Consider the following 140759-nt stretch of genomic DNA (forward strand, 5'->3'; position numbering starts at 1 on the left):
ACTTTCCCTGTTGACTGAGGGTCTTGTTCGAGAGGTGTGTGGGAGCAGTGAGAAAGCATTAATCTTAGAAAGCCTACCACAATGAAACTAATCTGATTTTAGTGGTCTGACTGTAGGCTGTGAATAGGCTATTGCAGTCACAAGAATATGGCTGATATAACCACTGTTGGATCTCACAGCCCCTTTTCAGATGCCTTACAAGCACATTTACTCTTGAGTGCTTTGAATTGTGTTAAAGATGAGCTTATGACTACAAGGCATCAAACAACTAAAGAAAAGTAGCTTATGACGTCCAGAAGGTATGTGGGTTCATTGGTTTTATCTCTTAGAACTTCCAAAAAAAGTGGAATTGCTCCCAGATTTTTATCTTTTTACATTTTTTAATGACCCCACATGTTAAGAATGATAAATACAACATGTTATTTATATAACACATTTTCGACAGAAATGTTACTAAGAACCCTGTAATTCTTAAATCGCAACACGGTTTTTCAATTATTTAGTTACAATTTATATCACGGTCAAATGAACTATTCATTAAAATAACTGAAACGGTTATTAATTACTGTACAATTGTTCCTGTTTTAATGTTTAAATTACGGGCTGAAACAGCAGCAAAATCTCTCATTGAACTTTTGAAAGCAAATTGATCCTTAAAATCATGATTTTGCCTGATAGTTGCTAATAACATGGACCCTTGAACATCTGTATTGTGTGTGCATAAGACAGCAGGTGTAAAGAGCAATGTGGCAGTTGAGCGATGACAAGTTCCTGTGTGTGCGAACCCACTCCCCCCCCCCCCCCCCCCTTCCCACCACCCACTTCCACCCCGCCCACATGCACCTAAACATTCTACCAGATTGTTCGAAAACTTTGAATTCACAGCGAGTATGACAGAGAGAGACAGAGTGTGTTTGAGTGAGAGCGAGCATATAGTGATATAGAAAAAGGCTTGAAAACACTGACAGCCAACAAGTTCCTCTGGGATCATGGGCCATTTTGTTAAACTCTACATGGTGCTTTTGCTGTTGATCTTTTTTACAGGTAAGTCACAAATTATTCCCTTCATCTATGTTATGTTAGCAAGTTACGGTTGACCAGGAGACCAGAATCCACTGTTCGTAGGCTTATTTCGTGAAGTGACACTTCAATGGTGTCAAGTTGTCATTAAACTTTCAAATACTTTTGTTCACTTTTAGTTAGGACTTAAATGCAGTTATCAAAGTTGTCCTGGACTAAAACACAGTTCTTTCAAATGGTACTATGAAGTCCATGGTAATGGACTTTACAGATAGCCTAAATGATCACAAATGAAATGTCAAATCATGACATTGGGTTTAAAGCTGGCTAAGTTTGAAAATTCAGTGTTTTGTTTCAAGATTACACATATACAAAAAGAAAATATTTCCAAATGTTAACTGGTTAACTTCTCAAATGCACTTGTGAAATAACCCCCAGATGACAAAACTTTTGTATTTACGGTTTGTTAGAGAATATTAGTCTTATTAGCTCTACTTGTTACGGGCTATTGGCTATGTCTGGTTCAGCCCCAGTATCTTCGGCTTGAGTTTGAGCCATGAAACTAACTAAACAAGATATTTTAAGCATTTGTAAAAGTTACACTATAAAGTAAGGAACAAATTATTTATATTCCTCAAGAAGTTACAGTAAATTTGCTCTGCATTTTAACAATGGAAATGAGCTTATGATGAAATATATACAAATGAATTATACGTTGAAGCTGGATACCATGTGTGGGCCGGTGAAAAGAAAACTATAAACCCACAAATTTACATTGTCATCTTGTGTAAAGTACTTGTGGAAAATGTGACAGAGAAACATTTTAGGGGATTTTTTTTCCTTGCTAATCATGCATATTCAAGCATATTTTTGTGTGAGGTTTCTTACATTAGCATTTAGCAAACACCTTATCCAGAGCGATTTAACAGGCTCTGAAAACAAAAAAGATCTGGCTAAATAACTCTCAGACCAGCAAGAATAACATAAATGAACAGTAGGTAAACTAACTTGTATCTGTTCCGCACTGTGGGCTGAGTTATGGGGTGGGGGTATCAGGGGGACAGGGCCTTGAATTGCATTTTCAATCATAAATGGAAAAATATACACATTGTTCTATGCAGATTTTCTTTAAATTAATCTAATTATTTGTCTGCCTGTGGCCCAAGACTAACAAAGATACATACTGTCAGGGTTATCGGACCCCTACAGTATAGGGTACTGTCACAAAGACAAAGGGATGTAAATAAACTGATGGGCAGTGTATTTATTGTACTTTAAGTAGCATGTGTTATGTTCTGCCTTTAGCTGTCACAGATACTTTGCCAAAGTGTAGTGGTCACTAAAAAAACTTTTACAATTAATATCTAAGTAAACAGGCAAGATTACTTTTAATTTTAAAAGAACAGTACTTTGTAAGTCCTCCTTGGGCAACTATAACAGCCTGTAAAAGGTTAGGTTAGGTATCTGTAGTAGCCAGGACACCTCTAGCTCAGAAATATTTTTTGCCCTCCTTGCATGGATGGCATATTTGAGATATTGCCCAGTTTTTCTTTCTTGGTCTTCCAGACCTTGCCTTGACTTCAACTGTTCCATTAATCTTCCATTTTCTAATAATGTTTCTGACAGTAGAAATAGGTAGTTTATACCATTGAGAGAGTTTTTGCAGCCTTCTCCTTCTTGGTGGAAATTAACGATCTTAATTATGAAATCCTTGGACAACTGTTGAGACAGAACATCCACTGCCTTTGGATACTTTAGGAGGCATTTAGTTATTTCAGAATAAAAGGTTCAGCCCTGGAATTATACTTATCTGACTCATTGAAGTCCTAACGAGTAAATCGCCTGGCTCTGGGCCTTAGTAATCATCTTTTTACAAAATAGCAAAGAATAATCCAACAGGGTTTCCAAACTTTTTCACAGAGCCCTTTTCCTTTTTTATAATTGCAAAAACAATCTTGCTTTATAATTTGCAGAAAGAGCTCATATTTAATATCTCATGTTTATAGTTCAGGTTTACTTTTGATCACATACAGATACATTATAACAGACATTTAAACCAGGGGTGCCCAGATGCACCCCACTGTATGTGAATTGACCTCAGCTCCGAAGAGAAATGTTGAAACTTAATTAACCTTTAGTCCCAGGAAACTGCGTATTTTCAAACCCGAAGATGTCTTGCTGATCTTTTTAAATGTCATACATGTTTAGTTTATTATTGTGAAAACTAGAGCAGATGGAAGCTATTTTTGTGGGTTGGGGAAGTTTCCAGGCTTTTGTAAGTAATTTTGTCTGCTGATAATGAGGGAGTATTAGTCATAGATAATTAGAATGTTAGGGAGTACATTCTAAAATAATTTATAAAATGGGCTGGACGAATCTCACAATCTGATTGTTAATAGCAGTGATAAAATAACAATATTCCACTGCTATGAGTTCTAATGCTTATTTACAGTTCTATTTCAATTATCACTCCACGGCGAAGCAGTCATTCAAGTCAAAATGAAAAAGCATTATATGCAAGCTGATGCAGCTGAATTACCTTGCAACAATGTGGCCCATGATAAGAAAGTGAGCAGGGGAATATTTCCGTCTACAGTATGTTTAAGCAATAACTCACAGCAGGCAGTGGTATATTGTCATTTTATCACAACTAAGGGGCGTTGTTCGGCCATTTTGAACAATGCCCCTTCACTGTGATAAAATTATATGAAGTGGTAGAACCTGATAAGCAATTTGCCTTTATTAAAGCAGAAGAGTGGGTTAACATTCCTCCACAGCAATGTGTAAGACTGATATCTAATTATAGAAAGTATTGTTGATAGGAATTAATGTAATCAAACTACAGTCATATGAAGAGTCTGAAATGTCACCTCTGTATCTCACGGATACATGAAATATAATTTTATTTTGCAAAATCCTAGTCATGTCTAGGGATGGGCAACTCCTGGATTTTTGCTGTCGACTGTCTGCTTGACTGACCTCACTCAATTGAGTTGATGCAACATGCAGATCCTTTTGGAGATGCTAGCCATGGTCGAATGAACACAGGTGACTGAGGCAAGATGTGATAATGCTGCGTAACTTGAAATCACATGAGCTCCACTTTCTGAATTATACATTCAGTCGCGTATCATCATCAACAGGATACAGCCCTCCACACCAGCGGATTTTGTATTTCAACATTGCAATTCGTTAGTACAATCCCTTTACAGAGGGCAGAACATTGTTGACTAATTCTCACTCAAATTAAATAAAAAATGCAGAGTCAAAGACTGGACTCCCAATCACAAGTCAAGAGATTCCAACTAGTATTTTGTGTATACCATGTAAAACCTTGTTGTACTGATAGATGAAAATTCAAGCAGCCTACTACAGTGACCTAAATCTATATAAAGAGCCTTTGCAAGACAGCCCATCAGCTCACCATTTGCATCCAGAAAAGGAAATGGCAGCATTACAAAGAATCGTACATCTAACACAAACCAAAGATGTCATCACCATGAGTGCTGAAATACAAACCTGGTTTTCACCTCTTAACCATTTTAATGATGAAGCAATAATTGCCATGTACCACCTGCATGTGACATGGCAGTTATTGCTCATCAATGGGGACTTGGAAAGAATGCATCAGCCCAAAAACCCAGATGTACAGTTTTCATCCATCTTGCAGTTTTATGCTACCAGGGGCTTTCTACAAATACCAAAAAAGGGGGAAGGCCATGGCATGAGCAAAGCAGCGATGAGTAAGGCACTGGCCAATTTGACCATACTGCTATTGTGGCATGCAAAAAAAAATTCCAGTGTTTGCTAGGAGATCATGGAAACCAACCTGCATTGTTGAGTGTACAAAATTGAACATTTCATTGCATCCATGAATCCTCAGAGGGAGCAAAGGTCATGCCGTCACATCAATGCTAAGACTAGCATCTCTCTCCCTGATGAGGATGATGATGAGGGGGCTGATGAAAGTGAGGAATTGAATGGAGACTAATCAAAAACTATTTCAGCTAGCCTGCCCAAAATGTGCAGTTACATTTTTGTTGATAAAAAATTAGAAAGTGCTTTTTGTTAGCACAAACATCTTAATGTAATTTTGATTCCATATTGCAAACACACTTGAAGAGTTAATTGAAGTGTAGGTAACTTAGGGTAACTCTTGAAAAATTCTCACCATGGCATTATTTTGGAAACACACAAGACATTTTTAGAAGCTGTCTTGCGTTGTGCATTTTCAAGAGATGTAATTCAGAGACTCACCCCTTTTTAGTTTATTTCTTTGAGACTTCACAATGGAAAGCAAGCCACTGTTCTGGGAGAATCTTGCTTACTTGAAGCCATTTCCAAACCTAAATGGAACTAAGTAATATTAAGATAATGTAAGTAATTGTTTCCACAGCTGCCATTTACCCATGTGGGGAACACACTGTCATATAAAAGTGGGCGAGCTATGGTGCTTTAATGCCTACATGGTGAAACCAAAGAGTATAAATACACTTAAATTAAAGCTGAGAATATGTACTTTAACAGCATGTGAATTGTTTGATTACAAATCAAAAATTGTGGAGTACAGAAAAAAAAAGTATTTGTTCCAAACATCTGAGTTCACTGTATGTGCATTGTGGGAATCGAAGAACAGAACCTGAAAATGTTCCTGTTTATCTCTTGTGTTGATCTACAGTGGGTACAAGGGGAAAGTTATGTAAGGTTGTGTGCTGTTGGACTAACCACAGGTGTGATGTCAGTTCTAGACAGGAACCATGTGACACAAAGCATTATGGGCTGGGTTTAAATTCACAGAGCACTGCAGTACATCCTGATATTACTGTCACTACATCCAATTTGGAGTGTATGATTGAATTGCTGCGTCACCTCTGGGAGGGAGAATGCATGCAAGAAAATGGTCTCCTCCAAAAGGTGCCACTGATTCTTGTCACTGCGCAGTTCACCCCACATACACATTAAGTTGGAGGAATAAACATTGGGCCTTAATTTCACAGGAAAGGCACAAGGCACTTCATCTCAATGTTTGTAATTTCATTAATACAAACAGTATTGCACCTGGGGAACAGTTCTAAAACTGAAACAGGGTGCAGTAAAGCACCCTGTCAATGGGTCGCAGGCTTGATGCAGTTGTTGCAAGCAGGGGATATGCTACCAAATAAGTGTTATTTACTTTCATTTTCTTAAATACTCTGTTCCGATATTTTTGCTCACCTAAAGATTGGGTGGTCTGATATACCAAAGGTGATATGTTCTAAGCAGTTTAATACATCTAGGTGTAAACACCAGGAAATAAAAGCTGACATTCTGAACTCTTATCTCATGTTCATCTTTTTATCTCAACCTCAAATGTATTCAGTGTATTGCAAATAATTGAAGGGGACTGTATATACTGTACATGATTCAAACATACAGGTGAATAAAGTGTTCATACAAACTCCATTCTTTTGTGCTTTTTAGATGACCTCCAGGCTAAATACATCAGAGGGACAAAGGGGAAGAATGTCACTATTCCATTTACATTACAGCTCAACAACAGTTTGACTTTGAAATATGTCAGTCTTTATAAGGATCGATCAAAGATAGAAGAGTCTAATAAAGAAGCACAGGATACTCGTCGCAGCTTCAGTCTGACTTCCCATGAGGCCATTCTCTATATTTCCAACCTAAGTACTACTGATGAAGGAAAGTACTATGTCTCTCTGTACTACAATGAACTCACAGGGAAGGTTATTGAGAGCAATACAACATTTCTTCAAATCGCCATGGAAGAGCACACTACAGGTAATGCATATGCACCGGCTTCAACAGTAGATTCCCCAATATCTCAGACACATTCTTAAATGTAGAATTAAAACACATTTCATCTAAACTGATACCAGGAACATTCAGCTTTAAATGTGCTTTAAATTTATTTGGAAGTAGATAGCCCTGCCCAATGAGCAAAGGAAGGAATCTAGGCAACTAGTTAATGCCAGTTCATGAACCTTATTGTAAAGTTTGACCAATTGGCCTGTTTGCGTAAAAATGTCTCTCAATTCCAGATTTCCACCGCTCTAGACATCTAGATTTGTCTAGATTCTGTCTTTTCCTCACTAGGTTTGCAGAGATTTGTTTTTACAAGGAAGCTCTGTATGTATAAGTCTCTGTCTTGGCTGCATATGCCATACCAAACTTAGGTTCACAATGTGATAAAGATCCAGCTCTCTCACCTGTTTCGTCCTCCTTCCTGCCAGTGTCTACACCCACCTCTAATCAAACATGGAGTGTCACTTCCACTACCTCTCCACATGGATCCTTTGTCTACATTCCCATCATCGCTGGGATTGTTGTCTGCATTATGATACTGTTCACCTTGTTGCTAGGATGGCAGTATTTGACTTATAATAAAAGCAGAGGTGAGTAGGGTTTCTTAGGGTGGGGGGAGGGGGGTGTATTTTTCACATGTAGACATTTCTCAGTTTCTCTCAATAATTATGTTTAATGTGTTTTTTCTATTAGTTTCATGTGTCAAGATAAGTAGATTAAAGATTAACAAATTGATACAATTTGTCAAAGCATTCAGAGCAGGAAACTACATCTTGAGGGCAGGGACTGAAGCAATAATGTGTTTTGATATGAGTCACTTTGGACCCCTCATCCTTCCTTTAGCGACCCAAATAAACTTGGTGCTCCAGTGTCTGGGCTAATAGCAATATGCTTATGCAAATCCTCCATGATCTTTAACTATGCAGACAACAGCAAATGCAGGTCAGCGCCACTACCTAGGGGAGTACAAAGGAAGAACAGCATTGTGTGAAACCACTACAGACCCACATTTTAGCAGATTAAACAAAACAGGGCCATGAAAGGATGTCATAAACAACACTGACCCAAAATATGTACTGTATAGCCTATGCTGTGACTAAGAGATAAAACTGTTCCATGAAGAACCACCCAAAATAGACCCCAAACCAACAGTGCAGGTCATTTCAAAGTGGTTCACAGTAGGCTTGAATTAATTCCACTTCAGAACATGTCGTGAAATGGCCATAATACTTTATGAGAATTTTCCAATTGAATGAATGAATTTCAATAAGTGTCTAAAAGTAAAATTGAATGGTGCTTCACATCTTCTGGTGAACTCTCTGAAGTTATGCTAGTGTACTGTAGTCTTTTCTTTATGGCAGGCCTTTGATACATCAATACCTACATTGTGGAGTGTTCTTGATCCATTTCACAGCTGATAAGGAGGGTTTTTTTTTCAAGTATTATTTTTGTCATCCACTACGGGGGTCTTCCATGGTCTACCAGATTGTTCTTCTTAACAATATCAACAGTTTATTTTGACATATCCAATGGTTTTGCTTATGTCTGATCAATTTATTCACATTTGTCCGTGTGATGGCCTGCTTTACTATTGTTGACACTTATTTGGTCCTCATGTTGAGACAACAGCAACAGACTAATGCAAATGCCACACCTAGAATCAATTTTTTTGTGGTTACAGTCACCCTCTTGTGTGTGAACTAATTATGCAGTGACTTTTGGTCCCATAAAATGGAAGGACTATGTACAATAAAGGGCTGCAATTCTTACATAGTTCATCCAATATGTCAGCTTCACAATTAAATTAAAGCTAACAGTCTACACCTCATATTCAGTGTTTCATATCAAAACGGGGTGGACTACAGAGCCAAAACAAAAAAATAGTCACTATCCAAATATTTACAGACTGCACTGTACATGCACTCAGTGGCCAGTTTATTAGGTATATAAGCTCATCAGTTTATAAGCTCATTAACACAAATAGCCTGCTCCGCCAAAACAGTGAATCATGTGGCTACAACTCAAAATATAAAGCATGCTTACATGGGGAAGAGATTTAGTTTAGTTGATGTTTGACTAAACTTTAGAATGGGCAAGATGTGTGATCTAAGCGACTTTGACCATTAGAATTGTTGGTGCCAGACGTGGTGGTTCCAGCATTTCTGATATATTACATTACATTACTTTATTGGCATTTGGCAGACGCTCTTATCCAGAGCAACATACAGTTGATACAGCTGCCCTTCTGGGTTTTTCATACATTACCGTCCTTTAATTTAAAGAGAATGGTGCAATAGCCACCAAAACAAGCTAATTACATTTCATCATCATTATTTAATATACACTTGACATTGGACAACCACATTCACAGGCATGTTTCCCAGCTATCTTTGCATATCAGAAAAGAGGACAATACTGATTTCATAAAAGGTAGCCTACCTCAAATATTTTTGTGTTTGCAATAGGCTACATTCTTTGCATGTTTGACATTTGACCTTTGTAGAAGTAACCATGAAGCTGTAAGGTTTGTTGTATTGTAATGGCTGATAGAACAATTTCCAATTTAGGCTTTTCTCTCCAGTATCAGCATGGAGGATCGCAGCATGGATGCAAATGTCACCTACATGATTGGGGATTTCAATTTGCAATGGGGGGAAAAAACATAAAAATGCTTTTTATAGATCATTATTTCCTTTCACAGCCAAACCCCACAAGCAGCTTGTTTGACTTGGGGAACGAGTCGTTATGCTCATAATGTAGATATTGAAAAGCCATGTAATACAATACACCTACATCTGCTCCTCTTCATCACACCTACCCATCTGTCTGTGAGATGTTACATATTCAAATGAAATGGAGACCATGGAGCTGCGAATAACAGTCTAAATTTCTAACCGGTGTCATTATCTCCAGATTGCCAGCACTCACACCAAGAACAAAGTCCGCAGGGTTCCAGCCCAAAGTGTGAGGTGAGTTAGACTTTGTTCTTCCAGTTGGTCTTTCTCATTCACAGGCTTCACTGACTGACAGCATCACAAGAGTGATCCCATATCAAAAGCACACAAATGAGTGCATAAATAAAGATAATAATGCATACAGTCCCTTCCAAAAGTATTGGAACAGCAAGGTCAATTCCTTTGTTTTTGCTATACACAATAGTCAATTCAGTTTGAGGTCAAAAGATGTACAGATTTGTTAAACAGCTTAGAACATATCACCTTTTGTGTCAGACCATAAGATTTTTAGGTGAGCAAAAGTATTGGAACATGTGACTGACAGTTTGCCCAAATGTATCCTGTTAAGATTGCCTGATGAAACAATAAATAGTTCTGAATGTCTAATCTTGGTTTTAGCCTTGGGTTTTGCCTGTGAAAACTGCATTTGTGTTGGAAACATAAAACAACATGAAGGCCAGAGAGCTGTCTTTGGGAGGGAAAAAGCCATGTTGAAACTGATAAAAGAGGGGAAGCATAGGGGATAGCTTGTACAACATGGAATGTCCTGCAAAAGAAAGAAACCACTGAGCAACAGACAGGTTGACTAAGGAAAACAACAGCAGATGATGACAGAACCATTGTGGGAGCTGTGAAGAAAAAAACCCAAAACTATCACAAACAATCTACACAGGAAAGGGAGGTGAGAATGGCAAAGTACACAAATGGTTCTGGAAAAAGGTTTTGTGGACTGATGAGACCAAGATTAACCTCTACTAAAATGATGGAAAGGCCAAAGTATGGGGAAAGAAGGGTTCTGCTCATGATCCAAAACATACAAGCTCATCTGTGAAGCACGGTAGAGGAAGTGCCATGGCTTGGGCTTGCATGACTGCCTCTGGAGTAGGCTCACTAATCTTTATTGATGATGTATCTCACGACGGTAGCAGCAGGATGAATTCAGAAGTCTACAAAAACATTCTGTCTGACAAAGTACTTTATTATGAATATGTTAGACTGGCCATGTCAATCACCAGACCATAAGCCAATTGAGCATGCATTTCACCTCCTGAAGAGGAGATAAATGACAAATGACAGTTTGGTGATGTCAATGGGTTGCAGGCTTGATGCAGTTATTGCAAGCAAGGGATATGCTACCAAATAGTAAGTGTTATTTACATTAATTTACTTAAATACACTCTGTTCCAATACCTTTGCTCACCTAAACATTGGGTGGTCTGATACCAAAGGTGCTATGTTATAAGTTTAACACATCTAGGTGTAAATACCAGGAGAGAAAAGCTAAAATTATATCTGAACCTGAAATTTATTCAGTGTATTGCAAAAACAAGAAATTGGCCTTGCTCTTCAAATACTTTTGGAGGGGACTTTAATACATGAAAAATAGCAGGAAAACCACAAATACACAGTAATTATAATGTGTAAATTGTATATGTATTCCAGAAGATTGATATACTTTACATAACACATTAAATGTATATGCTGTATATTGTTTTATAATGTTACACATCACGCATTTTTTATGATAAATAATTTCTTAAGTTGGAAATATATGCTTGGTATTGGACAAATGATGTATGATATGGCATATTATTGCATGGCATTAATATAAGGGGTGGCCTTATATTACTCAGCACTCAACAGATTCTGTAAAACTATTTAATGGTACTATGGCTAAGATTTATGCATTAAAACATTCTTACAAGACCATTGTAAATCCCTTTCAATCATTGAAAAAGGCTCACTGACATGTTGACTCACCCTCTGCCTGTGTTTGTAGTCCTTAAATTCGGGTTTCAAAGAGTACATTTGTTGGGCCGTCAAATGTATGAAAACATTGTTCAGCTGTACAACAGTTCAAGCTCATTGGTTGAAAATTGGTTAGAACTGCAACAGCCAATGGCGTGGGCCTTATTTTGATTGTGCGTGTAGCTGCCCAAATTGCACTCCAGACAAGCAATCACTGAAACTCTGTGTACTATTGTTTATTATCCAAGCGAAAACTACATATATATATATATATACATTGTTATGAAACAATACCAGTTTGTTATCAGTAGCATCAAGCAAATTAGCTATAGTTAGCTTGAAGAATTTACAAATATCCACTTATGATAAAATATAGGCAATACAAACATTGTAGTGATTGCACAAGCGTTGTACTTCAGGTGGATATTTGTACATATTTGGGAAGCTAACTAGTAATGTTAATCGCTAATTTGCTCATTATAGCGAACTGGTATTGTTTTCTAACTAGATAAGCAATAGTATACAGAGTTTCAGTGATTGTTGTCTGGAGTGCAATTTGGGCAGCTACACGTTCCTTTTGTCTCTTTACATATTCAATCATCTGTAAACATTTACTTCTCTCAAACTGTAAGTTGCAGTTGCATCGTTTGTGGTAGACTATCATATAGCCAGCTAGTTACGTAGCCAAATAACTTGCTTGCTCACAATATAGTTGGTTAGCTAAAGTGAAAACTATAGTGTTTTGTAGCACACCAAAGTCACCTGTTCAGTGAACATTTTCTTACTAGAACACTACGAAGATGGCAGGCTCTGTTGCGTTTGTCACCCCCAGCTTTCCAAAACAGTGCACGAGAACCCTGAACTGTATAATAACAATTTATATTACGCGCTATATTCATAGACTGTGGGAAGCATAAAGTGTTGTGGTTTGAGGTCGTCTGTTGTTGCAATTCCTTTCTTGGCCATTAGGAGTCCAAAATTACCTATTGTACCTTGATGACTCAATTCACCTGGCTTCTTAAAGTGAAAACAAACATCAAGACAAGGATTGGCCATCCCTAAATGTTCATCATGATGATGAAGACAATGATGATGATTATTATTGTTGTCGTTTCACTCTGGCAGGTGAAGCGGGAAGCGTCCAGCTCTGTAGAATACAATGTTCTGGATTTCCCCAGAAGGCCTCGGGGGAAGGAGGGAGACAGGAGGTCCTTCCCACCACCACAGCCCCAGGAAAGCGTGGAGTACTCCTCAATCACCTTCTTTCATGGCCCACATGGAGCAGGGGGTGCTGTGTCTCCACCAAGGGGGCAGTAGCACAGGCCCCTGACATTGGAAACTGCCGTAGAATGATGTCCACAGAGCTGGACCTAACACTGAGGAGCCAAACACTAACACCACGCACAGCGCAGGGCACTTACCTCCATTGGGGTCCCTGCATGGCTGTCACCCCCATGTATCTCTGTATAAGGTCACTTATGCAACACTGGAGCTCAACCCTATCCAACATCAGAGTAACATTCCATTTATACTGTACAGCTGGTCCAACAGTTCTTTTCAGATGATCCAGCTCCTTATATGGACAAATTGTACAAGCAAAAAAGGCTTCCTTGGCTCAGAGAAGCCATGCGGACTCAGACCATGGCTTTTTGAAGTGTGTCTTCATTTTTTCCCCACCCAACTTTTGACACATTGTTATAAGTGTAATTGAACACTGGCAGGGTGGACAAGAGACACAGCAATTTACACTCTCAGCATGCTGGCACGTAGGTGAGAGGTTGCATTCTGTGATTATGAGTGCTCACATGAATGTACGGCCACCAAGAGCAGCAAAACACAAACTGTTGCTTACAGTAAAACGCTGAATGTTACAACCAAATGTAGGTAAACAGTGTAACAAATGAATCTGTTTCCACATTGTTATAGTACCCTCTTGTGTAAAGAGAATGTATTACTACCTTGACTATATACAGCCAGTCATAGCCTAATAGCAGTCCTATAACAGATGTTATGATAATAATCACCATCATTTATTAAGTCAAGGCAGTAATAAATTAACAGGGAGTTATGCAAATGTATCACTGTGTTAATAAGGATTACTTTCACAGTTTTTGTTTTATCAAAATTATTTATTCAAACGAGTACAAATGATGTTTTACTTATGTCACTGAATAAAGTTTGCTTCTTTACTGGAGGTAGAATTTAAATTTTGCTTATATAAAAGGAAAAAGAATGAATAAATGTGTGGCAAATGTTCCAACTGAGAGGCATCTTGACACAAAACACTTTCTCTAGTGGTGAGAGAGTTTGGTTTCCTGTGGTTCCTCTCAGGTCTCGCCACAAAAAAAAAGCAGATGCTCTAAGCTAAGGCACTACGCATGACAAAAATGGAAAAACAAAACGTGAAACAGCTAACAGCTGGTTGTGGTTTGAAGCACCAGCAACATTCTACTCATCAAGCTTTAATGCCAAATCCAGATTATGTCAGAAGTATCCACAGCAAGTTTTTGTGTTTCATTTGTTGAAATTAATTCTGAAGGTGAAACCACTTCAAAAATCGACCAGTCTAGCATGATCCACAATCCAAGCACACTGTAAATGTTTTTTTATGTTATGGGAATTGCGGTGTATTAGAGAAAATAGCTGGTATTGTAAATAAGTATTGTGTCGAGAGGCCAAGGTCAAACTTGCTGCAGAAGGCAGCACTATCCACCAATGTAGTTACAGCTTTTTCGGACAGTACTGCCTCTCGAATTCCGCCACATTAAACTTGCGATTGCATCCGGCATAGTTCATGTAGCGCACTTTCCCAAATATAGGCCTCTCCTTCCAACCCTGGTCATGGATCCCGCATATGGACCACATGCAGCCTGCACACAGTGAGAAGAAAAATCAAGGAATTTAGACCGAATTTAGAAGACCATTTCCTTCTGGTAAGTTATTCTGTCTGTCATGCTCTTACACTGAAACATTTTAACAAATTCAATCAACTTTCATTAGTAAAAATACATGTAAATATTAATCACAACCCACCTTACATTTTCTAATAAAAATAAGATAATGAATGCGCCTTAAGCATGATACCAGAACCACCAAAGAGAAGGATGCACTGGAGTCGGGAAATACTGAAGCAAATATACATTTACTAGAATTAGGTTCAATACTGAGTTTAAAAGAAACCACAAAACAAAAGGACAAAAGCTATGGATATATCTAAGATTTCAATACAAAGCAAGAAGTCCTGGACTTTAATAGAGCTTGATTCACTCCTGTGTTTACCATCAAAAATTACTCCTCCTACTCCCTGTCACCACTTTGCTTGGATCAGTTTTTCAAACGTGGAATATGATTAGTGCCAAAGCTGCACTATTTTGTTCCACTGACAAATAACAAATGTTGCTATAATTAGACCTACTTCATATTTCTGTGTGGAAGGGATGAGCACCTCTATACTCACAATCTGGCCAGCAAGAAAAAGTACTGTAAAGTACTTGCTAGCTAGAGGACAGGATCATTACAGCATACAAAAAAAAAGCTAACAGGTTTACCAGTTCAGTCTTATCTGTCTCATTTGTTCCCTGCTGTAAAATCCAGCTATGACCAGCTCAGAATTACCAGCTACCAGCAGTTTCAAAGCATAGCTTTACAGGGTTGCCAACTTTAGTCAACTGGCTGGAGTGAGATTTTTATGATATGGGAAGTATCTTTAGCATGTGTGTGCACCACAACTATAGGGGGTTCCAGAATTATGGGCACCCTTGATAAAAAATGAAGAAGCAAGACTGTATTTAGCAAATAACACAGGTACTTATATATAGATATTGTTGTATTATATTGTATTAAATATTGTATTGGTATACTCAAGGTATTCTAGCTGCCAGCTGTGGTATGCTAGTTTGTAAACTGATGTATTCTTCAAGGGTTCCAATTGTATCTATATGGTCACGCTAGGATTCGGAACCGTACAGTCCTCTAGGGTCTCCATCACACTTCTCCCTGTGTTCGATCTGCACTCTGGATAAGAGCGTCTGCTAAATGCCGGTAATGTAATGTAATGTAATACCGATCCATACATTAGGTTCAAACACATAAGAAAATTATATACTTTTATTTCAATACATTTATGTATCTCATGTTTCAATATTTTTTATTTGGCTAAGTAATCCATTTTTATTTATAAAAACGAATTTTTGGCACATCTGGTTTAATATTTTGTGTAAACAGCCCTGGAAAAGATGAGCCATGAGTCTTTTGGAAGGGTTTTTGTATGGATGTTGTTTTCACCTAACCTTTTCTGTGTGGATTTTGATGTATGTTTGGAATCATTACATTACATTACATTACATTAATGGCATTTCGCAGACGCTCGTACAACAAAGTGCAAAGTGCATACCCATAACCAGGGATAAGTGTGCTGAAAGACCCTAGAGGGAAGTACAATTTCAACTGCTACCTGCACAACAAAGATAAGGACCAGGGCCAATACCGCAATCATCTACCTATGACTTTCAAGTAGATACATGAACATTAATCAGAGAGATAGATTAAGGAAAATTGTATTGCCAATTCAGGGAGCGGCTTCATACTTTTTTAATTGCCGTGAGTGTTTAGGTAGTGTGATAGCATGTGATGGAGCCACAAAGGGTGTGTCTCATGCCAAAAGCAACCCTGGCTTTAGCTGGTCAGACCATGTTGAGTGGTCAACCAGCTCCGAAGTCTCAAAACCTAGCTTGAGTTTCAAGTTTAAGGATATGTAATGTATTAATATTAACCAGTGTTACAAAGTAGCACAGTTGGCGAAGTACTACTCTCCTCATTACCATAGCTTTCTGGTCTTAGCAAGGATCCTTGCCTGCAGCCCATCTTTGCATTTCACCACATAACACACAATCACACCCCATAACGAGTAGCATAGCCACACGTACTACCAGCTCCATTTCCGACTTGTAGCCAGACTCTTAAAAAGTGTGAAAATAATTAATAGACAGTCGCTCACAAGGCTAAAATAACTTTATTTAGATTTTCACTGGAAGTTGTCCCAATCAGGCAACTATCATTGCCTCCACTGACCTGGCAACACTAGCTAAATTAATTCAACTGAATTAGGTAGCTAGGCACATTTCACTGTACCTTTATTTCTGCGAGTGTAGATATAGCTATGAGAAAATTTCAGTAGTACAGCTACTTATATAACACATTCATCTGATGTTTATTTACTAAGTGCAACGTAAATGGCATTTGTTAGATAGTTACATCAGACATGGATGTTCATGGGTCAGATGTGTGGACTTGGGAGCAAGGTAGTGCGGAGCATGGACGTTTGTGGTTTGAGATACAGCTAATGTTTCAGTCAATCATACCTTTTTCTAGGAGCATTTGGTGTGTAGGTGTTAAATTATCTCATTAAATTATCCCTGCCATCCACACCTCTCACCCCCTTGCTTACCTACATATCCATTGGGGTCCCGACCATCCAGCTCATAGCGATCATTGAGGTAGATGGCAATGGACAACGCCTCCTCTGGTGAGGAGGTCCACTCCAGTATTTTCTTGGCCCAGTACATCCGCATGAACCCGTGCATCTTGCCCTCTAAAACCATCTGGTACTGAGTCAGGAGAGAATGTGTCTTGATCTTTCCTGATCCAAAGACATGTAGACCAGGGGCTGCACATGAAAATGAGCCTTCCTGGCTAACTGAAACATTTACCTAATGCTACTAATATGCATTGTCCCTGTCAAATAAACAGATTAATTAAATTCAAATAGCACTCTTGTGTAAAAAGGGCCTAGGCCAGGGCTATTAAATTCCAGGTCTTTGCTCCAGCCGTGCACTACACCACCTGATATTACTTATTATTTTATCTCCTTGGTTGAGTCAAGGCCATTAGTGAAATCAGGTGGGGTAGTGCATGGTGGGAGCAGATACCTGCAGACACTTGACTTGAGGAGGACTTGAGAGGACTTGAGAGCCCTGATATAGGATATGAATAAGGCTTCTGAAATGACAAGGGATTGTGTGTGTGGGCATGCGTGAGTATGTGTGTGGTGTGTGTGTGTGTGTGTGTGTCTGTGCTTGTGCATGCAAGTCAGAGAGGTTGGGTTACTATGCTGTATTTTTCCAGAGAATATACTGAACTTACTTTCACCTAAGGCACACGTGGCTGCTCATAAGCGTGAGTACACATGTACGATGAACCTTAAAAGCATAAGCCTCATAATTCTGGATGCCTATACCTGGGCGGCGTTCCAGAGGTTGTCAGAAGTCTTGGCTTTCTCTAGCTCGTCACAAGTGAAGATGTATGGGCGGGGATCTCCAGCGTGGTCCTTCAGAGTTTTCTGTGCCCAAGCAGCCGCACCTGCAGAGACAAAACAACCACAGGTACCACACAAAACTGCCTTTTCCATAGCATTTATAAAGACACTGATCCACCATTTTACTGGAATCAAAATTAAGCAAAATTTCTAGGAAATTATTGATTGCAGGAACGAACAGCTCAGTAAACAAAAATATAGAAGAAAATAGGCCAGCATTATTAAGAGCAACTCAAAGTTCCCCATATTGTGGAGAATTATTTTTTTCTTGCTATGTGTTTCTAGGCATTGAAGGTGCTATAAAAACATGAAAAATATTTAGTATCAAAATGCACAATCCCCAAATAAATCAATGTAAAACAGGACCTAAAACAAAACACTGGGAAGGCAAAGACTCAAACACATTCATTGAGTGACAGTTTTAGGTCATAATAGCTTCATTTCCACCTTGTTGGTGGACCCATAATACTACAGTGTGATGAACAAACACATAGTTCTCCCAATGTTGCTACAAATGTTTTTTCTTGGCTAGTCTTGGCTGTTTCAGCTTCAGTTTTCTTTCTTACAATAAAAATGGTGGTCCCTATAACATGCCTACAATACTGGAAGCCCATCTCGAGTCTCTAAGGTGAGACCCTACCATGATTCTCCATGACTGGTTCCCCAAGACTCCCATTCACTCACCCTCCACCTGGTCATACTTCTTGTTGTAGTAGCAAAAGTTGTCAGCCAACTCTCTGCGTACCACCATCTCCTCCACAAAGACCGGGACTGACTGCACACTCTTAGCCCTGTTACACTGTACCTGTAGAACCACCTGTTGGGCTGAGAGGTGGCCTGAAAGAGGAACGTGGTTCTGGAATCAATACAACCAAATGGGAACACAAGCAGGTCTACAGCCACCTTCTGAAGCATATAAAAGTAATTTTACATCATGGTCTGGGAGAATACTTGATTGTGACTGGCTAAAAGATGTGCATTAAAAACCATTTAAGTAGTTAGTACCAGCAAAAAAGTGTAAAATATATTAATGAACCCTATACTATAAATGCCATAGTTTAAGTGGAATAATCCAATCTAAGGTGTCATAAATGTTTCAAATAAAAAAAATATTTCCCCAAAAAACTTCTTTCACAATTATTGGCCCCTAGATATCTTAGAACCTATACTAGTAATTCCCACAAATATTCAAAGGTGAGTGTCATTAGTCAAAACAGTTGATTTGTAGTAGAAATATGATTATTTCATTATTTACAGCAATGGGGATAGATTTGGAGACACTAAGGGATACCAGAGCTTCCATTTTGCTTACATTCTACTCCATAGATCTTTAGTAGTTCTGAATATCACCCTCAGATTTCACCAACATTGTTTTGTATTTGTAGCATTTCATTTTCATAATTTACGTATATCTAAACTAAATTAAGTCACTATTAACCTGTAAATGGTACAAGTATCTTGCTTCATTTAAGTCTCTGTGCCTTAAATTAGAACACAAAGTCAGATTAGGAGTCTGCACAAGGTGTTAAATGCAGTAAAAAGGTAGCTAGATGTAAACGTGTTGTATGTCTACTTAAGGGCAACATTAGCTTGATCAATCAGCCATTCAGTCATGCAGTGCATTTGTTGTTACCACATGACAAAAAGAGAGAACCGGACAAAAAGATACAGACGGCTAAATAAAGAAAATGAAAAGGAAAGGAATTTAAAATATATTATTTATTAAACTGAATCCATTCTAGTGTATCTGGAATGGATTTGGAATCAATCATATTTTGCCTGTGCAAACTACATGATTTATTTTTAAATACAATGGATTGTAAAAGTATTCACCCCCAACTTGAGTTGTTACATTTTACTGTGCCAGAAAAAGATTGTGAAATGCATTTATTTATCCTTCTCTCACTCCCCAGCCATCCGACCGTAGTGGTGGTACTGGTTTGTTGATCTCCACCTCCTGGAAATTCTCTGTTCTCCCCCTCTCCGACCTGTCTATACAATCTGTCTCAATATCCTACCCTATTAAACTCTTTACTGTTGTTGTTGTTGTCTATTGTCCTCCAGATCCCCTGGGAGGTTTCCTTGATGAACTAGACACCCTTCCCAGCTCCTTCCCTGAGGATGGCACCCCGCTGATCCTCCTCTGAGACTTCAGCATCCACCTCAAAGCCTCCCAGGCTGCTGCCTTCCTACCGCTACTCCGCTCCTTCGACCTCCCTCTGCAACACTCTCTCCCAACCCATGAGGCTGGCAACCTCCTAGACCAGGAATTGCTCCTGCTTGGATTTCACAGTCTCTGTGCCCCTCCCCCTCTCTGTGCCTGCCTCCTCTATCTCTACTTTATCTCCCCTTACAGACTCTGATGTTTCCCCAACTCCTGTACTCCCACTGCCCTACCATCGGTGCCCTTGACCCTATCCCCTCTTCTCTCCTCCGGGCAATCACACCTGACATCCTCCCAACTGTCATCTCCCCCATGAACTCCTCCCTGTCTTCTGGCTGTTTCCCATCACTATCCAAAAGGGCTCACATCACACCGCTGCTGAAAAAGCACACTCATCAATGTATAAAAAGGTTCCATAGATACAATCCATTTCCAGATTTAGGTTAAGGCCCAAGTCCTTATCCTTGTTGTATTCTTAGCACTTGAACCAGGGCGGCCTGTAGCGTAGTGGTTAAGGCAAATGACTGGGACACACAAGGTCAGTGGTTCTTATCCCAGTGTAGCCACAATATGATCCGCACAGCTGTTGGGCCCTTGAGCAAGGCCCTAAACTATGACATCACAGTTGAATGAAAGTTCCCAAATGTGTACATTTATTAAATTTATGCAACCAGAAGAAGTGAATGGTAAACATATAGCGACAGAACCACATATCTTTGACAGTAAACTTGAGTCTTCTGATGGTTTATCCATCCTGTGCACAAAACTCTATTGAAGTACGAAGAAAGATATCACCTCTGTTAATAAATACCAGATGTATTGCCCCACATCCATCATATCAGCTTCAACACGAGATTTTGGCATAATATGTAAACATTTTAAGGTTTTTTCCCCTGAGGTAGCCTATCCCTTTTGAGAGAAGGTGAGAGAATACTAACATCTTAATAAAAAAAATATAAATGCATTTTGTCATTTTGTGGCATAGCATGGGGTGAATACTTCAATCCACTGTAGTGGGCTCTAATACTCCCAATTCCAATAACAATAACAAATTAGATTCTGCACTCACAATGATATACAGAAAACTGGGATAATAAACATCAGACTTCAATTCGATATGGGTGCCATAGAAACAGCCAGAATACTTTTCTTTGGCTGGTATGAGAAGCACAAATGTGGATGAACTGGGTGAACTGACCAAAGTGGATCCAGGGGGAGAGCTGGCTGAGGGCCTCAGAGTTTGGGTTATTGCGCTGGGGGCCGTAGACCTTCAGACGCACGTTGATGAAAGACTCCAGCATGGCTGTTCCGGCCGCCATCCCCGGCTGAGCCCACTCCACCGCTCCCACGCTTCGGTCCACCTCCAAACTGGCCAGAGTCTGCGTCCAGTCTACTGGCTGGATGGGAAGGAGAACAGGTCAAGTGGATATTTTTGACAAATTTAAAAAATATCCACTTATGATAAAATATATGCAATACGAACATAGTAGCGATGCATAGTTCTCAAGCGTTGTGCCTCAGGTGGATATTTGTAAATTCGGGAAGCTAACTAGTAATAGCTAATTTGCTTGTTTTTACTGATAGGTAGTTTTCTAGATAAGCAGTAGTATACAGAGTATCAGTGATCGTTTGTCTGGAGCTAAACGTTCCTTTTATCTCTTATACGTGTTCAATCATCTGTGTTTAGCTAACCCTTTATTTATCTCAAACTGTAAGTTACAGGTGCATCGTTTGTGGTGGACTATCATATCTTAGTTATATAGCCAGCTAGTTACACAGCCAAATAACTTGCTTGCTCATAATATAGTTGGTTAAAGTGAAAACTTAAAAAAGACAAAAAAACATAAATAGTGTTGTGTAGCACACCAAAGTCAAGACTTCATGAAGTCACCTGTTCAGCAAACTTTTTCTTAACAGGACACTACGAAAAGATGGCAGGCTCGGTTGCGTTTGTCACCGTCAGCTTTCCAGAACAGTGCACGAGAACACTGAACTGTATAATAACGCTTTATATTACACGTTAGACTGTTCAGACTGTGCAAACAGTGTTGTGGTTTGAAGTTGTTTGTTTCTGCAATTTCTCTAGTATACAGTGGCTTCATAAAGTATTCAGACCCCGTCACTATTTGCACAGTGTATTGTGTTTTTTAAATTTAATTTAATTTTAAATTGATAAACAGGCCAATATCCTATATCGGATAAATATTGCATTTTTCACTTCATTCATACAGGTGCATCTCAAAAAATTTGAATATCATGGAAAAGTCCATTTTTTTCCATAATTGAATTCAAAAAGTGAAACTTTCATATATTCTAGATTCATTACACATAAAGTGAAATATTTCAAGCCTTTTTTCATGTTAATCTTGATGATTACGGCTTACAGCTCATGAAAATCAAAACTCCAGTATCTCAAAATACTAGAATATTACATAAGACCAATCAAAAAAAGGATTTATAATACAGAAATGTCGGCCTTTACGTATGCTCACTTTTTAAATTAAATGACTGAAAAAAACTTTTCAATGCACCTGTATATTTGGTGAATGTACATTTTGTTGCCACTGGGGTTGGCTGGTAGGCCGCAGCCAAGAGGGCATCTTGCCTACTACCCCGATCTGAAAGGGGAAGGTGGCCACACATGTAGCTATGTTAGCTACATGGTTGTAGAGACATTTGCTGCAATAGACACAAAGTTAGACTATGTAAAGCTGTAAAAAAGCAGTGGCTAAAATAGGTTGGGTCTAATCCAAGTAATTTTGCTGCACACAACAGCAAGTTTTAGATATCGGAAATCTCAGTCAAGCATTTTGGCAAACTTGTTACTGTTTTACTGGTATGATTGAGCTATTGCTGTATTTTTTTAAAGATTCCAGTAGTCAGTAGCAGCTAGCCAGAGTCATAGGTGGATGAGCTTCATCATCTTAGGGGTATAGGTGAGAATGGGGGAGGAAGGGGAGGTGAGGGTTTTTGATTGTAAACACAGGAGTGAAGCAAGGAAAGAAATCTTGCATAGTCTGCCTTTAATCCCTGTTAAATCCGTACCTTTGCAGGCCTTGTGGCAGAATTTGGGTGTTTGTCAACCAGAGGGATCTGTGTGAGGAACTCAGGCAGCAGCCGGGTTATCTTGCTCCGGAAGGTCCTGGCAAAAGGTTCTTGCTTTTCTGAGGCGACCCAGCAGGGGACCACGTTGTGGGCATCCACCTGCCAGAGGCATGAAAGAGTGAGGGGCATCACACAGTGAGGATTATAGGGGAGGAGGAGGCAGGTGAGCAGTAAAAATCAGAGATAGCCAAAGAGGGAATCTACATTGACAGCATTATGTCTTCATTTGCTCTAGAAAATTTAACTGGGCTAACTGGGAAAATGACTTAGGTGCACATTAACAATAGGGATGCATTAGTGTGTTAGCATAGTGCCCTGGTAAATTTTCCGAACCTCTCTGTCATTTGTGTCACTGCGGAATACACCATATAAATCAGCAGAAGGACACTGCCAAAATAACTTAGCTTCTTTAACTTCTATCATCTCCATATGGGCGAATAATTTAATGCTAATGATGCATATGGGCTTAAGGCAGTACAGATATTTTTGTAACAAAAATTAAAAAAAATAAGAGTTACACAAAAAGACATTTATGAAAAAAAAAAAAATTCTTTACTGGTGACAAACATGCATGAATTTACATGCCCTGCTGGTTGCTTCGTCATGCATGCAAGCTGTATGACAGTCCTGAAACTCTCATGTCTAAATGTATGGAGTAATTTTATGTTCTGAGAAGAATCCACTGCAGAAATCGCAGGTGTGTTCCTTCATGAGTCAATAACTCCAAACACAAGCCAGCTGATTGCCTGTTTGCATGAACCACCTTTATATGTACTGCTATTGTGGCAGTTCACAAACTGAAAGAAAAAGCAATATTGCAGTGCTGTTGCAGTGAAGTCACAATGGTCTGCATGCATCTAGTGCCTTTGAAGATGCAAAAACACAGCAGAAGCGTTCTGGGTACAGCATCATGTGGAGCAAATGTTAAACTGATAAAATCTTTCACAATCATCATCAAAGTGAGAAAACAACATGTTCTCATAAACCTCACAGAGAAATGAGTGGGTGAGTCACTGCTCCATCACATCAAGACATGCTTTTTGGAAGAAATGCTATTCCAAAAACCTGTTAATCCTGTGTACGTGTATGGTACATTAAGTGGCAGTAGCCAGATCACCGGAGGTCATGGACCTATGATGCGCATTGCATTCTGTGCACACAGTAATGCAATGGACCCATTTGCAACACTGAAGTATATGCTGTAATGCATAATGTTGGTGGCTGTAGGTTTTTAACTTTTTCTTGACTATTATCCTGATAGCCCATACATGAGACTAGTTTGGTTTGTCTGGCTTGTTTAGCATCATTGTTTTGCAATTATATAGATAAAAGAATGAGGTCAACGTTACGCAAACTACTATGCAAATGTGGTGCAGGTTTAAGGTGTGAACGATGTTATGTATGAGGAGGGAACAATTCTAGAATATACTAGCTTGGTATATTGTGCCACAGCATTAACAGTGAAAATGTACTGTGGGAATTGTGATAAAGATACAGAAATACAAAATAATAATGAATTGCCCTTTTTTGGTTTAATCTTTTTGGGCTAACTGTGGGAGGGGCCTATAGCTTATAAAAATGGAAATTTTCAGTTGGGTGTATGTTCCTATAGTGTGTGACGCTAGATGCACGGTCTATAGCAAACTTTGTGCCATTTCCAGTTACTGCTGGATTACTGTTATGATTTGTTTCCCATTTTGTACAATTTAATCTCAGCTAAATATTTGTTATGTTGACAGTATAATGAAGTTTCTTAAACTTGTGTCTTCACCGGTCCACTGTGCACTATGGACAGTTAATGAAATACAGTGCCAGTGAAATGTTTGGACACACATTTCCTTTTTCAGCTTTTTCCTATTAATGTTTGTAATCACACAATTCATATGTGGTCAAAGTGCAGATTCTCAGCTTTTATTAAAGAGTACATATGGGTTTCACCTTGTAGTAATTACAGTACTTTTTTATACATAGCCCCGCATTTCAATGTTTGAGACATCCATCCATCCATCCATCCATCCATTATCTTAACCCGCTTATCCTGAACAGGGTCGCAGGGGGGCTGGAGCCTATCCCAGCATACATTGGGCGAAAGGCAGGAATACACCCTGGACAGGTCGCCAGTCAATCGCAGGGCACACACACCATTCACTCACACACTCATACCCCCGGGCAATTTAGACTGTCTAATCAGCCTAACCTACATGTCTTTGGACTGGACCAGCATCTCTTTGCTGTGAGGTGGCAGTGCTACCCACTGCACCATCCGTGCCGCCATGTTTGAGACAAATTAATATAATGTCAAATAAAATAGTCATGTTTGTATTTGGTTGCATATTGTTTGCATGCCATGACTTCCTGAAGTCTGTGACATATCAACATCACCAGAGTCTGGATATCATATTTTCAGGTTATCATACAAATGAAACTAAAATATCTTTGCATTTGAATGGATCTAAGGCGTGGCACTAGATTATAGATTGTAAATCATGCAATACAGAACAGAATAAATTTGTAGGCTAAATGGCTTTATGTCATCAAGGATCGGAGAGAAAGAGACTGCTAGGGTATACAGAAAGACTGATGAGAGGGGTACAGCACAGACTGACCTGAATGAAGGGAACATCAGACGGGAGTCCCTTCTTTACATCCTCCAACCACTTCAGGGGGGTCCTGAGGGGGGAGAAGTCAGTCACCACGGCACCCAGACCCCATTCCTGGACAAAGCTTGGTAGCGTCACCTCAGTTGAGCCACGTAGCAGGTGGAACTGTATCCCAAGGACACCACACTCCTGTGAAAGAGGGTCAGAGGCCATAGAATTTTGAGTTCACCCCACACCGGAATGTTGTGGGCTCAAACCTGCATTTAGATGCCACTATTTCCCCTTTGCGTCTTGCTATTTGCCTGAATGACTCAGAAAATAGCCAGAAATTAAGGCAATGGGGAAAAAATGTTGTTCTTTGGATGAGGACATATTCTAAGTGAGCAAATAATGCTTAAAAGAAATCTATCAACTGTTCTGAATATGGCCGTCTCTTCTCCCTGTGCACTGACAGAAGTTAACAAGTTTGCTCGCGGTTTTCGCACCAGCATTCATCATGTGTAATAAAGGAAAATCCGTCTTTACAAATATGCTTAGAAATTGCATAATGCACAATACAAACAGCTGAGAGCACTTGTGAAGTGTGTTCGGACCCTACAAAAAACTGACATCCGAAAACTTTGATAAATCCCACAATATTTGTGTAAATGCTTTAGGATTTAGGGTAAATTTCGTATGGCTCAAGTTTATAAATGAGGCCCGTCCTTGGATTCCAAAGTCAAAATTTTGCTACTGATTGAAACTACAAAAACCAGCTGAAATCTTGGCCTGATACCCCCGCTGCAGTCAGTTGATTGTGCATTGAGGGAAATGGAGTAATGAAGAAAAGCTTGGCTCTACCTCAGCAACTTCCTCAAGACCCTTGAGCATAAAGTGGTATTCACGGAGTGTGGCACCTTGGACCTCTGGCTCCAAGCAGAAACACACATGTAGGGCCAGATGAGCCTCCAGTGCAAGTTTCTGGGCATAGATCATTGCCCAGTTATCTGCAGAAAGGGAACAGAGATTCAGCATCACAGAAAATTACAGGCATATTTAGGACATTATGCGGTGCAACATTTAGAGCCAGCCAGTGACTTAAATTGAATGTACTGTAGGACGGCATCAGAAATGATGCAAACAGAGCATATACACCGATCAGCCACAATCACCAAAAAATCTAGATTAACCATGATTAAAAACACTTTAAACTGTAACTTGTCTATAAACACTTAATATTTAATTATATAATATGTGTACTTTCATAAGCAGATATTCATAAATTAGTTGCATTCAAGCTTATCTTAACAGATGCTCCAGATTTTTTAATATTTCAAAATGCATGCTAATCCATGTTTTGGATGTAATCTAAAGGTTGAATCTAATCTAATCTAATCAAAGGTGAAAGCCTAGACTCGAGACTAGATGCTGAAAGCTTTCTTACATCTTTACTAAGGAAGTGATTGAATACACTTGACTAATCAAAAACAGCTGAGAACATTACTTTTGGTCCCCTGAAATGGGAAGACTATGTTTAAATCACCCGATATGGATGGAAATACCCTCAAATTAAAGGTGACAGTCAGAACTTTGACCGCATATTTGTTGTCTCAATTCAAATCCAATGTGCTGGAGTACAGAGCCAAAAGACCAGAAATTGTATAATTGTCCAAATACTTCCAGACTGCAATGTACATATAATATAAGTAGAAGAGCAAACAAATACATTTCTCCAAGTAGCATAACAGTGCAGCTGAAGCGGAAATTGCTGTGTATGCTCTAGAATGCTCTGAACTAAAGCATTACACAAACCCTGATATGACACAGGTCAGTGTGCATGATGATATGAAGGTTAACTTTATTTCACATTCATACCAGGGCAGTGAAGTGAACAAAGTGGGCAAACATCCAGTAGTTTCAGCCACACACTCAACACATTTGTAATTTGACCAATGTTACCTTGCACTCTTTGGTCTCGGGACATCCAGTATAGTACCCCCTCTGCCCCCTGTTTAACCTTCTGGGCCTGGGACAAAAAATGGAGACGTTTCTCGTTGAACTCGATGTTGCGAGCCAACTTCCGTTCCTCCGCGATCTTCCCCACCAACCAGCCCTGCTTTACCTCCCTCAACGGCTTCTTCAGAGGCATCGATTCTGCTGCTTTCACAGGCTTTCCTTTGCGTTTGAGGGTCTCTTTACTCCCCTTTTCCTTTTCAGGTACTGCCACTGTGGCCCGCTTCTCCGCCATCCCTCCGTCCTGCATGCGGTAATAGCCGAAACACACTCTCAGCGGCGTCAGAGACCAGAGGCTTCGAGGGGCCCAATTTGTTTGGGTCTGTGAGACGCAATGCAGGCTGCCTCCACGCAATGGTTGCAATAAGGGCAAACACACAGCACACAATAGATTAGCAAAATTTGCAGATTCACTTGAATGAGAAAACAGAAACTTTATTCATAGCACATTATCCATGCTATGTCTACTGCCTTTTCCTAATAGAACATATTAAAGCACAATTGTTTTATTAAAATAACCTTAAAAATGAGTAAACTACAGAAAAGATAAACTTAAGGGGTTATATTATTAACTGCCATGGATTTGCAATTGTAGGGAAGATTTGCAAATATCTGGCTGATAGGCAGCTGCAGTGGACGATATAGAGTAATGTCATAGTAATAGAGTGCTAAGGTCCTGCCCTCAGCAAAAAAATTACTGGACCCTTGGACCAGTATATATTGGGTCCTAGTTCTCACTAGCCAACAATGGAGTCTTTTACTGTTGTGTAGTTTTTTAACAATGTGGGAAAAAAAATTATATTTGTGCTTAGAGAATACAAACTGTTAATGGAAAAATTACAGTATACCTTTTTGTAAAATAACATTGACCAGGTGTGCCTTCCCTTTAATAGTGAAAATCTTCCGGGCATACTACCAAATATAACTGATTTTGCTTCATCAATTGTTCTCAGACCAAGGCTGTGTCCTTGGTATGCTACTTTATTCACCACACTCTGGGGATGGATGGAGCTGTGTGAATTTAACTGACTTTTCTTTTTTCTTTTCTCTCTTGTGGATAAACATAAAGCATATTTCTTAGAAGGACTTATTAGAATGATTTTTCCTATTTACTGCCTCGCAAGGCTGCTAAATAAACAACCACCGCAATTAGCAAATTAAGCGAGCTGTCATTAGCCTCAGAAATGAAAATCAATCAGAGAGCAGCGGTTCTGCGGGCAGAAAACGCCTTGTTAATGAGAGGTCGGAAAACCACTGTGTGAAAACCACACAGGACCAGGTAGAGGAGGAGATGACAAGGTACAAGGAGGCAGCTCCCATGCCACTTGCAGTTGCAGCCACTCCACTGAACTGGTGGAAGGAGCACCAGAGTGAATAACCACTCTTGTTACACTTTGCAAAGAGATACCTGTGTATCCCGGGCATGAGTGTCTCCTCAGAGAGTCTTCTCTACCGCGGGGCATATAAATAGAGCAAGGAGTGCACTTACCCCAGACCATGTTGATAAAATTCTGTTCCTGAACAAAAATCTGGAGACAAAGTAGGCCTGCTATTGTATCCATGTATTGGAAAGTATATTCACTTTAAACAGGTCTAAAGTTACTCAGGTAAAGATAGGTCAGATAGGTGTAAAACTACACAAACATGTTACAGGCCTGCATTATGTATTAGGTTTATTTACAGCATACAATTTGAGGTTCATGACATTTTGTTAATAAGAATACCTAATAAGCACTTTATTTTCATATGGTGGTATAGTATCTACATTTCTGCTCAGTGTGTTCAGTGTGCATTGTACAAATACCATTCCAATAAATTGGAATGGACATTATTAAATAGTTTTGACTCAATTTGTCTGCTGAGTTATCGATATAATGTGATGTACATATTAGATTACCCACGTGGTACACAGCAAGTTATATTTTCAGCTCTATTTTGAAATTTTCAGTAAATTATGTAGAGTACTGCAATGTATCACAATCCTATCGTGACCCATGTATTGTGATGCATATTGTATTGATGGTATCGTATTCCTCGCCAAGAGCCAGCCCAAAACATAAGAGTGATATACTTCATGTACACTCAGAACTATGTCTAGAAAGATTATTGCAAAAACATTTTTCCAATAAAAAGTATCTTGTTTGCTCCGATCAAAGTAAATGCATCAAAACTGGCTGGTTGACAGTTGCAGCCAAACACACAAGCCAAAGCAACCAAGGAGTTGTTCGGGCCAAAAGGTGGAATGTTCCAGACTGGCCAAGTTAATCACCTGACCCAAGTCCAATTGAGCATGCATTTCACTTGCTGAAGACCAGACTGAAGGCAAATACTGCCTTAAATGTAGCCACCGAAACAAGCAGGAGCTGAAGAGGGCTCCATGACAGGCCAGGGAAGATAACCAGCATCCGGTGATGTCTATGTGTTGTAGACTTAAGACAGTCATTGATTGCAAAGGATTTGCAATGAAACATGAAATATTCCATGGTGAATCCATGAATCCTGACTGAAACTTTCTGACTGGCCTAATGATTAAAATTGCATGATAAGAAAAACCCTACACACATTTACCAATTTTTAAAAATGTAAAAACGCTGATAAATGATAAATTAACAACTGGAGCAAAGTGGTAGTCGTCAGTCGTTTTTCAAACCTTCACGAAAGTCCTTATTGTCACGAACACATTTGCCAGCATTATTGATTGTTATAATGGTTCTGGCGATATGCACATTACTAGGCTATGCCTATTGCCTATATGATTCGTAGTTAATGCTGTGATATTCTGCAAAGATATTCTGCAAAAGAAATTGCACGTAACGAAACATCGCTACAAATGTATGCAATCTTACCTGCAAAACTGCATACAATTTTGTAGAGACAATTAAGTAGTTGTATTCGGAGACTCTTATGCAAGACGCAGGCATGTGCGTGTTGTTACGCCATTTCTTCTTCTTCTTAGTGTGTTTAATGGCGGTTTAAAAACTAAGATGTGTGCATTACCGCCACCTATTGAATATTTTACGTTATCACAATTTAGTTTATATATACATTTATTTATATATATATATAACAAAACAACAAAAACTATATATATATAAACTCCCTTTCCAAAACCCATTGTTGCCCTAACATTTGACTCCCACTTTTTCCAAAATCCCCTGTCCCTCTTCACTGGCTGGCTCTTCAGAAATGCCCAAAATCTCTTTTGCTACATGCACCACCAATTCTCCCTGACTTGGTTTCAATCTCACTAGCACAGTTTATTACCACAGTAATAAATGCCAAAAAACTTCTCCTATCCCTGTTTATAATCTCTCTATCATATTCCCTTGTTGTTTTTCCACTGTCCCAGGTTTGTCCTGCTCTTTCCTTCCAGTTCACTGTTCTTCCCTCACTCTTTGTTGCCTCCACATATGGCACCACATATTCAACTCACGTTCCATTTTCCTTCCTTCACAATGTTTTACTCCCACCATGTGATTTCCCCCACAGTGAAAACTACGCTCCCCTTCTGAACATCCATCCTTCCCACACATTCTACATCCGTACACCCTTTTCCTACATACTACAAGTACATGTCCATATTCCTGACACAAATAACTCTCATATGCCCTCACCCTATAGCTAACATAAGTCCTGAGTTTCTCCAGGAAAGAAATGAGTCCACACTTTGCTGAGAAACAGACTAAACTTCAGTGTCTACAAGGACAGCACAAGAGCCCCTCAGACAGCGGGGAACCAGAATGGAGATTCAGATCACATCTTGTGTAAAAATAATGTAACAAAATGTCAACCAAACAGAAAAGTGTGAGTTTCTCCATGTGTCCGAGAACACTTCAGACCCTGCTTTATCTCTCTGACATTTCTCCATTAAGAACACATCACAGGCATTCCCCAGAGACAGGTTATGGATTGTTTGATTCTTAGAAGATCTCCTTTCTGTTTCGAGGACAGCTGCAGACAGCCTTGCATCAGCTGTGGCTACAACTAAACAGAGCACAATCCCTGAAGATGTCACACAGGATGGCTCCTCTCTGGATGCCATTTTTTCTCAGTCTGTTTTCACCTCTGTAATTCCACTACATCCATTAGCTTAGTTTCAGTTTCAGAAAACTACTTACAGATACCAACAAAACTACTTACTACTCTCACCAAGCACTTTATTAGGAACATCTTTACTTTATTACACCTACTTATTCATGTGATTATATAATCAGCCAATTGTGTGGCAGCAGTGCAATGCATAGTTAATATTCACATCAACCATCTGAATTGTGAAAAAATGTGATCTAAGTGACATTGACCGTGGAATGATTGTTGGTGGCAGACAGGGTGGTATGAAGGTGATAGTAACGCAAATAACCACACATTACAACAGTGGTATGCAGAAGAGCATCTCTGAACACACAACACATCATAACTCTAAGTGGATAGGCTACAGCAGTAGAAGTCTAAAAAGAAGTCTAATAAATACCTAATAATAATAATAATAATAATAATAATAATAATAAGTGCTCACTGGGTGTATGGCCTTCTCAGTCTTGTTTTTTTCAAAAGTCTTAATTTATCAAAAATATACAATGAAATTATTAAAAGGCCCCAATGTAAGTAAAGCATCCACCTTTGAGAAACTGTGCTTCCGTCTTCCTGTTTGACACTTTGGATTATTGGACAGCACTTCCTGCAGGGGGCAGAATTGTACCACAGATGTTTGAGTGTGCTTGATCTGCCAGCAGTTTTACACCAGCCCTGTTCTTCAGATTCTATCAATTCTCTAATCCAAATGCAATCGTATTGACCTGTTAATCTCAAACACTCATCCTCCCTTATGAACATGATTCAAACAGATCCAGTTTGAATCCACAATCCATTCCTCTGGTGAGACAGGAGATGTAATGTTGTGACAGTTGATCTCATGGGTGATGTAATGGTTTGAGAGTAAATGTAAAGATATGACAGTAGATGTAATGGGTGGGACAGTAGTTGTAATGATGTGACAATACAGCGCCGCTTGAAAGTTTATGAACCCTCCAGACATGGTCATTGATTTTGTATATAAAAGAGCTGTGTGTGTGTGTGTGTGTGTGTGTGTGTGTGTGTGTGTATATATAATAATAATTATTATTATTAGTATTTTTTTTTTTCATTATTTATTCAACAAAAGTGGTTTATCTCTCCTTTTGCAGCCATTACTTCAACCAAACGTCTTCTGTAAGCACTGACCAGTCTCTCGCATCTGCCTTTGGGGATTTTTGCCCACTCCTCCTCGCAGAACTCAGCCAGGAGAGAGGTTGGAGGGACACCTGGAATGTACTGCCCGCTTCAGGTCTAGCCACAACATTTCTATTAGATTGAGGTCTGGACTTTGACTAGGCCAGAGTATGAATCATCTTTCTTTTAAGCCATTCCTAGGTAGTTTTGCTGGAATGCTTGGGGTCGTTGTCTTGTCGCATAACCCATTTTTGGCCCAGCTTCAACTCCCTGCAAGAGATTCTGATCAAGAATTTGTTGATAGGCCTGAGAATTCATGTTTCTGGATAATATGGAGTCGTCCAGGTCCAGAGGCAGAAAAGTAGCCCCAGACCTTCATATTTCCACCACCATGCTTCACTGTTGGGAGGAGGATCTTTTCTTGGTATGCAGTGTTGACTTTTCTCCAAACATGGCGGTTTTGATTGTGACCAAATAATTATATTTTGGACTCATCTGTCCAGAGAATGGATTTCCAGAAGACCTCTGGTTTGTCCAAGTGCTCTCTGGCAAAGTTGAAACAGGCAGCTTTGTTATTTTTTGAGAGCAGAGGCTTCCTTCTAGCAACCCTCCTATGAATGTCATGTCTATTCAATTTTTGTATGATTGTAGATGCATGTAGATTTACCCCAAATGCTGCCAGAGAGGTCTGCAACTCTCTAGAGGTAATATGTGGGTTGGCCTTTAACCGATTTATTATTTTTCCGGTGCTTCTTGATGATAGTTCCACTTCTAGTCAGAGTTGCGGTCATGTTGAATGCCCTCTATTTGTAAATGATTTGTCTTACAGTGGATGGATGGAGCTGGAATCTTTTGAAGATGGTCTAATAGCTTTCCCCAGACTGATGGGCTGTCACTACCTTCTTCCTGATATCCTCGGATATCTCCTTTCCTCTTAGCATTGTTGATCTGTGTGGGTACACCTTGGCACTACAGTGGTTTGGTTGGTTTCCTCTCTTTTAATCACTGATTATGTCTCTGAGGATGTCTCACTTGATTGGTCTACTTAATTGATTAATTAAGCACTCAAATGTGTTTCACCTGAATCTGTTACCTACTTACAATGCAGCTGGGGGTTCACTTACTTTTGCACATACACTAATTCCATATTTCATGTAGTTTTTTGGCTACTCACACAATTCCCCCTATACAAGTCCATGCAATTGATAAACATAAACCTGACAAAAAACTTTTTGCGTATGTCTCGGATAGATTTTTTCTCAGATTTTACAGATTAATGATGGCCTGCTTTATTGGCATGAACACTTTTTTGGTCCTCAGGTTGAGAAACAGTAACAGACTCACTCGTCGGCACTCCTAGAATCAACTCCAGACCTTTTGCTAGCTCTTTTATACAAGAACTAAGGATGAAACTTAACAAGAAATATTTACACAGCCAGGGCACCACAAATGGTGCACAGTTAAGGCATCAGACTTTGGTTTGAAGCAGGAACACAGAGGACCGGAGTTCGCTCCTCCTTCAAGCCGGGCCATCTCTAGCACCGGATCACAATTCCGAGGCAGTCAGGGGACAATCGCAAACGGCTAATCCTCCCTGCTGACTCCCTCCCCCCACCCTGGGAGCAGTGGCTCCCTTATGTGTCGGCCACACTCAGGCCTTGCAGGAACCCCCCCCCCCCCTGCCAGGGTAAGGGGAGGGACTCGCCCGGGAGGATCGGCACATGCAAGCAACCCTGATCGCCTCAGAATTGTGGTCCGGTGCTAGAGATGGTGCGGCTTGAAGAAGGCATGTCGTTCTCATTCCGGCCACCATGAAGCGGGGTTGTGACGTTGTCCTCAGCAGTACAATGTGTTTGTGCTGTTAACAATGGAAAGTACGGAATGAGCAATGTACATTGCGCTGATTAACAATAGGTGCACAGTACAGACAGAAAAATAGCAGCAAAGGCTAACAAGGCAGAGCAATTCTTTATTGTCAATATTATTATTACAATTCAAATAATTTACAGAAATATTCAGGACGGTTCCTTGGTAGTGCACTTCATCTCAACACAAAAAAAGGCAGGTCAGTATATAAAGACAAATTTGAACTGAATTCACAAGGCTGGGGGAAAATTCAGCAGTACAGAAGAGGAAAACTGATAGCCACTGAGTTAAACAGTAATTACAGTATTTCTTAAGCAGCAATAGCATGGTGTGACACCCACTCCTAAATAATAGAGTTCAATAGATATATAGCCTGCCTCTGTCCTTTTACATAAGTCCAAGCTCTATGGATTTCTGGCGAGTCTGGTCTCACTCCTGCTCCTCTTTCTCTCACTCACACAAACACTCATGATCATCAATAGAATCACACTCATTCTACAAGGATAACAGATGGGGATTTTCCTATGCATGTCTGGTAATCCATTAAAATGGCTAACAGGCTTTAATATTGGTGCTTTACTGCTAACAATGAATGAAATCATTATGTAACAGCACACACATCAGGATCTTGATAATATCCCCACCAATGTCAGTAACACGGGTGAAATTAGTCTAAAACAGGCTATATAATAGGAATGATTTTAATATGTATGCTTTATGAGACAAAGATGCGGTAAATGGTGAAAGAATGTATTGTAGTTGGACAAATGCTCAGCCCATATTGGAACCAACAAGTTGGGACAAATAGAGCACTGGTAACATTTCCCCAACAACAACAAAACAAAACGGATCATCAGCTGCCCACAGAACAATTGTTAAAGGGATAATTCATCCTCAAAGTTAATGTTACCCATTCATTTTCTTAAGTCAAGGAACACACTTTGACTGAACAACGACAGCCTTCTGCAGTGATCTCATTAGTCCACCAAAATGGTTCCGTAAGGTCATATTTCAAAATGAATGGAAGTTGACGAGCAAAGAGGAAAAGAAAGAAGACAAAGAAGATTGCTAAAGCAATTCTTTAAAATATCTTTGAAATAATGAAAATCATTAAAATGATAATAATTTTCAAATAATATGGATGGTTGATGGAATGCAAGCATATGGAGGTCGTTATGAGTAGTCACAGCCTTATCTATTATATAGAACCTCTTAAATTATGTCATTTTCATTACAATGAATAACAAGCTAAGTGGCTAACAGCTGCATGTGCTATATTATTTGATGGGGAAAGATGAATTATTTGAAACTGTTGTACAACTGCAGATTATGCACATTAATGAGGCAAGAATCACTGTTGAAGGTATTACATAGTTACTCATTACATCGCAAGCCATATACATATTTATTTCGTTGAAGGGTGCTAAGTGATTGACCACGATGTGATGCTTTTCAGTGCATCACCAATCGACAGTTGTACTATGGTTTTAAAAAAATAAAATGTAAAACGTGCATCTGTTCAGTTAGTAATCTTCAAAGATTTTAAAGCAAAACTTTGACAAGATCTTCCTTGACAATAGACTTCCGTTCATTTTTTGGGGAACCTTTCTGACTAATACAACCTGAAAAAGACACTGCAGAGGGTCAACAAACATTTCTCACCATGAGAAAAAAAAGAAGAGCGTTAATTTTTTTGGGTGACCTATCCCTTTAACCTCTACAGTCTGATGAAGCACTTTCCCACCCCTTGTAGTCTTAAACAGTGCAATGGAAATAAAATGCAGCAACACAGCATTTAAAAAAAAAAAAAAAAAAAAATTCCAAAAGTGCACGCCAAACATTCAAGCATCGATGCAGTCTGGCCAGAACTGACAGACGTAAACAGGAAGAGAATCTCCAGGAATCTCCTTAAGTGCACTTCTCTCTCTCGCACACACATAATCACACTCTTTTCACGCGCTCTTCACCAATCTTTCTCGGTTAGCCGCAATAGCAAGCCTCAAACAATCCTACAGCGCAGCTTAAAAGGGCTTATGTAGGCTTGGGGTTGAAATATTACACATCTTTAGCATGGTCATAAGAGAACGGATAGTCTCAGTGATTCAGCGGGCCAAATGTAGCATCACTGTGCAGCCATTTTCTTTGAGGGGGGGGGGGGGGGTCGTCTTGAGAAAAAGAAGCTGAATCCTTGTTCACACTAACGATCTAATTGCACGGATCTGGAAGCAAAAACGGGATAAAACAAAAAGTTCACATCCCACTGGATCAGCAACGCAAAAAACGCATGTCTAATTACGTCCTTTGAGATTTGGAATACTAAAGCAAGCGACTGCACCTCACAAGAAGCGTGTAATATTCCTACCGCAGCCGACCTTAAGCCCTGGAAGCCGGCGAATCCCTTGGTCGAGAACGCGCGTTTCAGCCAGGGGGAGGGCCCACTGTCCAGGATTGGGGAGGGAAATGAGGAGTGGCAGAGGGGTGAGGAGTGTCCGATTGCGCCTCCCTCCCGGCCCTCCGTCTCTCCTTCCCTACGAGCTCCCTCCTCCCTCGTCCTCCTCGTCTTCTTCCTGCTTGTCCATGATCTTCCGCGCCAGCCTCTCCCGCCTCTCAGCTAGCCGCCGGCAACGCGGGCACTCCTTACCGCCTTTGAAGCATCCTCTGTGGTAGCACGCCTTGCAATCTGAAAGAACAAGGTTTATACCCACAGAACAAGGTTTATACCCCACTTACCCCGAAGCTCTCGCTTGTCCAGACTGCCAAGCTCAACCTTAGCTCCCCAGTGGTGGGACAACCTCCCCAATCCGATAAGAACTTCTCACTCGCCGCCCATTTTCCACCGCAGTCTGAAAACCCACATCTTCACGCTGTACCTTGACTCCTCTGCCGGAGTCCCCTATTCAATTGTCACTTGTTTACACCGGTCTCAATCTTTAGCCCCTTGTTAGCATTTTGTACTTTAATCTAGAGCTGTTGAATTTGCATTTGTTCTGGTACTGTTGTTCCCGCCCTTATTACGTCTGGACTTGGCCTTTTATTCAATGCGTACTTGACTTATGTTGATGGCTGTACAACCTTCTCCGTCCTGTTCTGTGACCTTGGCATGTGCTTTTTTTTGTATGTTGCTTTGGATAAAAGCGTCTGATTAATAACATTTAATGATGCAAAAGTATCTTAACGCACATTATTCACAAATACATGGTGTTTGAATGTACACGTTTAGACATTAACCAAATTATTTTAGCCATCGGTGCTGTTGGCAAGTAAAGTACAGTAGAGTCTCAGAGATCCGAAAGTCAAAATGTAAAAGTCCAGTCAACTGAACAGGGAATAGAATTGGAAGTATAACATTAATATAAAACAATGACGCCTGAATTCAATAGAACACCTTTGGGATTTGGTAGAACAGGAGATTCGCAGCAAATGACATGCAATCATGTCAACATGGAACAGAATCTCAAAGGAACATTTTCAACATCTTGTGGAATCCATGCCACGAAGAACTGAGGCTGTATACCACCCAGGTCCTAATAAAGTGCTCAGTGTGTATATGCTACCCAGACCACCAGTCAGAAGAGGGAGCTCACCTTCACAACGCCGGCATTTATTCAGCTCAAAGGGGAAGATGATGTCCTTGTCATTGCCACAGAACTCGCAAACAAATCCCTTTGCTTGGCAGAGCTGTTGAAGACACAGTGCAGAAGGCAAGGTATTTGTATGTCTGTGGCGTCTTGAGTGTGACAGCATGCGTGTGTGTGTTTGTGTGCTCACGTGTATGTGGTATCTTGGGTGCAAAGGCATGAACTCTATGTCTGTGTGGTGCGTGTGGGTGTGGCATGTGGTATTTTGCCTGTCATGACGTGTGTGTGTGCGTGTGTGTGTGTGTAACGTGCAATGTGATGTGGCGTGTAGTATCTTCAGTGGCGTGTGTGTGTGTGTGTGTGTGTGTGTGTATGGCATCTTCAGTGCAATGTGTGTGTGTGTGTGTGTGTGTGTGTGTGTGTGTGTGTGTGTGTGTGCGTGTGGGGTATGCAATGTTTTGTGTGATGTTTTGCATGTGTGTTTGGCGTGTGGTATCTCTGTGTTAGTCTCCTCACCACACAGCCCCCAACGTGCACGGAACCCAAATGCAGCAGCTGTCTCAGCCGGGGGGCCAGTTCTCCGCGGTACACAGTACCGAGGTCGTTAAGGGAGAAGAGGTGCATGTCCTCGGTCAGGTGACCTGGAATGCTATCAAACTGGTCCAGCACCCTGAAGGCACAGCATAGGAAGAGATCAGGGAGGGAAGATTAGGGCCGTGCGATATGACAATCTTAGACTGCGTATTCATCCAAGATCTGCCTTTACAGAGAGATCGGAAGTATCGTGCCTAGACCTGGGTTAAATACGTAATCGTATTGGATTAAAAGGCTTTTCTACGGTAATTATTCAAATATGTTTGAAAAAGTTATTTGGCCTGTTTGATTTTCTGTTATTCTTTCGCTTAAATGTTATAAGCAGTGTTTGTTTTCCTTCAAATATCCCTTTTCTTAAAATGATGCAAATGGAGTACTGCAGTATACAGTCCCCTCCAAAAATATTGGAACAGCAAGGTCAATTCCTTTGTTTTTGCTGTACACTGAAGACAATCGAGTTTGAGGTCAAAAGATGCACATGAGATAACACACCTGATTTTCAGCTTTTATTTCCTGGTATTTTTATCTAGATTTGTTATACAACTTAGAACACCACCGTTTGTATCAGACCACACAGTTTTTAGATGAGCAAAAGTATTGGAACATGTGACTGATAGGTGTTTCTTGTTTCCCAGATGTGTCCTGTTAGATTGATTAACAATAAATAGTTCTGAAAGTCTATATTTTAGCCTTGGGTTTTGCCTGTGAAGACTGCATTTTTGTTCAAAAAGATAAACCATCATGAAGACCAGAGAGCTGTCTTTTGGAGAAAAGCAAGCCATTTTGAATCTTAGAAAAGAGGGGGTTGCACAAGAATTGAGAATAGCTTGTACAACTTGGAATGTCATGAAAAAGAAAGAAACCGCTGGCGTACTGAGCAACAGACATCAAACAGGTCAACCAAGGAAAACAACAGCAGTTGATGATAGAACAGTGAGAGCTGTGAAGAAAAATCGACAAAACATCAGTCAGTGACATCACAAACAATCTCCACAGGGTAGGGGTGAAGGTATCTCAATGAACCGTTCGAAGAAGACTTAGAGAGCAGCAATATAGAGGCTATACCACGAGATGCAAACCACTCATCAGTAGTAAGAATCGGAAGGAGAGATTACAATTAGCAAAAAAGTACAGAGATGAGCCACAAAGGTTCTGGAACAAAGTTTTATGGGCTGATGAGACCAAGATTAACCTCAACCAATGTGATGGAGAAAGAATGGATCTGCTCATGATCCAAAACATACAAGCTAATCTGTGAATGTGTCCAAACTAATTGGGAGGAACTTCATCATGCAGTAAGACAATGACCCAAAACACACTGCCAACACAACAAAGGACAAAAAGTGGAAGGTTTTAAACAGGCCAAGTCAATCACCAGACCTTAACCCTATTGAGCATGCATTTCACCTCCTGAAGAGGAGATTGGAGGGAAAACCCCAGCGAAACAAACAGCAACTGAATGAGGCTGCAGTAAAAGCCTGGAAACGCATCACAAAAGAAGAATGCAACAGTTTGGTGATGTCAATGAGTCGCAGGCTTGATGCAGTTATTGCAAGCAAGGGATATGCTACCAAATATTAAGTGTTATTTACTTTCATTTACTTAAATAATCTCAGTCCCAATACTTTTGCTCACCTACAAATGTGGGGGTCTGATACCAAAGGTGCTATGTTCAAAGTAGTTTAACACATCTAGGTGTAAATACCAGGTAATAAAAGCTGCAATTCTGAACTTGTCTCATGTTAATCTTTTTATCTCAACCCCAAATGTATTCAGCATACTGTATTGCAAAAACCAAAATATTGGCCTTGCTATTGCAATACTTTTAGAGGGGACTGTATACAGTCTATAATTACCAGTTTGGTTGCACTGTTCAGAATAGAAATGGAAAAAATATTAAGTTACATGAAAATAACTGTGATCCATATTGTGAATTGTGATATATCTCCAGCAACCACAGTAACAAACCATTCAGAGAGCCTACAATAAGGTCCTTACTCTTTAGCCAGGCGGCAAGTCTTGAACAGGTTCTTCATGTGATATAGCTGCACCCTCAGCACCTGACAGAGATAAGATACGGCTGAAAGATAGAATAAACCCTGCAGTAAACATTACTCAGTATTGGCATCTGTGTGAACCCTTCTGTGAGGAATCCCGAGATGAAAAATATGTAACACATCATAAGCACGTCATAGGTTCATATAACAAACCATCAGGGTAGGCACAGCCAGTACCACATAAAATTAAATGACCAAGTATGATAAAATTATGATTTTTGTACCTCTGTAAAGGTTACCCACAGCACCCCTTTCATACCATCTCACTGCATGTTACTGATATTCAAATTGAATTATTCATATTTAAATAAAAAAAACATGGTTTAAAAGTCACTGAGAACTACAACCCCCTAAAGAAAGACAAATTCTGTACCCTTTTCCACAGTTTCTTTCATCACTGCTTGAATAATTTCAGGAAATACTTGCTTTCAAACTACAGCTGACTGAAACGGGTTCAGACAGGAAATTGCAGTGAATCCTCTGCAAACAGTTATTTTAAAACAGCGGTAGGCCTACTATGACTTAACAACCAATTCTGCAACCAAAGCCAACCTCTCCGACATCCCATGAAACCCACAAAGTATCCAATCAAAGCAGTTTCATCATCTATTCGGTACCAACTGCACCTGGTTTCCACCCACATTTAGCCTTGTGCTAACTACACAGAAGTTCTCCCACTTTCGGATCTTCCTATACAATCTGGTCGGGGCAACGCAGCCCTCATCATACCCGCACGGTCTCCAGTGCCTTGACCTTCCTGTAGAGGGCGCTGTTGATGTCATTGAGGTTGAAGAGGGGATCTCCGGCGATCTTGCCCAGCAGGTCTCGGGCGAAGTTGCTGACGTAGTACTTGCTGAAGTCCCACTTCCTGAGCACCCGCCCGGGCACCACTGCCTGGGCATTCTCGTGGCAGCACTGGCAGAAGTATCGTCCCAGGTACTCACAGTATCGCAGCCTCTTTATGTAGTCTGCACGCAGGAGGACATAACATTACATTACATTACATGAAAGACGCTCTTATCCAGAGCGACGTACAGTTGATTAGACTAAGCAGGAGACAATCCTCCCCTGGAGCAATGCAGGGTAAAGGGCCTTGCTCAAAGGGCCAATGGCCGTGCGGATCTTATTGTGGCTACAGCGGGAATCGAACCGCCGACCTTGCGGGTCCCAGTCATGTACGAAACGCGTACACACAATTCAGCAGCAGGAAGGTAGATTCGGTATCGCTCCTCTCCTTCTGTGAATCCCGTAACCCCTCACCTGGGTCGACGCGGATGCCGCAGCCAGCGCACCGGTAGTTCTGTTTGGCCACAATCACCTTTCTCCTAAAGGGGGAGAGAGAAGAGGAGACCAGAGAGAGTGAGAGACCAAATATCATCCATCGATCAAGTATGAGAGATTTCACGGCTGCTGTGTAGCTCGTCCAAAGCACTGTTCTACTGCATGGATGGGCCCACGGTCTGGGAATCGGCCGCTGTTTCCCAGAAACATTCTAACTCTTTTCTCCATTACGGTAAGAATTCTTCAGTCTACTATAGAGATTTTCCATTGTGTACCAGGCCCTTTGTGATTGCTGAGATCACCAGTGCTCGCTATTCTTAATGATACGGCATGTGGAAAATGTTTAACGCAACATAATGAAGAGGCAATTCAGCCCAGGAATGCTTGCATTTTACTACCACTGAAGTGTACCTACTGCTTAGTTTGCCTAAAAGCGAAATAGTATCTAGCAATGCGTCATGCCTGGTCTTGAAAGCCCCCAAGTGTTTATGCCTCAACTGCATGTCCTGGCAAGCTATTCAAGACAGTGACCACTCTCTGTTTGGAAAAAATATTTCCCAATGACTGTTATCCTTTGCCAATTTCCAAATGATTTTGGTACGCCTAAGCTTTGGCCCATGTCTTATGTTTTTTTCTTATTTCTCAGCCTCATAATGGCTTCTTTGACTTCATTGTCACAACTCTGGTCCTCATGTTGACAAATGGCAATAACAGACAATGAAAAGGCAATCAAAAGCTCTTATTCCAGTACTAAGGAAATGATGAACACACCAGACTAAACAGAAGCATGTGTGAAGCCACTTGTCCCAAACATTAGGGTGTTCTGAGGGGGCCAACGTCTAACTGTTGTGATTTCTACATGGTGAAACCAAAACATATTTAAACATTTTAAGCTGAGAATCTGCACTTAACCACATGCAAACGGTTTGATTACAAACATGTATACATACACACAAACACATATACCCACAAGCATTATGCAAATCAGGCAGAATGTGCCATGTAGCACATCAGCATTTCCGGTATGTGTGTAAACATTAAATTTGTGTGTGCATAAGGTGAGACCGTCTTCTTTATTCGTGTGTGTATACTTGCGCACAAACAGACTAAATATTTTCCCCAAAAGATTCATATTTTACCTCACAAACACTATCAAGAAATAAGTTCCTATTGGCACCTTGTACTCAAATTCCTGCAGGACCTGAGAGAATTTGGAGAGAATCATGAACTGTGACCGGCCACTCCTGTCTCCTCCCATGACTCACTTGGGTGCCGGGTGGATGTTGAAGATGATCTGAGGTCTGGGCGGGGCCCACTCCAGGTTCCCTCTCACCCGGATCCGCAGCTTGTAGATATCAGCGTGCTCACCGTCGTCAGGGGAGATGGGTAGTGAGTCGGGGATTGGAAGGAGCTGGAGGTAGGTGGGAAAACCAGACCTGTTATTAGCTGCATTATAAGTCTCAATTGCTTTGTTCTTGGAGTGGGAGGGCATTCTGTTTATACAATACATTATTACTTTATTCACCCCTTCAAGGGCAATTCAATTTTGGGCCAGGAGAGAGAAAGTACAAAGATTTTAAATAGATTACAAATTACATCCAATATACACATTTAATTTGCAATTATGGCTCGTCTCTGAGCACAGCCTATACTCACCTATGATTGTATTATTATTATTATTATTATTATAATATACTTTATTTAAACTCGATAGCATCATTGGTGAAGACATTAAAATGAAAAGAAAACATTAAAATGACAGACATCTTTTCGTGATGGTCGAGTGGTGAACATCACGACAACAAACATCTGAGTCAATCATATATGACCAGTCACTTGCAAGCGAGAGTGAAAAGCCCTTCTCTCGTGACAGCGCCCCCTACCTTCTGGGGGGCGTCGTGCTCCGGGACCAGCCAGTCCAGCTCAGAGGCAGCTGGCAGCTGCATGCCCTCAAACTGCCTCAGCAGCCCCATGGCGACCGACTCGGCCGAGTTGGACTGCAGGAAGGAGTGGGAGCTGCGGGAGACAGCGGTCACGCCCGTTATGGAGGGGACTGTACAAACTCAGAATGTACTACTTCAGTCAATAACATGGGAGCTACCCAACAGACCTGGGAGAAATGTGTATCCCTGAGACTTTCCAATGAACCAACAAAAAACACTACATTCCTGTAAGCAACAAAATGACTAGATTCGTATAAATTAATTTTGTTCTTAATCTTGTTGAAAATAAAATCGTACTTTTAAATATTAGGAATTTTTATGCTCCCCCATTTCTGGGATGGAACATGATGTATAATTTATCACTCCCTATAGTTAAAGCAGACGTCCCAATATTAGTGCATTTTCAGAAACTTCTTTAAGGTGCGTGACCCGAAACATTCTGTAATGCACCAGAAAGTACTGTAGTAAAGAAACAAAGAACTCACACTGATGCTGAGCTTAGGAACGACCTGCTAGTGTCGGCGCACGTCACGCTGCGCTTGATGTCAGCATCTGGGTGGAGGCAAAGAAAGAAAGAGAGAGAAAGAAAGAAAGTGGTCGAAAAGGGAGCAACAAACAGTGAAAAGGTCAAATTTTGAGTGCCAGGGTGAGATCGCTTTTCTAACTTGCTAATGTGTCTCTTCTGCAGCACAAGTAGCCAGTGATAGGACTGATTTAGCAGAAAGAAAAAAGGCCAGTGGCACGACTGATTTAGCAGAACGAAAAACAGTGTTACAACATCATGCAGAGGCTGATGCTAAATTAAGAAAAGAAGGAAAGGAAATGAATGAATGAATGAAACCATAACGTTTCAAACTGCTGGGACTACCCTACGCCACACACATGCAAGCACGTGCACAAACGCGAACCCCCAAGAGGTGGAAGATACAAGTTCAGAAAGCAAAAGTAATCCGCAGTATTTTGTTCCAATCACCTGAATTTGCCAATTAGCGAAACTATTCAGCCAGGAAGTAGAACGAATTCATAAAATCAGCTGGCTGAGTTCAAGGGAGGAAGAAACGCATGGCAGAACTTTGACTTTCCGACCCAAGGACTTTCCACCTCCGAAACCCGCAGGCAAACTAACATGCTAGTACAGAGTTCTAGAGTACCACAGCCCCTACCCCTTCCCTTTGTATTGCAACCTCTACACCCACTCAGGAAAAGCTGTTAACATGAGCACATTTTCAAGGGGAGACCGACCGATGCTCTAGGAGAGAAGCGGTAAGCCCAAACACACACCAGAAACCCTTCCCCGACTCCTTCCTTAGATACCTGAGAAAAGGGAGGCGAGTGACAGAGACAGCCCGTTCCGAGACATCACCATCAGGGACCCGCCCTCACTGTCATCTGAGGGACAGAGACACTGCTAAAGACACACTGCAAGCCACCCCCCACACACCGTGCTTATTGGACAGGTGCCGAGGACACGCTCACCAACCACACCCGTGCCCCGACTTCATTGGGCAGGCGTTGAGGACACCTTATCACCCGCCCGACCCCATTGGGCAGGAACACAAGCAACAGTGGAAGGTTAGATTAAACATCTGAACAGAAAGTCAACATACTGCCCAGGCCCAGAAACTCCAACTTGGACATACACTCAGTGGCCACTGTATTAGGTTACATTAATGGATAGCTTTGCCCCATTTTTATCCCCCTTTAAAAGTGCTTATTCCACATGTCTCATCTACTTCACTACACCCGAGTGAAAGTAACCTATATCATGGCAGTCCTGGTATATTTCACCACTTTCACAGACAGCAAAAGGTACCAGACAAAAAGTGGGCTGCTAATTTCAGAGTTTAGTATTTAGAATGAATAAATTCAGATAGAATTTTGAAGTCCCATAGGAAAGCACTGATTTGTATTGCATCCGTGTTAGTCTTAAGTTTTAGTTTTAGAATTTCGCTCGTTTAATCAGTTGTCAAGCAGAAAGACACAGCAATCTAATCTAATGTCCAACAAAGCCCTGTAATTAGAGGTTCTTGATTTGCATAAAACTACAATTGGCCCAAACTTCTTTGGAATGAGAACGCATACTGCAGGATCAAGAGCTAGTATTTATACAGTGCAGCATCTGAGATTTCTGACCACTGCACTACGTTCACTGAACAAAATCCTCTGCAGCGCAGTTGAGTCTATTCTCTCAGCTATTGCTAAAACACGTTGCATTTACATTTTCACCCCCTCCCTCCCTCCCTCTCTTCCCCAGCTGTATGGAGGGAATGAATGGGTTACAGGTCAACAGTCCATTTGACACGTCTCACAGCGGTCATGGGATGGGGCTTTGCAAATAACACATGCAATGGACAAGACTGCCATACACAAAGAGCAAAATGGGAGAGGCCGTTTTTTTCCCACAGTCAGTTTGTGAAGCAATGAAACCGCAGCCGGCAGGGAGCTCCCCTCCTGGCCTCCGCCAGGTAAACTGCGCTTGTGATCCCCGCCCCTTAGATACCTCTCAGCTCGCACTCCTCCACCTCCTCGGCCGAGCCGGAGTCCGACAGCCGCATGGAATTCTGGGAGCTCCGGCCAGACTCCCCGCTGTCAGTGGAGTGGAAAACTGCGGAAGGAGAGAGAGAAAAAAACACACTCCTGACATCGTCATCAAGGAAACGGCTGGATAGCAGGCAGAGGAAGCAGAGTTTGGGGATGTCACGGAAGGGGTTGAGGTCAGTCACAAGAGAAAGATGACAAAAAAGTTTAATTGGCAGTCAGGCCAGTCAAATGATACAATGTACCAATTACACACATTGTACTAGTTAGTGTACATGCAGTAGGACTAGGCGATAAATTATCACTCTAAAATTAACCAGGAAAACTTTTTGTGCATTATGTTGTGTCTGTTTTCATAGGCCTATACGACAGTTCAGATGTTGAGGTATGCATGAACAACCAAGCAAGAAGGACACCAGGATGAGCCGAGCCAATAGCAACAGCAACAGGCCTCCGAGGATGAGGAAATTGTTGCAAAGAAAGGCCACTCGACTAAGTTAAATACAAAATAAATAAAATAAATAAATAAACTGATATGCCTATCCCTCTGAAACTGCGTGATGGGAGCAAGGTTCAGGCAAGGTTCAGAGGGAGCGGCACAATCAAAGGAAAATCAAGGTACCTTTACCGCAGACCATAAAACAAACTGTTTCATGAATTTCTCCACGTACTTTATGCATTTCATTTTTCTGATACTGCCAGAACAGTCTCTAGGCCTGCTCTAAACTTCCAGCTCACCCCTTGTGTGCTTTTCTGGTCAATAGCTTTCAGTTCCTCTATAACTGACATTGCTCTTTATAACCAACACTCATTGGCCAAATTGCTTATGACCTTTACAACTCGCAATGTTTCCCTTTTTAAGAACGCAAGGTAAGCAGAATTATTTCGCCAGCAGTCAACTACAGACATGGCACATTTATTTCTGTTGCATTATTAATGCTGTGTCTTGTTATGCTGCTTCTATTGGAAAGAAACTAAAACGTTCAAATGAGATTTAAATGAACATAAACCTGGTTTTATTATTGATGAACTGTTAAAGCAACTTATAGGTACAACACATTAGACCATGAAAAAAAGTGTTAGAGACGTCACAAGAGAATGGCCAGACTGGTCAAAGCTGACAGGAAGGTGACAGTCACGCAAATAACCACACACAACAACAGTGGTATGCAGAAGAGCATCTCTGAACACACAATGCATCATAACTCTAAGTGGATAGGCTACAACAGCAAAAGTATAAAAAATAAGTCTAATAAATACTTAATAAAGTGCTCAGTGAGTGTATATTGAAAGTACACAACTATATATATATATATATATATAAATATATGAATTTTTTTTTGGGGGGGGGGGCAGTGGGTTTGAGGAGGAACGGTCTAATTGAGACGAGATGTCTTGGAGACGGCGTGTCGCAAGATCCTATTGGGCCACCGAGGGACGGGGTCGTAAGGGGGTGTATCCCCAGCTAGCACTAATTGGATTAGATAAGGTATAATTGGCTACGAAATTGGGAGAAATGGGGAAAAATTGGAAAAAAAGAGAAAATAAATGAATATATTTTTGACGCGTGAGTCGTAGAGGACGCAGCAGCTGACTGGCAGAGCTGTTGGGAGCGGGCGGCCCTCACCGTGCTGCGGGGGCGCTCCGGGCTGCAGCCGAACGCTGCGGATCTGCTGTCTGCGCAGACGGATCTTCTGCTTCAGCTGCTGGATCTCGCAGTCGCTGTCATCATCCTCCTCCTCCTCCCGCCGACGCAGGTTGCACTTCATCAGCTCGATGGCGGCAATGAGCGACTCAGATATGCTGAAGTGGGCGTTCTCCTGCGGGGGGCGCCACCACAAGGGGGTGAGGGTGGGGGGTCAGGGTTATGATTTAATGATTAACGCTTAGACGTTAAAGCAGGGATACTCAGTTCCGGCCCCTTTTAAGGTCAGGACTACCGCCGGTTTTCTCTTCTGTCAGGTAGTCACGTAGCCAAGTAATGTCGCAGATTAGCCAGAGCCAGAGCACGATTTTAAGAGAACGTTCCATTTAGTTTGCCAAAAACACCCATTTAATAGAAATGGAGGCGATGGTCTAACAATGCTAGCTAGCCGATTAGCTGTAATTTCTTTTAAAGGTAAGAACAAATATTACATTCATTAAAGTGCATTATAATAGCCAAATGATTGCCAAATTACTTTTGTCCTCTTGGCATCATCCCTGCTGTTTTTGTTTGCCGCAAACTACCTTTTCAAACTGTTAGCTAACATTTGAGGCGAACAGAAAAAAAAAGTGTGAATACATTGGCGAACATTTGCTAATGTATGCTAACGTTTACTACGTTTGCAGTCTTGAACGCACATCAGGTTTAAATCAGTCCTGATTAGGGGGAATAAAAACCAACAGTACTACTGGCCCCAAAGGCCAGACCGGAGTATCCCGGCATTTAGGCCTCGGGGCCTCTGTGGTCCGAGTGCTCACGCCCGCTCACCTTCTCCAGGTCTGCACAGCTGCCGAAGTCCTGCTCCGAGAGGTAGCTGATGAGGCTCTGCCCCTTCGAGGGCCTTCGGAACAAGCCGTCGGACATGCTGCTCTGACAGCCATCTGGGAGACCGACACACACACACACACACACACACACACACACACACACACACACACACACACACACACACACACACACACAAACATACATACACACACATACACATATACACAATGAGGAAACAATACTTGAAAGCAATACCATATAACAATTTGGTTTTATTGAACAAACCACTGACTGGGTCTAAATGACAGAAATGGATCCACTTCCTTGTGGACTGGAATGTGATAAGTGACAATGTGAACAGTGGCAAGCTTCAGTAGGCTGCAGACATGTACTAACCTGACTCCATGTACAGAGAACTGGCTGTACTGCTGCCACTGCTCAGCGGAGAGAAAGCCCCGCAATCCTTCACCCTACAAACTTCACCAACCGACTCTGAGACACACACACACACACACACACAACGTGGGTCAATTACTGATGTTACGCAAAATACTAGCTTAACCTACAATGAGGAAAAAGCCTGGTATGAATTACACACGTTTTGTGATCAGATGACTGGGATGAACACCTAGACAAAATGTGACACTACCATTACTGGATGAAGGAGTACATCAACGGAGAACAAATTAAAATAAAATAATGAAATTGAAAAAAAAAAAAAAAAAAAAAAAACATTCACAAATGAACCAAAGGTACGCATCTGGAATGACAAAAATGACAAACTTGCTTGGCCAAGGGGAGTACCTTCACTTCCTGATACCCCTAACTCCCCACCCAGGCCCCAAAGCCAATCAAATTAAAGCTAAAAAATGTCACCGTGACATTGCGATGCATTATCTGACAGTGAACATGTAGGGAATAACAAAGGCTGATGGAGGAGAGTCATGCAGGGAATAAAGGGAGCAATAGATGCAGAGCGCCAGAGCACTGCCAACCTGCTACAGGATCCTCTATTATTACGCTGATTTTCCTGTGATTCCCTCCTTCATAAACGAGAGAGATGGAGAGGGAGAGAGAGGGAGAGGGAGAGAGAGGTTATAGAGACAGGACTGGGGGTTAGATGGCAAGACGTTTAAGGAAGAGAGAAAGGTTGCAGTACTAGCAAAAGAAGGTTGTTGAGTGTCGAGTAGGCTCCACACAGCTCACTCACACACGCACTCAGAAAGACTTGCATACTCGCATAATCACTCACACAGGCTTGCACCAGGATTGCCATTCTGGGTGGGCCGAATGTTTGCGAATGAAATATCCCGGGCTCCATCGGTCTCCACTCGGGGCAAAGTGTAAAGAACCCAAACGAGAGTGTCACTGATAGTTTCAAACAGACGTGGTTGTCATTTTCCCATCCAGCGATTTTGAGGTAGCACTACAGGCCAAAAGAAAGTCGAAAGTCTAATGTTACAATTGTTTTATTGTTATTTTAAAGGTGCAATAAATGAAATGCACCTACTTTTACATAGCTAAAAAGACCTGAAAACCTGAAATGTGCCATGTATGTGTGTAAGATTATTTTTTGTTTTTATTGCTGTATATTGTGCAACAATCAGGAGATCATAATATTGCAATCATTCCAGTTCAATAAAGTCCTATAAAAAAATGCATCCCTGGGATGTAGCATATTCTGATCACATTATATGTGCGGTCTATAATGAAACAAATGGCAAAATAAAACAATAAAAATAATATGTAGCCTATTGATTGGATTTGTTACTTATATTATCGTTGCCTTTTTTATAAAATGGGCTACACTTGTTATATAGCTGAGGAACTGTATTTAGCAAATAATACAAACAGCTATAAGTGGAATCTCAGTAGGTCATTAATTATATTTTTCCGCTTTCGAATGAATGTCCCCTTATTGTGACCCGTTATCACCGGCTTATTTTGAAACCTTTTTAAGTTAGGAGCAAGGAGTAGAAAGACTAAAGCTAAATAAACTTTCCACTCATTGTCTTTGCTGGCCACTTAAGCAGGTCTTGTTTTGCATCATGTTTTGATTTAATGATTATGGAAATTGCCATTTCAGTTTAACTGCAGTCTCAACCCAAATGCGGGAACTGAAAAAATCATGTTTGTTTATGTTTACCCATGTGAGTCGCTTTCTCTATCCCTTCTTCCACAGAAAAGCCCAATTTAGAAGTGAAAATAAATCAACTCTAAAGAGAAAATAAATGGTGGACATTTATTAGTAAGGATGTAACGTCACTTTGTGGTTGTCTAAGCAAAAACAAATCCAATGGGTATTAAGCTATGAATCCGAGACAACATATTTTAGTAATGTATTTAAAATAACATGGTTAATTGATACATTTTTGTAGTTGCAATACAAGACTAGGACATTTAGTAGGCTACAAAAATTATGCAATATTTACATTCTATTTCATAAACTAATTTGTGCACTGAGACACACAGAAACTTCACAGATAAACACAAACATTTCAGCCCGTGTCCTGCACCTATTAAACGATAGGCACGAGCAAAACAAACATTAGTTATTTCATTACTAAATATTGCTACTATCCCATGTAACAGACTCACTCACTCACATTGCCTCACACAGACTCATACACTCATACACTCATACACTCATACACTCATACACACACAGACTCCCCCACCCACCCAGCCATTCACTCACACAGAGACTCACTCACACAGAGACTCACTCACACAGAGACTCACTCAGAGACTCACCCACTCAGAGACTCACCCACTCAGAGACTCAGTCACTAAAAACACACACAGACTCACTCACTCACATTGCCTCACAGACTTACTCACACTCATTCACACATTCACACAGACACAGACAGACACAGACTCCCCCACTCACCCAGCCATTCACTCACACAGACTCACTCATTCACTCACTCATTCACACACTCACACAGAGACTCACTCACACAGAGACTCACTCACACAGAGACTCACTCACACAGAGACTCACTCACACAGAGACTCACTCACTCAGAGACTCACTCACTCAGAGACTCACTCACTCAGAGACTCACTCACTCAGAGACTCACTCACTCAGAGACTCACTCACTCAGAGACTCACTCACTCAGAGACTCACTCACTCAGAGACTCACCCACTTACAGATTCAGTCACTAAAAACACACACAGACTCACTCGCTCACCTTGGCTGTGCTTTTTCTGGGCGACGGCAGCGACGTCCGTGTCGGACAGCGAGCGGGTGTGACCCCTGCAGGTCCGGCCGGGCCCCCCCTGGCCTTCAGAGAAGGAGGAGCTGCGAGGCATTGCGGGCGGGGCCAGTAAGCCCTGCCGGGGCGCAGACCCCTCCCCCGGCTCGCTGGAGGTGGAGCTGGAGGAGACCCGACGCCGCCGCTGTCCCAGGTTCCCGATAGCCAGGTACTCCGGCCCGTCGTCAAAATCCCCGTCCCCCGGATCTGCCGGCGGGCTCGTCCGGACCCCCTGAGAGGCGCCGGAGTCCGTCGGCCCCGGGTCCCCGACCACACACACCCACGGGACCCCAAGGGCACTGCCTGAGAGAGGGCCACCTGAAGAGGTTTGGATTAGCCTATCAGAACTCATCCAACACAACAGTCTCTGGACCCTTACAGAACAGGTTGACTGCATGCATTTAGCTCTTCTCTAAATGCGAAGCATCACAAGCATCACGTGCACTAAAAAAATTTCGGAGGACTCTAATTCATCCCAATTAGCACAATCTTCTAATTATTTTTCCAGTTAGCACACATGAAATTTCAGGAGTAAAATCATCTGTTTCTCATTACATTTGAACAAACACAGAGCGTTTACACTTATACCGCAAACACATTGCCTGCTCAAACCCTACTTTCTGGTTCTTTCGGTCAGCTCAACCGCACCAGGCAAAATCAATCGAGCACAGAAAAGTATTGGAATCCAATCAGGGTGCTTCATGCGGACCCGTACCTGAAGGCCCCTCTCTGAGGGAGGCCCGGGAGGAGGCGAGCCGGCAGTGCAGGTCGCTATGGGCCCCTGGCAGTACATTCAGGCTCTGGCTCTTCAGCAGGCCCAAAGGAGTCTCCTTCAGGTGGGACAGCTGGGGAGGGGAAGAGGGATCAGTTGTCATGGCGATGAGAGCCCCCAACACGCAAAGCATTATGACATCAGCGGTGAGAATGACTGACAGAAGGAAAGGTCAGAGGGGCACAGAAAAACATGGGGGCAGAGACCTAGAGACGTACGCAGCGCACGGCGAAAAAGACGAACGGCAGAAACAGACAGAGAGAGTGACAGACGTTGAGACAGACCCTGCCCGTGTCAATGTGGGCCAGTAGGCGAGGGTTATTCTGCTCCACGGCCTCCAGACACTGGAACATGGCCGAAACGTGCGGTTCGCTCAGAACAAATGCCTCATCTGATAGAGAGGGAGAGAGAGAATGAGAGAGTCAGACTAAACACACCCTCCACACACAGCAAAGACACAAAGGCTATTGTGGGGCACCGCCCATGAATGGGAGAAGGAAGTGCTGAATATGCTCAATAATTCCTGCTGTACTGTAAAAAAACCCACACACAAAATCCTGCCGGGAAAAGAACGCCCACTAATCCATCCAAGCAAATGCAGTGTCTTTCCTCACTAAGGCAAAAAACAGGCACACACCAAAGAAGGTTCATGCGAGGCGCTGGCTATCAAGAAGAATTTAAAAGAAGACTCGCACACTCACTTGATGGTCCAAACATTTACAAAGCCATGAAAACGGTTGACGTTTTGACCTCAACAGTACTGACGGAGACCAACACGGTCAAAGCGTCAACCATTTCCAGGGCTCAATATATTACTTTTTGGACCATCAAGTGAGTGTGTGAGTCATTTTACCCAAACTTTGCCTTTGTGGAATCAGTGTCCCTGGTGTAAACAGTTAAAATGTCTTCTCATTGTGACATGTCTCTCACCGTTGTAGTGCTTGCGCACGTGAGCCTGGTGTCCCAGCAGGGGACGGAGCTGCACAGACAGACGGTGGATCTGCAGACTGTGCAGCAGCCAGCGCTCGGCCTTGTACCCCTCCCCCACGCTCTGCACTCCTCCGCCAACCACCGGCTCCAGCTTGTTGAACTGCAGACCGAACACACGTACAAATACAACCGAGTCAATAGCTGTTAGCTCCGTTAGCTCTTACGCTGCGTTCACACGAATCCCGGTAGGAGGTAGATGGCAGATGGCAGAACAGCAGTATTGGGACTGTACGGGGGGGAAAAAAAGGGAAAGACTGCACGGCAGCAAATAAAATATACGTGACTATGGTGATGCCGCTCGGTAATTGTACTATAATAGTGGTGGTTTCCAACATGTTACATCCTGTTTGGAACGGTAAAAAGTTCAATCATTAGAAACTCCAATGCAAGTGCCGTCTGCGATAGCCATCAACGAAGTTGTGCTCTCATCCACTAAAATGACATCAACCGGGATCCATGAGAATGCAGCATTAGCTGTACACCTCAGATCGTTTGTGGTTAAGGCTAACAGGAAACAAATCATTTTAATAGAATTTCTCAGTGTCTATGGTACAGCACCTGCTCCACATGTGGCGCCAGATGGGGGCTGATATGACGCACGCACCACACAAAGGGCCAGTAGTCCTTCTGCTTACAGAACACCTGAAACAGGGAAGAGCTCTGTCACACACTTCAATGTTACATATCACATCTACCCACTATAGCGTTACAGGCTACAGTCAAATACCTTAACGCCACTGGCCAAATTCTCATACTGTTGCGCTAAAGGTCACCGCTACACACTTTAGCACTGCGGATAGCCAACACACTGCGGGTATGAACGGGTTAAAAATGCAGTAGAGTTGTGCTCTGTAGCCAGACCTGTGTCAAATACATAATTGTATTGGATTCAAATATTTCTCTGTGCTCAACTGATCCTGCCTGGTGCAACTGAGCTAACCAAGAGGACCAGAAGGCAAGGTTTGCACTTTTTGTATTTCATAGGTTCCGATGCACCAGACAAGAAAAGTATTTGAATCCAAAATAATGACGTATTTGACCCAGGTCTGGCTGTAGTGCCACCTGAAACATTCTGGCCCCGGCCCCGGGCTGTCCGGCTGACCCTCTGTACCTGCTCATGCCTCAGACCATGACTCAGGATGTTGTTCATGTCTTTGTGGAGCCGCTGCAGGCCTCCGTAGCGTGACCACACGTTGGGGTTGTTGGTGGAAAGAAGCCCCTCCACCGTGGTCTTCAGGTTTGAGAGCAGCTTCCAGTGCTCCCGTCTGGGAAAGAGCAGGGAGGGGTCAGGGGTCAGAAGTCACATGCAGAAGCCCTGAATGCTTTTCTGACATATAAAATTGCAGGGACTGGTAATTTGAAGGAACATTTTATTTTTCCTGGCATTAAAACAAAAGCATCTTTCATTCAGTCGTGAAGTAGGCTACGGCACAGATAACAGCGGTCACATCTCAGGAACTAAAGCCAGCAGTCAGCGTCGAAGACAAACGTATTTTTGTTTTCACTGCTGAAACGAATTACTTTAATGTGTTAACAATATTCAGGAGGTTAGTGCACTCTTTCAGTGTGCTAAAATGCCTGAACTGCTTGCTGTCACGAGTTCCCATTGAGTTCAAATCAAATCACTCTCAAAATGAACAGAGGGCTTAAACTCATGTTTATGGGCACATTGTGGGGGAGCGGAAGGGCTGTCAATGTAAAGGGAAGACAAATGCACCCAGAGAGGCAAGGAAATCAGAGGTGCATACTGCCCAGAGCTTGAGATGAACAAGCTCCGGTCTCTCGACCAGAGCTGCCCAATCATGTGCTATGGAGGGTCAAGACTAGGCAGGTTTTCATTCCAGCCAACCCATGATTTCACCAATTAGTTCCCCCCTCTCTTGTATGGTATGGTGTGTTAACTAGTGACAGCAGCAGGTGCAGTTATTTGCTGGGATAAAAAAAAAATCTGCACACTCTCTGCCCTCCGTGGCACATGATTGGGTACCACTGAGCAATTAGACTGTCAGAGCTGACTCCCAGGTTAAGGGAGGGTGGAAAACCAGCACCATAATTCTAGGGCTCAATGAACACTAGATAAACAAATATACCAGGTGTTTGCCTGGGCCTGCCGGCATTGGTTGTGCTTGAGACAGGTCATCAAGAAGAGGCCATGGGGCATAATGCAAGCATTTAAACTGATACAACAAAATTGCCTTTCTATTATGCTTCCCCCAATAATTATCAATCATTAACAATACATTCCGCCTACTGGCAGACTAGAAACCGCCACTAGTTAAGTGGAATCCATGTGCAAAAAGCTAACTGAAGTTAGGTGAATAAATAACTTGGCTAGCTTACTTGTGGTAGCTAGCTAGATAACAGTGTTAGCTAGACCAGGGGATTTCAAATTACTTCCTTGTGACTATGTGTGCTGGTTTTCATTCCTACCACGGTTGCACTTGTCTTGCAACCTCTGAACCATAATGAGCGGCTAATGCTCACTTAAGGATATCTCCTTAAATCAAAATTTGTCAGAAACAGCCATGTAGATTGCTTGAGTTTTTTTTTTTTTTTTTAAACGCTGAATGTGTTTCTACACATAGACATGAGTAAAGCTGCATTGCTTTGGAATAAGTGAGAGAAGTTCAAAATTGTTTAGAGCTAAAATAAATACATGTTTTCAACAACCGCAATTAGTCAAGATATTGGGCGTGACAAAAACCACCACGCAGTTTGAAATAGGGCGAATGATAGGTGTAACTAAGTACTTTTAATTGGTAGTTGATGTAGAGACCATGAAATTGTTGGCTAAGTTAGCTAACTAATGTAGCAAGCAATTTATGATGCATAAAGCCTCACATAAACTGGTTAACGTCAACCAGATAACGGTAATCGTATTAAAATGAAATAGCTAGCTATAAGCTAGCTAGCTAGGTTAGTTAACCAACAAATAGCTGATGGGTAAGTTACCAAAGTAGTTATCACACCGAGGCTACTAGTCTAAACATTTCAGACTGAGTGTTGTAGCTAGTTGTCGTATACTGATAATGTGGTTAACATAGCTAAAATAACAACAATGTAACAGTAGCTTGCTACAGTTACCGGCGTTGGTCTCGTAGCTTGCGAATTTAGCTAGCAAATTTGGCTAGCTCTAGCAATATCTGCTCTCTAATGACGTTGCCCGACATGAAACACAAATTCGATATATAGTCTATAGATCTATAGCTAGTCAGCTAGCGTTTGCTGGAGAACCTATCCCACCGTGGAAAGTTAACAGGCTTGGAAAAGGCGTAACGTTAAGCAGACACAGATTTACTCACCTGCGCTCTCCGGCCTCTGCCTCGGTTATCTCCATGACTGGCGATCTGCCGATACCACAACAAATTAGAGTAGGAACCGAATTTCACCTCCCCCTTCGCGACAGGGCCCAGTTACCGTAGTTGAGCTGCCAACATTGTTTAACTAGTCAGCTGAGCTAACTATCGAACGTTAATCTGCTTCACCCCTTCGATTGCGTCTGTCTCTCTCTCTAACTTCCGTACAGCGACCAGTTTCCTTGCCGTTTTCCGATCGAGCTGTCACTTTCAGAAAGCACCACCCCAGGGGACCAAGGATTGACATTCCCCCTGAAGCTCACAGGCTCCAGTGGTTACCAGAGGAACTGCAGTTTATTAATTAATTAATTTACTGTTATTAATTGAAGTCCGTTCAAAACTATGACTTTACCCTGGCAAAACTATATTGTTTTGGACAGTACTTTTGAATTCCAAAATATCTTCACACTAAATTAATTACTCGCCAGGTACGGAATTGTCCAATTGTCTTTCATTCTAACGCCCCTTCACGTTTAAGTACACAGTGCGCATGCTCACATGCCAAAAAGCCCCATTGCGCATGTTCTGGTCCCAAAAAGCCCCATAGCCAAATATGGCAGCCTCAATGAACTGGCTTCATGCGCCATTGAGCAGCTCGCATAGGAATCCATGGAACCCGTAAGCGGAAGCTGTCTCAAGTTCAGTGCACCACACCCCTCCCCCTCCTTCGTCTCTGATAAAACTACATGACCCATCTCTCCATACGTACTAAAGCAGTAAGGATATTAAGAGTAATTTTAACAGTAACGTTAAGTCCAGGTGAGTGGCATGATTGTTTTTCCGGCTGGTAGCACTGCCGTAATTAATGAAACGAACGTCAGCATAAGGCAGTATGATTTTATAAAGTGCATCCACTATCTGTACAATTTCAAAATAGTATTTTACAGTGACGAATGTTTGCTTGTGAGGAGCGAAAAAGTATTTGTCAATGTTTGAATAAAACTACACACCCCACAATCCACTCATTCGATGTCACAGCGCGCGCATGCGCATAGTATTGGTAGTATATTGGGGTTTACTAGTGAATGGAGTGAATTAACGCTGCGCAGGGATTGTTTTGGCTCTATAATTCACCTACAAGATTAACATTAAAATCATGAGCAATATCGGTTTCAATTCTGGTGGTGGACCATCACTAAGGAAAGGTATTGGTGGCGGGGAAAGCGCTGAAGGACTCGATAAAATCGACATGTCCTTAGGTAAGGCCGCGCGGTACAGTGGCTCTTTTACTGGGTTGCTCTATGCCTAGCCCTGTATGAAATGGTAATAGGTTGGCATTTATGTAGCGCCTTTATCTAAAACACGGCTCGGAGGACTAAGGGTACCTAACTAACTTCGCCAAATGACCATTGTCTCATCTACACGTAGATAGCAAGCTATACATAGTATAGCTAACACAGGTTAAACAGTAAGTTAGCTAGCTGGTGCCTTGATGAAAGCAGCTTAAGGCAATATGTTTGCGTTCAGTTACGTCAATGTATACCATGTTACCTAGCTGGCTAAGTTTGTTTGCCTATGTATTTAACTTATATTGGTTCCACAGAGTCACAGACATCAACCAAACTTTCTTAAGACCCTTAATGAGGAGTCTTGTTTATTTCGAGTGGTAGCAGCTAACACCGCAAAATCAAGGAGCTACTGTCAGTTAGCCGCGCCTGCGTTTACACTGCATTGCACTTTTCCTCAGATGATATAATACGTTTGAACAGAAGAGAGCAGCAGACGCATAGGTCTGCCTCGGAAAATCGCAAGACACGCGTGAGTGGCCGTTTCCCACAGGGAAGGAGGGTTGGATCGTGGGCTAGTGGCTCTTCTCAAAGAGGTAACGTTATTAACAAATTGTGCAACATAATGCATTTACTCTTATAAGAAGAGCATGTTCTTGTTACCCAGCAATGTGCACTTTGTCCTGTTCGGTAGACTGCTCATACCTGGACCTCTTTTTCAGGTGGAGGCGTAGTGAGGCTGGGTGCCCGTGGCCGAAGGGTGCCCCCTGTAGTGGGGCGTCGACGGGGTCAAGGGGTCATCACAGGCCTGGCAGCCCGTCGGTCGGCCGCACTCTGGAAGGGAGTCAGCCCACTGAACCGGCCCGCTGTAACTCAGGTACCTAAAGCCGCTACAGGGAAAATCTATAAGAATGCATGAACTTAATCGTTGTTATGATTTTTAGCATATAGGCTACATTCAGACCCTCATAGGAGTTAACTAACAAATTAGCTGTGTTCTGTAGCTGTGTACTTATTCTAGGCAATGATACATTTGTTTGAAGCTCTATCAGTCGTTTTATTTAATATATTTACTACTGTGATATCCTCACTTGTCAGCCTGAAACACGTGTGGTGATGTGTGCCGAACCAGATTCCCCATTCGGACACCTGCCATTTTATTTTTGATTGTTTTAAAAGGGAAACTCGCTGTGTTGTTTCTTTATAATATAATGATAAATGTTTTGATCCAGATTTTTCTATGCTTGCTTCTTTGAATGTTTGTGTTTGGATGTGTGAGACTCCGTATCCGTAAAACAAGTTCCTGAAAAGTGAAAAAGAATTCATCATCCCTGATATCTTCCGCATTCCCACCATTCTCCCTTCTCCTTGTCCACCCTCTGTCACTTCTTCCCCTCTCTTTCAGAAACCACGACCGCTCCTGCAGAGGAGGCCAGGGCAGCCCAGACAGACAGACATACAGAGACGGCAGTACAGACAAGTGGGAGCACAGAGGGGCCAGAACACATCCACATACAGACCTGTCCAGCTGCACACGAGGTGAGCGGCAAACACACACTGCCCCCTGCTGGCAGCCATGCACACAGCTGCCAATACTGCCCTAATCACTGTGATGGTTGAATGCAGGACAAAGGCTTTTATCTCCAACATCAGTTAAGGCCCTTCCACACCAAGATAGATAACTATAACGATAACTATAAATATATAGTTTTAAAAATTGTTCTGACTGAATTGGATGGCAGAGTCCACACCACAACTATAACGATAATAACGAACAATGTCATTGATAGCACTTTCTCTTTTTTTCTAGCTGCGTGAATGATAGAAACACTGCCAGCCAAACTAAATCCATCCACATTTACAGGGCATTCTTTTCAAAATGGCTTCAAGTCAGTATTTACGAACGTTATTGTTCATCAGTGTGGATGCTCACATTGTTAACCTTACAGTTATTGTTTATAGTTTGTGGTGTGGATGGGCCTTCACTCCTTTTTGTGTTTAAGTAATACCATTTATACACCGTTATGCTATTTAGAAGAGGCAGCAGTTACTTTTGGGTCTTTTCTTAACATTATTTCTGTATTGTTTTGTACCGTTTGCCCGTTTGAATGAATGGGGAAATGTTATTATTTTTATCAAAGCCCTCAATTGAGCACTTTTATATTCCTTTCCATTACCTGAAAACAGATTTCTGTTTGTCACATTTTCGTGGTTTTTGTGAAAAGGCAGGTGGGAGAACTTGTGATGCACGTGATGCTTTGTTATTTGCTTTTCAAATGTGAGAGCAAGTACGAGCCTTCTGAATGTATCGAAACCGCCTGTGGCTTCCATACTGTTTGTTTGGGCAGTAATGTTAAGAACGGGATTTTTTTTTTCTTTCCTCCAACCCCCACCACCCTGGTTCCCCTCCTTGCGCCCACTATAAGGGGATTACCCACCATCTTGCCTCGCCTCTCTTTGTGAGGGCTGTAATTTTCCGGAAAACAATGAGCCTGAGCAGGTTCACACTGATGTGGGAGAAGTTCGCCCAATTGTGTTTTGCTGACCTATAGTCGGTCACTTCATCTGAGCAGTCGGGGCTCCGAGGTCTCCCCCGTCTGAGGTGGCTACTCCAGTCAAATTCACCACTGGCTACACAAACCAGTCAGATTGGTTATGCTAACAATATCATAAGCTATTGCTTCCCCTTCCAAATGATGGACTGTCTCTCCAATAGGGTTGAGTACCAAAACCCAGTGCCTCGTGTCAGTGCCATGTTAAAATACGATCCCTGAGCTGCCAATTGAAATGTCCACTGTTTTCCAGCACCCTCTGGTGCTGACAAACTGAAGTTGCAGGCAACAGAAACATTGCTCACCCTAAGCCCCACTGCACAGCTTCACTAGCTAACGTTACACTCCCTCTGTCCACTCCTACTCGCCAGTGACAGCAAGCAAGCTAACCTTTACACTTTAATTAAAATGTAATAGAAATTGAATGTTTGCTTGCTCTTTATTTTAAAGATTGTGTTGGTTCAGGCCTTGTTTAGGAAACCGTTTTAAAAGTTTTATCACCAGTATTAGTAAAATCAAAATGAGACCCATCCCTAGTCTCAGATCAAGACTAACCACTACCTGTTGTTGCTATAGCTTGTTTTGTACTCTATTATAATAATAATAATCATAAATTGCATTTATATTCTGTGAATGCACCTACATGTCATCTCTCTCGCTACGTAACCATCTTTTCTGTCGGCACCTCTCCCTCCAACCCATTTTCTGTGTAGGAATGTGCCTCCCATTCAGCAGATCCAGAAGGAAGCTCGCCAAGCAACTTTTCTCTTCCGTAGGGGCCTCAAGGTACAGTACATCTTTCCCTTTCCCCTTGTACAGAGCACCTGGACATGCGGCAGCCGTAAATTTGAGTTGCTACAGGTTGGAATGTGACCTCCTTGTAGAAGGCCTAAAAATGCCCCTTTCCCATTCACGCGTCTGTCCACGCCTCAGGTCCAGGCCCAGGTGAACAGCCCTGCGCCATCCCCAGCAGCAGCACAGAGGACACAGCCGTAAGTCTGGCGTCACATGCCACTGGAAACGGTCGTCTTTGTGCTGGGGGAGGGGGGCGGTCTTTTCAGGAAATGCGTGTTGCAGCTTGCACTGTCCTCCACTCCTCTAGGTGGCGCACTTCGACAACGAGCAGCGGAATCTTGACCGTTTCCATCGACAATCCAACCGCGAGAACGCAGCCAGAGTGAGGCGATTTAAAATGTATCCATTTAGCTGACGCTTTTAGCCAAAGGGCATTACACATAAGGAGCAAAATCCGCAAGACCTAGAGATACAGTTACGGTCATATACAGTGCAGTCCATAAGTATTTGGACTGTAACCCCCTTTTTCTTTTTCCTTTTTTCTTTTTTTGTTGCTTTGTCATAAAAATTAAAAAGATGTCATTCCTACATGTATCATCCAATATGGTTATAAATACCCTCAAATTAAATATGACTGTCTGCACTTTAACCTTATATTCATGATTTCAGTTTAAATTTCTTTTAAAAAGTGCTGGAGTACAGGGTCAAAAGAAAATAAATTGTACCACTGTCCAAACACTTATGGACTGCATTCTAAGTGCCACTGTTAAGATGCAGGCCTCAAGACCTATGAGATGAAGCGGTGTTGCTCACACAAACCCATGCGTGTACACTCTTGCACACGTGTTAATGGACCTAGGGAAGGCCGCAATCTAATGTCCAGGTTAAGTGCTGTGGCCTTGCTCTTTCAAGTGCAGGCTGCACTTACATAATCAGTTGCTCTAGATTCTGAGGAAAAACTCAGAAGTGGAGGTGAAAGTGATGCTTGGCTGTGCAGCAGGACAGTAACCCCCCGTGAAATGTCTGTGCTCCTCCCTCTGTTCTCTTCAGGCCCCCCCGAGCCTGGACTCTGCACCCCCCTGTTACTCCCCCACAGATAGTGAAGCAGGAAGAAGAGGAGAGAAAACCGCCCAAAGGGGTGCCTCTGCAGTTCGATATCAACAGCGTGGGCAAGCAGGTGACTCCCATCTGCTTTAGGACTGTATTATTCTTCCCTGCCTGTGTGTTTGTTTTAGGACTGTACCACTCTTTCCGGCTGTGCGTTCATGCTTTAGGAGTGTACCATTCTCACTGCCTGTGTGTTTGTTTTAGGACTGTACCATTCTCACATCTGTCTCTGAACTGGTACTGTCTGTTCTCACCACACTGTCCCTCTGTTGTGTAGCACTGGACAGTACTAGTTCTACTTATAGTACCTCATGACCTGTCCTTTGGGCTATTGCTTGAATCCTACATTCAGAGCTAGAAATTTGGCTCTGCGTGCGTGTGTGCGTGCCTGTAAAAATGTGAATAAGGACATTAAACTTTGTTCAGTTCATCAGCTGTGATTTTGTGTGGATAGCACCCTTACCTTGCAGTTGCTATAGAGTAACGTGCTCACCATAAGTGAATAAGCTTTTTCTGCTGTGGAGAGAAAAATCAGAAGAGCCTTGCCCAGACTCCTCAATCAGAGTGATGTTTCTGGAATGACTGTTTATTTTTGACCCTGGGTTGCTGAAGGAATGCCCTTTCCTTATCTCTCCTGTCTGCTCCCTCTCTGCCTCCCCTCGTCAGACCGGCATGACCCTGAATGACCGATTCCGCATCTTGAAAGACCAGCGCGTGGCGACCGCACAGAGCAGCAAGGCCGGCCGGTTCGTCACCGTGGGCTGACCGCAGCGCGGGTCGACCGCATCCCGACCATGAACCCGTGCGTACCGCAGAGGAGCGGGGGGGGAGCCAAAATAAGCCGGGAACCCAGCACAGCCTTTTCGACGCAAGACCTGTCAAATTTTCTTGGGGGACAATAGGAATCCTTTGAGCCCAGAGACTGCCCTACAGGATTTAGGGGAGCACTAATCTTCGAAGGAGGTCACCTGTCTTTTTACTTTTAATGTTTTTCTTATTTTTACTGTTAATAATGACCAGAGTTGATTCTGCATTCATGTTTTGTGTTCAGGAATGCCTTTTTCAGGGCAAATTTGACTTGTTCTTGATGAGGTTGATATATCAAGCCAGAGCCAAGTATTCCATAGGCAGGGATGGTTTAAGTTATTTAGGGGTTTGTTTTGGGTTTTTTTAATAGAAATTAGTTTTTATATAAAAAAAAGTTGTTTGTTTTATAAAAATGTTTCAAATAAACATTAATGTGGCACATTGTAATCTTGGTGGTTCATGAGTGTTTCTTTTAAAAGTCGGAGTCATGAAAGGAGTTTGGTAGAGCCATTTTATTTGTGTAATTTGAGGAGTGTTCTTATCCTGGCATGCATCTTTTAAAATGCTGGCGCAAATAACGCTTTCCACATCAGTCTACAGGGTGAATATAATTACAGCCATGTGTTTTTACTGCTGCCAAGTATGAGAACGGTTTGTCAATACTTGGTCTTGACATGCACGATTAAATGCATGTCAGTTGCATTGCTTAATGACATGTATCTGTTTCAGGCCCACTAGGACTATGTGAAAGATGGGGTCTGTAGACCAGCTGGTAAGGGTGCACATTGTGGTGGGGGGGGTGAAGATTGGCCTGCCATCAGTAAGCACAACTGCTCTGCTACTGCATGGTTAGTTTGCCTAATTCCTACAATGTATTGTGCAACCATCTGGATGATTTGCTCGTGGATACTGTGTGTTAGGATGAAATAAATGGCTTTAGTCTCATGGTTTAGCCATCTTAGTTGTGAATTTTGGCAGTAGCATTATTGCTTGTTTTATGTGTAAAATAATTGCCGGTAATTTGCCCTGTTTTTGTGACGGCAGATATCGGATTCTATTTAGGTGGGCCATTTTGCACCCACGGACTTCACCCCCCATCAACACCGCTGCCAATAGCTCTCTGTTCTGTTCGGCAGCTGTTTCCAGAAAAACATGTAATATTTCACAACAGTGTGAATGGGAGGTGAGGTCCAGAGCTCGCTGTTGTGGAGTAGTTTAGGACCAACTCTGGACCTCACATCCTTTCAGGCCCTATGGGGAATACAATGTTTTGTCAGTTGAGCACACCCCTTTTCTAAAAACAATGTTATGAATATGTTAGACATACCTACATAGCTTATCACAAAAGACAAGGCAACAACATTAGCATTGATGAATGACTGGGACAATATTGGCCGGAATGTTCTCATGTCATTTTCTGGTGCCTTAAAAAAAAAGTAAATTGTCCACTGGGGGGTGATGTACCTTTTTTTCTGAGTATTTTCCTTCATAATTTCTGTTGAATAGGGTTTTGTTTTTTCTGGGATTTCTTGCTATGCCAGTTTCTTTGAGCACATTTAAAAGTAATTGGCTGTGTGACTGCTGGCTTTTATCGCTATGTATGACTAAGTAATTTTTCCTTTTGCATTTACAATTAACTTGTTTGAACTTGCCCCTGATCATTCATAGCCATGCAAACTGAACACATTGATGTGTTAGAACTTCGGCCAATGCAAATTCTTTCTGAGTAGTAAAGTTTTTGGCAATACTCTGAATGATTTGCATATCCTGCTCTTTATCATAGTGTTGTTGACTTTTAAATATGGGTGAATTTTTCTGAGATATCGGATAGCGGTTGTCTATTGCAGGGCACCAGTTGATGAATTGGCATCGACACTTATTTAATAACCAGCAGCTGCTTTAAACCGACCCCCCAATCCATTATTATTTATTAGTTCCGATTTTATTGTTGCAATGTCCAATGAAAAATGATCTCCCTGTTTTTTTATATACAGTAAGTATAAAAAAAGTTCAAAAAAAGCAAAGAACCGTCTTCATATATATTTCAAATAATAACCTGGAAATCACTTATTATTTTTACTTATTAACCTTTATTTATACAGGATAAGTTATCTGAGCATGCATGCTCTCTTGCAGCAACACCCTGTTAATGCCCTCCCCCAGTAGCCTGACGTGCAAGTTTTATGTTATTTGTATTACCAATCTAGATTTGGCTGGATTTAATAAATTTTCTTGATCACACTAAATGTGTTAAGGAGGTCTACCCCTGTTTAATTGTTTAAATGTGTTTAATTGCAGAGTATGACCAACATTAAGTCTCATACCTGAAATGGCTGATCAGGTCAGTCAGGCTGGCATGAAGAGCGAAGAACTGCCCGCACCGGCAAAAAAAGTTTTGAACCTTACTAAGAGCATCGTTAGTCCATAGTTATAAGATATTAAAAATAAAAATATGGTTACCAAGATGACTAAACTGAGCCAACTGGGTGACAAGGGCAATTTTCAATTAGGTTACCAAAAGGCCTGCTACAACACTTACCAGATATAGAGCTCATTGGTTGAAACTGGCCAGAGACCAACAATCTATTCAGCACATGACAGATGTGACCTGATTGGAAGAGAGGCTCAAGAAGTGGCCATCATCAAGACAAGTCAAGACACGCCATGTTTATAAGCGCACAGCAACACAATAATCTGTATCCACTCAAAAACTAAATATTTTTAGTGAAAAAAAAAAAGCTTCCACTTCCATTGTGTTTGAGCTCCTATGTTTTTGTAATGTTTTGAGTAATTCTGACTCTTGGAAAACAAAACGCAAAGGATTACCTTCCAGAAAGTACCAGGATGATGCATGTAGTCAGAAGGCCTCAATAATAGTCACAATTTTATTTTGGGTTATACTTAAGGGGTTAAAGTAAATTTGCATGGAGGAATGGGAACAGGGATTAATTTGGACAGTGTTGACACCACACACAATTTGTCATGAATCTCACTCAACAATCTGGGGTATTGGTTCCATCTTTCCAGTTCTCAGGGAATGAAGTATCCGATATCCAAGCAGACTTATGCGGCAAGCATACTTTACATGATTGCGGATTCTTTAATGTTCCCATAAGTTATATATGAAAATACATTTAACCATAGGCATAAAATGAAAACGAGCAAAAGATGGAAGTTGCTCTTTTGCGTATGTCTAGCATCAGCCAAGTATTCTTCAACGTAATACAATTAAACCAATTAAATATCAGTGGATCGGGCACATGCATTGAAGTTGGGGGACATCATATTGTGTGGAGAAAAGGGAGTTATTTAATTTCATTACAAACTAATACATTTGCAGATACAGTATCTTAGATAAAAGCACAAACGGGCAACTAAAATGGCAGTTGAATATTAGGATATTCTACAGACTAAATGGAACAATCAGCATTTGTCCAGCATTGTCATTTAACACTAGAGTAGGGCAAGTCAGTAAGTCTTATGGTTTCACTTTATTTACTGAGGGATTCTACTGATATTTATTACTTTTATTATGGCTGGTTTGCCATAGTCTGTGAACCAGTCATGAGGTTGCCACACAAGTCTCAAATTTTCGTGACAGAGTTTAGGCTTTTCGTTTCATATGGATTGCATTGCATAACCCAGGCTGTGCTGTAAAGCTGCTGAATTTTCTGATATATTTCTCCGGGGTCAAAATGAGTCAATCATATCAGACTGTACCAGGAAATAAGTTCATGAAAGTTCCCTGCTGTCTTTCAAACAACTCCAATCTTCGAACAGCTCAGGCTTGAAAGAAAGCAAGGTCTCAAATAATGTGCAGGGATTTACAGGAACACCGTATAAGATGAAGATTGAGTTTGCTACTCAACTTTCTCAGAGGCCTCATTGTTTTCTCATGTAATGCTCCTTTGGTGATCTTAGGAGAATGGGTACAGATAAAGAAGATCATGGTATGATCCAGTTTTTTTTCCTGATAAAGACATAACCTCTGTGAGAAACATGCTCTCAGTTGTATGGGATGCAGTTGGCATGGGTTGATAAATTAAACAAATAAATGTAATTACATGGGACGACATTAGCTCAGCAGTTGGAAGGTTGCCGGTTTGATCCGGTTTGTGTGTCAAAGTGTCCCTGAGCAAGACACCTAAACCCCAAATGCTTCTGACTGATTGGTACCTTGCATGGCAGCCAGTCACTGTTGTGTGTGCTCTTTGGATGAAAGCGCTATATAAATGCAGACTATTTACCAATTGCTCATACTTCCAACACAACTTTCTATTCCCTGACAGAAATATTCAATAAACATGCACTAGCATGTTTCAAGTGCAGTTGTTTTTTTACAGCAATAACATGACGGACAATATGTTGTGAGACTCTTATTACTTAGTCTCAACAAAATTTAACATAACTGTATGAGAGCCTCGATGCTTATCTGCATCAAGTGTTTTGTTTCCAATTATGTTCAAAATTTTAATGACGTAGAGGCATGTCATCTATTTTCAAAAAAAGAATTGGTGGTCTTTCAAAATATATTATACAATTACTATTCAAAGTTCTAATCAATTGCCACTAACCTTTGCATGTGTGGTGAGTTTCAAGGCCCCCGAATTGATAAACCCAGAACCAGTGTTTGGTTCATTATTTGTGTCATTCTGTCATGTTCAGTACACCCATGCTTGGGACAGAGGAGCTATTGAGCTGTCTGTATTTAGAAAAACGGGCAATCTTCACAGGATCAGGTGACGCACATCACAGTCATAGGCACATCTTTCATATTGCTTATACCAGGAATTTTCCCTCCTCCCCTCACCTAGATTCACAGGATGGATGAGTCACGTCCGCAACAAGAAGCTACCTACGTGCGTACGGTACATGGGTTTGTACACGTTTCATGGAAGTATTTCACATATGCACCCATGCATACGTACACACACACTTAAATGTTTGTGTGTGCTTTTTTGTATGAATATGAACCACTGAAAGTAATGTGCCAAAACCTTTTTTTGCTTAAGTAAGAAATGCATATCCTGATTTAAGTAGCTACCAATAGCCCTGGAACATAGAAGCTTTTAGAAACCAGTTATCAGTTATAACAGGAGGTAATATGGAGAAAATATTCATTATTATTCACTGCCATCTTAATTTCAGGAAGCTGATGCGTCCACAGTAACATTCGTTCTCAAGAAGCTTCTTTAATTGGATTGCTAACCTTGACAAAGAAGGAAAGCAAAAATAAAAACATGTAGTGGATTGAAAGGTCAATTCAAAGTGCAACAATTTGTTATTTAAAATAAAATCTGAGATATTCAGAAATACCCGGCGACATCTCAAATGGGAGTCCAAACATCATTCCAAATGTTGTTCCATGTTCACATCATGAATGTGATGGAGAATTAAAACTGAATGAAGACATCTGTGGGAGATTCATGCTGAGAATCTGGTGCAGATCAAAATGATGTTAGCATCTTCATAAGCTTTATTAAAGAGAAATTCCAATTAAAGGGAAATGTAGAAGGGGGGGATTCTTGTTTAAACTGACATTACAACATATAGCACAGTCCATAAGTAGATTCTTTTGGTTCTGTACCACAGTAAATTGGATTTGGAATGAAAAACTATGAAGCTAAAGTACAGGCTACTTACATCCATGTTGGGTGATAGGTGTAGGACGTACATGACATCCATCCATCCATCCATTATCTGAACCCGCTTATCCTGATCAGGGTCGCATACACCCTGGACAGGTCGCCAGTCTATCTCAGGGCACACATACCATTCACTCACACACTCATACCTACAGGCAATTTAGACTTTCCAATCAGCTTAACATGCATGTCTTTGGACTGTGGGAGGAAACCGGAGTACCCAGAGGAAACCCACGCAGACACGGGGAGAACATGCAAACTCCGCACAGAGAGGCCCCGGCCGACGGGGATTCGAACCCAGGACCTCATTGCTGTGAGGCGGCAGTGCTACCCACTGCACCATCCGTGCCGCCACCGTACATGACATTTTATACATAATCCCTCATTGTTCCCATTTTAGGGGACCAAACATAATTGGCTTCTCAGCTGTTTCTGATTAGTCTAGTGTATCAGTTGCTTCCTTAGTGCAGGCAGCACATGATGGCCACAGTTGTGCCAATAACAGTCGAGGTTGCCATTATGAGGCCGAGAAATAAGAAAACAGTCAAGACATACTGTAGGCCAAACAATAGGCTTACCAAAATATGTTGTTTGGAACATCAGTTGTGAGCTCAGTAATTGCAAAGGGGGTTGTTGGCCAAGAACAAAACCTTTACCTACACCTTTACTGAGGAATTGATGCCATAATGGAAAAAAACCTGCAAACACCTGTCTGACAGATCACTGGAGGCAGGTAGATTTAGGAGGCAGGTATGGATGCGTCAGTGACTGCTCTCAGCAGACTTCACAAACAGATTTACAGAGGCTACACTGCAAATCCGTAGTTAGCTGCAAAAACAGGAAAAAGGTGTGGAAGTTAAAAGGAATTGCCCAAGAACCAAAGCCCCCCTGCTCATCTGTGAAACAGGGCAGTGAAGGTTGTTATAGTTTGGGGTGTGTACAGCTGCCACAGGTGCTGGCTCACTTGCCTTCATTCATAGTGTAACTGCTGACAGCAGCAGCAGAATTAATTCTGTCCAGAAGCATCGTATCTGTTAAAGTTGAAGCAAATGCCTCCAAACGCATTGGACGGCACTTCATCCCACAGCAAAGTAATGATCCCGAGCATATACCAGTGCGCTCCTGTTTCGGTAACCCTATTGTTTGGCCCATGTCTCTGACAGTTTTTTCTTATTTATCAGCCTCATAATGGCTTCCGTGACTGTCATTGGCACAACTCTGGTCCTCGTGTCGGTAACAGATTGTACCACAGCCGTTTTTATACATAGCCCCCTAATTTTAGGGGATTAAAAGTAATGAAATAAAGTCATTATATCCATAAAAATTCAATATTTCATTGCAAATCCCTTGCAATCAATGTCTGCCTGAAGTCTATGACTTGTAGACTTGAGCAGGAGATCAGCTGTCTCTGAGATACTCAAACCACCCTGTCTGCCACCAAAAATCATTCCACAGTCAGTCAAACTTTTCCCCATTTTGATGGTTCATATGAATATTAACGAAAGCTCCTGACCTGTATCTGCATAATTTTATGCATTGCACTGCTGCCACAGGGTTGGCTGATTCGATAATCTTGTGAATAAGTAGGTGTACATATTCCTAATAAAATGCTCAGTGAGTGTATATGTGAAGTCATATAGACATAAAGACCAGGGCACAAACTTACACAGGGCATGCTGAAATATGGGGATTATGTGTAGTTGCATTTGGCAAGAATGATGGGTTTGTTTTCACTTATATATTATAGTATATAATATAGTATATAACTGATGACGTGTGAATGTTATATATTCCACGTAGACCAATTATTTGGTCTAGAAAGTATAGACCATTTCTGCAGGATAGCTATCAGATGAAAAATCAAAGCTGTAAGAAATGTTGGATTCAGCAACCTTTGACTTGTATTAAAATAAGACATTTTTCCAGTCCATTTTCAGGTGCTGTTTCAGCTAGAACTGTACAGGTGGTCTATAGTCATAGCATTTAGACCAGTCTTCTTATTGAATTAAAAATATTTGCTCGAATATACACTGCCGTTCAAATGCTTGGGGTCACCTTGTCTTTTTCTGATTTTATATTTCATTTTCTCGGTTTGTGATCAAGCAAATATGTGGTCAAAGCGCAGACTCAGAGTTTTTATTAAACGGTATGTTTATACATTTTGGTTTCACCAGCACCTTTTATACGTAGTTCCCCATTTCATTGTTTGAGAGAAATTAACAATGTCAAATAAAAGAGTCATATTTTGTATTTGGTTGCATATCCTTTGCATTCCATGACTTCCTGATGTCTGTGACCCATCAACAGCATGCATCTGGATATCTTATTTTCAGGTTGTGCTACAAGCAATACTAAAACTCTTTGCAATTGAATGGAACTCAATGGAAATTGGGGGGTGGGACTAGATTCAGCTGTAAATTATGCTGATACAGTATGGAACACATTGGTTGGCTAAATGGTTTTAAGTCATCAAGGGTCCAAGGTATCAAATGAGCCTTAAACCACTGTGCTGCTGTCAGATAATGTGACTATAGCTTCTAGAAATCCAAACCACCAAATTATTCATTTAAAATGTCTTCACATGGTATATAGGACTCCTTTACGACTATTCCAAACGCATCTTTCTCCCACTCCAATGTGCTTACTGCGCTCCCACGGTGCAGTCAGAGCCTTTTTACATACAATCTGGGAGTGCCAGGTAGTGTCTGATTTTTGGAAGCGGGTGAGCTTAACTTTTTCCTAAATACTTGCCGAAATCATTCCTTGCTCTCCTCTGATATTATTACTTAATGACAATTCTACTATTCATTTTACATTGCAACAGAAGAAAATCTGGTTAGCTGCCTTTTCAGGTCCTTCACTCCTGTCCCTGGTCAAAATGGATGCTTCTTAGACATTATACAGTATACCCTCACCAAGCACTTTATTAGGAACATTTTTACGTTATTACACCCACTTATTCATGCGATTATCTAATCGGCCAATTGTGAACGGGGAAAAAAAAAATCGAAGTGACTTTGTCCGGGGAATGATTGTTGGTGGCTGACAGGGTGGTTTCAGTATCTCAGGACCTGCAGATCTCCTGGGATTTTCTCACACACTAGTCTCTGGAGTTCTGCAGACAGAAATGCATTGTTAATGAGAGAAGTCAGAGGAGAATGGCCAGACTGGTCAAAGCTGACAGGAAGGTGATAGTAATGCAAATAACCACAAATAACCAACAGTGGAATGCAGAAGAGCATTTCTGAACACACAACGCATCAGAACTTTAAGTGGATAGGCTACAGCAGTAGAAGTTTAAAAAATTTCTTACTAAATACCTAATAAAGTGCTCGGTGAATGTATATGTTTATTTACTTTGGTTTGGTTTACCTACATACAATATACTTGTATATTAAATAAATGACTGAGAAACAGGCCATTTCTGCCCAACACAATGCAGGGAGCCAGGGAAAAAAGTGGTAAATGTTCATTTTTCTTTTTTTTTGTTCCAAAACATGCTTTGTTCACAGTTGACTAATGTATGAATAATGGAACAAATGCTGAAATCATGCTGCAAGTTTTAAGGCACGCGTTTTATAGTTTAGATAACATAAATCAACTTTTCTTCCTTCTTTTTTGGCACGTGCTGCATGCCAAGTGACTGTGACACATGATTCTTCCAAAGGCCTGAAGGGGTGACCTAATTTCAGGTGAGAGAGAAAGAGTCACGTCTGCTACTGTGTAAACTGCATCGTTTTGCTTACAGGCATTTTGTGCATGTTGTGGCAGCCACCCTGCGCAGAAACTTGTTTCGCTTGAGAGCCCAGTTTTGCAGGGGTTTATAGCTAAGCGCAGGGTGGATGAAACTTGCAATTAGTGACTCCCCCATGGCTGTTGTATCATCTGTTGAACGATGTTGTGCGGGTGAATACCTCTCTGCCTGATGGTGGAGCATCAGTTGGGTACTGAGCTTCTTAAAGACTTTTGGTTCATTTGTTGTTTACATGCAGTTTCCACAGACAGTGTTTTTTCGCGGTTTTGCTTAAAAAATAGCTTTGCCCATTTGGAAAACATATCGTGGGGGGGTGGGGGGTGTCCAATGGGACATCAAGAACACACAGATGGGCAGAAAGAACTGGGGTTCACGGTCTTCCCCATACAGAGCCCGCGGCGGTTAAAAGCGCATCTGCGAACCAAGGTTTTTCCACAAAGAGCCGACAAACGATTAGTTTGGAATCTGAACGTTGCATTTATTAAATACATTAAAATTTGCAAAGTAACAAAACTTTATCTGCATATGAAATTCAAAAACACCGTTTAAATGAACAAAAAGATGGCTCACTTCATTTTCGCCACCCACGGTGCACGCGGGGCACCGGGGCTTCTCTCCTCCATCTCCCGGCCAGCTCTTCATTCGGCGCGTCCGCTCTGACATTTTTCACAGACTACTTTATGATACAATAAGGGCTGAAGTAAAAAAAATAAAAATAAAAAAAATAAAAACCATGAGGTAAGAGAGTGGCTTGAAGATTACAGATCATGCAAAGCATGCTAACAGCAACAACAAAAAAAATGTGGTGAAGGAGAGAGTAACAAAAAAAAAAAAAAAAAAAATGAAACAAATTAAAATACATAAGAGAGTGCGCATTACAAAATAATAACTGAATTACACAGCTTTGCATCTTTGGTTACAAAGTAGGTTGAACAATTTCACAGCTTTTTTCTTCCCCCCCCCACCCCCCACCCACTCCCTCCCTCAAAAAATATAAAAATAAGCACAAGTTTTTTGTTATTTTCTATTTAAAGGTGGGGGGAGGGGGGGGGGCAAGTATGGCAATTACCTCTCCGCTCACAGACAAAGAAACGAGTGACAGAAGCAAACAGTTTTCTTCATCAAAATATCCCACCAAATATTCATTAAAGATTTCATATCACAAGAACTGATGCTTACCTGTACAAAGTTTCTATGCTCTTAATACTTTACACTCTATACAACTGTACATTCAAAAACTGGAACTGAACTAAATAAACAATCCCAAAGTAAAATTGCCATTAGTGTTAGAACTACACCAAAATTTGTCTTTATTATTGCCTATATAGTTAACTAGTTTATGCAATACTCAACCCATCCATTGCATGACCAATTACATATTTCAAAGGTTTAAAAAAAAAAAAAAAAAAAAAAAAAAAGTATTCTCATTTAACTGATTCGGGAACACTGTTCATTTACATTATGAAAATAGCAGCCCTGTAATAAATAAACACAAACAGTGAAACTGAACTGATGTATGATGGATTGGACGCATGTCAAAAGTGCGATGGCTCTACTGACAGACTGGCACTTCCAACAGCATGAAACAGCAAGGTCCTCCTCCTCCTCTACATATTCGCCACCCTCTGCCTTCGCTTGTGTTCCGTGCAAGCTGCGCCCCCCTGCCTCGCCCGGCTGGAAGGCCGGGGGTGGGGGTGGGGGGGTCGGAGGCGACGAGAAGCGGCCCGAATCGGACACCCGCTGCTCCCCGTGGAACTCCCGCCCAGACCGCCGCCCCGCCTCTGCCCGGGCGTCGAGGTGCGTGACCCAACGGAATGCCTTCACAGGATGATGGCCTGAATCTCAGGGAGGGCCAGGCGCCGTGCGGACAGTCACACAGTCACACAGTCACACAGTCACACAGTCACACAGTCACACAGTCACACACTCACACACTCACACACTCACACACTCACACACTCACACACTCACTGAAGCGGCGGCGGCTCTTCACATTTTTCCGAAGCGGGCGGCAGGACGAGATGCAGACGGATCTATTTTCGTTTTTGGATTTTTTTGTCTTCTTTGTTTATTTTCTTTAACAGTTCGAGTGCGAGGATGGTCGCCTCGTTTTTTTCTTTTTTGTCTCCGTCGTCGCTACGGCGAGGGTTGCATTCACGCCGAGGAGACGTTGGGCTGAGGGGGCGGGGCCTCCGGTTGCTGGGGGGGCGTGGATCCGGGAGGGTTGCTGGGCTGAATGGAGAGCTGGGAGAGCTGGTCACTGTTGGCCAGGGACTTGAGTACGGCGTTCTCCCGCTCCAGGACAGAGTTCCTCTCGTAAAGTTCTTTGATCTGCTCCTTCAGCACCTCCACCTCCTCCCGCACTGCATACATCAGGTGGCTCTTCACTAGGTCCTGCAGGCAAGGCCAGAGAAAGCTCCAATTAACCCAGAGCCAATGGCACTGCTGTAAAACACCGCTACATTACATTACATTCATGGCATTTGGCAGACGCTCTTATCCAGAGCAACCTACAGCAAAGTGCAAAATGCGTACCCATAACCAGGGAGAAGTGCGCTGAAAGACCCTAGAGGGAAGTACAATTTCAACCGCTATCTGCATTCATGCTAATTTCGAAAAAATCTTAACAAGATTGGGTGAAAGCAGGCGAATGAATATTCATATTCAAAATGTGTATTTACACAGGGCAGCAGCTGGTAGATATACCAAACAAACAGTACAATGCAGGGGACTTGGAATTATGGTTAATATTGCAATTAACCTCAAGCTAATTTTGCAGTGTTCGTTCAAAATAAAAGAAACGCATCACTTACCATTGCTTGCTCGATTTTGTTGTCAATGGCAACGACACTTGCTCCAGATGCCCTAGAGGGGTGAAGAGAGGAAACATAAGAATTAAAACAGGGAAATAAACAGATATTGGCAAGGCACCGATTTTCCATTTCATTGCGTTTATCTTTTTATTTTAAGCCGGTAAAGTTTTAACTTGAAAAGTAGACGATTTTCTGAACCAAGAAGTAACGCCTGCGAACATCCTTAAAAGAGCCTTCTTCCGTCTCCACAACGCCCCCACAGCAAGTAAACCGGAATCCACTGTCTATACGAAATATAAGTCAATCAAGCGATAGATGATAAACAAACTTCATCAATAATAATACCCCTCCGCTTGCAGCAACAGCCGTGGGGCGCTGCATTTAAAAAATATTTGCATACGTTTGCGCCGCCTAATTTAAAAGTAGCACCCATTGCCCTACTTCTGGAAGGCTTGCTTAAAAACAAGGCATGCAAATTTAGCTCCCAGCATTCCCGGGGCCGCAGCATTGTTCCTCTGGTAGCTGCATCTGAAGCGAATTGTAAAGTTTGCGGGGGTTTTGAGGATAACAGGAAGACCCTTCACTCGATACACGAGGTGCGCCACAACAAAAATAAGGCAGTTTCACATTTTTATTTTCCAGAAACAAACTATACAAGTACTTTATTGATAAACTGATAAGGTTATAAAAGACTTCCCCACCTCTCAACACAACCACTAAATAAAACCGCATTGCTTCCACAAGCTAGAGCAGATTTCAGCTTTCCATCGGAAATATTTTAAGTATGACACTCCCGCGAATAACGCACGAATTGTATGACATACAAAACCTACAAAACATCAACAACCGGTCAAGCGGCTTTAAAATACGTAACCAGCTAGAGCTCTATAAGTATTTTTAAGACGCAAGAATACTTCAGCAATTTTAATTCAGCCCGACCTTCTTTCAAGGCAACATTAACACGTTGTAAACTCCCCGGCTGTAACTCAACTCAATTAAGCACACCATACTGAATAACGAACCGGCAGAAAGAAATACCCAAAATTCAGAGGTCAATATAAATAATGTAGAAATTCCAACCACCACCTGTGCTTATTACACAAATAATAATAATTCTGGAATTCGCAATAAATAATAGAACCATTAGACCGAGTACTCAATTCCAAAATAAAGTAAAAATAAGTCACCTGTAGCGTCTTCCGTATGATATCAAATGCCCCGAATATGTGGGTGACGACCCAGGTGAAGAACAGGGTAGTATGTAGGACACCTTGCCACGCATTTTAAGGAACACAATTCTCCCAAGTTCTACTCTGCTAGAAGCGCACCTGAAGATGAAAAATCTTGTACTGAGGACTGAAACCCGAGAAGGTATTTTATACAAGGCAAAAGCCTCAGCTAACAGAAGGGGTGGGGTTAGGTTTACCCCCCCCTCCCTTTCGAATGTTAACTGACTGCACGTATCACATTCAGCTTGCTATTTAGGAATGTCTCTAAATGTAGTTTACATAATACTTTAGGAATAAAATCACGCTTAGTCATAACTCTGATCGCGAGAATTTCGGCAGCCAACACTAAATCAATCTTCTTTTTCCATCACGGTTGTATTAAATGGCAGGTTCCTTTACAAACAAAGTAACTGTACTTAAACAGTGTTCTATCCCAAATGAAGTCAGTATAAACCCACAAGCATAATCCTCCGCTTTGGGTTTACCTTTAAAAGGCATAGGCACTCCCGGTGAGCTGCCCCGCACACGTGGTCCTGAAAACTATCTGAAAATTTTCGCATCAATAAAAACGAAATGGTCAATGGCATACGACGAGCACAGCGGTGCTTTCCTAACCACTTAACCGGTGCTTTCAACAGTTTTGTGATCTCAATTAAAGTAAAGGCATTAAAGGTTAGCCTACACTTGAAATCTGAGTACCATTTCCTTGTGGTACCCACAGTTACCCCCCACCCTAGGCCTACTAAAATTTTCGCCCCGATTAGCCTATCGAAGGAGTGGGAAAATGTGACGGAGTCAGGGGAGTGCAGAAACGATGTTCAATGTTTCCCTTGAACCACTCCCTTTGCAAAACTAACAACAGCCAACATGTGGTCTCCCAGACCACTTCGTGCGGCGTTACATAATCATTTCTCCCCCCACGACCGCTTTCTATGAACCAGGACAGCCCTCCCCAACATGTGGAACCGCCAAGCTCATACTCAACACATATACCATAGCCATATAGTGTGGCTCTACTAGGGATTTCGGACATGTGCATGCAACGACAAGTCAAACCTGTCTTTAAGGAGGGCGAATGGCACAGAGGGCATCGCTTTTACACAATCGCGCGTTCACAATTTTCCCGTTCTGGAGCTTCAAAGCGCACTGCAACACGTTGATGGGAAACACTACAAAGGTCCGGAGACACTACACCATACACGCCAGCACCAAGGGAGGCGGCTGATTGGTACTCAATCACCGTCAGCCCGACAGCAACATCTGTCGACTCTCCTTCACACAGTGGGGGTCAAGAGATAAGACATGTTCTTTATTGCGTTCTGGATGAAAACTGAAGTGTCGCTTTTCTATGGCAGCCAACTCACTGAATGAATCATTAGCGCAATGAGTAGGCTACTGTATATTGAAGAGGTAATTCATATTAAATACGACTGATGCTGGAGAAAGCACCGCGAATGCTGACAGACTTCAGATGTACCACTTGACAAAAGCTGAAGTAATGTAGGCTAAAACTATTGAACTATTAAAACAATGTGAATGCGGAAAGTTAAAATAAAATATTGCTAATGTACTTTTCAAAAAATGAAATGACTAATGAAAAACGGCATTTAGATGCAGCTTGTTCTTCCAGCCACAATCCCACAGCAAGCCAATACAAACGGGGACATGGAGCCGCTTCACAAAAGCGCTTACACATCGATTCCCAGACATCGATTCGTCGCCCCCTCCTGGCAGTCGTGTATACAGTTTCACTTCTATACAGAGCAATGGTGAATTAGATTTCTTTACAAAAAGGCACATGAAAAAGCTACTACTGGTTCATAACTTGCAATATGGGCACCAATAGACAAGAACTGGGGTCGTTATCAAAAAGATTGAATTCTAGATGGGAATAAATATTGTACACATGAGATTATAAACTTTAATTGCTTTAGTCCAATAGATAACTGTAAAATATTGACCAAAATTGAAGTCACCACTGATAAGGAAGGGTGTCTCTTCTAAGCACTCAAATAAATGTGAATTTACATTTATTACAAATGTGGATTAGAACTCCACGTTAATAGGCCCCTCTGCTGTTGCTTACATTTTTGGTTCACATGAAACACCCTTTTCTTTATTTCCTGGTTCGGATTGGCAACAATTTTAGGCAAGTGTCTCAAAACGATCTCCGTCAGTCTGGGAGAATGCACACCGACATGATAAAGGCGGCAGACCACAGGCGCTTCACATGGCAGTCTGCCAGCTGAGCTGCATGTTTAACTATGCCTGGGGACCATGCATCTGAGGACACAACGCAGGAGGCACAGCAGGGCGCAGGCAGCCGATTAGGCACAGCAGGGCGCAGGCAGCCGATTAGGCACAGCAGGGCGCAGGCAGCCGATTAGGCACAGCAGGGCGCAGGCAGCCGATTAGGCACAGCAGGGCGCAGGCAGCCGATTAGGCACAGCAGGGCGCAGGCAGCCGATTAGGCACAGCAGGGCGCAGGCAGCCGATTAGGCACAGCAGGGCGCAGGCAGCCGGTTAGGCACAGCAGGGCGCAGGCAGCCGGTTAGACACAGCAGGGCGCAGGCAGCCGGTTAGGCACAGCAGGGCGCAGGCAGCCGGTTAGACACAGCAGGGCGCAGGCAGCCGGTTAGGCACAGCAGGGCGCAGGCAGCCGGTTAGGCACAGCAGGGCGCAGGCAGCCGGTTAGACACAGCAGTGACCATTGTACCACTACGTGATCAGAACCCTCGCTCTAGGGGTGATGCCATGTCATGAACCGCCCTATTGGGGTGGCGGTCAGTTGACACTGGCAGTGTCAACATTTAATCCAAATACATAATGCTAGACAGAAAGCCAGGCCTTAAGATGGGTCAAATCTCTCATGTTGATTGGTGAATTAACAAGGAGCATTGCCAATCCAGAAACCTGTCAAAATCCTGCTCTAAGGACAAAGACAAGTCTTACTCCCCTCCGGACCCCGGTCAGAGAAAGTTGTCCTTGGGTAAGCGTGTTTATTAATAAACAACACTTTTGTGCTCAAGAATATCTCAGCACAATTCACATAATGAAGTTGAGCATAAGCCAGTCCTAAATAAAGTGCTAGAGGAGCATTAGTCAATTGACTTTCCCCACCTTGCCTTTCCAAACAGCGCCATGCGACTCCCGCAGTTTGCCTTAATGTCTGCGACGCTCCCAAAGCCATCGCCCTTTCAGGGAGACAGAAAGCCCCGCTTGAGAGGGCCCTGAATGCAGTTTACTCAGATGCACTTTAATTAGAAAGTGGTCTAGGCTCCACAAACACAGAAGACAGGCCTGTTTTACAGGAAAATGTAAACCAGGTCTAACGACAAGCCAAGTTGGTCAGCACCCACAGCTGGGGCTGTTCGGTCTATTTCAGGGTGGGGTCCGTGGTGGAGAACGGTTCACGACCAAGGTTAGACCACAGGGAGACCGAGACCGCGGTCTGGTTAAGTCCGGCGATCCCGTGAATTTGTTTCTTTGTTTCCTTTGTTCGAAGTCACAGTGCTTCTTGTTTCTCAGTCTTCTCATGAGCCAGGCAGTTACTATAAAAAGGTGCTCTCACTTAAATGTTTAAAATGTTAATAACCTTAAAAAATACAAAATAAAAAGATTTACTATGTTAATGGTTTTGTTACTCTATGAATGTTGTTATCTCATTTTATGCCACGGTATGGAATGCCTAATCACCAGAACAGGAAACCGGAGCATAAAAAAATAAGGAAAGCTGAATAATTGTACCTACAAGCCAAAGCGATTCCATTCGGTCACTATTATAGTTACCAATTTATGGTAAGTCTCATGAATGCAACAACAGCCCATCTGAAAAGGTATAATGGTTCAGCCCGTATTCCATAAAACATTTGCTTCGTAGAAATACATATCCATGGCAACCTGCATGTTTGTGTATGCAGCTGGATGCCCAAGGAAGATCAATGGCACTCAACCTGGGACATGAACCCCCGACCTCCTGGCTGCTCGCCAGACAGTCCGCCACGCAGCAACCCCACTTAGTGACGGGTTGAGAGAGAGAGAGAGAGAGAGAGAGAGAGAGAGAGAGAGAGAGAGAGAGAGAGAGAGAGAGAGAGAGAGAGAGAGAGAGAGAGAGAGAGAGAGAGAGAGAGAGAGAGAGAGAGAGAGAGAGAGAGAGAGAGAGAGAGAGAGAGAGAGAGAGAGAGAGAGAGAGAGAGAGAGAGAGAGAGAGAGAGAGAGAGAGAGAGAGAGAGAGAGAGATCTGAATACCAATAATGTAATGAATAGGTCCTCAGGTAGCCCTGAGCCCAGCAGTCCACTTTCACTGAAGCAGCAGTTGTAATGGCAGGAGGGCCTGGATCCGTCACAGGTGAATTGCGAGCGGTCGATGCTAGCGTGCAGACGTCCTAAGGAGACGAGGTCAGTCATGACTTGGTTCTCCATTCCTGCCTCATCTGTCCAGACAGTGGTGTTCCAGGAGTCTTGCAGCTCATTCAGGTGTAATTTTACAAACCTTGTTTTTTTTTTTTTTCAGCGGTTTTCTCTAATTGTGGGATGACTGAACGTTTACCATGCTGACAGAGACCTGAGGATCACTGGATGTAGCTTTAGCTTTGCAGTTTAGCGATGCCTTGGAGCATCATGCAGTCTGAGCCTGGGGTGAATCTCCACTGGGGTACGGTCTTGAACGTTCTCCATTTAGAAATGAATGGACCTTTCAGAGACAGATGAGCAGCAAGAATTTGTCCTCTGATATTATTACAGATGTCCTTTGTCGGTGGCATGTTAACATAAACCTTAATGCTCCATCCGATGCCGATCCATTTCAGGATTTTGTGCCAACTTCTGGCCTAAATCATTTAATTGACTCAATCATATCTGATGTGTGTGAGTACCGGCTATAGCTGCAGACTGCAAGTGTATCCTAATGATTTTACTGAGCTCCAGTACAGACTTGAACCAGGGTAATCTATAGAGCTGTCAGCAAATTAAAAATAAAGCAATTGGTTGGGGGGGGAATAAGTTATTTCATTCATATACAGGTGGCAGAACTTTGTGATGATTAACTCATTGATCCTCTGAGGTTAGATTTATCTACCACTAGGACTTGGTGAAGACTAGGTTATAATGAGTTATGTCCTCATTTGTAAAACTAGATAAAGGAAAGAGGGCTGACTTTCTTCACATCACTGGACAGTTACTATACTATACTACCATTCGGTCACTTCACCATGGGTAATGACACGGTTGTGTAACAGTCAGCTCAATTCGTTCCCGTCATTTGCACACAGGGATGGCCAAGCCCAACACAAGCACACTGCAGGGAGAAGGACCAAATCTGGTCCAAGCTAGCCAACACTTTTGCGAAAGGACTCTAGAAATGGCCTTGAACAGCTCCAGAGTTTAGAACTACAGCATAGGGGCTTTTCAGCGTGACTAGGGGGTGTGCCAAAGTAGATGACCTACGGGATTCCCCCTGTTTTCGGTTCCGTATCTCGAGACCTTTCACCTGCATCCTCACGATGCATCCTAGTTGCAACCTAATAGAACAAGTGTTCTATAGCAGAAATCACATTTCCATGTTAAAGGAGTAACATGGTGGTTGAATATGACACTTGCCAGTCGTCTTTATGCAACAATAAAATAAATCTGCATTATGTTTTATTATTATTATTCAGTAATTTAAATGTATTTATGCATTTCAGCTAAACTGCAGGTCAGCGATGCTGGCAATTAACAACCAAACAGAATATATTTCTCAGAATCGTTAGAGAAGATGCAGCAGATGCAACAACAGCCAAGTCATCATCCCTCATTCTTCCCGGCAAAATGAGGCTTCAATGGTCAAACTACAAAGCAAAAGAGGTGAGGTAAAGTAAGGCCATGCCTAACAGCAAAGAGATGCATTATGAGCCAATTCAATTGCATTTGTTCTGTAAAAAAATGTTTCCAGTTTCCCTACCTGACGTTAACAGTCACAATGCCTTGTGATTTTTGTCACATTTCTCGCTGATTGCTTCTTGACCACTGGTGGCCTTACTGCGCACAGACCAGATATGGCATTTGGTCAAGGTTTGTTTCGGCATGGCATTTATCGTTAGCGAGTGTCTGCAGCAGCACGGGGGGGCCAGGGATGAAATGAGGCCATTCGGGAGGACTGAGCCCCCGTAGCCCATTACATGCAGCGTTTAATGGCAAACCACGGTACGGTGCTACAGTATGGAGCGCTTAGCATCGTCAACTCCGCACATCCAGCCAGACTAAGAACTGAGTGTTGATTTGGTGAAAGGACTGAGTTACAATGTGATCTGGGTAAGACGCAGGAGGAAACAACGGTGTGAAAGGTTTGGAAACTGTGGGAAAAATGTCAGAAATCTTAATATGGGACCTTTCAGAGTTCAAAATAACAGCACACCTGAGGCAAAGAAAAAGAAAAAAACCCTTTAAAGAGGATTATCGATCATACCACCTTGCCTGAGGCCTGCAGCTGAGAATATTCAGGAGATTTGTAAACTTTGCTGAAGGGCTCGGCCGATTCAGGAATTTCATCTCGGACTTGTCATGCAACCGAACCAGCAGAGCACATCAAGGCTGACCTCGTTTTACTGTTTTCAAGTGCGAATCCCCAACTTCAGCAAAACACAGCACAGCCCAGAATTATACGTTTCCATCTACAGACAGCATCAATTTCAGATATTATTATCGCCCCATGCGATAAGAGATTTGCAAAAGATGCGCAAATTTGAACAGTCATTTCAGGTGCTTAGTTTGCTGAATTGCGAGCAGGCATGTCAAAGACCTCCCCTATTAGCATTTCATTTTGCCAAAATTGCCAGAAAGCAAACTGTAGTTCTGTAACAAATTAACATAGCTTGTTGGGATAGTTAATTTAAGATGCATTAAATCCATGTATGTTTGGAGTAGTGTTTGCTTCCTTTAAACAACACACTCATGGCCCTATACCAGCCATTATAAAGCCTGCAATAAATCAGAAACATACCAGTATCTAAAATATCCTTCATTGCACACAAAAACTGCCTGGACCAATCAAAGATATACAGTAAAACTGACATATCAAAACCCAGAAAGTGAACTGTCCCTTTAATTCAGATTCTCAAGCACTGAACAATTAACCAAACAAGTGCTCTTCTTGCACTGCACAGGGCTATTTGGGGGAAACAAAGCAGACATGTCCTAATAAATGGTACAAGCACATTTAGTCAGAGGGCAGAGCCATTAAAGTCATAAAATATATTCAAGCTGTTGTTGCCGTGTCAAGTGTGAGCAATAAAGGGCCAGAAGGTTTATAAATAAACAAATACGAAAAATAAAAAATAAATAAAACCTCCTCTTACAGTACATTTACCAGCAAGGACGATGTGCAAGTCCGTTTCCAAACACACTGTGACAGAGGGAGGACAGGTCATCAGGTACGAAACCAGGGCTGTGAAGGTACAGGCTGTCCTTAGCATGAACGCTAACCACCGGTGAAGACTGCTTCCAGATGGGGCCCTGGCCTCTTTAATAAGTGCAGCTCTTTGCAGGGAGGCCAGTCATAATGTACCTCCCGGATGTTTTCACTCCTCCGGCCATGAGGGAGGAAGGCACAGTTTAATGACCAGTTTCCACTCACAGCAAGAGAGAACAGCAAGGGACAAACAACTCCAATACCGAAACGCCAACGCCCAAACCCACTTCAGCCCCCAACAACGTCGTAACTAGTTATATTACTTCAACAATCAAAGTAGCAACAAGTGGGAACTACACGGACGTGGATCCTGTATTAAGTAAATGACATCCTAGCGTGCACTGTGTCGCGTGCAGAAGTGCCGGACAGGCCTGGACGCTGGTGGTTACAGCACAGCTGTCAGAGGAGGCCTCAGAGACTTTGAAAGAGGTGTGGCAGAGCATGTGTGGCAGCGTCTTCAGTGACCAAGATAACTTTCTGTTGTCCAACCTGCTGATGTTCGTCAGTGGCGCAGCCAGCATGGAAACGAAGGGTACAGCGCAGGGGACCGGCACTCGGAAGGGCGTGCTTCAGGACAGCAACGCCAGACGTGTGTGTGTGTGTGTGTGTGTGTATGTATGTATATGTGTGTGTGTGTGTGTGTGTGTGTGTGTGTGTGTGCGTGTGCGTGAGACTGCGGCCCTGGAGGAGGCTACAGAAAAACGCAGACATTTAACCAGCTTTGAGAGGGAGTCCAGGGCGCCGAGTAGAGAAATGTGTTCCTAAATACAATACGCAAATATAAATACTAAATACAAATTCGTAGGCACCCTAGATTTTCTATTTTCTTTTTTAAAATTGAGTCTTAGATGTTTTTCTGTTTTTGTTTTCTGCATTCGTGTGTCAGTTGAGAGCAAATTTGAGATTTTCCAAAAAATGCTTTAATGTTTTTTGGATTCGGTTATATAACGTAACATACTACAGTAATATACCACTTTCCAGATAAAAACATGACCGAAGCAAGCGAGACAACCAGGTCTGCAGGAGAACTCCAATATTTCCCCAATACGTTTGAAACAACCTACCAGCTGATTTTGTTTTAAATTGCAAGATAATTGATGCAGTTTTAAAAGTGACTGGTTATAAACAATATTGATTTGAGTTCTAACCATTCGCTGCACTTCACAGGACATTTCTTGATATTTAGAATAGTTGATTATTCTGCACAGTACTGTACATAAGTATTTTTTATTTCCAAGATGGTTGTATAAGACTATTAGACTGGACCATAGGCTACATACAAAGACAAAACAAAACCTACTGCTCTATCTTAAAAGTCTGTTTCAGTATTAACATTGTTTGAGAGCGGTGGATGTTTTTAGAAACTGTAAAACCGGTATACTTGTCAAAACATATGAGGCCACCAAGTTGCATAAATTAAATTTATTTGAATGTCATTTAATTAAATTTGTCTTCTACAATTCAAATTCAGCATCCTGGAGGATGTTTTCCAATTCCAATCATGTCATGAAATGAACTGCAATCGAATCCGATTATGACAGCATCTGGACGACAGAGGCATGGGCCCTTAAGAGAAGAATCAAAGGGACGAAGCCAAAGAACTGTTTTGCGTATCAGCAACCTTAGGCTTAGTGGGGCCAGGCCGCCAGGTGACTCATCCTGTTAAGGCACCGTTCCAGAGCACACGAGCCCCAGGGTCTGGCACTGAACGTGGGCCAGGTCGGGCCTCCGCCCACCGTGGGAGGCCTGCAGGGTGACGCATAATGGCTGCAGTGGCGCCAAGAAGGATTCAGCCAACCTGGTTTACGATGTCCCGCAGCACAGCGGCGACTCCTACTGGTCGAGCGGTCGCACACGACCGTGCTTACAGAGCTACGCGTGAAGCGTCCTTCGCTAATCCTCGTCTGCACAAGCCCCCTTAAGAGGCAGCGACTGCCATCGGACTAGATTAAAAAAAATGTGATTTGGAAGAAAGAACACGGGAAGGGCGCTGCTGAGAAACTGGGAAATTGGGTCATTCCACGCCAACTCCAGGAGGTTGCACCACAGCACCTATTGAATTTCTCTCTTTCTCTGTGTGTTGATAGACAATCATGAGATATAAAATGCTTGAAAACTTCAGCTACAGACTCCACTTCGTTTTCCTGGTAGAAGTTGCCATTTGAAGTTTGCTGGGTGCCGCAATGAAAAACGCCTCATGGCACGAAATGTGATTTTTAGAGGTCTATAAGGCTTATAAGGAAAAGCCCTAAATCCGTGAGAATATGTATGTAGCTGAAACTTATGTATAATTCATATCCCGCCTCAGAAAACATGCACATACTTTCAAATAGATATTTTGCCCTAAAAATGCACTTAAAAAAAAAAATAAAAAAAACATTTTTTTAGACCGCTGAAAATTATTTGAAACAATTACGTATTTCACCCAGGTCTGACTGGGACAAAACTCGCTGCCACCCCCTCCAGGCGACCTGAGTGGATTACTGTGAGTGATGACTGCGTCCGTTTGGGCACAGTGCCTGTGCAGCGATGCTCTTCTGCTGGCCTGCATTTCTCCCCTCAGTTTCACTTCCTGCGAGCGCTTTTCGTTCTTCATTCAGAGGCTGTAACGTTCGCTTCCCTTTCGCTTTTTCACCACAAAGAATGTTCCGCTTTTGAAACTACTTCCGTTGACGCTGAAGTGAATTTATATCCTGAAAAAATAAAAAGAAGTATGTGCAATGATAGTGCCTTGGTTTGAAAACTGTAAATCGGCCGTGTGACGCCGTGTCAGCTGCTCTGAAGTTCCTGGCCGGGGCTCCTGTGACATTGTGTGGGCTCAATTCACTTACATTTGATTTTGCTGGTAATGTCTCAGACAGATCTTCTGTTTGTAGTGACTAACCCTGGGTTGGGACCCTGCGCTTACCTAAGAGGGATGTGTGACTTGTGGGTTACTGTGGTAAAAGTGCAAGCCGTGGTGTAGGAGAATTTTAATGGCTGAAGCTCCTTGGGTGCCATGCTTTGCCCTGATCTGTACAGGGCCATGCGCATCACATTGATTCAGTGATTCACTCACAAGCCCTGAACATCAGAGGTATTCAGACCCTAAACATGACAGAGGGATTCAGACTTGCATACCCTGAACATGAAAGGGATTCTGACTCCCATTCCCTGAACTTCACAGAGAGATTCAGTCTCACATACCATGAATGAGACGGCGCAACAAAAATATGGAAAGATAATTTGGGAGCACATCTACCACCAAATTGGATCCCTTAGTGTGCTCCTAAATTTTTCATCTTAGGAGCACGAGCTCCTTTGAAAAAGTTTTTAGTGTGGCACCCTGGGCAGAGGGAGAGAGACAGTGGTAAAAGCGAGAGGAAGTGAGGGATATAGAAAGTGGGAGAATAGGGGAGAGAGAGTGTGTGTGTGTGTGGTCTCTGTGAGAGAAAGAGAGCGAGAGAGAGGGTGGGAGAGGGGGAGAGAGAGAGAGAGAGAGAGAGAGAGAGAGAGAGAGAGAGAGAGAGAGAGAGAGAGAGAGAGAGAGAGAGAGAGAGAGAGAGAGAGTGGAAGAGAGTGAGAGAAAGGGGAGCAGACATTGCACAATATCTCCAATAAACAGAGCGGCTGGTAACTAAGACAGAGCGTCCCTAGTTGGAGCAGTGCAGTGGAAGACCAGCATGTTTCAGTGAGCAGAAACTATACCCCCACTGTCCTCATGGTCATAATCACGATTAATCAGAAAATGCTAATGGACACAGATGACTTGCTTGAACTGTTAACCTGGACTACAAAGTATCACTAACAAGCACTAATACTGTATTACGGTGAGCAGTTCTCACCCCAACTCTTCACCTTGAACTCACGAAGCAGCAAGTTTTTTTTGGTGTTGTTTTTTTTGGCAGCTTGGCTCCCCGTTGAAGCATTTCCTTATTCGCAAGGAGGAGGCGGCGACTCGCAGCACATAACGGAAATGCGCTTCGTTCAAATTTTGAAACGTCGAGGCCGCCTAGGTAGCACGCGGGCACGTTGGCGTGGAAGACACGTCGGATGGTTGCGATTACCTTACACGACACCGCTGCCCTGACAGCGGGGTCTCAGTGGTGGGTACAGAGTGTTCCACGCCGGGCGTGTGTGCGCGCGTAACAGGAAAAGGCCCGTCTTCTCGGGCCGGACCGCGCGCAGGGGTCGCGGGCCTCCGTTCGCAGAGGGAAATTTACGAGTTGATTTATTGCACGTTTAAACATCTTAACTGGAAGCAGACCCCTTTCCTCGAGTTTCTGGCAAAGAAGTCGATTACCTCACAGCCAGATTTTGAGCATAGAGCTATATAACTTTTCACAGTTCTAGGAAAATACCAGATATTGTGCAACGGAGAGAGAGAGAGAGAGAGAGAGAGAGAGAGAGAGAGAGGAGAGAGATGAGAGAGAGAGAGAGAGAGAGAGAGAGAGAGAGAGAGAGAGAGAGAGAGAGAGAGAGAGAGAGAGAGAGAGAGAGAGAGAGAGAGAGAGAGAGAGAGAGAGAGAGAGAGAGAGAGAGAGAGAGAGAGAGAGAGAGAGAGAGAGACGTGTTGGAGTAACCTGCCCTTGACACGTCCATTTTTATGGCGGACACGAAGGTGGTGAGAAAGCTGCAGGGCACTACCACAAGAGACCCGCCTGGAGATATTGAACTTTAAACAAAAATCTTGTGTACGAAACCCAGGCCTCTAAAAAGCAGTGACCCATTAGAGAGATCGTCCCCGTGCCCCTATTTTCCAATGCTTTCACTGTGTATCCCACACCAGACTCAAATCTGAATGAGCGTGATCACCTACAAAACGCAAATACTGCAACAGGCATCAAATCATGGTGCTTCACTCTGTTTAGCCTCTGCCTTAGCAAATCTTGCAAATGAGCACGTTCTTGAGAGAACAGATCACTTTAAAAGCTAGATTCTGCCAATTTCAGCCCAAACGTAAATGTGTCCCGTATGTCTTTCCCCAATTGACAAACGACAAACGCTCAAGTTCTGAAGCATAAGCTCAAGGCGTCGTCTTTTCATCAAATTCAGGGTGTTTCTCACAAATGATGTCGTTTGGGAAAGAAAGTCAGGCTAGAGACAAATAGCATTTTATTTTATGAATTCACATAAAATTGTGATGCAAGGTCTCTGACATACACTCAGTGAGCACTTTATTTGGTAGATCTGTACACCAGCTTGTTAATGCAAAGATTTCACCAGCCAATCATGTGGTAGCAACTAAATGCATAAAAGCATGGCATGGTCAAGAGGTTCAGCTGTTTTTCAGACCAAATGTCAGAATGGGGAAGAAATGTGATCAAAGTGACTTTGACTGACAGGAAGGTGACAGTAATGCAAATAACCACACATTACAACAGTGGTATACAGGAGAGCATCACTGAACACACAACACGTCAAACCTCTAAGTGGAAAGGCTACAGCAGCAGAAGACAACATTTTTTGTCTAATAAATACCTAATAAAATGCTCACTGAGTCGGACTGTATACATGAAGCCATTGAATATTTCATTAAAATTTTGATGATTCATTATTTTATTTTCTCTGCTTCCTCATTTCCCCACAAACTGCAATATGTGATTTCTATGCAAGAGAAAGAAATGAGTAAAAGGACGTTAAGAAAAACCATACATGCACTTTTGTACAAATCGCAGGTCACCAATGGTATGGCACAGAGGAGCCTGGGAGAGATTGAGTCAGAAAAACAGGTCAAGGCAATTTTGACGGCAGCCTCAAATGAGGCTGAGAGAAAGTCTCCCAGCAACAGGTCTCCAGCGAACGCCCTGCGGCGGTCAGAAGAGAGTGGCTTTCGGGGACGTGCACCGGCACGCCTCCCACTGCGGATTTTGCTGCAGGGTAAAAAACTTTAAAGTTAAACAGTTTCAAACATACCTTTCTATTATAAGCTTAACCGAACCGTGACATGCGGTGCGAAAGTCGGCCCTACGCGAACGAAGCTTTCATGCCATTGTGAAGGGACTCTTAAATTCACCTTGTGTTGGCTGCCTGTCAAGCCTTTCACCTGGAGTGCCAGTGACGAAGGAGAGGCTCGGCCAATTACGGAACGGGATTTGACCCACAACTCCACACGAGAGGCCACGATGTATACCACCCAGCCACCGCTAGCAGTAAAAATGCAATGCGACCTGTCCATCGTGGTCAGGCTTGCGACTTTATGGTATTGCGGGTACGGTAAGCCCCCCAAATCCTAGAGACATGCAGTTGGTTGCATAAACTGGCGGTCAGTTAGCCGACTTCATGACTGCACGCTCTTAATGGAGGCAGCCATTAAGACATAATTCTGGCTAAAACTTACGAAAGCTCACCTATAAAACCATAAATTCCCTTTCCAGACCCTCTATAGGCATCATCTTGAGTCCAGACTAAACGATACCAGCCTCAGTAAATGAGGCCAGAATTTTAAAAGCTGAAAACCCTGGACCCCAGGATTGTGAGGTAGGACGGCAGGCAGTCAATGCATGTGGAAACGAACCTGCACCGTACTGACCGGAGAAGCACGACACTGACCGGAGAAGCACGACACTGACCGGAGAAGCTCAACGCTGTCCTCTCCTTTCGATCCAGCGGATGTCCTCCCGAACGTCACCGATCTCCCGTCGAAGAGAGACGGACGGGTGGCGGGCCACACGTGCTCAGATCTGTGCGTGTGCAGCTACTTCTTCATCAGCGGAAGGCAGGAAACGGAAGCCACCTTAGATCTGTGCCCTCCAGCAGACAGGAAATGGCTCTACCTTGAATGCGAGTTCACATCCTTCCCTCCAGCATGGGCTTTCATTTGCATTTAGTAATTTAGCAGAGAGCCACAGCCACAGCAACGGCCAGTAAAGGGTCAGGTGGTCATTATGGACATAACTGACAGTAAGTGTCATGACACAAACCTATAACGTTGCACTTCCTGTCAGAAAAGAGGTGTTGTGTTGTAAGAGGCAGTAGGGTTTTAAGGTTAGTTTAAGAAAATCCAGGGTATTCAACGTGGTATTCAAAGAATACATGCTCGTTATTTAGAGTCAGAGTTTCTTAAGCCAAGATGCAGTTTAACCGGGCGGGTTTTCAGTCTTTTGTTGAAGATGGACAGTGACTCGGTCCTCGTAACAGAAGTGTTACCTGGATAGTAACACACCCCTATGGACATGATCATATACACTTACATACACGGACGTCCTCAATGACAACAGTTTTAACACACCCCTTGCTAAAATATGCCGTATGTGCCAAGTATTTATAAGTCAGCCAGATAAGGTCACCTTCGTCTATTTCCTGTGCCAATTTCCATGAGGTTCAATTTTAAATGTTTCTTTTCTTATCTAGAAAAATGCAGGCTGTAATGTGGTGATCAAAAAGGAGCAGTTCAGAGAACTAACAAATTTAGGCAGAGGGCCCATTTCATCTTATACTTTAATTCTTAACAGGGTTTCCATTTTAGGAAAACATTTTTAAGAAAAACACAGCAGGCCCTTTACTGAGGTAATACAAGTTAAACAGCAGTGACTCTCTATCTTGAATTAGCACCTTAGAGGAGGGATAGGCCGACTCAAATTGGGCCTACAAGGCCAGTAGTACTGCTGGGTTTCTGGTCTACCTGATAGAGATTTAACTCACCCGGTGTTCCAGACAGACCTGGGTCAATTACACAATTGATTTGGATTCAATTACTTTTCTGTGCTTGATTGAGCAATTGAGCCAACCAAGAGTATTTCATAGGTTCCAATGCACCAGACAAGCTCAGGAAACCAAAACAATAGAAATCCAAAACAAAAACTATTTAAATCTGGTCCCAGGTTTAAATCAGTGCCGATTATCGAGGGAAGGAATGAGAACCAGCACTGCTGGCAGCAAGGACGGCATTTGAGAATCCCTGCCTTAGCGTCTTAACCTATAATGCATTCACAGAATCCTCTCCGACTGCACCCGAGTCACTGGCATAGGCATCTCAATGAAAGTGAATCAGGGGACAGGCCGGTACTCTGACTGGGTACGGAAACGCAGTGGCACTGGATCAGGAGCAGCCATACGGTCGGGAGTGCGTCCCAGTCCCCACCCACCTCCCGCCAGGCTGAGCAGCAAAACAGGACACAGTAACATGCACTGGGGTCAGAGGTCACCGGCGATAGCCCTGATGGCCTGGGTCGCTTGAGAAAACATCAAAATGAGACCGTTGTGCTCGACTGGTGACAGATGCTCTGACAGGAAGAGGGGGGGGGGGGGGGGGGATTAGATAAATGTTCATGAGTCACAAACCCTAGTGTGAGAATGAGCCACAACTGCCCCTGGAAAAAAGAAAAGAAAAAACACTCTCTAGCTCATCTTAGTTCAGCACACCCTTTACCCAAGAGCATGAATGACAAATACATGCCACCATTTTGGCTCAGATTATATGACTCCTTATTTCACATTTTGTGAGGTTTCCACTATGACAGCAGTGGTTGAGTCATTACATTTATCAACTGCACTTACTGGAAGCTCTTCAGCCATTTTCAGAAATTGCCAAGTCTGCACTCCCTTTTTAAAAAGAGGAAAGATAGCAAGCACACAATGCGACTGAGGCAAGATCAGCAACTGCGTGAGATTTACCCATTGCCTGGCACCAGCACTTGCATATGAATGTGCATAGTGCATGCCCTCATATTCAACTTGAACAGCCTTATCTGCCTGACACTGAAGTGAATGCCTGGAAGGAATCTCGACCCCCTTAAATGTGTCTTACATAACAGGGGTTGTGAATACCAAAACACCACCCTACAAAAGAGAGCATGATGTCAGCTAGCAGAACGAAAAAACAAAGTCATGCTGGCTTGGAAACACAACATTAGGCATGTTTTTCATTCTGAAAACAATTTGAAAGAAGAGAAAGAACACTGGTTTTAATAAATGTTTGAACCCTTGTTAGTGTTTTGATCATCACTTGAGACAGTTTAAGACCCTGCATTAAAAATAAGTTCACATGATTAACGTCCCTGTCTGAAGGTGTGAACGAATGCTGACCTCTTGACTGCAAGTCATTATTTAAACACCTTTTTTTTTGCGTGAAGGCTTCATTTTCCAAATCTTAAATGTTGAGTCATAGAATAGAATTACAAGAAATCCTTAGTTTAAACGTAAACATATTTCCATGAAAAAAGAGGACTTTCAAAAATGCTTCTCAAATGCTTGGTACCACGGGTTCATGTTAATTTTCAACTGTCAAAGGAAGAGGAAGAGCAAGAGCTTCTGGCATTATCTCAGAAATGGAAAGAATTTCTCTCAGAAATTCCACCCGCCCTAAAATGAACCGGGTGGTGGTTTCCATTCCACTGCCAAGCACAACTGAGTGGGTCCTTCAAATACTTAATTCAATAATTGACTTTTTTTGTTTTGTTTTTTCTGAATGACTCTTGCTACATTAAAAAATGAATATCTAAGATAATCAACCAGTAGAAATCAAGTTATCCAAAATGGGTATAATTCTGATACTCTGACAATAGTATCTTCACATTTTTCAGGGCCTTTTAAGAAGTTTACATCTTCTTCATGTAGTTGGGAAGCATTTGTATACTAATAATATAATAATAATAATATCCGGTACATTCTGCCTTGGTGGGATGGAAGATTCAGTGACTTTTCCCATTAGCCCTGGATGGCCCCACCACTTAAAAACAAGCTCACAATTGGACTATACTGCAATGTGAGTCACTCCTAAGATAACAGGCTAGAAAAGATACAGCAGAAAATGCCCAGTGAGATGAGGCCCGCCGTCTATTCAAAGCTCAACAGAAAACACTTCTGGACAGAAACTTCACAGAACAGTCTGGCACCCAAGTCTTTCTTTCAGGCATGACTCTCGTGTAAACTCCTTTCATCCCAACAAACGGAGGTCGTTTGGAAGGAAGGAGTCTGTTTACCCTCCGTCTCCAACGTCAGAAAGCCATTGCACGCCCTTCGCTTGGGGCCGACTGATTGGATGGCGAAAATATCGCACCATCCGCTCCCTCAGTTTCTTCCTCTCTGGAACTGAAAGCAGGAAACGTGTTCCGACCCCCCACCCCAAAAAAGCCGAGCCCCTCTAAAATGAGCCCACTTTGCCTTCTCTGGGAGTTCAGCTCAAGTGGGACTGTGCTGAAACATTCCCGTGCCAGATGTAGAAGACTATAATTCCAGAATTACAGGAAAGGGCTCAATGCTAACTATTAAAAGTGGCAACCTAGCATCAGCTTTTGGTTGCCAAAATTGACAATTTGTTTGCCATGTTTTAACAGCCTATATTTTGAGCAAATTATACCCCACATTTGAATAATGACACAATGACATAAAGAATGTTTAAAACATATTACATAAACACAATAATATTTTTGCTTTGTCTGTTTTACTGTAATACTTGACAGCAAAAACTGTAAATGCCAGTTTCACAGACACAGATGAGGATAGTCCCGGACTATATTTAGTTTTGTATTGAATCGCCATTTAAAATTTAATATGGTCGAGGATTAGGCTTAATCTGCATAAGAGGCCCTAAGAGTAAACATGAACATCTCAGAACTGAAATAAAAAATAAAAAAAGTAAACAGGACATCATATATCTACAATACAGCACAATACCTACATCAGAGCACCCATTTGTTCATAGGCTATTGCCACAACATATTAATTACATTATGAAATACATTAATCTCCCTTTCTCACACACATACACACTGTGCACACCAGAGAGAGACTAAAGAGATTAAAATCGCACATTAATTTGGTGTCCCTGTTTGTGTGTGCTCAACCTCATTCTGTTGTTTAGCTGCCGTTTCATGCACCTTCAAATTCCAGTGTCTATCGAGCACTTAAAGTTCTAAAATATAGTGGAATCAGGTAATTTGGGACACTTTTAGGTAGAATTACCAGGAGACCACCATAAACGCTGGTTACTTACTCCAATGGTGTTTTTATAAGTTATCACCAATCTCTGCAATATTTCTGTTTTGAAATTATGTTGTAAAGTATACTTGTTTAGAAACTACTGACCTTCAAACTCCCGAAGGCCCCTTCTCTCACGCCAATGGCATGTTCAGGAAAAATGGAACAGCTTATTTGAACATTGTATGGCAGTTCAGCATTACACTTGGGAGCGGATAACCCACATGACCGCCGCAGGCCCTAAGAAGGTATACGAGGTGAGCAGACGAACCGCAAATACCTCCACGTCTGTGTAGGTGGCGAAAGGGGTGGGATTTGGTTGGCACTCAGTTTATCTGCACATGGTACAACTGAACATAGTAAATTATAGCTTATAGATGGGTTGAAGTTAGTAAAATAGGGAATCAGGTGTATGAATACAAAGATAATTACAATAAATTAATTATTTGCATAATTGATAAAATTGCCATCTTATTGCAACTATTAACACTTTAGTGTCCCAATTTAGCTGAAATTATTGCCCCATTTTACCAACCACCTTTTGGTAAAACTGGACAGTGCTTCAAACGCTTATTCACGAAAAAACAATGTGTATTCGGTAAATTTTCCTAAAATTCTAAGACTTGATAAAACACTTCATCATAATACAGTACTGCAGATTGTTAAATATTCTGTTTTTGGTTTAACACCCTTATTATGTAAAAGTGAAATTCGTTATGTCAGAGCGCTTACCGAGTGATTGGCCTGACCTGAGGTCCTTCAATGTTTTGCCACCAAACAAAACAATTACAAGACGCTTTCAGTGATTGGCTGCTAATATTTAAAGAGCACAGTGTCTCAAAGCTTACTGTATATGTCCCATTTTACCTGATGTCCCAATTTACCTGACATCTCCCTATGTGTTTCTTTTAACAAGCAAACTTGTTTTCTCACTGACGGAGGTGTATGTTTTGCAAAATACATTCCCATTCCTCTCAAATATGCCCTTTCAAGCTTTGACAAAGTTTCTTTCGTTCGGGTTTGGTTGCGCCAGTATCAGTACTACCGCAGTACTATTATTGTTTGCAGTGGTGTCTCGTTATCACTCTGTTATCTAACGTGTTAGCTTTCAGAATGACCAGCGATGACAAAACATGCGCTTCAATATTGTTTACAATCTACGCATTGCAGATAATTTCCACCACAGTCTATTTTCCGAGATTGAGTGCGGACTGCGGAGAAAGTCTACATGAGCCGTAGAAAATGAACACGATTTCGTAATGCAAATCAAATGAAATGCATAAGGCATAGGTAACTAAATAATAATACCAGAGCTGGCTATATTTGAGTATTTTGTGAATTGGTCGTTGTATTGATAGGCTACTCAAGAAAAATCTGAAGTATCTGCCACTGCTTAGTGATTAAAACAGATTTTTCAAAATTGTATTTATCATTCAACACGATGTGATGAAGCCGCGTGTTAAAGGTACAATAGGTCATTTCGGACTCCTAACGGTCAAGAGAGAAATTGCAGCAACAAACAACCTCAAACCACAACACTGTCCCCACAGTCTATGAATATAACGCGCAATATAAAGTGTGATTATACAGTCCAGTGTTCTCGTGCGCTGTTTTGGAAAGCTGACAGTGACAAAGGCAACAGAGCCTGCCGTCTTTTCGTAGTGTTCTATTAAGACAATGTGAGGTTTTCACTTTGACTAACCAACTATATTATGTTAACTATATAACCAACGAAGTTATTTGGCTGTGTAACTAGCTGGCTATATAACTAATATATGATAGTCCACCACAAACGATGCAACTGTAACTTACAGTTAGAGAGAAATAAAGGTTTGGCTAAACATGGATGATTGAACACGTAAAGAGATAAAAGGAACGTGTAGCTGCCCAAATTGCAATCCAGACAAGCGATAACTGAAACTCTATACTATTGCTTATCTAGTTATAAAACAATACCAGTTCGCTATCAGTAACAAACAAATTAGCTATTACTAGTTAGCTTCCCGAATTTACAAATATCCACCCGAGGCACAACGCTTGAGCACTATGCATCGCTACCATGTTCATATTGCCTATTGCATATTGCTACCGACAGCGAACTGGTATTGTTTTATAAGTAGATATGCAGTCTTCGCTTGGACAATAAACAATAAAAGCGTCAATTGGCTGTGGCAGTTAGAACCAATTTTCGACCGGTAAGCTTGAACAGTTGTACAGCTGTACAATGTACTACACTTTGAAACCCGAATATAAGGACTATAAACACAGGCAGAGGGTGAGTCAACATGTTAGTGAGCCCTTTTCATACCTAAAAATATTATTTCATATTATATTCAGGATCTTTCTGAAAATAAGGAAATGGTTGCCAATTGCCCAATTCTGGTTGAGGTGGGCAACCGTTAATGTCAAGCCCCGCATGATCCAAAGGGCCCATCAAAAAAATAAAACAAATAACAATTTTCATTTGATGCCTATGACCAAGACTAGGACAACAGGTAGCCAAATGCTTTGAAAAGCAAACCGAATCCGCTCCCCTCAACCAAATTACCTTGGGATGTGGAGGCACAAGAAACCTGTGAGTTTGAACCCGCTAAACTCATTTGGCTGTTGTTTCACACATCGTTAGCATTCTCATATGTCAATCATTAACGGAGCAACAACAGCCATATAGGCACCAGTGGTAGGGGGAACTTGAACCGAAATTGACTGTTCAGACACTGCAGCGAAGTACAGCTATAGCATTTCATGTAGCAACATTCAATGCAGCCACCAGTCTCCTTGCCATCACAATTACACAGTAAAATAACAAAATCTAAGTCAAAATACTGTTCGAGAAATATGAGTACTGCCTTATTTTCAGAAAGATCCTGAATATAATATGAAATAATATTTTTAGGTATGAAACAGTCCAAAGGGTGCCCACTGACCCAGAGAGAAGCATGAACTTTCTTTATCAACAACTTTGGTCACATCACAAAATGAATCTCTCACCTGGGACCAATACAATTTGTTCCAACTGAGCACTTTGTATTCAGTGGACATTTTTTGTGCCAAGTCAGGACTTCAGAGAACACAAGAGGGAACAGCAAATGCACAGTCAACAGATGTTTTTCAAAATGAAACCGGAGATGCCCAGCCTCCCAGAACAGCCCATTATGTAATTCAGAATTAATTCAATTTGCATGGCTCAACTCAAAACAAGCTAGTCTATTTGCTTCTCCCTGATATGCAACATTAGGACCGCTGATGTTCTGCTTTTGGCCTTCTTGATTGGAAAATGTGGCAGCCAATGTCATCCAGTTATGTACACGCAGCCAATGTACATATCTGCATGACAGTGTAGTACATTGGTGGAAAATTCTGATTCAGAAAAAGAGTCCTCTCCAGTATTTTGTTCCGAACACCTGGATTTTCCAATTAGCACAATTCTTCAGCCAGGAGGTAAAACTCATTTGTAAAATCAGCTGGCTGAGTTCATGGGTGGAAGAAGCACATGGTAGCACTTTTACTTAGACTCCTGATCTTTCCACCTCTGGTGTAGTATAATGGTTAGCAAACTGGGTTTTTAACTCAGACTGAAAGCGAGACTGTTCTTTTGTAAACATGCGCAACCTGAATTACAAATGTATGAAAAAATTAAGTTTAAGTTACTCTTGATGGCAACATTCCTGTAAGGTGACCTTATCCAGAGGCATTCCACCTGGATACTCCACCACTGGGCCTGCCACGAGACTTGCCTGGGGGGGTAATGCTAAACATGTTAAATTCCAAATGTAAAATGGTGACCAGAAGGAAAATATACTTATTTCTGGATGAATTATCTTTGACAGCCATCAACTGTACTCTATCAGAAACACCATTGTGAGGGTTCCCCCTTATAACTTCAAACTTGTGTGAATGGATCACATAGGGGCACATAATACAGGGCTCCAGGATAACTTTTTGAACTGGTGGCACAATCCCAAAATTTAACGGCAAAATATTTTGACGTGGTTTAAGTTATATATAGTACAGTCCATAATTATTTGGACGGCACATTTTCTGTTCTTTCGGCTCTGTACTCCTGCACACTGGATTTGAAGTTAAGCAATGAATAATGACAAAATGTCATAAATACATGAGGTGATCCATATAGGGTGATCTGTGTAGAAATCGCATCCCTTTCTATAAATAGTCCCTCCATTTTAGGGGACCAAAAGTAATTGGACAGTTAGCTTCTCAACTGTTTCTGATTAGTGAAGTCGATTCCATCGCTTCCTCAGTGCCGGTATAACAGATTTCACTATCTAGTCTTGATTCTAGGCCTTTGATTTCCTTTGGAGTCTGTTATTGCCATTTGTCAACATGAGAACCAGAGTTGTGCCAATGAGTCAAGGACGCCATTATGACGCTGAGAAATAAAAAAATCCCCTCTTAGTCACGTAATTTGCCAAGGGAATGAACAATGAAAAAGTTAAACTTTTTTTTTTAGTCACACCTATGTGACAACAAAATACTTGCACCGGCAAGAAAGATTTGACCATTTAGTCGCAGTGTGGAGCCCTCATAATATGCCCATTTTCTTGACATTATGGTTCTACGGCACCATAGGGCATTGCACAGGCTTGTTCATTTTTCCATTGTGGTTTGGCAGCACCGCAGATTACCCCCTTGAAATCCTATGTTCATATTCCCCCTTGTACTGAGACAAAAATGAAGACTCTGGCAGTGGTTAAACCTTAAATGCGGTTCTCTCTCGGATATCAACGTGCTGTCGAGGGCTTAGAAAGGGCCTCAGCCCTGTAATCAACTCACTACACGAGTGGGCTTATCAGCCGCATGATATCCATTTAGGAGGGGGAGGAAAGGGGGGGGAGTGTTTGGGGGAGAGGGCCCTGTGATCGAGTGTCGGGGCGGGCGGCCGCTGCGATGGAGGTGACGTCTGACAATCGCAGTCATTCAGAGTGCTCCTGGAATGCGCCCCCAGGGGTCTGCACGGGTCGGTGATCTGGGGGAAAAAGAGCCAGGCTTCTGTCTCCGCTCCGGCCAGGGGCCCTACCCGCCCGTGCACACCACAGGGCTCTCCTATGGGAGAACGTGTCTGGGCCGCCCCACAAAAACAGGCCATTCAGGTCTAGGCGGGGGTCTGCTACCCACTTGATTTTGTGGTGGAGGGGCATGCAAGCACCCTCACAGACAGAGACCGAGACAGATAGGGACACATACACAAACACACCCGCACTCACAGGCACCAAGGTGGATGAGTCATTCCCACGACAACAAGCCATCTTACCAGCTCACATGGGTTTATACATGTCTCAAAGTTTATCTCACACACACACACACACACACACACACACACACACACACACACACACACACACACACACACACACACACACACACACACACACACACACACACACACACACACACACACACACACACACACACACACACTATATCCAGACAACCATCTGAAACATCTGAAATGTTCAAGAACTTTGTGGTGACAATTAACCTATTAGCAATTAGGCTCTGGTCTTGAAATATAAGGATGTGTAGACCTATATATTAACAAGCAGAGTAATAATAGGTGTTAATAGTATTCAGAACAAAAATATTAGAAAGTTAGGATATTATCCAGCAGAAACCTGCATAGCTATGGTAAATCCAGGCTTACCACGCATACCTTACATAATAATGTAAATTCCCTGGCTCAAATAAGACTTCCGCTTACAAAATGCCAACTGCCAAGACCACAAATTCCCCCCAGTGATAAAACGGTGCTTACGACAGGCGCAGACTACAAAAAAGTGTGCCAGTGGACTGTGATGACAGACCTGCACGTCTGAGCCAGTGCGTTTCCCATGCCCGTCACTAGCTACGCTCTCCCGGGCTCTGCCCAAACTCGCACGGGTTTCAGGAAACGTTCACTTATGACTAAACCGCGGCTCTTTCTGAAGAACTTGCGTATAGCTCAAACTCTTCCTGAACTCTAGCACCTACGAAAAGACAGGGATGTGATTCCTGAAAGGGGTGCAAAGTAAAGCTCAGAGGAACCAGTGACAGCGCTCTGATGGAATTGAAGGCTGGAAGGTAGTAATTGTATTGTGATGGAGAGGAGGAAACCAGGGGAAGGCAGTGTGATTCACTCACCATGTCACTTCCTGTCCCGCGTGCCAGCTCGCTGACTTGCGAGGCAGGAACTGAAAGTCCTGCTCTGACACTTCGAGCAGCACTTCGCAACCGGATCTGGGTCACGGCGACATGCCGGTCACTCAGTTTCACATTCAGGAGAAGTGCACTCACCACAAACGGATGATTAAATAAAAACTGAGCCTAAAGCACTCCTACGCAACACACATTTCTCTGTACATTAAGATGCTTCTGTGCAACAGTTTAAATTCCCTCTTCTGACAGTAGTAGTTGTTCTGCAATTAAGGACTATTCTAGTCTATTGTAATGGTTTTGGATTCAAATAATTGTCTGTTCGATTGATCTTGCCTGGTGCAATGACTCAGAAGACAGGGTTTGCACTTTTTGAGAGCATTCCATTGGTTCCAATACACCAGACAAGCTCAGTAAAGCTGAGAAAGATACTTCCAAAACAATTTCGTATTTGGACTGATTCTTGTAAAGGTTCTATATGCAGCCAACAACTTGAAGCAGGGGCACACGGCAAGTGATACGGATCCATTCTCCACCACTGTGCAATAGATCTGGCTGCAGCCCAGTGACGCAATTTCCAATATGCGTCTTAAGACATACAATGTCCTGGTAGCGGTGCTTCTTGGCATGCTGAAATCAAAGCGCACATGCAAACGATTAGGCACTGGCTCTTCAGAGAGGGCTGGGCCGACGTCACGGAGAGCGACTGTTCCGCAACTCCGCAGAGCTGGAGCGTCCACAACTGCACACAGCTGAAACGAGCCCCAAGATACACATGTATGTATACACAAGATACCCTGTTCACAGTACAAGTGCAGGCCCATTATGGTAATGGATAAGGTTACGTCCGCATCTTAACCTCACCCGTTAAGAGCTAAAAGGCTAACCTGAACCCGGGTCAGCATTCCTGAGACAGAAAGATATATTATGGATACGAGCGAAGAGCAGTCTTTAGCCCTCGCTCTGCTCCCCAGCATCCAATGGCGCCCACCTGCACTGAAGGTGGAGACAGCCTTACAAATCTGGAAAGGGCTCGAGTCTCTCTGACATGATTAGACAGTGCTCCAGACATTGCTGAGGGGCGTATTATGAACACAGCAGGAAACAGAATAACATTAGAGAGAAGCTGGCACCCCATACAGCAGGCATCATCAACTCGAATCCAAATCCAGCCCTGGTTTTCTTTTGTGCCAAGTAATTTGTGCTACCGATTGGCCAGACTGTGTACACGCCTGCCCAGCCGTTCTCGCGCCCCCGCCCCCCCGCCCCCTGATCCCTACCACACAGGGATGCAAGACCTCGACTGTCCCCACAAGGCTGCCCTTGTCTGTGGAACATGGTCAAACCTGCATAAAGAAGGCTGATATTAGCGCCCTTGAATAACGTTTATTTGCGACACATCTGACTCGCACACTGAAGCAGCGAGATGATAGGAATTGATTTCACATGCAATTATGTTGTGAAGACTAACTTGCCAAAATAACACTTAAAATTTTCCTTTGAAAAATAAGTGTAGGCTACATTAAAGAGGACCTAGCCTTCATGTTCATCTTTGCATCTACATAACAGACATAAAATGTCTCAGTACGCGCACATGAACAAGAGCCTTTATTCTCATTTACATTTTGGCTTTAGCACACGCTCTTAAACAGGGCTTCTGAGCATTTAAATATGCGCCATTTATACAAATACGTATTTTACTGGAGCAATTCAGGTTAGGCATCTTGCTCGAGGGTACAGTGAGGAAGTGAGCCCACAACCTTTGAGCTACAGGCTAAGTTCATGCCCCGGAGTCACCACGATGCCACCCCACCCCACACACTGAAACGCATGCTCTTCTCCCACTTGCTGGTAAAACAGTGACCTTTACCTCACAGCAGAATGACCTGGTCCTGAGTGGAGGAGAAGCCTGTCTCATCTACGGACTGGGAGCCTGCAGTTCCCTGGTGGGCAGCTAGGGGGAGCAGCTGCTGCAGCAACCGCTGGCTACCGATGCTACACTGGTCAGACAAAACCAACTGCGTTCTGCGGTCAGCTGCCGCATCTAATGACCGACACATATGCAAAACTTCCACAGAATTATATAGATTCTATTTGTAGATGCACTTTTGAGGAATCAAGTTTTTGACATTTTTTCAGTCCTGTAGCATAGCAGAGTTTTGTATTGCATGTTGGTTTTCACATTTGAAAAAAAAAAAAAAAAAAAAAAAAAACCTATTTCAGGCATTTTGGATAGAGAAAGGAAATCAAGAGCATTCAGATATTAATCATCAATTTCAGGACACAAAACCCTACAATTTAAAGATTTGAATGCGATATGTGAGAGAATGAAGGATGCAATTATAAAACAGTAAACCAAAAAAAGCATACAAGATGGAAATTAATTTAGGGCAGGGGACCAGAAAGCGACAAAGAAACGATTGTGGAAGACTTATCTCGAACACTCAAACCCAGAAGGGATGTTATGTTTCTGCTTCGAGGAGAACCACGTTGGGGGAGGAGGATAAGGGTGTTTTCGTGAAGAGGGCCGTGTTCCAGCATTTTTGAAGTAGTAATGAGAAACGCCAAACACTATATTTCCTTCCTGAGTGCCCATGCCCCCTTCAGCTTCCAACCAGAGCACGGCCAAACATCTGAACGAGACCAGGACCTTTTTCTTGAGGGAGAAAACAAAAAAAATAAAACTGCTACGATAACACCTCCACTCAAGGAAAGGGGATTCTAGTTCTGCTCTCAGTTCAAAAATAAAAACAGCCTTCACCTCACCTAACCTTACCTTGAAGCACGCCTTTCTTTCACTTGAAAAAGAAGCGTTGCTAAAATGAACCGTGCTGTGGGAACACTAATTGCTTAAAGTATGGAGACACACCCCTTTCATAAACAGGGCCCCTTCGACCCGTTTATGTTCCTCTTACAGCGAACTGCATGTCGAGATACTGGAACAGCCTAAAGAAGCCAGGAAATGCATTCCCCTTATCGACAAATTGAGGACCCCCCTTGGGCTAATCTTCATTTATGGAAATGAGTGAGGAGTCAAGTATTCATACTCCTCATAGATGTACACAGTAGCAATGACATCCATTCATACCTGATGGAAGGCACTTAAATGTGCGTGCAAACTGATAATGTGAGGTAGCTCAATGTGTAAGAACATGCATCACCCCAGTCACTCACTCCCCACTTGTCCTCAGTTAACTTTAGCTAAATAAATCATTCCCAGATCACACTATTAAAGCTTCAAAGATATGAAGAAAATATGAAATTGACTGACAGCAAGCTAGCTATGCAACTCACGTTACTCAAGTTAATACAGCTCATCTAATTACTGGATCGAGCTACCAGTAAGTTCATATTAGTGAGCTGGGTTGGCAGCCTGTAATTTCTCTGCAGGTAATATCATATTCTAACAGACAGTTTTTGGGGGGGTTTTTTGCAGTGAAGTTTCACTTTCAACTAACAAGTTAAGGTCTACCTAAATAAAACTATAGCCAGATGAGAAAGCAATATAAATTAACATTCATATGCAGAAGTATAAATTTGGTAAGCAATGCTGAGAAAGTATAGCCCATAGTGCAACTTTCTCTATAACCACAAGGTAGTGACTATGGTAACTATTATAATTGTTTATTTGTAAGCACCTTTCATGCAATTCAGTTTAAAATTATTTAACCCTGGGAGGTATAAGAAAACACGGGTTTTGAATGTTCTTAACTGAACATTCTAACGTTGGTGTAACAATCGCTACTGGTAATTAAATGCAAAGGGGTTAGAGCACCGAATTCTGAAAAAACATTGCAAAAAACCAACCTCTTTCAAAGGGGTAAACAGAAACAATGTAACGTTCGTTCAAACTCACAGTCATCTTGTTTGTGAGCATGAATGTTACAAGCACAAACATGGTTTCACAATTAGAAACTATTTTTACAGTTACCAAACATTCTTGGAAGTGTAAATAAACCGATTTATGAATATTTTTGGCATGAAACAACCTCATACCACATAACCAGGCTCTTAAATTAGCATCGTCTACTTCACAGACCACTTCTGTTCAGACCTGCTTCAAACTGAGTGTAGAATTAACAGAACCAAATTTCATATTAATCTCAGACTTTCAGAAAAATGTGACATCAGTAAGGGTCAATTAACCAGGACCCATATTGTAAACGTAAACTAATACATATTCTCTAAACGTGAGAGGTTTTAGAAAATGCTGCCTTTCTGTGACAGTTTCTACCCCACAGTTGTGGCAAATGATTGCAGTGCAAAATTAATCCTATCTGCAGATACGGATACAGTACTTAAATATGAGGATGGGTTGTGAAGACAGGTTCATACTATTACGTTTTTAAGGCATGCTATCGATGCCAGTTTCTAAATCCATCAAGGACCATTTTGGTAATAAGTGTTTTCAGTAATGCATGTAACCGTCACCTGGGGTCCATTTTTTGGTAAAAGCATGCATTTTTAACACAACCCAACCCAAATGAGCCGAGACAGACGAAGGCACAGCCTTACCCGTCCTCGTCCCCGTCGATGGTGATGGGTATTCCAAACAGGCTGTTGACGGTAGGCGCGGTCAGCGCAAGGCCTTCTGGGATCAGCGGTTTCATTAGGTCTTTCCCGGGGACGGGGAAGGGCTGGGGAGGGGTGTCCGACAGCCTCCGGACGCTCTCTCCCTGATCGAGGCCGGTGTGGGGCCCCTGAGACTGGCTCAGTGGGGACTGCGCCGTGGGGGACGGGACGTGGTTCATCGCGGGCCCTCCCGCTCCGGCCCCCAACGCGCCCATGCTCAGAACCCCGGGGACTGCCGTGAGGAGGCCAAGGGAAGCAGGCGGGCCCCTGGACGGCCCCGGGGGCTGGTACTGGGCGCCGGGCTGCTGCGGGGCCCCGGCTAGAGCGGTCGCCGCCCCACCTCCCCCGACCCCTCCAGGCTGCTGCAGGAGACCCTGGGGGCCGGCGGGGCCCATCCCTTCCCCAGGCTGAGGCCCGAGGGCCGTTCCAGGGGCGGGGGTCAGGACCGAAGATGGGGCCTGGCTGACCGGCGTCCCCACGGGGAAGGTCTGGGCGGGCAGGTGCTGCGGCCTGTAATCCAACGCACCCGGGGGTGCCAGCGTGGGCTGGCCAAGCAGCTGCTGACCAGGGACAAGCTGCTGCTGCTGGACAGGGTACCCAAAATGCTGGGCCTGGCCAGCTGAAGGCATGCAGGGAGAGTTCTGCACGTGCTGCAGGGGCATGCTCGGCTGCACGCCATTAGTCCCGGGGGGCACGAGGCTCTGGGGTGCCATTGGCTGAATGCCGCCTTGGGCCTGAACGGGTACTGCTATGCTGCCGGGGACGAGGGGGTACCCGGCCTGCTGGAAGGCTCCGCCAACAGTTTGAGGCCCCCCGCTGTAACTCTGCGGCTGGGGCTCAGGGTGGAGCTGCTGGCCGCTCACGAAAGCGCAGTCCGAGGCCACGGGGTCGGGACCCGGGCCGGAGAGCGTGGTGGGAACCGCAGAGCCCCCCGTGGCCCCAAGCCCGCTGTCCCGGTCCATGCTGTGGTCCAAGGCGTTGGCGTGTCGAATGCTATCCACAGTCCTGGTGATGACCGAGCCTTCAGAGTCTCGCTCATAGAACTCCATGCAAGTCCACCTGCCTCTTCTGAAGGGCTCCCCTGTACCGTGATCAAGTTTGATGACCCTGAAACGTGAACTGCAACTTGTTGTAGAGGTCGTTGTTGAACTAACCGAGCTGGCGGCTGGGGTGGGCTGGGGCGCGCTCACTGACGCATTACTAACCCCACCAGCTGCTACCAGCGCTGGGTGCTGCACGACTCCGGCCACGGCGGTAGGGAGCTGGCCCGTTGGAACTGCGGCTCCCAAAACTTGCTGATTGACAACTACACCTGCCACCCCTACGTTTCTAAACGCAAAGCCCCCGTTCGGAGGACCTGATACTGTCGGTAGCTGCCCATCTTGAGGTATGTGAGTCTCCGTCTCACCTACATTATTTAAGGTTTCTTCTGATGAACTAATGTCACACACCTCCGGTTCAAAATCAGCCCGGGACACATCGAATATTTCCGATGACACGTCCTCGGTCCGTGATTCGTCTGGATCGTCCAGACTCTCGGTGTCGTCAGTGATGCTGCTTGCCGCTACCTGAGCCTGTGTCACACTAGTGATCTGGAAACAGCTCTTCTTTTTCGCCGGCATTTTAGACATTTTGAAAAGCTATGGTATATCTCTTCTGTTATACGCGGACAGGCTTTTCCGAGTAGCACGAAAATGCTGACCTAAAATATAATTTCACAGTTTTAAACTGTTAGCGAGAAGATTGTAGCTACGTCATCTCTTTCCCTCTTCTCTCCTGTTGCATTTTCTGACTTGTCAAAAAAAAGAAATACAAGATCAAACCTTGCGAACTTTGGAGATCCAGGTCCTGTCAAATCGATCCGTTTCCTGCTGACAGCTTTTTCCCTCTCCTCTGATCCGTCAAAGCCGGCCTGCTCTGCAAAATTGTGTCCTGGGTCCGGAGTTGTCAGCAGGCCGCTGTCGCAGATAACAGGCTAGCTGGTTAGCTAGCTACAGCTCCGCAGTTCCTACAGCTAGCTACTTCAGCAGGCGGGCCCGCTCCTCACCACTCTTCGGTATTAGCCTGCTAGCTCGCTAGCTACCACTTTTTCTACCTGAGAACATGTATATAAGACATCCTGTAAGACACGTATATCTTCAGCCTTTACTCCTTGTATATCCACTAACTCCGGTTATGATAAGAAAGATAGGGAATCTGTGCGGTTCAGCTTTCTAAGACTGGTTCTCTCCTTTTTCACAGACTCCAAGGGAACTGAAATTCACAAACTGCTTCCCTCCCTCTCTCACTCGACAAGATGGCTAGCTATGTAGAAACGCACAGCACTCTGGGATGTTTGCGCACTGGTGCACGTAGCGTAGTGGATAGAGAATTTAAGATCTACGCTCATAGCGCATGTCGTGAGTTTTTATTTATTTATTTATTAATTTATTAATTTATTAATTTATTTATTTATTTTTTTATTTTTTTATTTTTTTATTTTTTTAGTGTGAATGCTGGCGTGACAGGGTAATGTTTATTATTCGAAGCAATTGGTTGTTTGTCACTTTAAAAGAAAAAGGGGGAAAAAAGCGAATGCACAGACCAGGAAGTGAAAAAAAAATGTTAGTGGTGCCTGAACAAGACTTTACCCTCTACTGTAGCCAGGATACAATAGTCTTTGTAGTATGGTATTTTGCACAGGGTAAAAAAAATCTTTCTTCACCCCTTCCATACCTAGCTTTACAGCTAACCTACTGTTATGCCTGGGGTTGGCTGGGACTGTCAGCCCAGGTTAAATACCTGACACTGGAGGAGACTGGTTGGTGCAGCAGCCTCTCAACCAGTATGCAATTCTCCCATGCAGCCACGGGTTCAATTCCCCACCATGGTGCAAAAAAAATCCTTTACTTTGATTAAAGTACAGTTGGTCTGTGTATACATGAGGAAAGAAGACCTACAGCTCTGGCATAAGATGCTAATATCTTAGCTTGCCTCTGAAAAATAGTTTAATTTGCCTCTAGGGTATGGCAAGTATTGTTGGTCTACTGTATACTTGTCCAAAGGTTGTATGTCTACACAACATCTACCAAGTTAAAAACAGCCAATATGGGCACTTGTTGCAAAAAAGAGTAAAATCAAAAAGGCAAGTCGATAGTCTGACTGCTACATTAACATGCTGAGCACCCTGCCCTCAACTCCCCTATTGAGCTGAATGTACTGTGAAGACAGCCAGAAGTCCTCCAAGCATGTATTCCCCTCAAGATATCTCCACTGTCTTTAGAAAATCCACCCATTTACATCGACTCATTTACATCCACTTTTAGACGTAAAGAAAATCAATTTATTTCAGTCTACTTGTCAGAGAAAGCAGACATAAATGGGTGGACCAAGTGGATGCCCCCGCATTCTCTCACCCAACATTCCACACCTAGAATGTTTCTTTCACTCTTGGCAATCACTGTTGTAGCAGTCTCCCTGGCATCTGTTTCAGATTTCACACCTCCACACGTGTTCCTATTTCATTCCTTGTGCAAATTGACTATTCTTTTCTACTTCTCTATCCTCTACTGCTCAGGCTTTCAACAGTCAAAAACTTTAGAACTTGACCCCTAATGCACGAGGTGAAAAAAATTCTGCTGCAGCAAAAAGTGATTTAAGTCCATTTTCAACTATCTAATTTCTGTTGGTCAGTACCACTTCCACAGTGACCAGGAAGTTGGGTTATTGTGTTAGTATAACCTAATAACAGATCTGGTGAGCAATATTTAAATGTTGTTAATTCTCTACAACTATATGCTGTGTTATGTTGTGTTTTAATGGGACCTTTATTCATTTAACCAACAGTATGTGTAGATAGATAGATAGATAGATAGATAGATAGATAGATAGATAGATGTCTCAACCAAAAGATGGCATCTCCTATGGCACAGTGTCCCCATCACTGCACTGACATTGGGGATAAATTGACAAGAGGAAAGATCCCCCCTACTGGCCCAGCAACACCACTTCCAGCAGCAATTCAGTTTTCCTAGGAGGTCTCCCATCCAAGTATTAACCAAGCCCATATCCACTTCAACCTTTTGGCAGGAGCATGATAGTATGGTTGCTGGCAACCTAACCCACTATAATGGTCTCATTACATCCATCACTTCCATGTCATTCCTGACTGGAGGGTTCAATGCACACCTTATGCACGCCAATTTGCCCAAGTCCATTTAATTTGTATCTCCAAACAAAAGCAAGGCAGTTTGATGTATATTTATGAACTTAACTGTAAAAATATACATTTTTATCATAGTGCAACTTCCATTTCTTCCATGTCACTCCTTTTCCTTTAACAATGCAATGTTGGGATTTAAGTGAATATGTGTATGCTAACGTCTATGCATCTTGGGATGTATTACCAGACTGATGCAGAACTTTTAGGAAACCTGTTCAACTGCCTTGTGAGTAATAGACTTATTCTTTGATCTTCAAAATGGTATTGTTTAAAAGCTAAAACCACATATTTAATTCACTTAGTCTATTTGGAAGTTTATTATTGTCATATTGCTAATTTGATTGATTGCATATTATGTTAACTTGGTCAATATTAATAAAAACAACACAATCCTTCATTCAAGCAGGAGGTGTAATAATTGCAGACAGAGAAATGATGGGCAATACAGGACCCTCCTTGACCCCTTTGGACTCCAAAGGGCCTTTGTCCCTTCATGCTTCTAACGTAATATATGCAAATCTTAACATATTCTATCGATTGAGGAGAGTTTCTCTTAGAATGCCAATGGCAAATTCAGCTTCCTGAATAGTCGACGTCATTAACACTTTGTGTCGAGCCTGCTCGCGACGCTTCCAATTTATGCCTGAATTTTGAGGCTTAAGTTGAAAAGCAATAATTTCAACGGAGCGTTGTGCAAGCCCACGGGAGACGTATTATGTTATAGCAAATATTTCGAGTTTGGATGACAACCGCTGCACATTCAAACCAATAACGTGCCTAAAGACTCGCCTATTTTAAGTGTTTCACAAAATGTGGTTGTCATGATAGCCGACACCTGGAACGCATATAGGTCCATGGAATGCTGAAATTACGTAAACCCTGAGGCTAAATGTTACTACTTGTTACCAGTGAACTCACATTTGTGTTAAACTTGATCAGCCAGCTACAGTAATCGTAACATTTTAAACAATTCACGTTCCAACAGTGCAGCACGTTCAGATGCTGTGAAAAAAAATTGTGACGATATGCTCCACTAAATCTTGTCCTTTGTACATTAATACTCTTTCCGAAGATAATTATCTTACCATAATTATACAACCAAACTAAATCTAGATTATAAATGAGAATTTAAAAAAAGAAGAAAACACATTGAAATATTAGCAACAGGACTATGCATGAAAGTGAACTCAGCACCAAATAAAAGTGGGAAAAAACGGAATGAATATTGGACTAGTTGAGGATGAATTATTGGTTGCTGTTAAAAATATGCTGTATATTGTGGTTTTTGGGTCCTAATGGAATTAATAAGTGTGAGTTGAATAAACTGAATTTGTAAGTCATGAATACACCCCCTTATGATGAAATGTAAATAACATTGAAAAACGGTGTGTCTTTTTATAAATATGTCGCTCCACAAAATCCAACTGCCTGAATCCAGTCAGTTGAGGTCTAAACTAAATTAAAGCCAAGCAGGGCCTTTTATAGGTGTGTGGATATTTCAGGAAACATATTTAATCAATTTCAATATGTAAACTGCACATTTTTAATGGTTCACATTCTTGCCTTTACAATTCCAAAGATAGCCTTTGTGCATGCAATCACAAAATCCACAGGGGGCGGAGCAATGCATTCTGTGGTGGCCTCCTTTTATAACCTTGTTACTGTGTCTGGTGAAGATAGGCAGCAGGGAAAATGTCTCCCTTCAGGAACTTGTGAGAGAGTCTGTAGTGTTAATAGAACTCTGCAAGTTACTGCAAACAAATGCTTGAAGGCACAGCACTGGATTTCTTTTCCATGAGCCTGACATATTTCAGGCATCGCATCACACCAGTGAAGTCATTGTTAGCACAAGAGCAGAGAGCTAAAGCAGAGATCCTTCACAAGTTAAATCTGTGAATGGAATTAATGTCTCTTTCAAATCGGCTGATGAAGACCAAAATCTGATTATTCTGCCCATTCAACAGAATTGATTGACCAGCATGTGTACTGCTGTACAACTTATACAACTGTAGGACCTAAGAAGACCTTAGACATCTAAATTAGAGGGCATTGGGCATTTTCCTTCAAAAACACAGCTTGAAAAGTTGAGATATAGCCAAAATAGTTGCAGAAAAAAAAAATCTTACTTTTATATATATTTTTTACTTACACAGTAGGAGCAAATACCTGCAGACACTGCAGCCTGCACGGCGTGGAGTTGAGTAGTGCTGGCTTAGAGTCAAATAGTAAGTTAGATTCAATTGGATGCTTTTACAGGGTTGTTTGCAGTGAGGCCTCCTCTCTGTGTCTGCCTTTTGTCTCCCATAGTTCCGTTCAACTTCAGTTTAGTTGAACCTTATGCTCAGCTCAACTAAAGGAATTGATTTGCTTCAGTCACAAATTACTTTCTTATTCTATTTGTGACATTATGAATCAATAGCTTTCTAAACAATTTATATTATTGCTATTCAATTTACATTACTTTACATTACATGGAATTTAGCAGACGCTCTTATCCAGAGCGACGTACAACGAAGTGCAAATCAAACACAAGTATAAGTGTGAAGAGGACCTGAGAGGACAGTACAGTTCTGAGTCCTAGTGTAAACATACAGATAATCAGAACCCTTGAAGAGTACAATCAACTTCCAAACTAGCATACCACAGTTGGCAGCTAGAATACCCTGAATACAACAATACAACAGCCAATAAAAAACAACAATATCTATACAAGTAACAATATCTATACAATCTATACATAAGTGCCATTACAGTCTAAGGCTAATCATGGTGGTGAGTTAGGTAATTTACATGGAAACAATCTGCAGTGATGTGACCTGTACCTCAGGATGTGTGTGTGTGTGTGTGTGTGTGCAGATCATGCCAGCATCATTTGTGCAGTCCTACACTGGGGCAACCTATGCTTCTCAGCTGTTCAATCACAACATGCAAATAAACTGTAGTTTAACTCCTGGACTATCAGATATTATCAACCAAAGTCACCCTGATGTCTATGACAGAACAGGCAAGAAAAACAAGGAAAAAAACAGAACAAATAACATAAAAAGTAGGTAACAAGCTATAAAAGAAAATAAAGCTTGACTTTGAAGAGAATAGTAGTACATTGGCATTAGAGAATCATAATAAAATATATTTTACTTTGATTTACAGTGATTAATTGTGATATTTCTTTATTATTTAGCCCATCCACTTATTATTTTAAGTTTCTAATCTTAAGTATTTAAGTATTATTTAAGTATTTGTGGAAAAATAGTATCATTCCACCAGATGGTGATGGAGAGCACAAGAGAAGCGTTGAGGATAGCCCTGCATGTTCGCTGCCCTCTTTTTCTTTCAAAGACAGCTGTATAGGCTACACATTCCTTTGACATATATACATAAGGATTCAATCTAAGAGCAATGCAGTTGAGATTATTCACATGATTACATCTGAAGCAGTCAGCACAAAAGCATTTTAGTTTGAAATCTCCGGATCCTCTTGCATGGCCTGCCTAATATCTGGCGGCCTCATGTAAAATATTTTGCTAAACACAGACTGTTTAGATGGATGTACAAATGTACCACCCTACCCCCCAGGAGCCCCCCCCCCCCCCCCCCCACACACACACACACACATACACACACAGCCTGCTGATGTTTATTCCCTCCAAATGTCACCGTGCAGACTTCTTTTTCTCTGAAACCCAGATGCGCAAAGAACAAATAAGTCTTGGCTACAAACCTTTTGACCTATCGAAGAACATTCCATCGGCAGCCTGAATCGAGGGAAATTCAGCCAAGATTGTAAAGAAATAGTCAACATAATATAATAGTCTGCATAATATAATTTGATTTGATACAATCAAGAAAGTACTAGCGATTCAAAACCTTCGGTATTTTGGTTTGATTCTCGGTCCTGCCAAAAGCCAAGTTTGGCCGGCTCACGTGGAGCAGCAATAATTGGCTCGCTGCTCCAGAGCAAGGGACTTGGCAGGGTTAGTAGATCGCCACACGAAACAAGCACCTCAGGCGCCTCGGAATCACGGTTACAGCTTGGGAGGCGAGACGGCTTGAAGAAGGCGTGTCGCTCTCCCGTTGGCCGCCGAGAGACGGGGTGTGGGCGGTGTATCTAATACTAGCTCTAATTGAATCAGACGGGGTCCAATTGGCTACCAAATTGGGAGAAAAAGGGGAAAAAATCGGATAAAAAAAAAAAACATCGGTATTTTGAATGATTATTGGTATGGCCATTTGTAGCCAGTGGAGTAGCATTATAGCGATCATAATAACTTAAGATAGAAACACACCTTTGAGAAAAAATTAAAAAGCATATGAAAGAAAGAATATGCCAGTTAGTTCAGCTCTAGTTTACTGTGCAGCAAATGTGATAGAGTTGACTTTAGCTTACAAAACACCAATATAAGTGCAATGCAAATAGTTGTCATATGACTAAAACCTTTGGCAAAAACCCAAAATTCATATTCATGGGACCTAAATTGAAAGAGTAGATCACAAATTCACTAATCCAGTAAATCACCCAGTCAGTAAGATTATATACTGCGACAAAACCAATCGCAAGATTTGAAAGTCCAGTCATTAATACAGATCCTGTTTTTGCTTGCACATGCCAATTTTATTTATGCAACATTTTCATATAATTATGAATGACACCTGAAGACTGTATTTCATTACCAGCGAAACACTTTTGTGCATGCTGATATTGGAGTGAACCACTGTTGATGCATATAACTAATCCTAAAAGGAGACTTAGTGGAGATTTTATTGAGGTTTTAAATTCATTGAAGGGATTAACAAAGTGAACTACAGGAGATTCTTCAGGTTGAGTTCAGTTAGTAGAATGAGAGGGCATAAATGGACTGGCAAAGGATGAATTCCACACAGACATGAGGTATTTTAAAGTCACTATGTGCAATGGCTTGCCAGTACATGTAGTGGAGACAGAAACACAGGGGGTTTTCAAGACAAGGCTTGATATGGTGCTAGATACCATCTAGCTTTTAGGTAAACTAAGCAGGTTAGTAGGTACAGTTTAGTGGTAGGCGAGCATTGCTGGGTTGAATGGCCTACGTTATGTTATGTTAAAATAAATTCTAAATAAATGTCCAGCAATAGTTCCAAGGTTTATGAGATTCATCTGATACATTGAAGTCAAGTCATAAAACGAGCATGTGAAATTAAATTAAAATGTTATCTAAAGGTATTACATAAGGATGCACATACAGTATATCCAGGTCATTCTTTGAGTGCTTATTTAACAAAAGCCATCCGTGCAAAAGGAGTTTGAATTTCTCAAAGAATAAGGCAATGTATACAGCTCATTTTATGTAAAGACCAATGTACATTCAGAATGGTTTAACCATTCAGCTTGTAAGACTTTTTTTATTTTTTTGGTAACTCAGGTTCTTGCATTTGTTTAGTTTGAAGGGTGTGCCACCTCTGCGGTGACATGTTATCTCTCCTTTCGCCTTTGTCATGAGCTGATGCACTGGGAAGATAATCCAGAAAGTTTCTCTCGGCTGAAGTAATCACTGTCAGAGGATATCAATGTCAATTTATTTTGCTAGCATATCTCCAGTGTACGAGCAGCTGCATTGAGGCTTTGGTCAATGTGAAGACAAAGGCAAGTGGAGTCTGATAGAAATTAGTGCTTGAATGGGACAGAGCTGTACAGCTCTGTTTTTCAGACCAGTTCCACAGCTGTAGGCAGGTCACTTTACAACTTATATCCCTGCCGATGCTGTGAAACAGATCATTTCTTCCAACTGGTGATATTTGCCGGAACATAAGAACTGAAATAATAAACAAAATATGTTTCTTATTCCTGAGTTATCATGACTATATTTCCAAGGTATGTGTGCAATTCTGAAACAAACATGCTATTCAAAAGCGCACACACGGGCGCACAGACACACAAGAATGTTAAGAACATATTGGGCTATATTTTCTGGCCAGTGCCTGCCGTGTTGTGCTCTGGCGTGTTGTTGATTTAGCATTTTCTGGACTATCCAGATACCTCAGGGGACTCACGGCACGCCGAAGAAGGAGGAAAGCTGCTGCTTGTGGTGTGTCAGTCAAGAGTGAGCAACTCATTGCCGATTTGATGTAGCTTATTGCAATTTTGGTCAGACAGGTCCCCATTTCAGCCTTTTGTCACCCACCTGGTCTAAGGCACAAGTATCAGTAATTCACAGTTTAGTGGATAGTATGTTGTTCAGTTTGTCTTTGATATAGATCCCACAAGCAGGAAAATATATTGGTTACATTGTAGGGGAGAGCGAGGCATAAACCAACACAGGGCATGTTGAAACATGGGGATTTTACATTGTTACATTTGCGCAAGAATGATCAGGGCGATTTAAAAACTTAATTGAGAGTTCTTCACAAATCTTTTTAGCAGAAAGCAATGAAAGTAATATGGGCGGCCTGTAGCGTAGTGGTTAAGGTAAATGACTGGGACACGAAAGGATGGTGAATGTCTACTCTTGGTTTTATTTCTTTGTTTTTGTGAAGACTGCATTTGTGAGAGAAAAGATAAACCAACATGAAGACCAGAGAGCTGTCTTTGGGAGACAAGTAAGCCATCTTGAAGCTTAGAAAAGAAGGGAAATCAATTAGAGCCATTGCACAAGCATTGAGGATAGCTTATACAACAACTTGGAATGTCCTGAAAAAGAAAGAAACTGCTGGTATACTGAGCAACAGACATCGAACAGGTCGACCAAGGAAAACAACAGCTGTTGATGACAGAAAAGCATCAAAAAAGAAGAATGCAACTGTTTGGTATTGTCATTGGGTTGCAGGCTTGATGCAGTTATTATAAGCATGGTATGCTACCCAATATTAAGTGTTATCTACTTTAATTTACTGAAATTGCTCACCTAAAAATTGGGTGGTCTGATACCAAAGGTGCTATGTTCTAAGTAGTTTAACACATCTAGGTGTAAATACCAGGAAATAAAGTTGAAATTCTTTTCTTTTTATCTCAACCCCAAATGTATTCAGTGTATTGCGAAAACAAGGGAATTGCTGTTCCAATACTTTTGAAGGGGACTGTACATTTGTGTCATTTTCATTTTCTCTGTGTAATTGCCACTTTGTGGAAGTGTCACTTTGTGTTTGGTTTATGATTTTCAAAGAAGTTGAAAATATAATATTATTGTAAAGTTGATAGGCAATCAGTCTACAAATAAAAAGATTATGTAAGACTGCTTGATACTATATATCATGATAAATTCACATGTTCACCGACACAGATCAGGGGCCTCTGCGATTCTGCTAAATCTAAACCTCTTTTAATCAGCTCATTACATTGCTAATCTCAGATTCCTAAATTTTTTAACTGAGTCGAGGGGGATTATTACATCTTAATATTTATTTGTCTATTGAGTCAGAATATATCATATTGGTGTGAATGGGCTGTCTGTCTATAACAGTTCATACTGCTGATGAACTGTATTCTTTGACACCATAGAGGAGTGGTCAAGGAGCTGGATTTGTAGCCAGAATGTTACAAGTTTGAATCTTATGTAACATAGGGCATTGTAGCTTTACTCTTGAGCTAGCAAGCTGACCTGAGGTGCCCTGGTACAAATCTCCAACTGTATTACACAGATAAAATGTATGATTTATGCCACGTGAGCCACCATGGATGAAGATGTGCGTATGAATAATGGGAGGTCAACACTGTGTTCCATTTTAAAATGACTGTACCCAAGAGGCCATTTGTAAAGCCCTTCCACTACAAATCACACAGGCAACACGCTGAGGCCTAACCAGCAGCACATGTGTTAGAAAGATTTACCAAAAGACAGAGAAGGAAGCAACATAACAAGGCCAGTTTGTGCCATACAATATCACCAGCACTAAGTGGCACAAGTTATCCTGCCACAGGCTGCTAATCGTAGTATACATTTCAGCATGAGCAGGAAAATGGAGTGATACTATTTAGCTTTTAGGCAAACTAGGCAGTAGGTACACTTAGGGGTAGGGAAAGGTGAGCATTGCTGGGCTGAATGGCCTGTTCTTGCCATTACCTTATGTTATGTTATAGACTACATTTTGTCACATAAGCAGGCCACTATAAACAAGAAAAACAGCGTTGGCCAAAATTCTGGTCAATAATATAGTGAAGGATTGTATATGCATGCTTAACTTCCAATAGTAAAAATCAACACTTTGACAAAATAACAGAAGTGACAGAAACAAATTCTGTTCTCATGACATAAAGACTGTTTTCTTGTGATAATTACAGGCCCGCCTGTTGAACTGAATAATTGACTTCAGGGTTCTAAACCTAGAAGTCACCAAGTTCAGACATTTCTGCATAGAACTTTGTTCTGACTGCCTTCTTAGCAGCATGAACTCAAGTTTAAGGTCAGGAGAAAAGTCATTTGACAAGTTATATTTTAAAGTCATATTCATACACCTTATAACCAGTTAGACCTGTAATTCATGCAAAGCAAATGTATCCAGGTTGATCTTACTAGAATTCTTATAAAAGTCATCAACCATAATGAATAAAGTATTGCTCCCTTAGCAATTGTTATTGTTTTTTATTATGTTTTGCCCCAATTATGGACTTCCCAATCATGCATATGCTGCTAAGCTCAGTGCATTCTATGTTGCTAATTCAGGACAGGAACAGACAAGCATGTACTTTCCTCCAAAGCACATTATGTTTGTCAAGTCAAGCTCAACCACCCAGTTGCACCCAATATGTGTACAAGTAAACAAACCCAATCAACCAGTAGGGGTCAATGGTGTGTGGTGAGACAGTGCTATCTTAAGACCCTCCCATAATTGCCCTGCATGGCTTCCGGAAACATTCTGCACTGGCATGGTGCTGATTTGATAGAAGACCCTGGTATCCATCCATGCACTATAACAATGCCTTAACAACCCAGCAGCCAACTTTCTCTTTGAAATGTTGACATGTATAAAAATGACCACTACCCAAAGCATGCAAGAAGAAAATCTTTTAGGATTAACACTGTTTTTGAAAGGTTTACAGGTAAGGATCATTTATATCATTTATATGGGCTCCAGAATTAGAGGCACCCTTAATAAAAATGGAGAAAAAAGACTGCATATAATAAACAATGTGGATGATGATCTATATATTTACATTCAAACATATGGGACAACTATATATTTTAATTTCAATACATTTACTCTTATGTTTCAATGTTTCACTAGAGTATAAAAAATTAGGTAATCCCTTTGTCAACCATCAGCATGGGAAAAGCCAAAAAACTGTCAATTCAGAAGACAAATGGTAATTGACCATCACAAGTTGGGTAATGGATTCAAAAAATACATAAATGGTTAAATATACCACTTCACACCGTAAGGGCAATAATAAAAAGGTGCAAAACATATGGAATGTTTGAAAACGTGCCAGGAAGAGGATCCATCCATCCATCCATTATCTTAACCCACTTATCCTGAACAGGGTTGCGGGGGGGCTGGAGCCTATCCCAGCATACATTGGGCGAAAGGCAGGAATACACCCTGGACAGGTTGCCAGTCCATCGCAGGGCACACACACCATTCACTCACACACTCATACCTATGGGCAATTTAGACTCTCCAATCAGCCTAACCTGCATGTCTTTGGACTGTGGGAGGAAACCGGAGTACCCGGAGGAAACCCACGTAGACACGGGGAGAACATGCAAACTCCGCACAGAGAGGCCCCGGCTGACTTATTCATGCCTGTCATCTTTGCCAGGGGTGTTTCCACAAAGCATTAAACCAGGGGTGCCAATAATTGTGGAACCTGTTTTTTGGGGAAATCAATAATAAAGTGCACTACTCTACGCAAGTTGGAAAATAAAGCTTATGCCAATAATGAGTTGTCGTCTGGCAGTTGGTGGGTTGCCGGTTTGATTCCCGCCCTGGATGTGTCAAAGTGTCCCTGAGCAAGACACCTAACCCCTAAAATGCTCCTGCTGTTGGTGTGTGAGTGCATGTATGAATGTATGAATGGGTGAATGAGAAGCATTGGATAAAGGTGCTATATAAAAATGCCAACCATTATGCAGTAACCGTGTTTGTCCACTAAGTGTCTTCAAAGGGCTGCAATTGCTATTTCATAACAAGTCAGACTCCAGTTTCCTGGGGTCCTGAAGCATTATGCAGACATGAGCGGGCATTTCAAGCTGTCATGCTACATATTCATATTGTTCAATGACTATTGAACAGTATTCCAGACATAAAAAGCCTGTATTCAATTCAAAGTAAACAATGGACAATTTATTGAAAGCAGGTTTTGAAGAATTGAATTTGAATTTAATGTATACTTTTTATGATTTTGTTACATTCTGGGAGACTACTCGATAGTCATTGAACAATATCAAATGTGTAGCAATGAGTGAATGTTTCAGTGACAAAGCCTCAATCTATATCTACAAAATGAATGTACTATGTCATCAATTCAGATCTATACAGTGTACTTAAGGTAAATTCAGGAACATAGTGGAAATACTAGTAGGGGCAAAAATAATCAATTCATTTTTATCAAGCCATACAGTCCAACATTGGCAGAAGTATACATCTGTGCAGTTGTGTATAATGTTAAGGTGTACAATGTCATGTGCATATGTGTGTCTGTATGTGTCTATGTGTGTGCATATGGGTGTGTTTAAGAAGGTTCCTGAGTGTGTGACTGTGCATGTGTGTATGCATTTTTGGCTGTGTGTGTGTGTGTCTGGGTGTGTTTTGACTTAAAAATAATTTACCAAACATTTCAATAAAGGCTTTACCAAACACTGCTTGTCCAACAGAATGTAGCCTGAACATAAGCATGCCACTCACAGTTGATAGAGGAAAAAAGCAATCTGGGTCCAAATACATTTCTAGAGCAAGAGCTTTACAGATGGAAGTTGATGGATCCAATGCTGGACAAATGCAAACAAATAAGTCTCTGGGAGATGGATAGATGCTAGTAATCCCATATATTGAAATGAATGTGTATTCATGCTGAGTGTTATCCAAACTAAACAAATGTATTTAAATCAAAATTCAAAGTGTCGTGTCCTGGAAATGTGACAATGTAGCAAACAATTCATTATAATTCAAACTCAGCCTCATTTTCCAGTTCAAAATTTTTTTCTTATCTAGGGAGTGCTCAAAAGTCATCAGGACTCCTAATTACCTGACAAGGTAGGTCAACAAGCAGCTTTATGACTAATTCTTTCCTCTTACTCTTACTTAGGACAACTGTACTACAGCTCTCAATTCCAAAAGTCATGTTGTTATGCAATGCAGCTGTCCAGGCCTGGCCACCACACAATAAGAAAGGAAGAGAGGCTCTTGGAAAAACTCTGTTCACTAAAGTATCTGTGGACACAAGCAGAAACAACTCTCCGTCTGGAGGTGTAAACCACAAGTCTGAATTGTGGGCTTCTGTGGGCATCTTCTTCATCTTTCAGTTCCTCCACCTTCCTGATGCCACTCATTCTGTCCTATCCGCACTAAACTGTGTGATGGCTGTGATGGCTACAGGCCTCCATAGAACTTTAGCACCATGAGCATACACAGTATGTTCCCAGAGGATGATGAGTGAAAGGAAAGATTTATATGAATAATTTAAACACATAAAGAAACTAAACTAATACCTAAAAGTTGTGTATATATAGAGGGGCTCCAAAATTATCAGCACCCCTGACTGTCAAAGAACAAAAAATATTTTTAAAAATAACAATATAATTATTGAGATAAACTAAATACTGTACTTTATTAATGTTTGAATGGAACCAACCACAATCACACATTCAGCCCAAATAGAACAAATGGTCAGATACAGCATCAGTATGTTTGACATCGGAACAGAGATACACAAAAGAACATGCACCTCATATCCACGGTGAAATATGGTAGAGGATCACTGATGTTTTGGGGCCAGGGGCACTGGTTAAGATCAATGGTATAATGGATTCCACCAAGTATCAGGAAATTTTGGCTGACAATTTGGTTGCCTCTACCACAAGGCAGAGGCGTGGCTGTTGGTGGTTTCCAGCAAGACAATGACCCAAAGCATACCATAGCAAAGCTGTGGGTTGAACTGAAAAGGGCAGTTGATTCAGTTGATTCACACAATATTGTGAAGGACCTTGCAAGGCTCTACATAGAGGAATGGTCCAAAATCCCTCCAAATGTGTTTCTGAACTTAACTGTGTCAAGCATTGCTGAAAAAGACTCCATGCTGTTAACACTGCCAGAGGAGGTGGCACTAAGTACTAAACCAGGGATGCCAATAATGATAGAACCTTGATTTTGGTGAAATCGATTTTTTAATTAATTTATATTTTGATTTTGTTTGCTTCCGTGGAACGTGAATAAAATTTCTCACATGTTGATATTTTTTAGTTTATCTCAATTGTGCATTGCCAGTCAGAGATGCCAATAATTCTGCCCACTATAAATATATGTCAGATATATTCTTGGTATGTGTATGTATTTATAGAAATATAGAAATATAAGTAACTTAATTGACCTCCATCTTTAGCTCTATGCTGCTCATTTTGAAGATTCAATGTTTTCGGCATTGGATCTTTATTGGATTATACAGAGCTTTGAGTTATTTTCACAGAAGGTGTAAATACATCTACTTTTTACTAAAGATGCTGTGCCATCATGGAACTTTGTCAGATTTACCATAGAGATATTGCTTCATCATTATCAGACTGCTGTTATATTTAGGGTATGAGGGGGAAATGGAATGGAAACTACTATCTAAAAATAACCTCTCCGTAGAAACTGATCTGTCCAGATAACACAGGCACTGTCAATGGACACTAATCTGGTAAAGATAACACATGCATGGCATAAATGCCTCTCCATACAAACAAGTCTGAATGGATGAAACAGGCAAGAAGGATATACTGTACTTCCCCAGGGAAGATAATCTGTAAATGATTTTTAATTTGTGTCTTGAACCCTGTGCCTGGGAGGATGCAATTGTGTTGGGGGTACAATTCCCCATTGTGGCATCAGTCTCTGGTGGGCTTGCAATTCCCAAGCGAGAGCAATGTGTTCTTTAGATGTGTGTTCTCTCAGTAGCCATTTTGATGCATACAAGAGAATGACTAATTAATAGCTTGCATTACTTGTGTGGATTCTTTCACTTCAACCACAGTTTTCAATATATTTCTAATTCCTTTCTTCCTTCAGTCAGGGGCAATTGCTTTGAGGCCTCTATAGTCTGTGAGCAGTATTTTCAAGGTGTATACATTTAGAAGCCAGAAAATTATTGATCTAAACAACACAAAGGGCGCCAGGGCAAAAAGTCATTTCTGGATGCTGTTAATTGCTGTTTACATTTCCTTGGTTGTTGAAAATGTGATAAATCCTCATTATTTCTCATAAAAATATACATGCACCAAGCACTTTATTAGGAACACTTTATTATACCTACTTATTAATGTAATTATCTAATCAGCCAATTGTGTGGCAGCAGTGTAATGCATCCAATCATTTAAATATGGGTCAGGAGCTTCAGTTAATGTTCACATCAATCATGAGAATGGGGAAAAAATGTGATCTAAGTGACTTTGACCATGGAATGATTGTTGGTGGCAGACAGGTTTGAGTATCTCAGAAACTGCTGATCTCACGCACACTAGTCTCTAGAGTTTGCAAAGAATGGTGCAAAAAGCTAAAAGAAAATCTAGAGAGCAGCAGTTGTGCAGACAGAAATGCCTTATTAATGAGAGATTTCAGAGGCGAATGAGCCAGACTGGTCAAAGCTGACAGAAAGGTGACAGTAACGCAAATAACCACACATTACAACATGAGTGTATATTGCAAAGAAAAAACAGATGTAGCCCACTGGTATGCTGCTGTCTAAAACACATTTCTCATGCCGCAACCTATCAGGCAGCTCATGGTATAGTTGAAGGGTCAATGCAGAAACATTATCTATATTCACAGCAAGCAGTTAGTACTTTATTGATTATGGACAGGATTAGTGGCTCAGTGAGGCAAACTGAGGCAGTACTACATGCTTAGGTAAGTACTCCACAGCCATCGAGATGCCGTCTCTGTGGCATCAGTGCTGTTCTTGATGGCTCTCCTGCTGTGCAGTCCCTTGATCCCCAGAATCTAGAGTGCCCTGAAGAGGGACTGGCTCGCGAAACCTCTGCACCCGACCTCGATGGGGTTACATCGGGTCTTCCATCCCCTGCTTCGGCATTCGCCCACCAGCTCCTCATACTTGGGCCTCTTCTTCTCAAGGCCTCCTCCATCTGGTCTACCCAGGGAATAGTCAACTCCAGCAGGACCAAGGAGACTTTGATGTTGTTCGAGTCTCTATACAGCAGCACCTCTCTTGCCTGGGTAACCGTGGTAGGCCAAAACACCTGCGCAGGAAGTGGCTAACCTCGAAGCACTCAACGGTGGTCAGTGGAACATTTCAGACCAGCAGTGGCCAGAGAAGACAATTCTGTGCTGGCAAATCCACGCTTTGAACTTGCTTGGCAGCCCTGACTTATCCACTACTGTGAGCCCGGTGAAGTTGAAGGTTGAAGATCATCCATAAACGCTCTGATGGGGGACTGCCGCACACCTGACTTGGAGAGTGGGCCTCTGCACCCCACCTCTGCTGACTTCACCAGCATGGTCATGGCCAAGGTGAACAATATCACTAAAACGGTACATCCAGTAATTATTCCCTTCTCCAGGCGATTAAATGCAGATGTTGCTGTTCCAGAGGTGACTCTCAAATTGAAGCAGCTATAATAGTCCAGAATGAAGTCCCTGATCTTGCCTGGAACATGGTGTTGGTCGAGTGAGGTTTCCACCAGCTTGTGTGCGATTGACCCATAGGCATTGGCAAGGTCAAGCCACAGGACTGCCTGGTCTCCTTTGTCTTCCTGTGCCTCCCAGAGCAACTGGGTGACAACTCTGGTGTGCTTAATACATCCTGGCACCTTCGGGACTCCCCCCTTCTGCACAGAGGTATCGATGTATGTATTCCTCAGGAGAAACTCTGTCATGCGTGGGGCGACAATACGGAAAAGTACTTTGCCCTCAACACAGAGGAATGTGATGTTTCTGAACTGCTTGATGGTACTCAAGTTCTCCTCCTTTGGAATCCAGTCACTCTCTACATACCGCCACTGCTGAGCCACCTTCCTCCTCCTCCAAATGACCTTGAGGATCTTCCAGTCGCTGCAAGAGTCTGGGGCATCTCTAGACAACATATGGCACTCCACTGGGACGAGGTGCTGAGCAAGTTCTGGCAGCTCGGATGACCTCCTCAACCTCTTTCATTGTTGGCTCCTTGATGTGAGAAGTGAGAAATGACCACATATAAATGAGAGCAGTTCAAATAATTGGTCTTCAGTCCAAAATGTTCTGCAATGGCTATCTCAGGCGCCCAACATCAAACCAAGTGGGCTGAACTGAAGAGAATGTGAAGGATCTTGCAAGGATCTGCATGGAGGAGTGGTCCAGAATCCCACCAAATGTGTTCCTTAACCTTGGCAAGCATTACAGGAAAAGACACCAAGTACTAATCCAGGGATGCCAATAATTATAAAAACCTTTATGTTGGTTTATTAAATGAATCTTTGATTTTGAAAACTAAAATGGCAATAATTTTGCACACCAAAAACAATAACAGGAAGGCAACATACGAGCAAGGTAGAGAATGAACAAAACTGGGTGAAGCTCCTCATGAGTAATGCGTCCTCTGTGCTGCTTTCCTTTCCTCATGTTAGGAATGTTTTCCTGCCACACCACTATGAAGAGGAAGAAATATGCCGAGCTGCACAAAATCCACTTCCTGTTACATAAGAATGCCAGAAGTGCTTCCCTTGTTCATTGAACTGCAGAAGAGACTGCGCCCCCCAAAAGATGTGTTGTGAAGAGTAGAACAGGTCCCTGTCTTAGTAGTATGTGCAGGACATTAACATAACTTTCTAACAGTATGCCAGTGCTTTTTTATTTTACTAATATAGTCTATAATACCAGAACGTTGATCCATGAGGCAAGTAATATTTAAAACACATCCCGTTTGTACATTTCAAAAAACATAAAGTATTTCAATGAAAACTTTAATCCACACACACCAGCTGGATCCAATTCTCTGCCTATATCAATACAAAATTGCCAGGTCATTTTAGCTTTCTCTCTCCAAGTGCAGGCAGTATAACCTGTAATTATCTGTAATCAGAATCTATCACTTTGGAGTCTTTCCAGTTCAAAAGCAGCAATATACCTGCACTCACTTCATGCTGGCTTGAACTGGCTTGCATTGGGCATGAACAAGGGTTCTTTTGCTTTGTTGATGCTTCAGTAGCGAGTTGTGTTTTATGTTTTAGGGCAGTGTTTTATGTCTCCATTTCCATTTCTCGGTCTGGAGTTGGGATTAATCTTTTAGTCTTCTTCTGCATGCGTATTGTCCTCCAGGCAACAGAAAATAGCTCCATGGTAAAACTTCTGTGTGACCAGACAGGCTTTAGGCTGTGTACAAGCTGTCACATCCAGTCCAACTCCAGTTATCCTTCAGTGAAGTCCTACTATGATTAAAGAGAAAAGCAAGCCTAGGTACACTAGTTACTTTCTTACCAGCAATGCAAGAAGCTCCTGCACTGTACTTTTTAAAGATTAAACCCCAAAATGTTTCAATAGTTCCATTTCATTGATCATTTAGGTGCATGACATTGTATTTGTGGAAACATGTATTTGTGTGAAATGTATGTAAATGTAATTCTGCGCCTGAAATGTGTTGTTCAGAATAATCTGAAATTCTTCTGTTAAGGTCAGGGGGTCAGGGGTTGGTCGCTGGGTTAGTTGTTCTGCTTATTCATCAACATTTTGAATGTTATGGTTGAAATATGAATCTTAAGTTTGAATGTTAACTGAGGCTCTTCAGAGCACTGTCCTCAGGCAGTGTGGCATGGAATATGGAATAGAATGCTCCAAGTCTCAGAGCATTCTCTTCCTTATTCCATGCCGCATTTTTGCAACACAGCCTGTTTTTGCACACAGCACACCAAAGAAAGAGCCTCAAAATTGTGCCCTTTGTGTTAATTTAGAGAAAGATACCCAGGGTTTGCATTATGCATTTTTGTTTGTTTGCTTAGAGCATTTGTCTACTGAATAGCCTAAACTCTTGTTAGTGAGCTCAGAGAAGGGTCTTGATGACAAAGGTGAATTTATTTTGTCATTGTTAATGTCATCCTGTACATTAGCATATCAGTACCCTATAGCCTATTCATTTATGTCTTAGTAGGCTAGTAATGCATATTGTTTTTGTAAAGACCACTGCGGGAAACACTGGATATGCCGGAACTTTGCCAAGATCATCATCATAATAGCTAACTAGGACATTGAATTATATCCATGTTCAGGCTCGGAGACTCATCAGCATTTAAGGAAAACATTCACATACCTGCCAACTCTCACGCTTTCGGCGTGAGACACACGCATGTGCGTGTGAAAATAGGTAAATGCGTGTCTCACGCCGAAAGCGTGAGAGTTGGCAGCTATGCATTCATTTTTTCAACTTGTCAGATAAACATTGCTACTGCCGTGTATAAGTTTCCTGTCACACACCGTGCAGAAACAACAACCAGCTTCACTGAGTTTCTTGCACCAAGTGTTGCCCGTCCCCACCATTTTTTTCAACTCAAGCTCATCTCCATTAATTTTCACACCCCTCTCAATTAGGCTTGTGTCTTCTTGAGTTTGAACGAACTTCGCTTCCATGTTTCAGCGGATATTTTGAATTTCGTGCACAGCACAAAGACTGACACGGTATCTGACTGACGGACTCCCCACTCATTTGATGAAAAAACTGCCTTACTCGCACACCATTGGTAATTGAAGAATAAATAATTGCAAGACTGAACGTGATTGGATAGGATGCATATTGATATATTACACGTGATTGGATAGGATCATATTGATATATTACACGGAATTAAATTCCTCCTGTACATACTATAATTTTAGGGGAAAAGTATCAAATTATGCATTACCTTGATTTGGCCGGGGAGTTGTTGTTGTGTTTTCTCTTTTATTTATTTATTTATTATTATTGCGAGAATATTATTTAGGTTACCAAACGCCAGAAACCCGGCACCGTGCCTGAGAACTTTAAGTCCAACGTCTCCCGTTTGAATTTTTTCCCGCACATAGGCATGATAACTTGTGTAAATAAGATAGCTGTAAGGTGAATTTCTTCACTTTGATGGAAGTAGACTGCTGACTCCTATAGGCTTCCAGCCTTTATGCTAAGCGAACACGTTATGCGAACATGGAAATTGAGCCAGTGAATGCACACAATTTTTGGAAATCAAACATCTGTTGGTAACTCAGAAAATAACTATATTTCCCAAAATGTTGGTGTTTTCCTTTTAGATATATTACCTTGGGAAGCATACAGATTCCTACAGAGCAGAAGCACTAATGTTCTTGTGCTAGACTGACTATAACACAGCAGGAAGTCCTAATAATTAATCTAATGGTCAAGAGAAGAATTGCAGCAACAAACAACACCCTCAAACCACAACACTGTTTATCCCTCCCCCTTCTCCGAACGCGCTGACGTTACCGGAAGCAACAAGCGAATCCACTTACGATAAAATATAGGAAATATGAACATTGTAGCAATTGCACAAGCGTTGTGCTTCAGGTGCCTATTTGTAAATTCAGGAAGCGAACTAGTAATAGCTAATTTGCTTGTTGTTGCTGATAGCGAACTGGTCTTGTTTTCTAACTAGATAAGCAATAGTGTAGAGTTTCAGTGATCGCTTGTCTGGAGTGCAATTTGGGCAGCTATGCGTTCCTTTTATCTCTTTTGGTGTTCAATCATGTGTGTTTAGCTAAACCTTTATTTGTCTCAAACTGTAAGTTGCAGTTGCATCGTTTTTGGTACACTATCATATCTTCGTTATATATCCAGTTAGTTACATTGCCGAATAAGTTGCTTGCTCTTAATATTGTTGGTTAGCTAAAGTGAAAACTTCAAAAAGACAAAATGTATAAATAGTGTTGTGGAGCACACACACACACAAAAGCTTATCAACCTCATTTACAGCGCCGGGTTGGCTTGTTATTGGTCTTACATGTGCTGGTGGCCTTGAACGTAATCAGAATGAATAATAAACAACTCCTTCGTTTCTGAAATGTATGACTTTAGGATCACACGATATAGCCAACAGATATGCTCTGCGAGTACACAGACATAAAATATATCCCAATTAATTAATTACCGTTAATCAAGTTGTTCCCTTTTGGGTTTTAATTTACCAAGCTACTTCCATGTTCACATCACACATGAATCATGTGTTAGTAATATACAGTGAGTTGTATTTTACGCATCCTTCCTTGAATCCTGGCCGTCGCCCCGGTTGTGACTGTAAACCTGTGGCATTAGAGGTTTTTGCTTTTTATATTTCTGTAACTAAAAAAGTGAGCTACCCATGTAACCAGCTAGTTCAGTCCGGTCAAATAATGCAGGTTTTAGAAACAAAAAAAACAAAAAAAAATACAAATGTTGGAACACATCACAGCAAATTGATCAAGTGTTAAAAGATACGCAGAGGACGAGGCGTTATTTTGGCTAGTCGTATAATCCCTCCGCCTCCGTTCTTTGCAGTTCAGGGAATGCGAACCGCACAACGGCTGCGCGGAGTGATCCAATAGGGACTACACCCAGGCACTGCCCGATTGCTTTGGATTTCTTTTGCTGCCAGGCTAAGATTAAACTGGGGACCTGACAGCGCGTGGAGCCGTGAGTGCAGTGGAGAGACGTACTACTAACCTAGTTAAATACGTCGAAACCAACACCGAGAATATAACTTAAGAACTCTTACCACAGGTTTTTTTTTTATAGGAAATTTGTTTATTTTAACAAAGACGCAAATATGTCCTGGCAAGGCTACGTGGATAACCTGATGGCCGATGGCAGCTGCCAGGACTCCGCCATTATCGGGTACACGGACGCCAAATACGTCTGGGCAGCACACTCCGGTGGTACTTTTAATAATATAACGGTAAGATTTTACCACAAGTAATGATCTATATCAGCGTAGTGCATAACGTTAATGAGATTTTATGCTGGAGCCTGTCCGTAATTGTAATCAAAGAGGAGGCCTCGCCGAACAGGGGGTGCCCAGGCTGAGGAATATTGGGAAACGCAAAAGTAACGTGAATATGATTGTTCATTTTACTAACGTTAGCTGACTACGAACTTGGAAACTTGGCTGTATTGCCTCCTGTGTTGGTAGCGAAGTGACTATACGTAATCGCACGAAATACTTAACGTTAGCTCGTTAAGTTAACAGAAGCCCGTTATTTGTGATTAGCTTGCTTCCTGAAGCCCGAGGCCGCCACATGGAAAACACCGCTTGCAGACGAATGTTTGCTGTCTAGCCAAGTGCATAGCAAGCTAATTATATTATGCTAACTTAACTATCAACATATCTACATTTCCCTTCTTTAATAATTAATTTTAGATGTGCGAGGGGGAACATATGATAGGTTTTTCCAGTTTTCCAACGTTGTCTTTAAATGGCTTGTTAACCGACTGCATCGCAATGGGAATGGACTGAATAAGGAAAAGTTGGTTAGTGAAACTAGTGAGCGAACACTCGTAACGTTAGGCTAACTTGGCTATATCGTAACTTGTATCTAGCGACATCATTAGCTAACCGATGTCAGTTAAATTAGTTTGCTGTAAAACTTAGCCTAGCTAGCTAACCGGCACTGCGGTCAGGGCTCTATGGCGCTAATATTGGATAGATGTCGTTAATGTTATATGGAGTTGCCTTAGCTATACGAGAGAACCAAATCAATCGGGTCGCCCATCTATATTGAACGAGCATAAGGTACGCACATTTACTAGCGTATTATGTGGTCCAAACAACTAACTTCCCGTCTCGGATGTTCATAACTGGAATCGAGAATTCCCGGTCCTCACTGCCGCCCCCTTCGTGTCTCCCAAGATGGCGCCTCCCCTATCTGGGTTTATTCATCCCGCTACTTAGGCATTCTGCAATTTTTAGCTGGCTAGATGAAGGCATAAACTAGTTTGTGGCTGCCATGTGATTTTAGGATGCATTTACAATCCAATATATTCCCCTCACTATTAGCAAGGTTAGATGACAATTTTATCCGTTAAATATTGACAATCCTCCATTTTGAGAATGGACACATTTATGGTTAATTTTGTAAGACCATTTGCTAACGCTGACCAACATTGCTAGGCTAGTCATTTGGTGATCTAGCTAGTTAGCTAGCTGACAAATTACATTGGCTATAACTTATCTGGTTAAGGCCACAACTCGCATCTTTTGTATGCTATATATTATGAAGTGCAGTGAAATCCAGCACGACATAGACTAGGTACGGAGTGGGAGAAACGACAGTTTAGTTGCGTCCTGATTCAGCTGGCTCTAATCGATATATTATCCGCTTTTCCGGCTACGTTGGATAATTTGGATAGCCGCTGATTTTGCATTAACATTGTTGCCCGTTAAATATGGTTCAAATCAGCACATTTTGGTGTTTTAATGTACCTAGCCGATGACGCTAGATGGATGACTATATAGCTGTATTAACGGAAACAAAAACATTTCCAAAATGTCGATGCTTCCCTTCGCACCGCATTTCTTCCGAATGGGAAGGCTGGGCCTGCCGTGACTCTGCAGTTCTGCGTGAGGGCGACGCCTTAACTTACACTTTCTCTGATTTCTGCCAAATAAGCGAATGAACCTGGATAGCTGGCGAAGTGCTTTCATTAGCTACCAATGTAGCATGCTAGCAACTGGTTGCTTAAAGTGCGGAACTGATCTTCGTGGCTTGGCGAAGGTAACTCATAGCCTGCTATAGCCCGAGCCAGATACGATATAGTTACAGTCCCGCATGACTAGAATGCATGTTCTTGGCAAAACCCTTTAGGGTTCAAAAATGCCTACATAAGTGTTTTTTTTTATATATTGAGATTTTCTCAATTTTGGACAAAAACATTAATGGCGATATGACGCATTCCTGGGCTTCCGCAGATTTTGCTTTGTGAAGCAAAACCCTGTATCGCTGTGTGGTCTTTAAGGATGTTGCCTTGACATCTATTTGTATTTATTGCATTCGTTTCTAATTAGCTGTGTTTGCATTTTAGCCTTCAGAAATTGACGTCATAGTTGGAAAAGATCGAGAGGGTTTCTTCACTGGCGGTCTGACCCTAGGGAGCAAGAAGTGCTCTGTGATCAGAGACAGCCTCCTAGTCGACGGTGACTGGACGATGGACATCAGGACAAAGAGTCAAGGAGGGGAACCAACATACAATGTTTCCGTAGGCAGAGCCGGCAAAGGTAAAGAGAGAGAGTGAGAGTGAGAGTGTGAGAGAGTGAGAGAGTGAGTGTGTATATGTATATATATATGTGTATATATATATATATCAAATTGTAACAAAGGTGTGTATCAAAAGAGTGATCTGTGTGTAGTTTCCAACCTAGTAAAACTTTAATCATTATAGAATTAGCATTTATTATTTCTTCCCTTTTTAGAATTGTCAATTGTAGCTTCAGTCACATAAATGCAAAGTATCTATTCTCCTCAAACATACACCCCACCTTCAAGCTTGTGCCTAATTACCAGACCACATGTGACAAGTAACATTGAAACGGCAAGAGAAGTGGCACTAGGAGAGGCTTTGTCTAAATTTTTTTCTGGAACATCTCTGGGGTGAATTCTGACAAGTTAATCAGAAAATCACACACCTGATGTGGCCATTGTAGATAATTGTATATGATATACTTCTGTTTTACCAAATAGGGTAGTTTGAAGGGGTGTGGAAATGTTTTTGTATCTGCCAGGCTATTATTGGACTTAGTTTGATACCTCTTTTCCTGCAGTGGGGTTTCTTGTTTCTGTACTGTCTTGACTTGGAAGATTTTTTTGCATGTGCACCTTTTGCAATTAACACACTTTTCTGTGAATTAAAGTTTTGCACAGCATGGTATTAACTAATGCATTTTATGTTCTCTGTATATTTGGTTATGGAGTTCAGGATCAGATGTATTGAGGACAGGGACATTGACAACCATGAATGTTGGCTGAACAGGCATTTTAAGCATTCACTTTCTTGTATAATGTGTAGTGTGGGCTTATCTTTTTTTGTAATATCAGACTGTAAATTTGAAGACGTGCAGGCATTCCAATTTCAGTCAACTTCTCACTGAGGTCATAACTGCAAAGCTAATAGTGCAGTTCTACTGCACTTCATAGGCAGTTCTTCCTTGTCTTCCATATTCTTTTTCTTGCCAAAATTGAGTAATGTCACTTTCCCCCATTTGAATTGGCTATAGAAATTGTATCTGCTAGGTCTGACCTGGCTGGATATTTTTTTAAATATAGTTTAAATATAGTTCACCATTTTCATGTGGAAAAGTTGCTTTTAGTCTCACTTAGTTACTTAAGTGTGACTCCCAGAGATACTGCTTTACATTTTTCCTTTCTGAAAAGAAAGCAGCCCCCCCAGTTAGAGAAACAAAGTGACAGTAGTAACGTGTTTCTCGCCGGAGGGCAGAGGAAGGAGGAAGTGGATTGAAATACAGCCAAGGTGAATCCCCTGACTTCACTATGGGAATTGTTCTTTGCATAAGCCTCTACCTCTACACTCTAAACTAAGCTCAAATGAATAGGGGCAACAACATGGTTTGCCTCGCATCCCCCCAGGCAATTCCAAAGTGCTTGAACGTACCAGAAAACGGGCAGCGCAAACACAGCAGTGATGCTTTGTCATGAAATTGAATGCTTTAAATGCCGGGACTGTCACTTTTTCAATCTTTTGAATGTTTGAACTTTCTACCATGAAAATCTCTAACATGGTGCCTAATATAGAATTATGGGCCAGCTTTCCAACTTTCCATTAAAACTGTAGCTGAATAACTTAAATGTGCTATGCTGTAACTAAGAAGTAATGATAGCAGTCTCTTGGAAACAATGCCAATGATGCCATCCACAGGAGTACAATTACTCTGTAAATCTGTAAACTACAAAAAAAAAAAAAAAAAAAAACTTAGTTTAATTGCAGGAGACTTTCCTCATGGTTATTTTTGTCTTCAATGCCATAGAACCCATAATATTTCCAAATGGCACTCCTGAGGTTTTGGAGTTCTTATTCTTCTTGGTTATTCTTCATAGTTTTTTGGCTTGCGGTCTACTTTTCTAATGGCCAGCACAATGATCTACCCGGAGGAAGGGTGTCAGACCGACCCCAGACCAGGGAGTAGTTGACAGGCAAATTAATTGCCATCTCCCAACAAACTAAACATACTTTTAATGTAGGGGAGTGATTGAAAACTGGGGGGCATACCTAATTTACCTTCATTTACAAATTAGCTTGTCATTAATCCATAACACCCATGAAAATGGGTCAGTTCTTACTCTTGAAAATAGAAAGACATTTTTTAAAAATGAGCCCAAAAAAGCACAACCCCTGACTTTTGATATTTTGAAGTGACTGAGGAAAAAAAAGAAGCCGTATTGTGTTTTATATGCAGGCTTTGCAACACTTGATTAATGTAAAAAAAAAAGTTCTGAACAGTAGCACTTTAAAGGGAAGGGGGATGAAAATTGGAATAATTTTAATTGATGCATTTAACAAAATGACATTTAATCCACAATCAACGTATTGGGCATCCATGGCCTACAGGCTGTGCAGATGGCATTACCCCACATGTAAACTTTATATTTTGGCTACCTAATGTTATATCCTCTAGACAATAACAACATGGCTTGTTTATCAGTCTCTCGTTTATCAGCACTACCATGGGTGCAAAACAGATTATCACCGAGGCGCTTTAATTTGCCTAGGCAACAGGATTACAACCCTTTAATTCAATATTTTACATTTAAACATTTCCAAGGGATTCTAACTTGAATTTGATTGTTGTGACAGTCCTATTAAATGCTGACCTTTAGGTGAGCCTGCACCTTCCTTTGAATTTAACTGTTATGCCATTCCTTACTTTCTGACTTCTTGCTGTTACTTTGTCCTTTGACACTTGTTTCCCTCTTAAACTCTGTCACGTGTGGTCTAAACTTCCTTTTCTATCTCTTTTCTTTCAGTCTTGGTTCTTGTAATGGGCAAAGAAGGGGTCCATGGAGGCGGATTGAATAAGAAGGCATACTCAATGGCAAAATACTTAAGGGATTCAGGGTTCTAGATTAGATGGAGTAGATTAATTTGAGGGAAAAACAAACAAAAACACAAAACTTAAGAAAAAAGGGAAAAAACAAAGGAAAAAAAAAAAGTATATTGCTGTTAAGATTTCCCCATCATATCATTAACGCCTTGGAAACATTAATAGCAATGAAGGGTAGCCTGGTGGGGGCGGGAGGGTTGGGGTGATAGATCTGTCACCTTTTTATCTCCCTATGTTTATTGGGGAAAGACTCAAGTTTTTTTTCTTTTCTGTTCATTTGTTTGTTTCGTTTTGTTTCCTTGTATACTCCAGTATTGGTTATAGTCATGGGAAAGGAAGGTATCCATGGAGGGCAGCTCAACAAGAAAGCTTTTTCCATGGCCGACTACCTGAGGAAGAGTGGGTATTAAGCAGCCTCCTCCCCCATCCACGCAGAAGCCCATTCTCACCACCATCACGTTATCGTTGAAACTGCTACTCCATTTAGTTGGCAGACGCTTTTTTTTTTACTTTTTCAGTTTTGTCCTGTCCCCCCCCCATCCCCCCCTCCCCTCCCTTTCCCCCCTTCCCTCCATTCATTTATATGCATTAACTCACTGTGTACCCAATTCTTTTCCCCCTCTGCTGTTGCACCGTAGGAAAATGCACATGTTCTTAATGTGGCATTGCAAAAAAAGTGTATTTTAGAGTTTAAAAACAAAAAAAAGTACAAAAAATGATTAAAGACAAAAAAAATTGGGTTGATTACAGATCTGGGCACTTGGTATAAACACAGCACTGGAAACCTAAATTAGGCAAAGGAAACCTAAATTGGCTGACATTGGATGCAAAGGTGCCGATAGTAATGTTGGATGGGTTGATGCCTTTAGTGCGTGCTCATATGTCTTCCTTTTCTATAGCATGTCTAGGAGGGAAATTGCATGCATATCTTTATCTTAATGAACTTTAACCCTTTGACCACCCCCTCCAAATAACAAGAAGAAAAAAAAAAAAATCCTCATTCTCAACTCTGGCCAAAATCCTTCCCTTTTTACCTCACTGTTCCTTGTAGGCAATTTGCCACCTTCATCATTTTACCATTTTACAAGGACACCAGCTTTCCTCCAGGACAAACCAATGTACCTCTTTCCCCCACAAACTATTGCAACTTCCTTATTAATAACCTGCATTGGATGCTTTTGCTGTTGTGTTTGGGTGTGGTCTTACAAGTCGTGGTGTGGTGTTGGATTATTTAGAGAGTAATAGCAAATCGGCATTGTTGAGATGCAGAAATGTCCTCTCTTCATCACATCCCTGTCTATATAATCTCCATGGACATTCCACCTTAACAATAGCTCAGGCGCTTAACCCTTATTTGCCAGCTCCTGTAATATACATTCTTTTTTTATTTTGTACTGCCATTTTGGACAGTAGATATCCCAGCATAACCATCTGGAGTGTTGTCCAGTTTGATTTTTTTTTTTTTTTTTTTTTTTTTTTAATAGGACCAATTTTATTTGCAGCTTGGGGTATTTGCAGTCTTTCTCTGAATCATTGTAAAGGGCGACTGGTTGCTACATCTGTTTGCCAACTGTATCACTAACTTTTAACACTAAACTCTGACACTAGAGTTCTCAGCTGAATTTGGTCAAAACAGATGAAATGTCACTCGTCCTCATTCGTCAGCTATCTGCAGCAATGTTGTCTTCACGGATAACTGCAATTGACTCTGTAAACCCCCACCGTGGAGGGGGGAAAAAAACTATACTGTGGAATAAATGGCCTTGTGCTCTAGTCATCAAATAAGATGTGGTATCAGAAGTTGTCTGTGAAAGCACGGTACTTAAATGTAATGTCCAATTAAAAAAGAAAAAAAAACCTGGAAAGTTTAAAAAGAAAAAAGAAAAAAAAAAAGAAAAAGGAAAAAACAAAAAAAAATTGTGCACACTTTTCATGGGAGATGGTATTGGTTGGAATAAGAACACTTTTGGTTGTCTTGTGGAATCTTTCTACAATGTGTATCCTGTGCCATAACGTAGAGCTATGATCTGTTGCAATTATGAGATGGATTTTATCTGCAGCCCAGAAAGGAGTCATTGGAATGGCACTTCTTATGGATATTTTGGCGCAAGCTCAACATGTTCAGGCCTTGTGGAATATGTACAGATTAAAACAAACCTTTGTCGCTGATTTATGTTCATTTCTTTCCCTACACCTTTTCTTACATCTTGGGATACGGTCTAACTCGACTTAATATGCATTAAAATGAAAAAAAAAAAATGCCATAAATTGATAAACCACCTTGTTTACAGACAGATCAAATAAATTTATTCCAACCAGATAAGCTGCAGTGCAAGTGTGTTCTTGCTTTTAACTCCTGAATGTGGTCATATTGACACAACCAATCCAGATACTTGAACTGGAATATTGCTATGCTTGTAGAGGTAAAGGGGGAGGTACTTAACTTAACCTTGTACAAGGGCATAATTACAATTTATCCGGTAATATAAATATGTAAAAATGTGTTGACAGAGCGGTTTGCCATTTTGACTGCTTAAACAAGTGTATATAATTAACATTTGAGTGCTCAATAGATGAGTATCAATAACCTTATTAGTTCTGCACAGAGGCAAATGCAGAAAGTCCAAAACATTTGCCTATGAAAGGAATGCTGCAATTTCAATGAGTTAATTTCTTTCCTTTGCAAGCATTGCCGCATTCAGGCAATCATGAAATCTCAAATTAATCCACACAGTATCCTAATGTAGTGATAAAATGCACTGCTCAAAAAAATTAAGGGAAGACTTAAGGGACACATCAGATCTTGATGAACGATTTATTCAAGTTGTACATTGTATAATTTGTTGAGAACAAAATGATGTAATACTGTTCAAAAAAACCAAAATCATCAACCCATTGAGGGCGGGATTCAAAATCACAATGAAAATCCATCCATCCATTATCTGAACCTGCTTATCCTGATCAGGGTCGCCTATCCCAGCATACATTGGGCGAAAGGCAGGAATACAACCTGGACAGGTCGCCAGTCCATCGCAGGGCATGCACACCATTCACTCACACACCTATGGGCAATTTAGACTCCAATCAGCCTAACCTGCATGTCTTTGGACTGTGGGAGGAAACCGGAGTACCCGGAAACCCACGCAGACACGGGGAGAACATGCAAACTCCGCACAGAGAGGCCCCGGCTGAAGGGGATTCAAACCCTGGACCTCCTTGCTGTGAGGCGGCAGTGCTACCCACTGCACCATCCGTGCCGCCCTACACTGAAAATCAAAGAAGAAAAAAATTGAAATCACAGGCTAATCCAACTTGTGTGAATTTTATCATGGCAACTCATAATGTGACTCAGTACTGTGTATGGCCCCCGCGTGCTTGTACGCACTCCCGACAACGTCTGGGCATGCTCCTGATGAGTTGGCAGATGGTGTCCTGGAGGATCTCCTCCCAGACCTGGATTAGGGCATCACTGAGCTCCTGGACAGTCTGTGGCGGTACTTGGCAGAGTCAGATGCACTGATACATAACGTCCCATAAGTGCTCAGTTGGATTTTGGTCAGGGGAACGTGAGGGCTAGTCAATGGCATCAATGCCTTCCTCATCCAGGAACTGCCTACACACTGGCCACGAGGACATGGGGCATTGTCCTGTACCAGGAGGAATCCAGGGCCCACTGCACCAGCGTAAGGTCTGACAATCGGTCTGAGGATTTCATCCCGGTACCTAACGGCAGTCAAGGTATCGTTGGCTGTGCGACCCTCCAAGGATATACCTCCCCAGACCATCACTGACCCACCGCCAAACCGGTCATGCTGGATGATGTTACAGGCAGAATAACGTTCACCACTGCCTCTCCAGACTCTTTCATGCCCGTCACGTGCTCAGTGTGAACCTGCTCATCTGTGTCGAAAACAGGGCGCCAATGGCGGACCTGCCAATTCTGGTGGTCTCTCACAAATGCCAATCGAGCTGCAGAATGCTGGGCTAGGGGACGTTGGGCCCTCATGCCACCCTCATGGAGTCTGTTTCTGACAGTTTGGTCAGAAACATGCACACCAGTAGCCTGCTGGAGGTAATTTTGGCAGTGCTCACCCTGTTCCTTCTCACACAAAGGAGCAGATACTGGTCCTGCTGCTGGGTTGATGCCCTTCTACAGCCTTGTCCAGCTCTCCTTGTGTAACGGCCGGTCTCCTGGTATCCTCCATGTTCTTGAGACTGTGCTGGGAGACACAGCAAACCTTCCTGTGACCGCACATATGGATGTGCCATCCTGGAGGAGCTGGACTACCTGTGCAACATGATTGGGCTGCAGGTACCCCTTCATGCTACCAGTAGTGACAAGGACACTAGCAGAACACAAACCTAGAGAAGAATCAGTCAGGAAGGAAAGGAGAGAGAAATTGTCTGTGGCCACCACATGCAAAACCATTACCTTTTTGGGGGTTGTCTTACTTTTGCGTCTCCATTGAAATTGTCACTTTCATTTGCACCAAAGCAGGTGAAATTGATTCACAATCACTTCTGCTTCCTAAATGGACAGATTGATATCCCTTAAGTTTAACTGACTTGGTGTTACACTGTGATGATTAAGTGTTCCCTTAATTTTTTTTGAGCAGTGTAGTTCAACTTGAGGGCGGAGATCCTTAATCTTTTGAAGGGAATTTTCCACATTTATGCATTAATTTAAAATGGTAAATGGTTGGAATTAATATAGCACCTTTATCCAAAGTGCTGTACAATTGATGCTTCTCATTCACCTATTCATACACACACAGGTG

At 42.0% G+C, this 140759-nt stretch overlaps 6 protein-coding genes across 13 annotated transcripts; 3 read left to right on the forward strand and 3 right to left on the reverse strand.

Annotated features, from left to right (window-relative positions):
• The first annotated feature begins 898 nt into the window (after positions 1–898).
• On the forward strand, positions 899–13725 carry LOC133129173 (uncharacterized). 2 transcript variants are annotated; one of them, XM_061243070.1, is made up of 5 exons: positions 899–1044; positions 6481–6804; positions 7257–7418; positions 9742–9797; positions 12657–13725. In XM_061243070.1, exons 1-5 carry the CDS (start codon positions 990–992, stop codon positions 12846–12848), a joined length of 789 nt encoding a protein of 262 aa, XP_061099054.1. In that variant the 5' UTR covers positions 899–989; the 3' UTR covers positions 12849–13725. The 2 variants fall into 2 exon arrangements, with proteins under 2 accessions (XP_061099054.1, XP_061099055.1); XM_061243071.1 differs by lacking the exon at positions 12657–13725 and adding an exon at positions 10182–10594.
• On the reverse strand, positions 13640–30668 carry cpdp (CPD photolyase). Of its 4 annotated transcripts, none has more exons than XM_061243067.1 (10): positions 30552–30668; positions 27652–28046; positions 26554–26699; positions 25720–25902; positions 23054–23212; positions 21207–21405; positions 18529–18681; positions 17767–17888; positions 16978–17137; positions 13640–14401 (listed from the first exon to the last, which is right to left on the reverse strand). In XM_061243067.1, the coding sequence occupies exons 1-10, from the start codon at positions 30563–30565 to the stop codon at positions 14253–14255; spliced, it is 1680 nt and encodes a 559-aa protein (XP_061099051.1). In that variant the 5' UTR covers positions 30566–30668; the 3' UTR covers positions 13640–14252. The 4 variants fall into 4 exon arrangements, with proteins under 4 accessions (XP_061099051.1, XP_061099052.1, XP_061099050.1 ...); XM_061243068.1 differs by having other exon boundaries at positions 27652–27949; positions 30552–30661; XM_061243066.1 differs by having other exon boundaries at positions 27652–28027; positions 30552–30661.
• A 4194-nt stretch (positions 30669–34862) lies between these two features.
• rubcn (rubicon autophagy regulator) lies at positions 34863–57804 on the reverse strand. Of its 2 annotated transcripts, XM_061242414.1 has the most exons (21): positions 57571–57804; positions 55380–55533; positions 54827–54910; positions 54209–54368; positions 53563–53669; positions 53222–53351; positions 52444–52824; positions 49640–49735; positions 49244–49356; positions 48398–48590; positions 46733–46837; positions 45547–45621; positions 44718–44784; positions 44173–44305; positions 43555–43700; positions 42269–42333; positions 41738–41976; positions 40950–41011; positions 38874–39027; positions 38364–38457; positions 34863–37459 (listed from the first exon to the last, which is right to left on the reverse strand). In XM_061242414.1, exons 1-21 carry the CDS (start codon positions 57603–57605, stop codon positions 37308–37310), a joined length of 2745 nt encoding a protein of 914 aa, XP_061098398.1. In that variant the 5' UTR covers positions 57606–57804; the 3' UTR covers positions 34863–37307. The 2 variants fall into 2 exon arrangements, with proteins under 2 accessions (XP_061098398.1, XP_061098399.1); XM_061242415.1 differs by lacking the exon at positions 45547–45621.
• Positions 57805–58273: 469 nt separating this feature from the next.
• Positions 58274–64558, forward strand: LOC133128627 (UAP56-interacting factor-like). Of its 2 annotated transcripts, none has more exons than XM_061242308.1 (9): positions 58274–58383; positions 59312–59446; positions 59573–59727; positions 60256–60389; positions 62116–62188; positions 62336–62394; positions 62505–62579; positions 63248–63374; positions 63971–64558. In XM_061242308.1, exons 1-9 carry the CDS (start codon positions 58311–58313, stop codon positions 64067–64069), a joined length of 930 nt encoding a protein of 309 aa, XP_061098292.1. In that variant the 5' UTR covers positions 58274–58310; the 3' UTR covers positions 64070–64558. The 2 variants fall into 2 exon arrangements, with proteins under 2 accessions (XP_061098292.1, XP_061098291.1); XM_061242307.1 differs by lacking the exon at positions 58274–58383 and adding an exon at positions 58597–58823.
• A 9405-nt stretch (positions 64559–73963) lies between these two features.
• LOC133129834 (TSC22 domain family protein 2-like) lies at positions 73964–108903 on the reverse strand. Its single transcript, XM_061244180.1, has 3 exons — positions 106564–108903; positions 76324–76375; positions 73964–75904 (listed from the first exon to the last, which is right to left on the reverse strand). Exons 1-3 carry the CDS (start codon positions 108249–108251, stop codon positions 75665–75667), a joined length of 1980 nt encoding a protein of 659 aa, XP_061100164.1. The 5' UTR covers positions 108252–108903; the 3' UTR covers positions 73964–75664.
• A 21588-nt stretch (positions 108904–130491) lies between these two features.
• LOC133128770 (profilin-2-like) lies at positions 130492–138304 on the forward strand. Of its 2 annotated transcripts, none has more exons than XM_061242538.1 (3): positions 130492–130827; positions 132951–133143; positions 135905–138304. In XM_061242538.1, exons 1-3 carry the CDS (start codon positions 130699–130701, stop codon positions 136000–136002), a joined length of 420 nt encoding a protein of 139 aa, XP_061098522.1. In that variant the 5' UTR covers positions 130492–130698; the 3' UTR covers positions 136003–138304. The 2 variants fall into 2 exon arrangements, with proteins under 2 accessions (XP_061098522.1, XP_061098521.1); XM_061242537.1 differs by having other exon boundaries at positions 130499–130827; positions 136294–138304.
• The last annotated feature ends 2455 nt before the right edge of the window (positions 138305–140759 follow it).

The sequence above is a fragment of the Conger conger genome, chromosome 5 (genome assembly GCF_963514075.1).
Source record: "Conger conger chromosome 5, fConCon1.1, whole genome shotgun sequence".
Classification (NCBI taxonomy): Eukaryota; Metazoa; Chordata; class Actinopteri; order Anguilliformes; family Congridae; genus Conger; species Conger conger.

What these genes read in the sequence shown, in the direction of transcription:
- LOC133129173 (XM_061243070.1), top strand. Translation starts at nt 990, where the DNA reads ATGGGCCATTTTGTTAAACTCTACATGGTGCTTTTGCTGTTGATCTTT. An exon ending in CATGGAAGAGCACACTACAG is followed by an intron (nt 6,805 to 7,256) that starts GTAATGCATATG and finishes CCTTCCTGCCAG; the next exon opens with TGTCTACACCCACCTCTAAT. An exon ending in GACTTATAATAAAAGCAGAG is followed by an intron (nt 7,419 to 9,741) that starts GTGAGTAGGGTT and finishes CATTATCTCCAG; the next exon opens with ATTGCCAGCACTCACACCAA.
- LOC133128627 (XM_061242307.1), top strand. Translation starts at nt 58,721, where the DNA reads ATGAGCAATATCGGTTTCAATTCTGGTGGTGGACCATCACTAAGGAAA. An exon ending in TAAAATCGACATGTCCTTAG is followed by an intron (nt 58,824 to 59,311) that starts GTAAGGCCGCGC and finishes ACTTTTCCTCAG; the next exon opens with ATGATATAATACGTTTGAAC. An exon ending in ACCGCGAGAACGCAGCCAGA is followed by an intron (nt 62,580 to 63,247) that starts GTGAGGCGATTT and finishes TGTTCTCTTCAG; the next exon opens with GCCCCCCCGAGCCTGGACTC.
- rubcn (XM_061242414.1), bottom strand. Translation starts at nt 57,605, where the DNA reads ATGGAGATAACCGAGGCAGAGGCCGGAGAGCGCAG. An exon ending in GCAGAGGCCGGAGAGCGCAG is followed by an intron (nt 55,534 to 57,570) that starts GTGAGTAAATCT and finishes GCTCTTTCCCAG; the next exon opens with ACGGGAGCACTGGAAGCTGC. An exon ending in CCTCAGAGAGGGGCCTTCAG is followed by an intron (nt 52,825 to 53,221) that starts GTACGGGTCCGC and finishes AAACCTCTTCAG; the next exon opens with GTGGCCCTCTCTCAGGCAGT.
- cpdp (XM_061243066.1), bottom strand. Translation starts at nt 30,626, where the DNA reads ATGCCTGCGTCTTGCATAAGAGTCTCCGAATACAACTACTTAATTGTC. An exon ending in CCGAGACCAAAGAGTGCAAG is followed by an intron (nt 26,700 to 27,651) that starts GTAACATTGGTC and finishes CCCTTTCTGCAG; the next exon opens with ATAACTGGGCAATGATCTAT. An exon ending in CTGATGTTCCCTTCATTCAG is followed by an intron (nt 23,213 to 25,719) that starts GTCAGTCTGTGC and finishes TGCCTCTGGCAG; the next exon opens with GTGGATGCCCACAACGTGGT.
- LOC133128770 (XM_061242538.1), top strand. Translation starts at nt 130,699, where the DNA reads ATGTCCTGGCAAGGCTACGTGGATAACCTGATGGCCGATGGCAGCTGC. An exon ending in GTACTTTTAATAATATAACG is followed by an intron (nt 130,828 to 132,950) that starts GTAAGATTTTAC and finishes TTTGCATTTTAG; the next exon opens with CCTTCAGAAATTGACGTCAT. An exon ending in CGTAGGCAGAGCCGGCAAAG is followed by an intron (nt 133,144 to 135,904) that starts GTAAAGAGAGAG and finishes CTTTTCTTTCAG; the next exon opens with TCTTGGTTCTTGTAATGGGC.
- LOC133129834 (XM_061244180.1), bottom strand. Translation starts at nt 108,251, where the DNA reads ATGTCTAAAATGCCGGCGAAAAAGAAGAGCTGTTTCCAGATCACTAGT. An exon ending in ATCGACGGGGACGAGGACGG is followed by an intron (nt 76,376 to 106,563) that starts GTAAGGCTGTGC and finishes TCACCCCTCTAG; the next exon opens with GGCATCTGGAGCAAGTGTCG. An exon ending in ACAAAATCGAGCAAGCAATG is followed by an intron (nt 75,905 to 76,323) that starts GTAAGTGATGCG and finishes CCTTGCCTGCAG; the next exon opens with GACCTAGTGAAGAGCCACCT.